Below are 144179 nucleotides of genomic sequence, written 5' to 3'. Positions count from 1 at the left end.
ACTGATTTACCTAGAATTGATTTAGGTGTAAGTTATGAGGTAGGAATCTAGCTTTATCTTTTCTTCACATATGAATACCTATGTTTTTCAAAGACATTTATTAAATAAGACTCCCCCCCACACACTTGTTTAAACTTGCAAGCCTGGGTAGGAGCTGCTTTTTTTAACATTCTTCAATTGATTCCTGCTTTAGAAGAAGCATCATTTCAGACTAATAAATGAGAAAGAGAGAGAGAGAGAGAGAGAGAGAGAGAGAGAGAGAGAGAGAGAGAGAACATTGTGAGCATGCACCAAGCAGAGAACAACACCAAAACTGATGTTGGGGATGAACAGCACAGTGGGATGACCCCAAATCGTGCTCCTCTGATTTCTTTGCAATGTGAACATTGAAAAAGTTTATGTACGGGGTCCAATTCCAATGTACATGAATGAATCCCCAGCCAAGACAGCAGTGATGTCAAAAATGTAATTTGAGACTATGACCTCATAGTATTGAGCATCACCTACTCTCTCGACCAGAATGCTTCACCCCTCTATGTGTGTGTGTGTGTGTGTGTGTGTGTTCATGCATGTGGCTGATGCCAGGGGTCACAGCAGATGTCTCCTTTTGTCGCTTTCCACTGTGTTTTTAACACCTTGTTTTAAATTGCATGAGTGCAGACGCAGTGCAGAGGACCGTGGTGGATGGCTGGAGCTGGAGTCACAGGCAGCTGTGGGTGCTGACAACTGAACTTCACAAGAGCAGGAATACTGTTAACCATCTAGTCCCCACTCACTATACTTTTTGAGACAGGGTCTCTCACTGAATCCAGATCACTGAATCCGACTGACCGGACTGGCTCACCACAGAGCTACAGGGATCCACGTAACTCTGCCCTATCCCTTAGCCCTAAGATTTCAGGCACATGTCACAGCATCCAGCTTTTCCAGGTCCCTCTTGTATGCACATCAACCCAGCGCTTATTACCTGAGCTACCTCTCCAGCCTCTCCAGTAACTACTTAATTCCTGGGAAGCTGAGGTGACACTGAGCCCTGCTTCCCATAGGAGAAGACCTGGCTGCAACTTTAATCTTCTTAGAGAAAATCTACTGAGCAAAATTATGACTTGATATGGTTGCACTTAGCCAATAGAAGCTCATAAACCATCTTCCCATCATCATGTGTGGTGCAAAGGAATCACTAAGTGCCAGGAAACAGATGAGAACCCCAAGCTCCCATTCATCTGCAGCTTTAGGCGAGGGCAGCATATTAAAGTGATTTCAACTTCAGAGCAGAGCTCCCCAAAGAGTGCTCCAGTCTTAATTAAAATGTCAATGAAATACAAAAGTGCACGAGGGACATTTCAGAAACCATTCCCTTTCAACTTCAGGAAGGCTGGCTGTGTCTTTCTTCAAACCCGGCTTCTGGGCCCTCCAGCACGGTGACCTCAGTTAGTCACCCTTCCTTTATGTCTGAGGGTATGGCCAAGGCCCACCCTCAGGGGAAGCTGGAGGGAGAGGGGTGGCAGAGGCCATCGGGAGGTTTCTCTGTTCCTTCAGCTGAGGCTCAAGATGTCATCAGATGCTGCACAGCCCAGCACTGTCCACAGCAGAGTTGAAAGATTGGGGGAGCAAGTGGAGAAAATGGCAGCTCAGACTGGCTAAGCACAGCCAACTAAGAGCAGCGAGCACCAGAACTTCCTTTACTCTAGAAGGTGGGAAGCTCAAATACCTGTGAGCTGACAGGTGATATGACTGAGCATTTGGGGGAAGTGGAGAGGAGTAGAAAGTAGGTGGGAGGGAGGTTGGGTGAAGATTAGAAATCACACCCCTTTCCAAAGGAACAGCTTCTGGCCTACTCCACAGTTGCTTACATGTGAAACGCAAGCCTGCTGTTCTTTTGGCCTGAAAAAAGAAAAGCCAGAAACCTGCACTTTTTTTTTGTTTTGTTTTTGTTTTTGTTTTTTCGAGACAGGGTTTCCCTGTAGTTTCTAGAGCCTGTCCTGGAACTAGCTCTTGTAGACCAGGCTGGCCTCGAACTCAGAGATCCACCTGCCTCTGCCTCCCGAGTGTTGGGATTAAAGGCGTGCGCCACCACCGCCCGGCTTGAAACCTGCACTTTTAAGATGTGATATTTCTGTGATTTTTTTTATATTGGCTATTTATTAAATATTTTTACACCCCCCCCCATGGGTCAATTCTACAACAAAAGTAAACCAGGCATGTGGATGACTACAGCCTTTACTCTTAGAATGGTACTTTTGGACTTCAAAGCCTTTTTCCTTCTCTCAATTTCAATACCCATCATCTATCCGCCCACCAACCCACTCATTCATCCATTCACCTATCCATCCACCCACCTACCCATTCATCCATCCACTCATCCATCCATCCATTCATTCACACACTCTCCCACCCACCCATCCATTTATCCATCCATCCATCCACTTACTTAAGCATCCATGAGTTCACCCATCTCTGCATCCCTTTATCCCCATATCTATCTATCCATACCCATCCATCTATCGACACATCCAGTTACCCATCCATTCATTTAGTCATTCGTTCTTCTACTTATCCGTCCACCCAGTCATCTATCCACATGTTAATTTATTCACTTACCATGCATTGTATATTCACTAGTACCTGCAGGTGCAAGGTAATGTAAAAGAAACAGGAACGAGTCTAACCCCAAGTCCCAACTCATGTCCAGCCCTGGTTTTGGTCCTACTTATGACTTTAGAGAGGGAACTAGCCAGAGAGTTTTAAATGTCTATGTGTCTTTAAGAACAGCTAAGGGCTAAAAGTTGTTTTCGTAGCTTCTATCTTGAATGCACCTTGAGCCAATGCCTTTTTTTGAGTTCTCTTTTCCCACAGGACCGGCTGGAGCATGGTAAGGAGACTGTGGTTACATGTGATAGCCCTTCTGGTTCTTGACTCCATCTCAAGCTCAAGGTCAGCTGTAGCCTTTGCTCGATCCATTGAGTGACTCTCACTAGGTTAACATGCTTGAATCTGTCAAAGATTCCACCTCTGTCATGATCAAAGCCTCCATGAGAGCTGAAATAGAGATCTGACATCTTCAGTCAAAGGGGAGGGAGCACAGGAAAGTGATACCTAGTACGTTCTCAAAGAAGGATGAGCATGGGGCGTCCATCAAAGGAGCTATGCAAAAGAGGTTCCCTCTCATGCTCCTTGGCATTGTCAACCTTGACTGCACCTGGTACACAGGAGGGCGACCTCAGTAACATGCAGAGCTGTAGGAGGTGGCTCTTCCACATAGGTAATGGCCCTCCTTACTGTTGGTATGAGGATGCAGGGAGAGATCAGACTTGTGTCCCTTACCTGATATCACTGATTTAGCAGTTCCCATGGCCCCAGCTCCAGTGTCTAGCATGAAGACTGCACATAGTAAGTGAATCCTTTGTAGACTGGATGGCTTTCTTGGAAAATATCACGTTATTGGTGGGAGTTAGAGACCAGAGATGAGGAGGAGCTTGCTTGAGGCCTGTTCCCCTCTTCTTCTTGCTATGTTCTCTTTGTTGCTTTTTTTTTTTTTTGAGACAGGGTTTCTCTGTGTAACAGTCCTGCCTGGCCTAGAACTTGCTTTGTAGATCAGGCTGGACTCAAACTCACTGAGATCTGCCTGCCTCTGCCTCCCAAGGGCAGGGATTACAGGCGTGTGTCACCATCGCCTGGTGCTCTATTTTTTTACATTATATATTTCATTTTTTTCTCTGTCATCCTCAGACACCAGAAATCCATACATAGATGTGCATACTGACAGACTCATGCATTTCATAGCCCCAGGAAGACACATAAACACAGAGTCAAAGACACCCAGACTCAGTCCACAGCACAGAGACACAAAGAAGAACAAAAAGACACTCAACATTCAGAGACCTCCATGGTCTGAGTGTGTCCTACAAATTCATATTGAAATCCTTCTCCTTAGGGTGATGCTAATAGGAGGTGGGGCCTCTGTAAGGTGACAGAGACTGGAGTCCTTGTGAAAGAGGCTGGGAAGAGACCTCCTGCCCTTCCTACCATATAAGGACACAATAAAAGACCTTTGTTTACAAACTGGACAGCAGGCTCTCACTAGATACCAGATCTCCCAGCATCTTTGTCCAGCCATCACAGCCTCAGAACTTGGGCAGTACATTCCTGCCATGCACAATTGTTCTAGTTTCCAATACTTTGTTAGAGCAACTCAGTGGCTGAAGCTAGAGACAAACAGACAGACGTACTTAGACACATAGACATGTGCTTATAGCCTCAGACACAGATACACCTTCACACCCAATGCACACAGACACATGTGCACACACTCCTACACACTCGCAGGTGAACATGTGCATCAAGGGTCACACAAGTAGGCCAGTACACAGAGACACTTACAAACGCACACATTGACACCTTCCTGCCCTCATCCCTGCCTCTGATTCCTGGTGACCACCGAAAGTAGCAGTAGTGGGTGACCTGGCCACCATCTCAATCTCTGAGTGTCAGAGCTGCCACTTCCATCAAAGGTCACCCAGGTCCCCAGGCACATGCTAATATTTATCTTCTCATTCAAGCTGCCTTTCTCAGGAAAACACCGTCTTTTAAGCAAAGATCTTCTGGATCACAGGAAAGGAACAAACCTTGAGTGACATTTCTGCTGGTGGAAGAATCACACACACACACACACACACACACACACACACACCGCCTTTCTCTCTCTGAGACACTGAACCAAGGCCAAGACATTCCACCAGGAGTGATGTATCCAACCCTCCCCACCATTCTCAACATCTCGTGTTCTGGCATTTACTTTGCTTGAGGCCTGAATTAGGAACAGGCCCAAGCATAGACACATCCGTTCTCAGATTTGGATTGAGCAGTAAAACCTTAGCTCTGTGTGTCTGAGGTTTGGAAAAATCGTTACCCAGTTCCTGGGTTACTTATCCGAGGCTCAGGGCTGTACTCTTACTCTTCAAGGGACTGCTTTCGCGGGGCCTATATCTGAGTTCAAGATTCCCACCCCTCTCCACTTAGCTTCTCCCTGGGTCCTGTGTGCATCTGTGTAAGCCTTCTCACACATTCGCCAACCTGGGGCCTTTTAGGGTTCTGCCTTCTGATCATCCAGCCAGGGGCCCCGAGTCGATTGCTATGCAAGATTTATGACTGCATCATTTCCAGCAGATAATTTGACCATAATTTAGCATTTTTTTTCCTTTTCAAGTAACTCAGACATTCCTCTTTCATGGGGATGGGTACCCCTTTGGGGAAGCAGGGATGGGAAAGACATGCCTGGCTTTGCTCTGGCTCTGTTCCAGAGAAGTCATGTACACCCCCTACATCTTATCTGACTTTCCAGCTTTTGATCAATAGCAGAGGATATGTGTTTTATCCAAACACGAACCAAATGCATTCAACAGATTACACATTAATTTTACCATCATGACATTGAGTGGAGAGATAATCCACAAAAGTGCTTCAGATTTCTTAAAAGTGAATTTAATTATAAGTGGTAATGTGCGCTGGAGAGTTACAGTCCTGAGAAGCTATGTTCTGTAAGTCTGAAATGAGAGCTTATATTTCAAAGGCTTATTGCAGTGGAATTAAATGACCCAATTTATTAGTTGTAAATGTATGATTACTGCAGCTTTGCTACACACACACACACACACACACACACACACACCTGCACATATGCAGCATATTCTAGCTGGATTTAGTACACATAATCCTCTCTTCAAGGATCATATTTTGCAACAACGCTGCCCCTCCATTAATTTATTTGTGAGATAGAGACAGGCAACTGATCCCCAACCTTCTGAACCCCGAACAGAAACACTTTCGAGTTTTTCTGATTCTCATTTCCATTCCGGCAAAGTGATTAGGAAGTGAACAAGGCTGCTAGGACAGAGGTGCTGTTTCCTGTCAGGATGGAGTTGGAGAGGTTGGGGGAGGGGAGCTGAGAGGTAGAGGCTGCAGAAGGCTTGGGGCTTCTCTCCTCTTATTCAGGTGTGGAGACTAACGGAACACCTGCCACGCTGCAGGCACCACACAAAGCACATTCCACAGGCTCTCTTTCTGATGCCTCTCAGAACAAGGCCCTGAGGCAGATGCGTGAGCCGCTTGTTTTCATGACGAGGAAACTGAGGCTCCGAGGGATTGCCGAGAAATTTACGAGTATCGCTGAGTTCATGATCAGTGGGAGCGGGACTTGCTTGTGGGTCTATCTGTCCCCAGGGTCTGTGTTCCTGCCCCAGCTCCTCTGATCCTTGCCTATGAGTGACAGACTATTCACTGGAGACAGAGGAAAGGGAAAGTGGGCAGTGAGTGTGCCCCCAGGGGCAATAAGTGAGTTGGAGAAAGAGTAGCAGGTATTGGTGGTGAGGCAGGATGTGGAGTGTGGTTCCAGCAAAGACTGTAGGCATGCCGTTGCACTGGGTGTCACCAGACCAAGGGAGAGAATTCCTGGAAGAAGAAGTTCTTGCAAAACAGACAGACACTAAAGAACATGAAGAAAGAGTCTGATGTTTACAAAACCGGTGAGGGCTAACGGTAAGAGAATAACAGAAGAGAGAGGCATGAGACAGAGCAGAGGTTAAGCCTGGGATACGGAGGGTACAAAGTCTTTAGTTCCAGCAAGGGAAGTTGAGGTTTCTCCTGGAGATGAGAGGATGCTACCCACGGTTAATGAGTATGAACTGATAGTACCGGAGGGGAAAGGTGCCAAGTCACTTATCTACGGAAGCCAGTTGGGCAAAATTACAAGAGATAGAGACCTGGAGAGGCTGTGTAAACCAGATAGTGCATCCATCTACATGGGTGACTCGTACTGGAGATGATGGAAAATTGCTAATAGAAAATAGAAACTTCATTAGGTCGGTAGGTGACTGTCTTAGTCTCCAGTCCTTTTGAATATCTGACAGAGACAACTTAAAGGAAGGGAACCCCTTTGGCTCACAGTTCGGAGGGAACAGTACATCATAGCATACAGGATGAGGAGGCGGGAGCAGTCCATCTGTGGCAGCAGGAGCCTTCCAGCAGCTGTTCACATTGCAGTGGCAGACAGGAAGCAGAGAGCTCACACTGGGGCACCAGGGCAGGGATTGAACATCAGTACCCACCCTAGAGGCCTAGGTGTGCCAGCAAGGTCCCATGCCCAGAGGTTCTCTCTATGACTTACCCTCAAATAGTTCCAGAACCATACTGAAAGTCTGTGGGGGGCGTAGTTCACTTTTAAAACATAGTAGTAGACCACAAACTAACCCCTTCCACCTTTTTTCATATGTGTCCTTTGCACCGTGACTTTGAAGCTGCCCTATTACAGACTAGAGCTATCTGCAAGAGAGGCAAGGTGGACTTCTATTCGGAGCCTGGCCTTACATCCCTTCTGTCTCTGTACCACAAGCTTCACCCATCAACAGAAAGTCTGGACTGGCCTGCCAGAGGAGCGAGCCCACGAGCTGTAGACCTGCATATATACTTCTACATGGTCAGCCTGACACAGCCCTCCCTCCTAACCCACCAGTTCTGCCAGCAAAAGGGAGCCCAGCCTCAAACAAGCAGCAGCCCTATCCCATCATCCTGTGGACTAATGAAAAATAAATATTTGTCCTTTTAAGTTCTATCTTGGAGCAGTTTGTTACCTGGCAATAGTGAGAAGATACAGTGACTCACTCGTTTGAAAAAATAGATCCATGCCGATTCTCTTTCACCCCCACGAACAACTCTGGTTCAATATTGAAAATCACTCCATTGCAGTTGACACAGTGGGAAATGGGAGGGGAGGCCCTAGAACATTCTGTATTCTGACACCTGGCTGCCTTTGCCTATCAGTGGTTGGTTGTTCTCAGCTGGGGAGTCCATTACAGATTCAGTGAGTCATACTCACCCCAGGTCAACTGCTGCCTGCTCAAGCAGCTGTTGTCTACAGTGGTTGTGCTCACATCTGGCCTCCATACGGCCATCTCCCTGAACTCTGGGCTCTGAGGAGAGGACCTTGTTGAGAAGCCCGGGTAGTGGACTGCCCAATCCTCATCCCCTTAAGGAACGTCTCCTCAGCGAAGTGCCCTGAGGAGACCACAAGGGTGTCTAGCAACATGAGCACCCCCACTCATGTGTGGACAGCACCTACTGCTGGCTGGGTACAGTTTGCCACCTGGAATAGGCAGTCTGCTCCTCTCAGCAGCCACATGAGGTGGTCTTGCTCAAAATCGCCCTTGCTGGTACGCTGTGGAGCCAAAGCCCCCCAGAACTCTCATGTTGAAGGTTTATTCTCCAGTGTATCAGTAGTTAGAAGAAGCAGGCCAATAGTGTTCCCTGGAAGGGTGATTACTCCCTCTCTCTCTCTCTCTCTCTCTCTCTCTCTCTCTCTCTCTCTCTCTCTCTCTCTCCCTCCCTCCCTCCCTCCCTTCCCCCCCTCTCTCTCCTTTCTGCTCTCTGTCTCTCCTTCTCCGTCTCTCCTTCTCTCCATCTCCCCCCTCTCTGTCTGCCTCTCTCTCTCCCCCTCTTTCTCTGTCTCTCTCTGCTCTCTGCCTGTCTCTCCCTGTTTCTTTCCCTTTCCCTCTCTCCCCAGTCCTCTTCCCTCCCTGATCACCATAGTCTACTTTACCACAGGCCCAGAAGCAATAAAGCAAGTGATCATGGCTTGAAATAAACCTTTCTTTCTTTCTTTTTTTGTCTCGAGTGTTTTTTCCACAACAACAGAAATCTAATGTGCTTGGGGAAATGAAGAAACTAAAGAGAAAGACGAAAGAAACCTTTGCTTGAGCAGGGTATTACATCGGGCCACTAAAGGAGCCAGGGCTCTCTAAGTCCCCCAAGCCCCACTGGACTCCGGGCAGAATAGCCTGGTTTAAGCAGCCTCACAGTCTACATGCCATTTTGCCTTGGACGTGCTCATCGTTCTCCCTTCCAACCACCCTGAGCTGGATCCACACACCGTCTACAAGGATGTGGGTGGATAACTGGGTGAACCAGGGGGCCATAGCTACGGTGGACCATTAGAAACAGATACATGATCTTCACAGAGGGCAACAAGAGCCATGGGACTGCCCAGGGAGCGGAAGGAGGAGGGAATGAGTGTGGTAGCTGGTGACTAGTTCTCTCCAACATGTCCCCAAAGTTCCAGGCCAGGTCTTCACCCTGAGTCAGTCCTAACCCTCAGCATCTGTCTGGCCTGGGCAGTCTTCCTCGCCTAAGCATTTCTACAGCTCTTTTAGCAGAAAACACCTTATAAAGAAACCCCATCACACCTGCGCAAACACCTTCTGTGGCTCCTTATTGCCCACAGACCACATGGGTGTGAAATAGACAGCATGTAGCAACAGGGGTTGGGGAAGTCTGTGGCAAACTTCTTCTTGTCCCTGCTGCCCCGGGGCTTCCGTGTTTCAGATGTGCCAATGGCTTTGAAAGCAGAAGGTGGAGAGATGTCTTTCTGGGTGGCGTGCCACTTTGTGGATTTGGCAATAGACCTCAGTCTCCAGTGTGTCTCTCTCCATGGCCAGCATGTGGCTGGGGGAAAGAGATGCTCAGTGGGATGGGCAGGGGCTCTAACTGGATCCTACAGCTGGGCCTATCCTATCATTGTGCCCCACCCCACCCTCCACGCAAAGGTCCTCTGTTCAAGGCTGATCATGTAGTATAACTTGTACACTGCTGTGTGAGCTTGCAAGGTTTTTCTGCCCCTGCCACCCAGCTGGGAGCATTGTTCCCCTACCCTAGGGCTTCAGAGCTCTGCTCTAGTGGCGCCTCCTCTGAGAAGTCCTCCAGGATACTTTCTATCATGGAAGGAATGGCACACCACCTGAGCTTCCTGAAAGCCCCATGTTAGCTCTCGGCACACGGTGGATCTCTCTGCACCTGTTGGTGCATGGTCAGCAACTGTCTTGCTTGTAGTGTAAGCTTGCATTGACAATGCTGTAGGTGCCAAAGGCAGAGTAGCTCCTTCTGAGCAGAACAGGTCTTGCATCTTGCCCATGAAGCAGGGATAGGAGAAAAGGGCCAGGCATGAGCCCCTGGGAACCTGAATCAAGGCACCCAGTGGCTCAGAAACGAGGCCTGCCTTGGCCTTGATCTATTTTGTGCCCGTGTTTGACTATATTGGGGAAGCTGGGCATTGCCTGCAGGGGAGCCTTAGAATCCCTAGATCTCCCCCTTATTCTACCCCAGTCCCTCCAGTGCTCTGCAAAGGAGGCTCCAACAGTGAAGGGAGGAAGTCTTGGCCACTGTCAAGTGGGATGGTGTGCTGACAAAGTAGGGGAGAAAGGGAACCCTGAAACTGGATGAGCCTGGAAAGGGGGGGACCCATGGAGAGGTTTGGTTGCAAGGCAGGATGTAGGGTGTTTGGGAATCTGGTCTAGGCTGCCCATACAGAGGGCAAAGAGAGCTGTGCCAATATTTCTAACTAGAGAGTGAGGTGATAGACAGGTCCTGGGCACCAGGAGCCTGGACCAGAAGGCCATGTAGCTGCCGGATGGCTGCTGCATACAAGAAAGAGAATGTACCGGAATCTCAGAAAATACCAGTCAGGCAATGGTAGAGATACATAGAGAAACCTTGTCTCAAAAAACAAAACAAACAAACAAACAAACAAACAGCTAAACAGGAAGAAAGAAAGAAAAAAGAAAAAGCAGAGCTGGATCTTGTCACTAGAAGGATTGTGGTCACCAGCTGGCTGTTAAGGCAGTGACTAGCTCCTGACATTTTCCAGTGGCAATGGGGGTCTGCAAAACTTGGATTCCTGCACCTCAGCCTAGGTTCCGGGCCCCCTAAGGCATAACTGCAGAGATAGTTCATTTCTTCTCCTAAGGAGGACAGGAGACTCATCTGTGTTTGTGCCTTACAGCCCTCTCAGGTCTGGGATGCAAGCCAGGGAAATAAGCAGAGAGAGCCTCCATCAGTGCTCCCTCACTGTGTGAGTCCTCCCTCACTGTGTGAGTCCTCCCTCACTGTGTGAGTCCTCCCTCACTGTGTGAGTCCTCCCTCACTGTGTAAGAGCTCACTCACTGTTGTGAGTATACATGCACTGTATCAATGCTCTCTCACTGTGTCAGTGCTTCCTCACTGTGTCAGTGCTCTCCCACTGTGTCAGTGCTCTCCCACTGTGTCAGTGCTCACTGTGTCAGTGCTCTCCCACTGTGTCAGTGCTCACTGTGTCAGTGCTTCCTCACTGTGTCAGTGCTCTCCCACTGTGTCAGTGCTCCCTCACTGTGTCAGTGCTCTCTCACTGTGTCAGTGCTCACTGTGTCAGTGCTCTCCCACTGTGTCAGTGCTCCCTCACTGTGTCAGTGCTCTCTCACTGTGTCAGTGCTCACTGTGTCAGTGCTCCCTCACTGTGTCAGTGTTCCCTCACTGTGTCAGTGCTCCCTCACTGTGTCAGTGCTCTCTCACTGTGTCAGTGCTCTCCCACTGTGTCAGTGCTCACTGTGTCAGTGCTCTCCCACTGTGTCAGTGCTCCCTCACTGTGTCAGTGCTCTCCCACTGTGTCAGTGCTCCCTCACTGTGTCAGTGCTCTCTCACTGTGTCAGTGCTCACTGTGTCAGTGCTCCCTCACTGTGTCAGTGTTCCCTCACTGTGTCAGTGCTCCCTCACTGTGTCAGTGCTCCCTCACTGTGTCAGTGCTCTCTCACTGTGTCAGTGCTCTCCCACTGTGTCAGTGCTCCCTCACTGTGTCAGTGCTCTCCCACTGTGTCAGTGCTCCCTCACTGTGTCAGTGCTCTCTCACTGTGTCAGTGCTCACTGTGTCAGTGCTCCCTCACTGTGTCAGTGTTCCCTCACTGTGTCAGTGCTCACTGTGTCAGTGCTCTCCCACTGTGTCAGTGCTCTCTCACTGTGTCAGTGCTCTCCCACTGTGTCAGTGCTCTCCCACTGTGTCAGTGCTCACTGTGTCAGTGCTCTCTCACTGTGTCAGTGCTTCCTCACTGTGTCAGTGCTCTCCCACTGTGTCAGTGCTCTCCCACTGTGTCAGTGCTCACTGTGTCAGTGCTCTCCCACTGTGTCAGTGTTCCCTCACTGTGTCAGTGCTCACTGTGTCAGTGCTCTCCCACTGTGTCAGTGCTCTCTCACTGTGTCAGTGCTCTCTCACTGTGTCAGTGCTCTCTCACTGTGTCAGTGCTCTCTCACTGTGTCAGTGCTCTCCCACTGTGTCAGTGCTCACTGTGTCAGTGCTCTCCCACTGTGTCAGTGCTCTCTCACTGTGTCAGTGCTCACTGTGTCAGTGCTCTCCCACTGTGTCAGTGCTCACTGTGTCAGTGCTCCCTCACTGTGTCAGTGCTCCCTCACTGTGTCAGTGCTCTCCCACTGTGTCAGTGCTCTCCCACTGTCAGTGCTCACTGTGTCAGTGCTCTCCCACTGTGTCAGTGCTCACTGTGTCAGTGCTCCCTCACTGTGTCAGTGCTCCCTCACTGTGTCAGTGCTCTCCCACTGTGTCAGTGCTCTCCCACTGTGTCAGTGCTCTCTCACTGTGTCAGTGCTCTCCCACTGTGTCAGTGCTCTCCCACTGTGTCAGTGCTCTCCCACTGTGTCAGTGCTCTCTCACTGTGTCAGTGCTCTCTCACTGTGTCAGTGCTCCCTCACTGTGTCAGTGCTCACTGTGTCAGTGCTCACTGTGTCAGTGCTCTCTCACTGTGTCAGTGCTCACTGTGTCAGTGCTCACTGTGTCAGTGCTCTCTCACTGTGTCAGTGCTCACTGTGTCAGTGCTCCCTCACTGTGTCAGTGCTCACTGTGTCAGTGCTCTCTCACCCAGTGAGCCCTCAGAAGATGATTAGAAGACGAGAGCCCAGAGAGGTTAAGTGGGAGCTGCCAACACAGTAACAAATGCAAGCCACAATCACTGTAAGTGTTGCACGCTGCTTTTGCCTCTGATTGGTGGATCAGTACTCGATTCATCTTCACCCCAGCCAGGATAAATATGACAGCTATCGTAAAAGACAGATGAGGAAAAGCATTGTTTGACCCTGGGTCAGAAAGTTCTGCCCTAGTGGTACCTCAGGTTCTTATTGTTGTTCCCTTTGCTGAGGCTCACACTCAGTGTCTTGTGCATGTCTGCCAAGGAATCTGTTGTTGAACTACAAGCCCTATGCTTTGGGTGATTAATATAGGTTTTTTTTCTCTGTAGCCCAGGCTGGACTAGAACTTGCCTGCCCCAGTCTCTAAATGCTGGGGTTACAGGTGTGTGCCACTCTGGGGCATCTTTAAGTGGAAAACAAGAGCACGGACCTTCCCTGCTCTGGTCTAAGGGTGGCCAGAAGTCCTAATGTGCAGCAAAGGAGCTCTGTAAAAACGGGAAGGAGGGCCAGGTGGTGGCTGTGGCGCAGGTCTTTAATCTTAGCACTGGGGAGGCAGAGGCAGGTGGATCTCTATGAATTCGAGCCAGCCTGATGTACAGAGCAAGTTCCAAAAAGTTGTTTAGTTAAAGTGACACCGAGAAACCCTTTCTTGAGAAAAACAAAACAAAACAGCAACAACAAAAAAAGGTCAGGGGGAAGCAGGTGCTTACAGACTCTGCGAGTGTGTATAGACAAATACATGTGCAGAAGTCCTTTAAAGCCATGCTTCTCAAACACAAACTTTCCCAGAGTTAAAAGCTGTGAGAATTGAGTTTAGGATACAGGTTCAGGTGCGGAATCTCCCTCACCCCACATTCTGAATTTGTACACTAATTCATATCAACTGGTGATTCAGGTGATTCTGAGGCTGAAGACGACTGGGTGTGATTGTTCATAATCTTCGCTAGGTGGCGCCCAAGGCCAATGAATGTACCCATCCTGGCGCTCTGAGCCCCGAGGCTGCATTTTCAACAGCAGCCCCACCAGATGGCAACACCTGTCTGCTCAAGAACAGCCAGCCTTGAGAATCAGTGCTTCTCAGCTCAGGTGCTTGAAGCCTCAGAAGGGAGCCTTGCGCCAGGAAAAGTGAGGCACATCCAGCTTAGTCCTTACCAGAGCCCAAATGGCAGCGACTAGACGCTTGTTACCCAGACACAAGCCTATACTCGGTAAGTGCTTGAACACTTTCATCTGTTGAACTAATGTATACACACACACACACAAACACACACACACACACACACAGCGTGTTTGGAAAACCTGTAGAGAGCATATTATTATAAAGAGAGTGATTGGTTTTTGAGTGTCTGCTGCATGTATGCTGGGCAGTATTAGATGTTTAGGAAGCACTAACCGCGTTACCACAGCCCTGTGTGGTGACTGCACACTTACAGGACAAATGAAGGAAGATTATGCCGCACAGTTAACAAGGCATCCTCTGTTTGTGAAGATGGTTGCTCCTGACTGGCTCTGAATCAGGGAGGTCTTCCCGGAGGTGTGTTTTGAGCTGACATTGAGAGTACAATAAACTTGGATTGACCTCTGGGCCAGGGGGAGTCAGGAAGTGGAGATAGTGAGGGACAGAGAGGTGCCGAAAGTGGGCAGAAGATAGTGGGGTGGGTGGGTGTGACTCTAAGTCAAAATGTGCATTTGCAAGATAGGAGTGTGGTGCTAGCAGCAGCTGCGAGGGAAATAAGAGACTCCACTTGCAGCATTGTGCAGACTTAGCTGTGTGTCCTTGACCCAAACACTTAACCTCTTTGGGCTCTCTTCTTCTAATCATCTTCTGAGGGCTCACTAGGTGTACCAGGTGTCCTGTGTGACAGTGTTTACCACAGTGCTTGGCTCAAAGCAAGCCCCTGGTTGTGTAGGAGGGTCTTCTGTCTATGTGTTACTTTCATTGGTTAAATAAAGAGACTGCCTTGGCCTAGTTGATAGGGCGAACTCAGGTAGGTGGGGAAGACAGAACAGAATTCTGGGAGGAAGAAAGCAGAATCAGAGAGAGCCGCCCACCATGAAGCTACCAGGTCAAACATGATGAATCTTTCCCAGTAAGCCACGACCTGTGGTGACATACAGATTATTAGAAATGAGTTGAATCAAGACGTGAGAGTTAGCCAATAAGAGCCTAGAGCTAATGGGCTAGGCAGCAATTTAATTAACACAGATTTCCATGTGGTTATTTCGGGCGTATGCTAGCCAGGAGAGAAGGAACAAGAAGCCCGCACCTCATACTCCACCCCTGGCAGGTCCTTCTCGGTACCTTAGTTTAGATCCCCACCTTGTCACAGTGGCTGTGGAAGGTGATAGTTCAGTAAGGACAAAGGGCTCCCAAAACCCGAAAGCCACAGGGATGCCCCAGTACAGATCCTGAGTCCATAGCCTTGAGTGGGTCATGTGTCCTCAGCCCTAAGCAGGGGTGTTGGCACCTCCCACCAGTCTGTCTTCCAGTATCAAGCTATCAGACTGAGAGGCAGTACTGGGCTCTCTGGACAAATCATCTTGTCTGGCACACTGGTACCCAAAGATGCCCTTGCAGCTGCATCCCCTGCATCCCCAGTGGACCTCATTCCAGGATTCTTTCTCTACTGATGCCAGCTTAGAAACACACTACCCAAACATCCCAAAACCTTCAAGGACCCTCTTCTGTGGAAAAGCTCTATCCCTACCCTGCCCCAGGATCAGTGCTGGGGGACCCATGGTGCTGTGGGTACCAGGGCCATTACAGGATGACTCTGGGATGGAGGATGGAGATGGAGGTACTCTGGGGAGAGGTATCAGGACATAGAAGAGAGGAAATAGTACAAGAAAGGCTAGTTGCAAGGCTCAGCAAGGCCCATCCTTTCTGCAAGTTCCGCTCAGAGATTCCTTAGCCCTGGGGCATTTCCCCTTTAAATAGGCGTTCCACCAAGGGACAAGGTGAACAAGTCCCCTTCCTGTACTCCTCTGTCTTGGGAACTCCCTCTGAGGGCCATGGAAGTTGAGCATCGGGATTTCCTTCCAAAGTGGGGGTGGGGAGTTAGTGGGGTTCTCCTTGCTGACGAAGCTCGACCTGTCTGAGCTAGTCAAAGAATGAGGAGGAGCTCACTGCTTCCTTAACCAGTCTCCCCACAACCTGAACCTCCTGACAGCAGCAGGGCCAGGGTCTCTTTCTCCCTGAACTTCTGGCATCCTTGTGAGGACCTCATATCCCTTCCAACCCCCATAGTACCAAAACAGGACGTTTTTTGCCCTTAACGGAAGCAACTCACTAGTCTTGATCACTGAAGACTGTTCCCCAGGACACTCTTTGTAGTGAGGAGCAGACGGGCTGCGTTCCTGCTGCCCAGATCCCGGCTGCCTGGCTAGCTTATGCCCCAAAATAACAACACACAAACTGTATTCATTTAAACACTGCCTGGCCCATTAGTTTCAGCCTCTTATTATCTAATTCTCACATCTTGCTTTAACCCATATTTAGTAATCTGTGTAGCACCATGAGGTGGTGTCTTACCGGGAAGGATTCAGCATGTCTGACCTGGTGGCTGGCTTCATGGCAACTGTCTCAGAGAGGAGAAGCATGGTGATTGCCTGAGCCATCTACCTCACTCCCAGCATCCTGTTCTGTCTACTCCACCCATCTATGTTCTGACCTATCAGGCCAAGCAGTTTCTTTATTAATTAACCAATGAAATCATCAGATTGATAGAAGACACACCTACATCAACTCTTAAATACAAATGATTAAAAAAAAAAGCTACTGAAGCCGTACTAAGTATTAAAAGAGCTCACAGAACTGGGAAATCTAAGACTATATTGCTTTCAGGTAAAGCTGGATCAAGGGTGTCAAAGTCTTTGATGTCATCTGCCCCTTTCCACTGACCTTAAAGCAGCTCCCACACAGATACACACAGATTCAATATGTCGGGGCATACTGGCACATGCCTGTAATCCCAATACTCAGGAACTGAGGCCAGTCTGGCCTACAGAGAACCATAATTGAATGACTAAAATACAAATAGGCTGGGAATCCAGCTCAGTGACAGAAAGTTTGCCTAGTGTGTGCAAGAGCCTAGGTTCAATCCCCAGGTGCCCCAGAAAATTAACAAAAGTTAATGAACTAATTAAAAACTAAATGATTCATGGGCTCTTATGCCTACTTAGCATGATGACCTAAGGGCCTCAAGGCTTCCTCTGGCCTCAAGCCCACCCTTGAGATGAAGTGTGGCTTCCAGGGGTTAGTGTGTGTGCTGTTAACAGCGGATATAGGGCAGGTCCAGGCCACAGCTCTCCAGATGTTTATTTCCTCCTGACCATCTCAGACAGAGGTCAGCCTAAGGCAGAAGCCATGGGTCTGGCGATGGGAAGTAGGTGATGGGGATGTGATGTAAGAGGAAGGGGACGAGGCAGGTGAGTGGGACAAAAGGCAGAAAGGTGGAGGTCGCAAGGACACAAACTTCTCATGCCCTTTCAGCCCACAGGATCTCAGTCTACCTAGCTGGTCCTTTGCCTCCTTGACTTCCCTGAAGGAATCCTGCAGTCTCTGGGTACTGGGTTTGCCTTTCCATCTGCTCACGATCAGAGAATTATCCATTCATTCAAGCTGTTGTTAAGACAACAAGTTATTGAGCAACTACTGTGTGTGAAACTGTCCTAGATACTAGAGATGCCATTAACAGTCTAGCAACAAAGTCAACAAAGAACTAAGAAGTAAAAACAGTAAGGGTATTTTGAGGGCTGGAGGGATGAGTGAGTAGGTAGAAGGGTAAGCATGCTAGCTGAGTGAGCGCAGACCCCAGCACCCTTATTTTAAAAAGCCAGGCGTGTGTCTGTAACCCCAGTGCATTAGAGGGAGGAGACAAGAGGGTAACCGGGCTTTCCAGGTACCAACCTAGCTCCAGGTTCTGTGAGAGACTCTGACTCAAAGGAACAAGGCAGAGATCAAGAGATAGAGTAGGACACTAGGCATTCTCCTCTGGCTTTTATGTATGCACACACAGATACATGAAAACACATAAACATATACCACCATCCCCCACCCACATACTTCCTGCCCTGCTCTGGACTGCATGGCCCCTGACTCTGGCTTTGGCTTTAGGTTCAGTGTACTTGGCGAGGAGAGGAAGAAGGAGATGAAACCTCCTTGTCTCCTTCTTTACTAGAAGCTCCTTCTTAGTTCCAGTTTCCCTCCTTCAGGATTTCAGTACTTGACTCTCCGGGGTCTTCAGTGGGGTCAGCATTAGGTTTCTGCCCGGGTTCCTAGGATAGCCCTGGGATCTCCATCCCTACTCCCCAGCTCCTGACTGCTTAAGACAAGACTCTAAGAATTACTGAAGGGTCTTGTAGCCATAGCAAGGAATTGAGGTTTTACCATGGAAGTGAGGTGAAGTCAGAGCAGGTTGTATTGAGCAGCCAAGACCTTCAGAATCACCAGGGGGTGGTGGTGGAAGGCTGGAGCTGGTTCCAATCTGATTGGGACTCCCTGGCTCCAGTGAAGTCTTTGCCACTGCCCCTTGAGGGGGCAGTGTGTTCTGAGCCCTGGCTTAGGGACAGGGGTGGGTGGCTAGGAGTGTGTCCCTTAGGTTGGAGATCAAGACATAGTGTAAAATAATCCTTCTGTACACTGTGAAGATGTGTCTTTGCCAAGGCACCTTCTTATTTGTTTAATAAAAGGCTAACTGGCCAATCGCAATGAAGGAAAAGGTTAGGTGGGAGAGACAAGCTAAGAGGATGCTGGGAAGGTCAGGGTGACAGGAGTTGCCAGATAGACATAGAGGAAGTGAGAGGTGAACATGCCATGCTGAAAAAAAAAGGTACTACTACATGGTAGAACATAGATAAGAAATAAGGGTTAATTTAGGAGGCAAGAGCTACTTAGTAACAATTAGTAACAACCCTGGCTATTGGTCAAGCAGTTACAATTAATAAGTCTCTGTGTGGTTATTTGGGAGCTGGTAGTCCTGATGAAAACGTCCACCTACAAAGACACAGTGAGAAAACAGGGGAGAGCAAGAGGCTATCAATGGCCTGGGCTTCCCAAAGTATTTCAGGGGCCAGCAAAAGTCATGTAAATATGTTTAGGCAAAGACAAAACAAAGCCAGTCAAAGGGACTTACTGGCTTACTCACTAAAAGTTCAGCTGCTGCCTGGCTGTTTACAGAAGGCTGGACAGCTTCGTGGGAGCAAGGAAGGAGAAGTAGGAGGAGGTTGCCCCTCTTTTGCTCAGTCTCCACTCTACTGCGTCTCTTCCACTTCAAGGAAGCTGTGGTCTTCTACTACCCTATGCCATGCAAAGTTCACTTACAACTGAAAGTCAGGTGGTGTAGAAGGGTCTTCTTTCTATGTGTTGCTTTCATTGGTCAAATAAAGAAACTGCCTTGGCTTTTTGATAGGGCAGAATTTAGATAGGTGGAGTAGACAGAACAGAATGCTGGGAGAAAGAAAGCAGAGTCAGGCAGATTCCATGGCTCTCCTCTCTGAGACAGACGCTAGTTAGACTCATGCCAGTAAGTCACAGTTAAGTGGCAATACACACTAATGGAGATGGGTTAAACTAATATGTGAGAGTTAGCCAATAAGAGGCTAGATATAATGGGCCAGGCAGTGTTTAAATGAATACAGTTTCCATATAATTATTTTGCATGTGAACTAGCCGGCTGGCCGGGCACCAGGAAAGCAGCCCGCCATACCTATTACTACAGAGTGCTGCCCAACGTGGTAACTAACTCCACGTAAAACCTAAGAGGGCTTAAAAAGGAATTCTAGACACAAATATGGAGTTTAACACAGCTTTTTGCTGTTTGCTAGGGCGTGCTGTAGAGAGATTTCCTGATTCAGCAAAAGCAACAGAAAAAAATGCCTCACCATTTTAAAACGCAGCTTCCAGGGCCCTGTTGCTGGTGCAAAATCCAGCTATGGTGCATTTGTGGGCCTGGGTGTTTGTGTGTCTGCTTGGGATGGGGAGGAAAGTAACTGAGACCATGCCCTTGGCTCAGCTCTTCCTGCCTGGGCAGATGGTGGAATCAGGCTTGGGCAGGCGGGAGAGCATGGCAGATTCCTGCCGCCATACAGAGAGAGGTTTCCAGGCTGTGCAGCGCTCTGCATGGCCAATTTGGCTATAACTCAGATAGAAAGAGTTTATGTGCTGCACATTCAGTCTCAGAGTTAAAGTGCTGAGTATGGCTACTACCCGGCAGCCCCAGAGCTAGCAGAAATCATACGTTCACCATTTTGAGAATAGAGAGAAGTGGAGCCAACATCTAGAACAGCCTGCCGCTCTGCAGCTCAGAGGCGCAACTGATTCAGAGTCACAAGCGGCTCTGCCATGTTGGACTGGGCAGGGAAAGCCCGTAGTACCTGTTTTTGACCTAGGAATGTCACAGCTTAGATTCTTAAGTGCTTAGTGATCTAAAGGCACAAAGCAAAAATGTTCCTGGACAGTAAAGAATTACAGACAATGCCATAGGACAGATTCAGACATAAAAGACCTCTAAATGGGTCATAGTATTAGATAGACATACATAAGATTGGGAGAGAGAAGAAAAAGAATATAGAGAATAAAGTAATGCCTTAAAAAGGGGTAAAGTCTTTAAAGAGACAGAGTACAGATAGTTATAGATTAAAAGAAATAAAGGAAAATAAGCCACATAAACATGGAAAATTCACAGAGAACTACAGTCAGTAGCATCTAAAACAGAGACCAGCAAATGAATGAATGTCCCTGAATTATTGGCTGGATTCGATAGATTCTCTCTCTCTCTCTCTCTCTCTCTCTCTCTCTCTCTCTCTCTCTCTCTCTCTGTGTGTGTGTGTGTGTGTGTGAGTGAGTGTGTGTGTGTGTGTGTGTCTCTGTGTGTGTGTGTGTTTGAGATAGGGTTTCTCTGTAGCTTTGGAGCCTGTCCTGAACTAGCTCTTGTAGAGCAGGCTGGCCTCAAACTCACAGAGATCCTCCTGCTTCTGCCTCCGGAGTGCTGAGATTAAAGGCACGCAAGCCGCCACTACCACCTAGCTTTCAGCTGATTCTTAAAGCCCAGCTGAGTCTGCCTAGCCAAGGGGTATGAGCTCAGTCTCCATCCAGGTCTATGCCAGGCAGCCACTGTGGATCTGGGAGGTGGGTCCCATCTGCTGAACCCCAACAGGATGAACCAAGGACCCAGTCCTGGGAAGACACAGGTGGCAGATGCCCACCCCTTGCAAACTTTAGGCAATTGCATTGTCCCTGTGAAGAAAGATCAGCTGTCCTGACGAACTGTATTTCTAGTTCTTTGTTCTCTGACTGCGACCAAATTTATCTCAAATTCCAGGAATAATGAGTGCCCCAAGCTTCCACCCTCTGACTGGAAGTGGTCTGCTTCTCTCAAGCAAGAACAAACATCTCCTAACAAGAAACAAATTGCCCCTAATATGATGCCCTGGAGCCAACAGGACCCAAAAACAGAGCTGAGATAGTCATCAACCAGACCATTACTGTACACTTGGCTGTACACTCTTCTTTTGCTCTGTCTCCGTATACATCACATCAAAGCTTTAGTAACACTCCAAGGCCGGGGATCGAAGTGATGGTTCCCATTTCATCCCAACGTGGCTACATCGGATCACGTCCTTGCTTCTCCACCACTCCTTCCCTTCTGATTGATTGATTCCGGTCAGGTGCCTCTGGAGCCAAGGTCTCCTGGAAACACTTCCTGTTTCCTCAGTGACGCAGACTCTGACCTAAAGGCATTGGAGTTCAGCACCTTGAACCGTGTTCATGACAGAGTTCCTGAATGAGCAAGTGAATGAATGAAATGCTTGTCATAGCCTGGCACCTGCCACGTGCAGCCTGGGTAGTTTCCTAGGTCTATGGTGTCCTAGTTACATCTCTATTGCTGTTGAAGAGACACCATGTCTAAGGCCAGGTATGCCAAAGAAAATATTTAACTTGTTTACAATTTCAGAGAGTCAGTTCATGACCATCATGGTGGGGAACACGAAAACAGGCGGGCAAACACTGCACTGGAGCAGTAGCTGAGAGCTTACATCTTATCCACAAGTTAAAGGCAGAGAGAAGAACAACTGTGGTGTAGGAGGTCCTTCTGTCTATGTGTTGCTTTCATTGGTTAATAAAAGAACTGCTTTGGGCCTATAGCAGAGCTGTAGGGGAACAGAGCTAGTCGGGAAAACCAAGTGGCATGCTGGGAGAAAGGAGGCAGAGTCGGGGGGAACGTCATGGAGCCGCCAGAGACAGACACTGGGAATTTCACCCGGTAAGCCACTGCCATGTGGTGATACACAGATGACTAGAAATGGGTTAAATTAAGATGTAGGAGTTAGCCAATAAGATGTTAGAGCTAGTGGGCCAAGCAGTGATTTAGTGAATATAGTTTCTGTGTGGTTATTTTGGTTCTGGGTGGCCAGGACAAACAAGCTGGCCCTCCTCCTACACAACTGGGCCTAGCATGGGCTTTTGAAACCTCTACCTCCCCCCACAGCCTCCCCACCAGCAACAGTGACACACCTCCTCCTACAAGGTCACACTTAATTCTCTTCAAAACAATTCCACAACTTGGGACTGAGCATTTGAATATATAAGCTTAGAGGGTGCCACTCTCATTCCAATCAACACATATGTAACAACCCTCTGTAGATAATGCAGCTCTGAGCGTCTGAAGGTCATCTTCTCCCAGTTCTGGATGCTGGAGCCCTCTCAGACACCTGCAGGGCCATGTGCTCCCCAGGAAGGCCCCAGAGAAGAAGCCTTCCTAACCTCTTCTGGCAGCTGGTGGCTAACAAACTCTTGTGGAATGATGTCCTCTGGGCATGCATGGCTGCTGTTTGGAATCAGAACAGCTGTGACTACCCACACAAAGCCTTCAGAGGATGGAGGAAGAGAAGGCTTCAGAGGCACACAGGGCAGTATACGAGGGTTCAGGCGTGACTCCTGAGATGGCATGTGAGAAGTGGCCTTGCCCCTCCCTGAGGATTATATAAACAGGTAATAGTAGTTGGCCAGGAGAGATGTTTCTTTGATTGTATAGCTCCTTGTTGGAGAAGGGAGCCACTTGTTCGTCCCAGCCACCCAGAACCAAATTAATCACACAGAAACTGTATTAATTAAATCACTGGTTGGTCCATTAGCTCTAGCTTCTTATTGGCTAACTCCTAGATCTTAATTTAACCCATCTCCATTAATCTGTGCATCACCACAAGGTCATGGCCTACCAACAAAGTTTCAGTATGTCTGTCTCTGGCAGCTCCATGGCTTCTCCCTCACTCCACCCTTCTTTCTCCCATGCTATAGGCCAAACCAGTTCTTTATTCATTAACCAATAAAAGCAACACATAGACAGAAGGACCTCCCACACCAGTTCCTCATTTACCCCTAGTCCTGTATGAATCCCCTTATGCTTCTATAAAGAACTCCAAGTAAAGGCAGGTTGGTTAAAACGGCACTTGCTACCAAGACAATGGCCTGGTTTGATCCCTAGAACCACATAGTAGAAGACAACCAATTCCCACAAGTTCCATCTAGGGACTTCAAAAGAAAAGTCCTTCCCTCCCTCAGAGGAGCCCCAAACCTCTGCTGTTTGGGCTCCAGGGCTCCCTAAGTCTTTCAGGGAAAGGTTGAAACTGAAGCCAGGTGTTACTAGAACATGATTCTGTTCTCCGCTCTATTCCCTCAGGTCCCTATCTCTGTAGAAAGAATTCAAATGAGACAGGCAGTGTGATGAAGAAGACATGGTTGTTGGCAAAGGAAAGGAAAGCATGCTTCTCGGGACGAGGGTGGGTCAGGATGACAGACACCACTGTTTCGATGCGTTTGTGGGTAGGCTTCATGCTGTTTCTACAGGCTCTAGAATGGATAGCTTTTCCCAGGTGAATGGCAGGCCCATTTGGACTGCCTTTCCGGAGAAAGGCAATGGTACATGAAAGGTTCTGCTGGGTAGGAATTGTGCAAGGTTTTGGGTTCCTGGAAGGGGGTTTAGTTTGTTACCAAGTAATAACTATCAGACTGTCCTGGATGTCTCAGGACTTAACGTCCCCTGTTGGGTTATGATTCAGATCCCATTCCTCTGGCCTGTAAGCATTCCACACTTCCGGTCCTTGTCTCCACGACGTGGTCTAGTATTCCAGCCCTAATATCCTTCAAGGTAGCTTATATCTAGCTAACTATTTGACATAGTAGGTGACATGTGGGTAACTAGTGGCTGTCACATGGAAACTGGTACCCAGGGTTGCCAGGCCTAGGATATTTTTTAACGAAACCAGAAACAGAAAATCTGATTTTTACATAAGGCTTCCCGAATTTCAAAATGCTATTCAACCCACAAGCCACGAGTTTGCAACCCCTGCTTTAGTGAGACAACTTTTTCCACTTTCTCTACCCACTTTCCAACTTGGCTCTCTGGCTATCGATAGGACTTGAGGGCCCAGTGCCAAATGGGGCTGGGTCAGCAGGTAACCCCCTCCCCAGAGGTTGCCCCTCCCCAAAGCCTGGGCTGTCCACTCAGATGGCCCAGCTTCCTCCTACAGATCCTGGTCCCAAGAGACTCCTTGCTGCTGACCCTGGTCAACCCCATCCCAGGCCTGCCGGGCAAGCCTGAACTTGTTAGAAGCCCACTGAGACCCAAGTCAGAGAGCTTTTCCCAAGCCCTGGGATAGCTTCGCCAGGATCTCCAAGCACCTTAGGCAGAGTGATGCTGGCTATCTCAGCCCATAACCTTGCTCCTTTAATCAGGCCCACCTTATCCTAATCCCACCTTCTTTCCAGACTTGTCCTTGCTGGCCCCTTGGTCAGGATAACATCTACCTTTAAGATAGAAGGTACTTCCTTCTCTGATATATCTTGCTGGAAATGTCTGTCCTGTTCCTGCCCTGCGCCCCAAGGTTTAGCTCTCCCATGAACAGCTCAGAAGGCACTTCCTCTAGGAAGCTTTCCTGGAATGTCCATATTAGTTGGTGTGGGGGGCAGTGGGTATGGTCAGACTCAATTGTCTTTCCTAAGAGAGAGGACCTTTCTCAGGGTGTGTTCCACTGAAGACTACCAGTGCCACCAAGCAAATGCCTACTTTGGGAGGGAGGGAGGGAGGGAGGGAGGGAGGGAGGGAGGGAGGGAGGGAGGGAGGGAGGAAGTTAGATTCTACTAGCTTCTATTTGTCTCTTTCTCCATCTTCTCAGTTTCCTCTCTTGTGTTTCCATGGCTGATTATCTAAAAGTTCTGCTTCACACCATCAATAAAGATCAGGGTCCTCTTGCTTCTAACCATCACTTTTCCAACACCCCTGTTCCACGGAGCTCAGTCTACTGCTCCCAGCATCTCTCCAAAGCCAAGGCCGCCATCCAGTCTCTAAATATCAAGAGCCTCTACAGCACCAGTTGTTTAACGCAAGGCTCCTTAACTGCGCTCCTGGATGGGAGCCTGTAGGTGTAGAGGTGCAGCGATGAGAAGCCGAGCTGTGGAGCAAGGCTGGAGGTAGCTGGAGGCGGAGGGGGATGGGAAAGGCAAGGAGAGGTAGGAAGAAACTGAGCAGAGGGAATGGGAGTGGGGAAGAGAGGGGCGGGTCGGACTGCGCCACCCCTCTCGCCCGCCTCACTCCCCTACCCTCCCCACTCGGTTGGGTGCTGCCAGCACTCTTTCAGCCCAGCCGGCCACATCTGGCGTCTGCCCGCCCCTTGTTTCCGCTGCATCCAGACTTCCCCCCCAGCGTGGCTGGAGGCTGCTGTGTGTTCATCCAGGGCTTTAAATATACAAAGGGATTGCCACGACCACCACCAGACACCCGAGGTAACCGGGCTAGTTGGGACGCGGAACCCCGTTATGAACCCCTGAGCCCTGCAAAGCCAAGGCAATTTAGCTAGGGGATCTCGAAACGGCGCCGTGTGGAGCAGGCTCCAGCCGGGCGGACCCCAGTACACAGCCAGCAACCTCAGGGTGACACGCAGAGCCCGGGAGCGCAACGATGGAGGCAGGAATGGCGTGGGGAGCGCTCACCGGCCCTCTGCGGATTCTCTGCGTCCTGGGCTGCCTGCTGGGTCGAGCCATCGCTGCACCATCGCCCATCATCAAGTTCCCTGGCGATGTCGCCCCCAAAACAGACAAAGAGTTGGCAGTGGTAAGTTGCTACGCTGGCTTCATCCAGCAAAGTTTAGACAAACTTTGGAACCGGAGGCCAACTTTCCTCTGACTTCCTACTGGCCTACCGAGTCGGGAGGGGCTTTGGTAATGCATCTGCTAGGGTCTTTGTAAACGATGGGGAGAGGGTTTGGGTAAGATGAGGCTGCTGATAAGTAACTTGGGGAAGTTCAAGGTATATCGCAGGGACCAGGAAGGAGCAAAGGAGGGGGATGATTGCCTTGGGAAACATCTGGAAAGAGTTGTTTTTGTGAATAACAGAGACTTTGTCTGCGTACCTAGGGGATTTGGTCCGAGGTGGGCTTTATAAATGTCTTTTGGATGCATCAGGAGAACTGGCAAGACAGCCCTTGGCAAGTATCTTAGCAGGCCTTTAGTACACTCAGTTTAAGGGGGAAATCTATTGAAAATCAAGAGTGTACTTTGGCATATTTAATTTGTATAAGCCTTTGCGCATAGAAAGATAGCCAAAGCAAGACTTGGCTAATTTCTGGAAAACTTTGGCACACATCTGGAGACAGGTCTTTGGTGAGACTCTGGAGGGGCCCATTTGGCAAATAAAAAAGACTTGAGGGAAGCAGAAGGTGCATTTTGATGCCTTGGTTTAAGGCAGAAGTTGACCAGGAGGGTCTGAGCTGAGTTTCTTTGAACTTTTCTCTGAGGTCAGAGGATACAAGGCTGGTGGGCGGGCGTGAGGAGCAGGCGCAGAGGGCCAGGGCGCGTGGGGCGGGGGCGGGCTGAGCTGGGCTGGGGTCGGCCAGCGGCCAGCACGACCTCCTTCTTGGCCAGGATCCGAGCTGTGGCTCAGATGTTGTTGTGTGAGCGTGCGCCTGGTTCTGGGGCTCCCGGGTAGCAGCTTTGCATAAACCAGACTGGAAGACAGCTGCAAGGCAATATCCAGCCAGGAGTAGGCACCTCTAGCCATCCATGGGCCATGAATTGGCTTAGATGTCAGGTCTCAGGACATCTGCACCTTTGTTGCCATGATTCAACCATTGTAGGAGTCGTCCAGCCAGCCTCCTCTCCAGTCTACACAGAACTAGGAATCACATGTTCTTGGATAGCCTTTGGAAGTCCCTGCTGTATGAGACACCAACTCTCTTTCCACAGCCCTCCATCCTCTCTGGATAGATGGGTTGGGAGATCTTAAAATATTTAGAGGGCTACTTTTTCCCCCAAGAGTCTAAAGTAATTTGTTTGTTGACCAAGAGTGCATCTTAGGAGCAGTTACCTGGGTCTCCATGCCTTCTGTAGCCTCAAGAAGCCCTTGTGACCTAGTGGCACATGCTAGTGAAGAGAGCTTAATAAGGGTGTGAGGGTGGGGGGCAAGCCCTGTGGTGCACACCCGTGAAGCCGGCCTTGGGGAAACTGGGACTGAAGGGTCCTGAGTTCAACTTTAGCTTGGGCTTTACAGTGAAAAGATCCTAGACAAAAAAGAAAAAAAACAGAGGGGATTTTGAGCTTCCGCTGCTCCCTGCATCCTCTCAGGGAGTGCCCTGGTGAGCTCTGAAGATTGATTGGAACTTCCGCGGTGGCCATTTCTTTGGAGTCAGAGGGTCAGAAAGGCACCCATCTTTGTGGTGAGTGGGGAGGTGCTCTTAGGTTCTTAGTGTTTGGCACCTGGGAAGCACTAGTCAACACCAGGTCTTATTGCTGTTACACCACCATTCTCACCCCCTACTGTCTGCCATGCCCTCCTTTCCCTCTTTGGTACTGCCGCCGAGGAGGTGAGACCCAGTCCGGATCAATTCTGGTTCTTTTCACTGTTCCAGCCAGCCCTTCCCATGTATTTAATCTCGCATTCCTTGGCGATCCCGCCCACATTCTTGCACTGGGTTTCAAGTGCAGGTCCTGATTGTCAGTTTACCCCAGCAGTAGCCCAAGGAGTGGCACATGGTAGGTAAGCATCTATCAATGCTGGCTGGTAGTCTGAGGCAGACCCTCTGAAGAAGAAGACCATTCTCTGTTTAGAGATCACAGATGGGAGGTTTGAAACTCAGGTCTGCTACCAGATCCCATGCACACAATTCCTGAATTTCTTTATAAGGAAGAAAGGAAGAAAAGAAAGAGAGAGAGAGAGAGAGAGAGAGAGAGAGAGAGAGAGAGAGAGAGAGAGAGAGAGAGAGAAAAAAGAAGGAAGACAACATATGCCCAGGTCTGTTGTAAGGTTCAGTCAGATAGATGCTGGAGTATCAGGGTTCAAGCATGGGCACTGATGCCTGACTACTTGGAGTCAAATCCAGATCTGCCATCTGTGAGTGGTTTCAGCTTCAGCAAGTCCCTTAAGCTGTCTTATGTATACTGAGCGGAACCTAAATTAACATCTAATAAATTAAGGGAAATAAAAGGTGGTAGCTATTCCATTTATAGAAGCGGCACCCAGTTGGTGGGTGACAGAACTTTTTTGAGAGCCTAAGACTTCACTCACAGTGTCCTTGAACTCCTTAATTCCATCCTGTCCCAAGTAGGGGGTAATTGGGGAGTTGTTGAGGCTGTGTGTTTTGCCATCCCAATGTGGTTCCTGACTTTGAGACTACCTGTCTCTTTCAGCAATACCTGAATACTTTCTATGGCTGTCCCAAGGAGAGTTGCAACCTCTTTGTACTGAAGGACACCCTCAAGAAGATGCAGAAGTTCTTTGGGCTGCCCCAGACAGGTGACCTGGACCAGAACACCATCGAGACCATGCGGAAGCCACGCTGTGGCAACCCAGATGTGGCCAACTACAACTTCTTTCCCCGAAAGCCCAAGTGGGACAAGAACCAGATCACATACAGGTGCCAAGGAGGGGCTGGGGATGCGGGGCCAGCAGCCCGAGGGATGTGAGTCTCCTTGGGACTTGTCTTTCTAATTCAGGGATCCCCACAAAGTGTCATTACTGAGATCTGGCCATACAGAGACATACAGAGTTCTTGGTGAGGGGAGCCAGGCAGACCTAGACTTGAGTCTCATACTCACTAACCACGGGGCACTGGTCTTGTTCTCCCACACTTTGAGTTGGTATCCTTGGTTATGAAACAAGACTAAGAAATCCCTTTCCTAAAGGGGTGATTGGGAACCTAAATTAGATTACATGTAAATTAAGGGCTTCCACAAAGTTTGTTACAGATCAGGCATCTAATAAGTGTTGGTGATTGTTATTATCATTTGGATCATTGGAGTAGGTAGAGGAAGCCTGATAAACAGCTGATATTTGTGGTTTTAATATTATAGTTTTTTTTTTTTTAAAAAAGATTTATTATGTGTATAGTGTTCTGCCTGCATGTATACTTTCATACCAGAAGAGGGCACCAGATCTCATTATAGACAGTTGTGAGACACCATGTGGTTGCTGGGAATTGAACTCGGGACCTCCAGAAGAACAGCCAGTGCTCTTAACCTCTGAGGCATCTCTCAAGCCCTTAATATTAAAGTTTTGTTATGATTTGTTGCTAATAGAGCTAAGAGCTCCACTCTGCGTGGCTGGCATTTATCAAAGGGGAGAGCTCTGCCTTTTGTTCAGTATTGCACTGTTTGTGTTCCTGGTGTCCTTGTCCCAGACAGAAGTGAGAGCTGAGGAGGTCTGGGGCTCTGGAAAGATCAATAACTATAGGAGGATGTACTTAGCTTTGCTCAACACATATGTGCAAGGACATTTCACATACACGCAGTGTGCACATAGACAGTTGTACAAATGGACATATGCACACTCGTATGCATTTCTACCCTTTCTAGGATCATTGGTTACACACCCGACCTGGATCCCGAGACAGTGGATGATGCCTTTGCCCGGGCCTTACAAGTATGGAGTGACGTGACTCCACTACGCTTCACTCGCATCCACGATGGGGAAGCTGACATCATGATCAACTTTGGCCGCTGGGGTAGGCAGAGGGCGACTGGAGGGTGTTGCAGCAGGGCCGTGTAGACATCTGAGACACGCGGGGATCCTGAGGGCAGCTTACCAAGAAGGTGCAGACACAGGACGTGAGTTAGTTGGAAGTGGCAGAACACGGCCCCGACACTGGAGAGCCATGACTATGAGAGCAGAGGCTGCCCCACAGTGAACCGACCCTTCATGCAGTGAAAACCTACCGCACCCTCTAAATGACAGCCCCTAAATGGCAACTTGGATTTAAAGTAATGCAAAAGGCTTTTTTATTTAAAATCAGTTCTCACAATAGCAATATGGGAGAAGGGGGAATAGAATCTTGGGTCAAACCACCACCTAAGCTTTTGGTATGAACCGGCTGCAGCATAAGTATGAAGGCTGCTGATGTCGGTACAAGGTGGTAAAGCAACGAAGGCGGAGGGCTGGGGAAGAAGAGCATAGACTTGGGAGTAAAGTGAGCATGCTCTCACCGTGGGCCTGTAGCTCCCTGGGTAGTGATGACAGCCTGCCGGGAGAGTGGGGCATGGCAAGGAAGGCGGTGCTGATGGAAGGCACGGGTGTCAGGAGGATATGCGGTTAGCATGCTCTTGTGGCACTGGAGGCATGTGGGCGAACCCAGTGCTGTTGATAGCGATGGAAGCCAAAGTCAGTGGTGTAGGTGAGGGCACCCTGTGGACTTGAGAGCGGTGTGGTCCACCGCATGGTAGCAACCAAGCCAGAGAGCCTTCCCGGCAACTCCCTGCAATACCTATCCTTGAGAACCCCAATGGGAAAAGGGTAGGGGACAGGTGCTCGGCCGAACGAGGCGTTCCAAATACAGAGGAGGGCGTAGCTGGACTTAAGGACCACGTTGTTGGGGGGTGGAGAACGCTAAGAGCTAACAACCAGTGTGGGTTCCAGAGCATGGAGATGGATACCCGTTTGATGGGAAGGATGGACTCCTGGCGCATGCCTTCGCCCCCGGCACTGGTGTTGGGGGAGACTCTCACTTTGATGATGATGAACTGTGGACTCTGGGGGAAGGTCAAGGTAAGACGACCTCCACCTGGTATGGGTATGCTTCCCGGTCCCCTAGCAAGCAAAACCAACCTTAACCCCTTCATCATCTGTGGGTGGGGTGAGGATGATGAGATGGGGAAGGGAAGTCAGCCTCCAGGGTGAGCCCACAGCCTGGTGTCTGACGGAGGCCCTGGAGAGGTAGGTGTCCTGCTCTGTGTCCCCCTACAGTGGTCCGGGTCAAGTATGGGAATGCTGACGGCGAGTACTGCAAGTTCCCCTTCTTGTTTAATGGCCGGGAATACAACAGCTGCACTGACACTGGCCGCAGCGATGGCTTCCTCTGGTGCTCCACCACCTACAACTTTGAGAAGGATGGCAAGTACGGTTTCTGCCCCCATGAAGGTGAGCGTCTGCCCTGGCCTCAACCCTCATCCTATTCTGGCCCCCAGCCTACATGTGTTCCTGCTATGCCTTCCCCTTCCACATTCCGCGACCGGTTAACCTTCATCCCGTATCCTGAGGTCAGTCATCGTTGGGTCCCTCCTCTACGGTTATAGCATATATTGCTTAATGTCAGGCACAGGTTCTAGCTGTCCAGGTTCATCATCACCATGGGAACACAGCATCCTTAAACAAGACGGGTACAGAGTTACCAGCCAGTCTGACCTTATGGGACCACTGTCACATGGGATCGCCACTATGTGTGTGGTCTGTTGTGACTCAGATGTAACTTTTGTCGTGTTTGACCATATGGGCTTACTTCACATTTACTTAAGTCGCCTTAGGTTTTTAAGTTTCTCAGTATTGTTTGTGAAATCATGAATTTGGGCATATTATTTTGTTCTAACATATATGAGAATGACCTTAGATGTGTTTGCAGACCCTATGGTTGTTTCTGGGGCCACTTTACACTCCCAGCAAGACCCGGGGCTCAAGGACAGGAGGACTGGCGAAGAGAGTTGAGGCACAGAGATGGATTGACGCTTAACAGTGGCAAGAGAACAGGGCTCAGTCCAAGCTGGTACTTGGTTGAAGTAGGGACTCCAGTCTGAGAATATTAGCCCTCCTTCCCACACTGGTCCCACAGTACCAGCGAGAGTCAGTGTAAGTGGTCACAGCTACGACATCGGACTCTGCCTTCTATCCTTGTGTCATGACAAAGACCTCCAGCTCCACTCCGAATTTGTGTGTGTCTGTGCGCGCATATGTGTGTGTGTGTGTGTGTGTGTGTGTGTGTGTGTACATGCTCAAGTGCTCATTCAGGCTCAAAATATTCTTTTCTCCGTTTACCATCGCTTGAGGTAAAAGTGTGGAAAGGGGAAGGGTACTGATATACACACTCAATCAACTTTGAAAACATCCTGGACACGCTTTCTAATCATAAATCTTTTTAAGAATATGCATGACCTCATACTTGGCCAGGCCATCTCGCTTGATGGCTGTAGAGATCAGAAGTCGAGAAAATGTTGGAGAAGTGGGAGAAAATACAAACATACTTCTAAGTAGCAGCTTATTTCCCAGCCCATAAAGACTTTCCCGGATCATAGACTGAGGACAGTCTGTTTGGGGTGAGGAGCGGCTATAATTGTATATAATTGTATATGCTTGTGGCTCTCCCTGTCCCTCTCGCAACACGACACTATCACCAACCATCTAGACAGAAGGAAAGAAACAAAGAGTTTCTGGTTGTCTTCCTGTTTACACCTTTCTTTTCCTTCTTTCTTTGTCTGGAAGATCCAACCCATGGCCTCACACATGTTCAGCACGCTCTCCTCCAACACAGGGCTCTACCCGCAGCCTGTTCACGCTTTTGTCACGGAAGCTAAACTTTGTACTAAGACTCAAGCTATTGACTGTTAGTAAATCAGAGATTTTGAAATAAAAGTCTGTGTCTTGCATTTCCCAGTAGGACATGAGGAAAGACAGAAACTCCTGAGTCAGCCATTCTGTTAGAACGGTCTTCGTGGATAGACAGGGAAACAGCCTCCCACTTCATGTGCTTGGAAAGGCTCCCTCTGTGTCGGACACCAGTCATTCCTTTGGTCCATAGCCAGGTGCAAGTACGCATAGTGCACACGTGCTTGGGTCTGGGGCAACAATTCTGATTACTCAGCCCCTCCTGATGGCTGACTCAGTGTCTGCTCCCTGACCTTCTCTTCAGGAAGAGGGTTGATCCCAGAGGAGATGGGTTTCTGGGTGGCAGGAACAGAACTGAAGGATCCGAGTTATCACTTCTCCCTTCCCCACTCGGAATCACCAGGGTCTCTGGGATTCACTTTGTCTCTTCCCTAGGTCCCATACTTGCTGCTTCATCAGGGAAAGGTGTCTTGGTTGGGGATGAGCAGAACAACGGAGATAGAGAGGTCTGCATTGGGAGGCCAGGAGTTGGACTCCATTCAACCTGTGGTAGAGTTAACAGGCCTGATGAGGTCACCTCTGGCACTGCTGCACACAGATGGTCCTTGTTACGCACTTGTGGTTTTGCTTGTTGGCAATTCCAGAGACACCATTTTGTAACTCTAGTGGAGGGAGGGCGGGCCCGCCCCCGCCCAAGACAGACAGGCTGACCTTGATCCCATCCCACCCTGTTCTCCAGTCCTGGCCCTACCTGGGGTTGTCGGCATGGGAGGCTTGGACCCCAGCTGCCCCTGCCTCCTTCTCCTCGCACTCCTGTAGGGACCACAGCAGCAGTAGAGCTGTCCAGAAAGGACGAGAGCTTTCTCAGCAAAGCACATCGTCACCAATGAGTAGAAACTGGCTTTTTAGGTTTATTTTTTATCATTATAAATTATGTGTAGGACTGCGTGTATGAGCGTGTACACATGACTGTAGGTGCCCTCCGAGGTTAGAGGCATCCAGTTCCCTGGAGTTGGAGTCACAGATGGTTGTGAACTGCCTGACCTGGGTTCTGGGACCAAAACTTGGGTCCTCTGGAAGAACAGCCATTGCTCTTAACTGCAGAGCCGTCTCTCCATTGCCTAGAGATTGTTTGCAATTGATATTTTAACACAGCAGCAATTTGACTTGTATGAGCTGGCAAGTGGGTGACTAGCCAGCCCTGCCCAGGCTGATATCTCTCTCAACGGCATCTTCTTCCTCTCTTCTGCTCCCCAGCCTTGTTTACCATGGGTGGCAATGGAGATGGTCAGCCCTGCAAGTTCCCATTCCGCTTCCAGGGCACTTCCTACAACAGCTGTACCACCGAGGGCCGCACAGACGGCTACCGTTGGTGTGGCACCACTGAGGACTATGACCGAGATAAGAAGTATGGATTCTGCCCAGAGACCGGTAGGTATCACTGCCTCTCTCTGCCCCTCAGAGGCAAGCGTTTTGCTATGGAATACCCATTTGTCCACCCATAGCATCCTTTCCCGAGACTAGCTGCCGGTACCACATGAGTATGGAAGTCAGCTGGCGCGGTTGTGCTTTGACTTCTGGCCAGCCAGCTTCCACCCTGCTCGCTGGCCTGCACCCCTGTTTTCCAGCTCTGACACTGTAATTCCCCTTACGCCCTCTGCCCTTGAATTTCGTCTCTTGCCGCCTTCTCTTGGCTTTATCTCCTCTCAGTCTGTTATTCATCCCTTCTCACTTCTCTCTTTCTGCAACCGATGTTTACTGAGCCTGCTTCTTGAAGCTAACTCAGTGATTGGTCTCTAAGACTGAGCCTAAAGACTCATCTTCTAGGACCATTGAGACCTTCTAGAGTGTTGAGACCATCAGCTTGCTCAGTCCTTTGGATGTCTGGCCTCTCTGCTTCTATCTACAAGGGTCCAGATCTGGACTCTGAACCATGGCTGCCTGTGTTTAAACCTTGGCTCTGATACTTAATTTCTTCTTCGTTTTTTTTCAACACAGGGTTTCTCTGTAGCTTTAGAGCCTGCCCTGGAACTAGCTCTTGTAGTCCAGGCTGGCCTCGAACTCACAGAGATCCACCTGCTTCTGCCTCCCAAGTGCTGGGATTAAAGGCGTGCGCCCCCACCGCCCGGCTTCTGATACTTAATTTCTAGCATTACCTGCTCAGCAAGTTTCTTAAGTTCTTCAAATCTCGGTTTTTCCCGTCTCTGATATGGAGATGTTACTACGGGGTCTCTACCGTGCCAGGGTGGTTGGCGGGGTGAATAGGATGGATCAGTACCCAGGGAGTGTATGTTAATGTCAGCATCTTGTCATTGTTTCCTAGCAGTGACCTCACATCCTCTGCTGCCCCTTGACCTGTGTCCCTTATCCCACAGCTATGTCTACTGTGGGTGGAAATTCGGAAGGTGCCCCATGCGTCTTCCCCTTCACTTTTCTGGGCAACAAATATGAGAGCTGCACTAGCGCCGGTCGCAATGATGGGAAGATATGGTGTGCCACCACGGCTACCTATGATGATGACCGGAAGTGGGGCTTCTGTCCTGACCAAGGTATGAGGCCCTGGCCTTTGGCAGAGACACTGCACTCCTCCACCCCTGAGCTAGAACATTCATAGGATCAGGCTGCTTTCAGCACAGATGTTGTCTCTTGACAAGTACCTCAGTTAGGGTTTCTATTGCTGTGAAGAGACACCATGCCCACGGCAACTCTTATAAAGAAAACATTTAATTGGGGGTGGCTTCCTTGCAGTCAGAGGTTTAGTCCATTAAGAAGATCATGGAGGGAGCATGGCAGCGTGCAGGCAGACGTGGTGCTGGAGCTGAGAGCGCTACATCTTGCAGGCAACAGGAAGTCAACTGTCACACTGAGGGAAGCCTGAGCAAAAGAGACCTCAAAGCCCACTGTCACAGTGTCACACCTCCTGCAACAAGGCCACACCTCCTTCTAGAGCCACTCCATTTGAGGGCCATTTTCTTTCAGACTACCACAAGAGACCCCCCCACATTGGGCCTTCAGACCTCCCCACCTAAGCAGAGACTTCGCTGAGCCCCAGTGAAGACAGGTTCCTTACTAAGGTGGAGCCAATTCAGTCAGACACTCAACACAGCTTCCAAAATGAGACCCCATTACTAGGCACTGATCCTGGGTGGCTCTCAGCCCTGCTATTTCCATTCTTGCCTTCCACTCCAGCCACCCTCCCATGCAGGACTGTCACTAACACGAGACAGCCAATGACCTTGCTGTCATCAGGACTATAAGCAGGGTGCTTCAGGCCTAGCTTTCAGGCTAGGCCCAAAGGCCCAGGGTTTCAGTTTTCAGGTAGCCCAAGACGTTCAGGCAAATCCAGGACCTGCCAGAATTAAGCGAGCCTCTGTCCTCGTTTGATTTTTGTTGTTGTGAATAAACACTTCGGAAGGAAATGGTCACAGGCAGGCTTATACTCACAGGCATAAGCAATCTATCCAGGGTAGTCAAGAACTTAAGGTAAGAACCTGAAGGCAGGAACCATGGAGGACACCTCTTGTGGTTTCACAGTCTGGCTCACAGGCTTATGCTTAGCTAACTTTTTTATAGACCAGGTCACCTGCCCAGGGACTGGAGCTGCCCATAGGAGGCCGTGTTCTCTTGCGTCAACTAACCATAATACAGTTCCTCACAGACATGCACAGAGAACAACCTGATACTCAACTGAGAGTCTTGAACTATGATTCTCGGCTATGTCCCCTTGACAGTCAGTGCCGACCAGTACAGTCTTGTTACTATTGTCCTTTATTCCCACGATGAGATGGGCCTTGGTGAATGGCGCAACTGGACAAATGAGCTCTTCTTAGGAGTTTTTATTGCCCCAAATACTATGCTAGGAGAGATGCTGACATCTCCGCTCTGTGCAACCTTCTGCCAAAGATGGGATCTCCATCCCTGTGGAGAGCCTGTGGCCCCTCAGGCTGTCATGTACAAAGCATATGTATTGGTGCCTTAAACCAGCATCAACCGACTCCTTCCTAATTCTGGAGGCTGGACGTTTAAAACCAAAGTGTTCCCTCTGAGCCTGGATCACTTTATCGGCTGCCTCTGTCATTACATGTCCATCTCTGCGTCTATCTCTTCGTCTCTCTTCTTATGAGGTCATGATCCACACTGGTTTAAGAGCCTCTCCACTGCAATGTGGTAGTGTTTTAACTTATTCGTTATTTGAGGCAGGGTTTCACTACGTGGCCCATGTTGATCTCAAGTTCACAATCCTCCTACTTCAGCGTATCAAGTACTGGGATTATAGACCTATATATAACACCACTCTTGGCTCTGCCTTCCATTTTAATGACATCTGTAAATAAGATCACATGTCCTAGATAACCAGGAACAGAATTTGGGTGTATTTTTTTTGTGTGTGGTAGTGGGGCCCGTGGGATAACAGGGTGTGGTACATGATTTGCCTGCTCTCCGTGGCCAAGCCTGAGCAACACATACAGGCATGGATATGTTTTCAGTTTCCCTATGGGACTGGAGATACTGCAATATCATCAAGTCACACTCCCAGGGGAGTGGTTTGCGCTCCCTTCCCAGGGGAAGAAATGGTGAAGCCCTCAGGCCAGACTATCCCCGTAGGCTCTCCCTCTTTGAGATCCGGAGCAGCAGCTTTGACCTCCACTCTCACAAAGAGCCAGGAAGTGTGATTTTTAACAGATGAGCCTTGAAGCAGATGCTCCTGTCTCTCTCCCTCATACCACAAGCAGCCGTCACCAGGAAAGAGCAAGCGGATGTTGGCTGACCCACTCAAAAGCAACAGAGCTCTCAGGACAAGGAAGAAATCAATACACCACTTGCAGAACTTTAGGCCCACCCAGGAGATGCCCCCCAAAGTTTCCTTCATATGAGGCAAGTCTTGATGCCAGTCTCATCGCTCTGTCTCAAATTCTGCCCCTTGTCCCTGCCCTGGCATCAGGATACAGCTTATTCCTCGTGGCAGCCCATGAGTTTGGCCATGCAATGGGGCTGGAGCACTCACAGGACCCCGGAGCTCTGATGGCGCCTATCTATACCTACACCAAGAACTTCCGCTTATCCCAGGATGACATCAAGGGGATCCAGGAGCTCTACGGTAAGCCTCTGCTCGAGGGCCTCTGCAGGTGGAGGTGTCTACCGTCATCCCATAGCCTGGGTGGGAGGCCACAGAAGTGGAGAATACCAGGTTTCATCTAGCCAGAATGGTCAGGGGCATGAATGGTGCCTGGTACTTGGGCTTCGGAGTAATGTTTCAAAGGGCCACTCACACAGCCCTGTCCTTTCTAAACGAGTCTTTCGTGTCCTTATTGGCTCACCATTACTAGGGCTCTCCATTAGCTAGGTGTGTAACCCAAGGCAAGACTAGGTTTCAGTGACCAGGTAGGGTTCGGGATCTGGAAGAGTCAGCTGACTGACTATAGGGCAGGATTTCTCTGGCACAGAACGAGAATGATAGCATGGGAATGAACGTTGCCAATCTTTGTAAGATGTTGATATTTTAATTTGTGATAGACGCATAACAGTTGGTTCTTGCAGCCAGTGATTGTTTATTGTTTGTGCTTCGGAGAAGCTAGAGGTTAAAAAGTCGGTCTATTGCCTTAAAAAGGAAATCAATCGTATAATTGATAGATAGTCCCTGTAGTTCCCAGATCAGGCAAAACAGTGAAGGTAGAACTGAGTGGGGAAGCCTACAGACACTGAACTTGGGAAGGAACTCGAGATCCAGACGGTAAGGGGTGGCATTGTGGTCCTCTCTAGACTAACTTTCCTCAGATGTGGCTGCTCATCAGGAGGGATAAAGAAGTGAGTCCTTAAGAAAGTGCCACAGCCCTGAGGGGACCCAGACTTTTCTGTTCTTCCAGTAAGAGACCACACAAGATTCAGGCTTCCCTTAGTTCTCCAGTATAAGTGCAGGTGCCCCTGAGGCAGATGTCTCTTCTTTCTAGCCTTTATGGGTTAAGTGAGCAGTATTGGGGCCTAACCTGGTGATGAGAAGTCTGTTACTGGGGAGAGTCTGAGTTCAGGTGTCACCCCATCCCCCAGGGCCCTCCCCTGATGCTGATACTGACACTGGTACTGGCCCCACCCCTACGCTGGGACCTGTCACTCCCGAGATCTGCAAACAGGACATTGTCTTTGATGGCATTGCCCAAATCCGTGGTGAGATCTTCTTCTTCAAGGACCGGTAAGTCAGGCTGCTTTTGTCTTTCTTGTGTTACCGCTGTTTGCTGAGGACCCCTGGGACCTCACAGAATGACCTGCAGTAAGTGGTTTCTGCTGTGTGTGTCTCACTACCTATCTTGGTGGCTTACACATAGGTGGCTCTCTTGAATTCTGGGTCTACCAGGTGTCTAGGCTTTTGTAGCAATAGGAGGTCAGGGTACATTCCACAAGTCACTCATTCTCCTGCAGTTAGCAGATACTTGTGGTAGATGGCAGGGTGTTAAGAGGCCAAATCAAACCATTCACGGTTATAGAAAGATTTGATGCACATCACATCTGAGACTCTCTTGCCAATGAAATCGAAGAACATGGCTAAACTGGGCATCCCAGTTCACCCCAGCCCAGCCGTAAAAGATGGAGAGTGTTGGTATGTATTATTAAGGCACATCCAGGCATGATTCTAAAGTAGGTTAGAGAGAAGAATGTAGGGGGATTAGCCAGTCTTCCATTGGCTTTCTTCCTGAGTGCTACTGAGCTCAAGTGACCAAATTGCTGTCTGTATAGATAGCAAGTGACCATAGATGGAGAGAAATTATTTCCTTCATTCTTCAAGGCTACGGTCATGACAAACATCTGAGAGTCACCCTAATGCCCTAGATCTCTGGATAACAGCAGGAACTGTCTAGGACCTCATCAAAGAGTCTGCTCATCCAGCTATCTGTCCTTCATGGTCATCCATCTGTCTATCTATCGCTACCTTCATCTATTCATCTGTCTGTCTGTCTGTCTGTCTGTCTGTCTGTCTACCAAGCATCTTTTGCTCTCCATCTAACCTCCATTATCCTTCCATACATTGATCCAGTTATCCACTCACCCATTCATAGTGTATAATAGTTAGGAAATTGGGTTGTCGAAGTAGAATACTACGCTAGCTATCTACAAGTTGTATGGCGACCAGTAGGCTAATCGATTTCTTTGTACCTCTGTTTACCCATCTCTAAGATGGGGCTAACATTTTGCCCTATCGAATAGGGCAAAAATAAGGATCAGATGAGTTTAGTGCTTAGAATAAGGCCAGCACAGAGTGTGCTTGTTTAGCCCCATTAGCTGTCACCTCAACAAATCATAGTTTAGCAGCTCGTGTGCCAATTGCCTTTGATGGTAGCTGAGGAAGGGAAGATGTGTGGTGGGGGTAGAGGTCTGTTTAAAGACACATTACTGTTCTCAAGAGAAGTGCACAGGCCTCCTATGCTAGAATCACCTGGAATGGGGATATTAAAAAGCCATGGGCTTCTGCCCTCTTCCTGAGCCCTTTGATTGGATTCTCTGGGGGCAGCACACACTTATCTGCATTTTACCAAATTTCCCCAGTGATCCGGATGCTCTTTGATGGTATGCCACTGTGTGGTTAGGGAAAGAAAGCCATAGCAAATTGACAGTAATATAAAGAGCTTTTGTCTAGATGTCCCAGTCAAGGAAGGCTTCATAGTGGTCCTTTAAGGGGAAGCAGCATTCTGATAGATAGTGACAGTCGTGGCAGTTTAGGAACCGTGAAGCAGAGACAGATAAAACTTCCCGACTTAAACACTGTAGGACAGAGAGCCTGGGGAGGCTAAGTGATGTTCCAGGAATGTCTTATGTTCCACAAAGGGCTTCTCTTCAGACATGGGGGCAGGTGTGGGACACACCATGCCCTGCCCTTCACTGTGTGTACCACTGGCCAGTCGGCAATCACAAGAAGGTAGAGAGAGGAGTGAGAATCAAAACACAGTAAGTCAATTCTAGTTAGGTCTTTGTGCCCAAGCCAGTATTAGTGATTACAGATTCCCCTGGTGTGCTGCTACACCTTGTAAGGAGGGGGAAGAGGTGCGTGGGGACTCTAGTCTTCAGCAAGGTCCCCACCTTGGCGCACTTTCCACTGTAGAAACTGACCATGTGCTATAGAGCTGTCAGAAGCGAGAATCGCAGACACGGCTCTGAGCCCATGCCCAGGCCAGAGCGGGTTCTGACACAGCATCACAGTCTCTACCAAAGAACCTAAGTGGGTGTTCAGTGCTTCACTGAGCTAATTCCCTGTAAATAATTAAACACTAAACATACACAAATAGTGGTGCCAGTCTCTGGGAGGGCAGCACAGTACTACAGGGTCCGTGAATACGAATTTTGAAGTAGGACGTGGACTTCAGTCCAGATGATATCATAATCATAATCTGAGTGCTGTTTAGCAAATTAGGGCCATAACCCTGCCTTGTATGTGCTCCCTCAAGTAACAGAGATACCACCTTCTCCTGCCCCAAATTAAGAAGTGGAAGAAAAATTTTTCTTTCATGGTATAGCATCCAGGGGTAAGGCTGTTTGTTTTAAAGGGCAGAGGAGGGACAGAGACTTATCTTTGTCCATTGACACTTTTACATGGCCCCTATGCCAAGACTGGGTCCCAAGACGACTGTCAGGGGCAGTTAGGACCACAGGCTTCCCACATCCAGCCAAAGTGTGGGGTGACGTGTGAGGAGGAGAGAGATGTCTGGAGATGAGATACTGGTCTATCTGCTCAATCTTGTTATGCTGATATGACACATGGCAAGGAATGTTAAGCTAACCATCTTTGGCAAACGGAATCATCTGGAAGGCTTGTTCAAACAGAGTCTCAGTCATAAGCCAGAGAAGTCTGCTCTACAGATCTCAGGTCAGGCCCAGAAATTTGCATTTCTGACACATGCCCCGGTGCTGCTCAGCCCACTGGCCTGAGGATCACAATTCGAGGGCCAGTGACCAACCTGCCACTAAGGCCACATCGCAGCTGAGGACAGCTCTTGTTTCGGTCATACAATGCTAAGTCATGTTACAATGTCAAAAGGTTGGAGACACCTGGGACTCACCCCTAGGATGAGGACGAGGTCATGGGCGGCAGGGACTCACGGTGCTGCTGAAGGATGGGTAGAAGTGTGACGCTGAGAGGAAGGATGGTGGAGAGAGATGCTGGATGCTGGGCAGATGGCTCATCAAGCGCACGCACATGTTAGGCGGTTCTGAGGCTTATATTTTACAAGGCTCATTCGTACAAGTGCTTGGCTCCTTGTATACCCTTAGTAAACATCGCTCTTAGTTTGCCAAGACACCCAGCTTCATTCCACTGAAGTTCAGAAAGTGCTTTGAAGCGCCTTCAGCCCCTGCCTCCCTCAGTTGGCTTCTCACCAAATAGGACTGATAGATAAACAGCACCTGCTCCGGGCACTCAGTGCTGGTGTTTTGGAGAGGCCCTGAGTAAGGAAACACAGTAAGCAGAAACAGTCTGGGGAGACTTCCTGGAGGGGTGGGGGCAAGAGGGAGGGTGGCACCTTGCAGCGCAATCTCCTCCTATTCCCCAGTGTCCCCCTCTAACCTTCTCTAGCTCTTACCATGCTTCTGATTGGACTTGGCGGTTAGAGCTTTAGAGTGACGGGAGGTGTGACTTCTTGTGTCCCATTCCCATCCCCAGGTTTATTTGGCGGACAGTGACACCACGCGACAAGCCCTCGGGGCCCTTGCTGGTGGCCACCTTCTGGCCTGAACTCCCAGAAAAGATCGATGCTGTGTACGAGGCCCCGCAGGAAGAGAAAGCTGTGTTCTTCGCAGGTGTGTGGGAGGGTCTTCTGGCCCTCAGTTCCCATTTAACTGGATCCACTCCTCCACCAAACCACAGTTCCCAGGCACCTGCAGGCGCCCTATCTTCTCTAAAGATCCGTCTCAATGTGATTTCCCAAAGCACAGTGTCTTAGTTGGGTTTCTATTGCGGTGATAAAACACCATGTTCAAAAGTAACTTGGGTAGGAAAGGGTTTATTTTAGCTTACACATGTAATGTAGTGTGAAGACAAGCCAGGGCGGGAACTCCCAAGGCAGGAACTGAACCAGAAACCACAGACAAACACTGGCTTGCTCCCCACTGTTTGCTCCACCTGCGCCTGCTTTCTTATAGACTCCAGGACCGCCCACTCAGAAGTGGCACCACTCACAGTGGGCTGGGACCTCCCACATCAATCACTAATTAAGAAAAAATGTTTCAAGGGCTTGCCAGCAGGCTGATTTTATGAAGGCACTTTTCTCTACCGAGAGTTCCCTTTCTCAGACAACTCTAGCTTATGTCCCGTTGACAAAAGGGGGAAGCTAGCCAACACACATGGGATTTTTCTGGGAGTGTGGTCTAGACACCCAGCATCAACTAGCCTTGCCTGCAGGAGGGGACATTTCCTTTCATCTGGGTTCTTTGTCAATCTCATAGTTTCTTTCCTAAAGGAAACAGTCTTCTTTCAGGGATGTTTCCCTAACATCACTCCCTTGCTAGAGCCTTGGCTGGTAGCTGCTTTAGTTAAATCTTTAGTGTGGTGTGCATGTGCGTGTGCATGTGTGTATGTGTGTATATGTATGTGTGTGTGTGTGTGACAGAGAGAGAAAATGAGAGAGACAGAGAGACAGAGAAAGTAAGAGAGAGAGAGAGACAGACAGACAGACAAAGACATACATACACACACACATATATATATATATATATATATATATATATATATATATATATACAGGGTCTCATGCAATCCAGCTGGCTTTGAACTTGCTGCATAGCCGATGTTGGCCTTTAACTTATGATCCTCCTGCCTCCTCTCAAGTGTTAGGATTAAGCATTTGCCATCACATCTGCATTAATCGGATGCCGTGAATGGAACTCAGAGTCTTGTGCATAGCTCTCCACTAACCAAGCCACAGCCCAACCCCAGACTGTTTAAAACATTATGTATATTGTGTGTGCATGTCTGTGTATGGGGGGCAGGGGTGGAGATTAGTGAGGGTGCTCACAGAGGTCAGAGGCATCGGTCCCCCTGAGGTGGAGGTACAGGTGTGTCTTAGGATTTCTATAGGGTATCTTTCATCTTACCTCCCATCATCAAGGGAAGTCAGAGCAGGAACCGGGAGGCAGAGGTTGTAAGCTGCCCAATCTGGCTACTGGGAATCTAACTCTGGTCTTCAGGAAGAGCAGGAAGCACTCTTAACCACCAAACCATCCCTGCGGCCCCAACCTCTCATTTTTTTAACATAAAATGCTTTGTAACCTGCATTGGTTTGAATAGTAGTTCCAGTAAGGTGGCATCTAAAAACAGGATGTAAACAAACTGTTCTATACATGGTATTTAGATGCCAAACCAGCACCGTTCTTTACTAGGCTTGTTACCTTTGTCTTTGTTCAGAGACATGGTTTATGACATAACTCAGGCTGGCCTTTGTGTTTGCTATGTAGCCCAGGCTGACCTTGATGGTGCAGCTAAGTTTGGGGCACATTGGCTGTCCTGTATATGGACAGCTTCCACCTCTGTCTTTGGTGATCACAGGTCCTGACCAGGCTATCTTTGACTCCCAGGGCACTTTATACATTGTCAGATAGAGGGGCTTCGTGTGGCCAGCGTGGCCAGCGTGACACTTCGGTGGGCTGCTAGTCTCCTTTCACTGTTGCCTTTTGTAACCGGCTGTAACTGGCCTAAACTGTGTGCATGAGCTGGGGGTGTAGTTCAGTTGGTAGAGTGCTTATCTAGCCTAGCAGTTTAGTTCTCAGCACTGTATCAATGAGATGTGGGACAGCCTGCCTCCTTGTAATCCCAGTACTCAGGAGGATTAGGAGTTCAAAGCCAGCCTGGGTTATGTGAGCTCTTGTCTCAAAAACTGAAGTGAAACAAACATAACTGTGTGGTGAGACCTGCTTCTAGAAACAGAGCTAAGACATGAACAGGAGGCCATTCCCTGTTGAGAAAGACCCAGTAGGCTCTTCTGCCAGAGAGATGGTGGCGGAGGACAAGACGGGCCTGAGGCACTTCTCCACAGCCACTAACCCACCTTCTGCCCCTTCCCTCAGGGAATGAGTATTGGGTCTATTCTGCCAGCACTCTGGAGCGAGGGTATCCCAAGCCACTGACCAGCCTGGGCCTGCCCCCTGATGTCCAGAGAGTAGATGCTGCCTTTAACTGGAGTAAGAACAAGAAGACATACATCTTCGCTGGAGACAAGTTCTGGAGGTAAGGGGGCCCCAGGTAGGATGGGGGCATGACTAGTTTCATGGGGCAAGACTCTCTGTGGCTTGAGAGACACAGCGTGAGTAGACACCCGCTCCCTGGTCTTTAGACACAGCGTGAGTAGACACCCGCTCCCTGGTCTTTAGACACAGTGTGAGTAGACACCTGCTCCCTGGTCTTTAGACACAGCGTGAGTAGACACCCACTCCCTGGTCTTTAGCATGCCAGTCAGTCCTCCAAGAGAAGACACCACAGAATGCATCCTCCTTATGACACTGTTAGGGCTGTTCTGGCCAGAACCCCCTTTCCTTTCTTAGCCGCCTCTGATTGGGCCTGCAGATACCTCGTCTAGACCCTCATGTTACAGCACCACAGTAGAGTTGGTGATACCCATGCAGATAGTAGCTGATACTGTTGCGATTATAAGCCAGTTGCTATTGCAAGGCCCAATGAAGTAGGAATCACTGTTCTTCCCACTTTTAACATGAAGAAGCAGGGTTTCAGAAGATTAAATAACTAACTTCAGGTTCCATGGCCATGGAGTGACAACTGGGCTTTGAGCCTCCTGGCCCTGGAGAATGTCCTACTCTTTTTTTTTTTTTTTTTTAATTTATTATGTATACAGTGTTCTGCCTGCATGCATGCCTGCCAAAAGAGGGCACCAGATCTCATTTCAGATGGGTATGAGCCATCATGTGGTTGCTGGGAATTGAACTCAGAGCAACCTGAAGACTAGTCAGTGCTCTTAACCTCTGTACCCTTCCTGATACAGTGGAGACCTAGGGAGGAACGGTATAGGCAAGGCAGCAGAGGAAGACAAGATCCAAACTAGGCCCTGGGGTGTCACAGGCATCCTCCCCCAAGTCTGCAGCAGGCACCCTCCCCCATGTCAGCAGCAGGCACCCTCCCCCATGTCTGCAGCAGGCACCCTCCCCCATGTCAGCAGCAGGCACCCTCCCCCATGTCTGCAGCAGGCACCCTCCCTCGTGCTTATAGGCCTGGCCAATGGTGATAACTGGCACGGGGGTAGTTTAGAAGAAGCAGTTGGTTCAGCTCCTCTGGCGAGAAGGCTCTAGCACTGAGAAGCAAAGGTCTGAATGATGGGCCAGAAAACAGCATCCATGGATATAGCTCAAACACAGGATTATGCTTATCATCCTTCACAATTTACCCATTAGGAAGCTTAGGCCTAAAGAAGCTAAAGGACTCACTTAAGTGTAAGCATAGCTCTGGCCTGGAGCTATGCTTAAATCTGCTTCTCCTCTTTCTCTTCGGTACCCCCCTTCACTATGCCTCTGGGTCATTTGATCAATGAAGAAAAGGGTAGGCAAACAAAAGCTTTGCGGGTGTCTCCTTCCCCTTTCCCTCCCAGCTTCTGGGGCTGTGGAGGCAGCCAGGCCATACCCAGGAACCACTGATGGAACTCTCAGACCTTGTCTGCTGTCCCTGAACAAACATTCCTGCTTCCCCCAGAGGCCCCAGTCTCCTCCCTCTTCTCTGCTCCTCACCTCACCCGAAACTGCCCTGATTCAGCAGCTGCTTATGTCCCCCAGCTGCCCATGGCTGGGTGGAATTCTGAAGGCACTGCGGAGATACTTAACAACCTAAGCTGATTGGTATCTCAAGCCTCCGAGAAGAAAAACAGTCTGTCAGGAAACCACCGAGCAGGCCTTTCGCCCATGGGCTCCGGAACACTCCCCAGCACAACCACGTACTGCGAATGGCATCTCAGGCTCTTGAATTCATGGGCACTCTAAATCTTTAACTCTGCCTGTGACGAGCTAGAGAAGACACAGACACATGATTCAGGAATCTCAGAATCCTAAAGCCCAGGTGATTCCCCTGTGGTGCGCGGGGAGCATTCTCACCGTCTTCCTACTACGCACCTTCTGTGTATACACATGCAAGAACAGGCATGTCCCATATGAGCAGGAGTGTGCACGCATACATAGACTCACAGGCCCTGAAATGCCTTGCTGATTTCTTCTAATCCTTTTCCTTGACAAGGCCTTCCTCCAACTCTAGATGCCAGAACAAACACCGTCCTCTGCCGAGGAAGTTCCGTGAACCTTGGGTAAAGGCTAGAGTGAATAGAGCTGGTCCTAGCTTCTGGACTGTGCATTTAAGGGAAACAGGTCCTTCCCAGAAAAAACAGCACAATAGCTTGAGACACTTTCTTGGTCCATGACTGCTGGAAAAAGAGAGTTTGGACTGACCAGGGTGAGCTACTGTCTGTCCCCAGCATGCCAGGAAGCCCTCAGCCACTGCCTTTCCAAGTTCTCACCAAGACCACAAATACATGTTCAGTGTCCCTTATGTACCATACACAACTTAAATTCATTTGCATCTCACACTGGGGACTCCTTCCGACCTGTGCCTTGCTCTGGGTGGAGGCTATGCATATCATCTGGATTTTTCATGTAATGTATACATTGTTATCAGCTCCACTTTCTGGACCAAGGATACTAAGGCTGAAGTAGGCCAAGGACATGTGGAGAACCTGGGCTTCAAATGTCGCTTCTGACACTCGGTATTGCACCTTCTACATCTGTAGATCAGCTGCCCAGGTCATGAGGCTAGAGGGACAGGGAGGAGGTGACACCTCTCCTGGATGAAAAGAACTTTCAGGAAGCAAGTTGTTTGGTGTCTCTGGGATTCCCTTATACAGTGGGGTTGATTCCTGCCCTCTGCTTGTGCTAAGGAAAGTCCTTGGGGCTTGGGACACATATTCTGTATCATTTTAATTCCAGGGATTTACCGTGAGCTTGGTAGTGGTCAGATGGGGGCATGGGAATTTTGAGCTAGGGGACTTGGTTTTGGTAACCTGGGCCATGAAGAAACAGCCTTCTTAAGAAATTGTCTTCAGATGAAGCTGTGGTCTTGAAGGTGTTACTGACAGGTCTTGGGGTGATGAGTTGAAAGTAAAACCCCTATAAAAATAGCCTTAGGGTAGTCTATGGTTGGAACCCCTGGTGGGGGTGGTACAGCTGCCACCAGGGGAAAAGGAGAACCACCCAGGATGCTGTGCAGAGGAAAGGAAGCTTGCCCATCACCAGGATGGGATCCAGAGTGCTCTGGTTAGAAACTTTCGGCACGAAGGTGAGGCTTGCACTTGTTACTGAGATAGCCACAGGCACAGAGTCGGAGCACGTTAGCTTACGTAGTGTGGAATCTGCTAATGAAATGAGGAGGTTGAGGAGCAGAGGGAGGGAAAGCAAAGGAATAAAAAGGACAGCAATTCAGAGGTTTCTCCAGGAAACTTAAAACAACATAGCCAAGGAGAAAGACTTCATAATGCTCAGGGTATTTACCTGGATTAAAGACAAGCCCCAAAAGGGACTGGGGTGGCATGCAGTCTGCCAGTGACTCATGGCCCTGAGCTCGCACCCACCACGTTGCACTGTAACTTCCCTCTCTGAGTCTCCGTTCACTCCCAGACATGGCTGGTCATCTCTGCTCGACAGATGAAAAAGCAGCAATTTGTTTAAACCACACAGTGAAAGAATTATGGGTCTGCTCCATTGGTCCTTGGACTACAGCCGGGAATCAAAGGTTGTAAGGGAGGGGCTGGAGAGATGGCTCAGCTGTCAACAGCACTGTCTGCTCTTCCAGAAGTCCTAGGTTCAATTCCCGGTCCACACACACACACACACACACACACACACACACACACACACACACACGGCTCATAACTGTCTTTCTATAACTCTAGTTCCTGGGATCTGACTTTTCCCCAGACTCTCTATGCTATCCCTTAGATCCTTCTCTCGGGACTGGGATGGGGGTGAGAGTGGGCAGTGGGGACTGGCCTTCAGAGAGGCCATTTGCTTCTCCCTGTCTCTTTCCCTAGATACAATGAGGTGAAGAAGAAAATGGATCCTGGTTTCCCTAAGCTCATCGCAGATTCCTGGAACGCTATCCCCGATAACCTGGATGCGGTCGTGGACCTGCAAGGCGGTGGTGAGCTACCCAGGCCTCTGTTGGCATTCTAGGATTGCCTGCCCCCAGCCAGGAAGCAGCTCCTCCTTTGTACACACTCCTCAGGGCAGCCATGCAGTCCTGGAAAACAAACCAGTCCCTTTAGCTCAGTGCTGGGAAGGCAGCCAGACTCCTGACCCTTGCCGCCCCAGCCAAACTCCAGGCTGTAAGACCTAGAAAGGCCCCTCACAGCTGCAGAGCCTGGAGCCACAGCAGAGGAAGGCTGGGAGACCTCCAGGGACCAGGAACATGGCCTGGTGCCCTGGATTCATTCTGGGGGTTGAGCCAGGCTGTATTGGGTTTCTCAGGAGGCCTTGTGACCATCTCCCGTCAGAAGCACAGCTCTATTCGAGACAAGGCAAACTTTGTCATGCTCTGTCACTCCCGTGGCAGTGACCTCCCACTCAGCTGCTTGCTTCTTTGCAGTGTCAGCACAGGATAGCATTTGGGATTTGAAAACCATATTCTCGGGGAGGTTTCTGTGACTCCCTGGGGTGCTGGAAATGAAGTCAGTTTGGCTTTTTAGAGGAGGTGTTAGTTCAGATTCACAAAAGTTTTAATTTATTTTTTTAATGTGGTGCATGTGCGCGTGCGTGCGTGCGTGCGTGCGTGCGTGTGTGTGTGTGTGTGTGTGGGGGTGTGTGTGTGGTTTTACCATCTGCAAAGCTCATGTAAATGCCCATACTGAGGTCTCACAAGCACAGAAGGAAAGCAGTGTCTAATCAGGTGCTCCATTAAGGGTTACCTTCAACCAAATATCTCTCCGGTTCATACTGTGAGCTAGGGTTGTAAATGGGGTAAACAGGATCATGTGTGTTTGAAGGAATTCACAGGTTCTAAAGCCTCTAGAGGCCAGGAAGGGAAATGGCAGAAAATAAATTATGCATATGTGTGTGTGTGTGTGTGTGTGTGTGTGTGTGTGTGTGTGTGTGATGGCTAAATGTATTTGAGTGGGGGGGCTGAATGTGTGAGTATGCTTGTTTGTGTGCCTGAGTGTGTGTGGGTGTAAGGGCCTGAGTGTGTGAGTGTATGTGTGTGTGTGTTGGCAGGGAAGAGTTGCTTCTCAGAGTCTGATGACTGCAGACCTGCAAGAGTAGAGTCTTGTGGTTTTTAGATATTTTAGAGATTTAGAGAGAGGCCAGACATCTGCACATTCATGTGACATTGCCAGATGTGCTTATACCTTGGCAAGTCATTCAGAATTAAAGACAAAATGAAGCAAGCATTTGTATGAACCTAATAAACCTGATAGGTCTGGGGGCCTCCTAGTTCCTGTCCCCTTATGTATGAAAATGCTTGGCTTGGTGCTTGTGCTCAGGAAGTCGCCAGTAGCAAGTATCACCTAACTTAGTCTCTTAACAAGCCTTAGACAACGGTTCTCAACTTTCCTCACGCTGCCACCCTTTAACACAGTTCCTCATGTTGTGCTGACCCCCAACCATAAAATTATTTTTGTTGCGATTTCATAATTGTAGTTTCGCTACTGTTATGAATCGTAATATAAATATCTGATATACAGGATAGCTGATACATGAACCCGAAGGGGCTGTGACCCACAGGTTGAGAACCGCTTCTCTAAGAGGTTGGGTCCCGATACCTGGCTCAGAGAAGAGCAGTCAATGACTACAAGACCCAGTTTCCCAGCCATTCCCAGGTTGAAAAGCTTCTTCCCTATGCCAGGCAGAGGTGACCATTCCCAGAGACGTTCCATGTGCCGTGTCACGTCAGGATAGGTTCAGTCTCTCTTCCTTGTCTCTCTCAGGTCACAGCTACTTCTTCAAAGGTGCATACTACCTGAAGCTGGAGAACCAAAGTCTGAAGAGTGTGAAGTTTGGAAGCATCAAATCGGACTGGCTGGGCTGCTGAGCTGGCCCTGTTCCCACAGGCCCTGAAATCAACACTGCACACCAGGCCCAGAATACTGGGGAAGGATGTGAAGGGGCCTGGCTGCCCTGCCTTCAGCTCTGTAGTTAATCAGCCTTCCCCCTCACCTGGTGATTGAAGATTTAAGAGCGTGGCTTTTTTTTTGTGCCCAAAGAAAGGTGCTGATTGTACCCCTCCCAGGTGCTTCTCCCCCTCCCCCTCCCCAGCCCCCTCGGGGATGCTTGGATGTTCTCAATGCAGCCCTCTTTTGGGCTGCCCTGGTGCTCCACACTTGAGGTTCTTCTCATCTCTGATACTTCTGTGGCTCACAGCACTATCAGAGTCAACAGAGACTGTCTTAGGAGGGCACTGGTGGCCCAACAGCCTGGCACAGGTGCGTCCAGGTGTAAGTCGGAGACCCCTGATTTCTCACTTCCAGCTGGCCTCATGTCTGCACTACATTAGCAGTTTGCTCTGTGCACGCTTCCTTCATTTCCTTCAAGCTTTTCCATTTCCCACCGTGCTGCATTTCCTGACGCAAGGACTCAGGTCGTCTGACATCACTGCACGGTGCCTCTCAGCCCACATACCAATGGCTTCCTTGTACACTCTAGAGCCTCCTCAGTCTCTTCCTCCACTGGATGGAGGAAAACCAAACCAGTGGCTTCCTGCTCAGCCTTCTCGCTTCTCCCTTTAACAGTTCCCCATGGGAAATGGCCAAGAAGGATAAATAAAAACACCAGTTGAGTGACAGTGTTTGCCTCTGTTTTAGCAGCTCACAGCCAGAAGGAGGAACTTAAAAGGCAAATCTCTGCTCAATGCAAGGCAGAGATGATGTGTGCAGGGAAGACCAGAGCTGCCAAACCAGGAACCACATGAAGAGCGATTCTGGTGCTGTAGTTATGGGGTCTGTTGGGGGTCACCCTCCCCCTCTCACTTTCTCACGCTCTTAAACTGATAGACATCCTAATGATAGTGCCGATAGCAAGGAACAGCAGGCACACAACCTCTTCTTCTAAAAGCCCCTATGATCATCTTTACAGACCCCTGAGAAGGGGCAGCTGGACCCAGAGGACAGTGGTTTGTCTGGGGTCAGACAGCTGTTAGAAACAGATGTTGTCTATTGTTTTGGGACTAGGAAATGGAATGAGGAGTGGATCCGGTTTCTGGAAGAGATCTCAGTGGGTCGGAAATCACTTCTTCCTTGGCCAGCCCACAAGTTCCAATTCTTGAGGTCCTTCTTGCAAGTGGCTGGCTGAGGATTTGCAGCCCTGTTTGAAGAGTCTCTAGGCTGAGAAGCTGACAGACTAGCAGAAGCTCATTGTTACATATTCAGAGAGAATTCAGCAGCTCCCCACCACACCATTTCTTGAGTGCTTCACTATGAACGCTACAACGCATTATTTAATTCCTCCCACTCTTAGAGGAAGCAACTAGCTCAGAGAAGTTTACCTACTAGGCCAAGACCCCTGACACACACACACACACACACACACACACACACACACCATGCCTTCTGGAAGCAGAGTTAGTCAGTAGGGGTGAATGATTTAGTAGCTCCATTCTTCAACCCTGTCAGTCAGGATTCTACCCACTAGCAATTGGCCTAAGGTCCCGGGCAACCCTGGTCTTCCCCTTCCCCTGCTTTCAGCCTACATGGCTTCAAACAGGCCTCATATTTCCTCAATGTGAAACTGCCTCAGCCATTTCCCGTCTCTGGGTCAGGTTCCTCATCCACAGTGGAAGCCAGTTGTTTTTGCCTTTTCTAAATAATGGTTCAATTTCCAAGAAAGACAGCCATCTCCGCACCGCTAATTCATGCTTTGAGTGGAACAGAGTCTACCCCTCTGCTGCCAATTCCTGTCTCAACTCTCTCTCATCTTAACCTACAAACACCCCAAATCAAACAGGTTTACATACAAAAAAAAAAAAAAAAAAAAAAAAGAAAGAAAGAAACACACACTGGAAATCGAACAGAGAGAAGCAAAGCCCACCTGGATTTTTACTTACTAGGTTGGCCCAGGGGTGTCTGTGTCATCTTAATTCTGAGAAGGCAAGTGTGGGTCACAGAGATGAGCGGTTTGGTTTAGGCACGGAAAATCCTGACGGTACAGCAGAGCCCAGAGTCTCTCTGCAGTTAGGACTATTCAGGTCCTTGCTTGCCTGCTAGGAAAACAGGTGGTGTGTTTTGAAAGCAGGTACCTAGGAGGGCGGGGCTGAGCCGGGGGCGTGTCCACAGCCGGGGGGGCGGGGCAGTCAATGGCTAGGTGACTCTGGCGCGTGCGCAAAATCCGGGAGCGGCGCCTGGGGCTGAGTCTCTCGTGGGTCTCTGGCAGAGGCCGGGCAGCAGCGTTCTTCCGCGCGCCCCGGGGCCCTAGCTTTGCTCGGGTCAGGCGCGGGGATCCACTATGAACCGGTGCGCCGAGGCGGCCGCAGTGGCGGCCACGGTGCCGGGCTCAGGCGTCGGGGACGCGGGGCTGCGGCCACCTATGGTGCCCCGCCAAGCGTCCTTTTTCCCGCCGCCAGTGCCCAACCCCTTCGTTCAGCAGACGCGGATCAGTGCGGCCCGACGGCTGCAGGTAGAGGCGCAGTGCGCACCGAGGCGGAGGGGATGTGGTCGGACCGAGGAGGCTGGGGAGGAGTCGTGCATCCCAGAGAGGAGCCACCTGAGGGCGTCTGGTCGGAGAGGGCGTCGGGTCTGAGAGGGAAGGTGTCCAAGAGGATCGCAGGTCTGAGGGAATATGAGGGAATCGTGGGACTGACGGAGGAGGCGTCTAAGAGGATTACGACTCTGAAGCTGGAGACGTCCGGGGAGATCAGAGGTCTGCCTCTGAGGGGCCAGTGTGTCTGGCTCAGGATTTGTGGGAGGAATTGAAACTCCGATGGGGTAGGCATCTGAGAAGACAGTGAGTCTGAAGGCGGAGGCTGTCTGAGGTGTGGAGTCTGATACGAGAAAGCATCTGAGGAAGAAAGAGCTGTGGGACTGACTGGGAAGGGTCATGAGGAGGCAGACAGGAGGATGTGAGAACTGGGGACACTGGGGGATGGGATGACCCGAGAGACGTGAAGGCAAGAAGGCGCAGATGTCAGCAAGGAAGATCCTATATCGGGGACTATTCTTTGCCTGAGAAGGGAAGGATGGGACAGAAACTTTTGTATCGAATTTTTTTGAAGCACAGACAGATTGAGAACTACCAGCTCTCAGCGTTCTCTCTTTTTTTAAAAATGCCCTTTGTAAAAAGGGGAGTCCGTCTGTACTGGGTAGAGTAAGCGAGGAGGCTGAGAACCTGGTCTATCCTTGGAAACACAGGTAAGGCTGTAGTGGTTTAATCGAGCAAGGACAACCGAGCTGTAATTAGGGACGCAAAGCAGAGATAACTGGCAGACCCATCAAGGCAGTCAAGAGGTTTGTTTTTTTTTTTTTTAAATTTGAATCAGTCTTCACTCAGCACCTTTTCTAGATTCAAAGATGACAGGAGAGGTAGCCACTGTTGAAAATGGCCACCACAAAGGAAGTTGTCTTTATCTCGCAAAGGACAGCTTTTACCATTAGTTCACTTTTTCGACTTCCTCTGTGGTGAGGATAGTGAATAGAGAACAAGATAGAGGATGAAAACGTTGACACTTCCCTGCCCATCTCATAATTTTTGTCATGTTGGATTGAAGTGATGGCTATTTTTGCATTGTTTTTGTATACAGCTCTAAGACTAGTGACCTCTCTAGAGGGGACCTGTGAAGCACCGAGCTAAGTGTGGGGTGGGTGGAGGTGGTAGTGGTTAGAATACTGGTAGTTGGGGAGGGGGGAGAGAAAGATAAAGGATGCAGAGAGAGTAAGTTTCCAAAGTTCCTCTTTATGCCTTGGATCATCTGCAACACTTGCAAGCACATTGCCATCCTTTAAAATGAACTTCAGACCAATAAGTTCTATTTAAATGAAGATGTACCTGTATCTTTGGGTGCAGAGTTTGGAGGGAGGCTCAAAGCGGCATATTTAAATCTCTGTAGTGTACCTTGAGTAGATTATTAGTTTTTAAAAATCTTCTAAGAGAGCTCTTTCTAAGAACTCCAATAGAACCACATATACTGCAAAGAGCACTGGCCACTTGTTAGTTCTGTAAATATGTCCTAGTCATTACCTCCCCTATTACATTCTCTCATCTGTTAAAATGAAACAATTCTTAAAAGGAGAATTAAATTAAATGAGGTAATATGTGGCATAATGTAGTTGGTTTGCTGATTTCTTTTTTCTGGTTTTTCAAGACAGGGTTTCTCTGTAGCTTTGGAGTCTGTCCTGGAAATCACTCTACTGTAGACCAGGCTGGCCTCAAACTCATAGAGATCCACCTGCTTCTGCCTCCCTAGTGCTGGGACTAAAGGCATGCACCACCACTGCCCATCTGGTTTGCTGATCTTAATATTGGCAATTCTGCTGTGTGTGTGTAATTGTATTTTATACTTGAAATTTGCTGCATAGATTAAATTGTTGTGATATAGTCAGGACATTCTCTCTCCCTTCCTTCCTTTCTCCATAATATCAGTGTTACCATAGGTGCTTCAGTAACATGAATAGCATGGATAAAGGAAAAATTTGAATAGGCATGGATAAAGTTCAATGTTTATTCTATCTAGTTAAAATACAGATATGTTATCACTTAGGTAAAACAGTGTACTTGGTTCAGGCTAAATTTAATATTGAATTATGATTGGTGACTTTTTAAAGATTATTGTCACTTGAGCATTTCATTACAGGGCTTATGGTTTAAATTTGCCTCTTTATGTATTTTTAAAAATTATTTATTTTTATTTTATGTGCATTGGTGTTTTGCCTGCATTATGCCTGTGCCAAGGTATTGGATCTCCTGGAATTGGAGTTACAGACAGTTATGAGTTGCCATGTGAGTGTTGGAAATTGAGCCCTGGTCCTCTGGAAGAGCAGTCAAATGCGCTTAACTGCTGAGCCATCTCTCTAGCCCCGATTTATGTATTTTTAAAAACTATTTAAGGGTCTTTTGCTACTTTGTGGTTTGGAAAAAAGTAGCCTAATTGTTATTGCTGCAATAGAATTTAGAATTAAAATGATTAGTTAAAATTATGGGGTTATTTGCTCATATCAAAAATATTTGTTTGCTGCCTATAATATAGTAAGTACAGATCTCTGGACATGTAGAGGTCAACAGAAAAGATCCTGTGCGCATGCTCTGGAGAGGTCCCAGGACACCCTAAGATTCATCTCTGACTGACCTGGGGGATCTGTATGATCAGGAATCAGCCTAAGTTTTAAACTGCCACTTGTATTGACACATACCTCAGTATGTACAGTGAAAACTCAGCCAGTACTGGGAGAGTTGTTAGTTCCTACACTAAAGGAAATTCCTGTATTCATTAACTATTTATCAAATTGATCAGAGGCTTCAGTAGCCACACATGACAAGGAATCTAATACAGAATTAAATTACAGAAGTCCCTAGCTAAATGGATCAATGGGAGAAAGCTGGGTTCAGAAACAAACATATGTCTATGGCCATTGATTTTTCTACAAGAGTGCTGGAGCAACTCAATGGAGAAAGACTTGTCTTTTCAATCAATGGGCTGGGATAAACGGATTAACGTGTACAAGAGAATTAAGCTCACGTAATGTCATATAAAACAGCCTAAGCTAATAAGAGAACTAAATATGAGAAAATATGAGAGTTAAAATAATGAAAGTCTTAAGAGAGAACAAAGGTGTAAATATTAATGAACTTGGATTAGTCATTCATTTCCTAGATAGACAATAAGCAAACACACACACAGACATGCACACACATACACACAGACACACACGCACACGAGGGGGGCAGGAGAAATCGTTAAATGGTATTGTCAAATTAAATGCTGTGTGTTTCAAAATATACAGGAAATTAAAGGATGCAAGGAGATGTATCAGTGGCTCAAGCCCTTGTCACAAGCATGAGAACCTGAGTTTGGGTCCCTGAAGCCCTTACACAAAGATGGGCAGGTGTGGTGCCTGTAATCCCATACTAATAAGGCAGAGACAGGATCCCTGAGGCAAGCCGGTCAGTTTGATTAGTCTAAAGTAGTGAGCTATGGGTTCAATAAGGGACCTTACCCCAGGAAATAAAGTGGAAACTGATCTACCATTAACTTTAGGCTTCCCTATGCACCCTACCTCCACCCGACATGAGCCCACAGCAAGCACGGACGCCGGGTATACATGTTTAATGAAAGAAGAAATTAAAGTGATCACCTAAAAGATTTGAGAAAATATTTTTACATAACATATCTGTTAAGGGTATAGTATCCAAAGTGTGTAAATCCCTCCTAGGACTCATTAATAAAAGGCAAGTCAATCTAGAAATCAGTACCAATGAGGAGAGGCTGCTGGAGAGATGGCTCACTTTGAAAAGGTGTTTGCTATCACACCTGATCACCCAGGTTCAATCCCATGACCCACATGGTGGAAACAGGACCGACTCCCGCAAGATAGCCTCTGTCCTTCACACATGCACTATATCACACAAGCTCCCCCCCCCCCACATACACATATACGCCCATACATACAAAATAGTAGATAAATGAATGAATATAATATACAAAGAAAACTTGACTTAGAGATTAAATGAAGATAGTTTTAGAAGGAAAATGGTGAGTGTGTGCTGTAGGAATGGTGTGAGGGCCCACAGTCTTGACTGAAGGTCAGACAATTCAGATCTGTCCTTGCCCCTCAAGGACAAACAAGACTGACCAGAGGTGTGGCTACTGTGTGCCTTACTCTTCAAAGGCCAGTCAACAGGATGTTGTTTTGACTTAGGGCGTGGTTACCAGGTGTTTTGAACGGTAAGAAGGTAATTAAGGTTCCTTGCTCTTCTTTTCTTGGGCGTCTTTTGTCCCTGCCCCTTTCGTTTGGGATATATAAGTTCATTACTGAGAGTAATTAAACTTGGGGCTTTTTGGCTTTTTTCTTTTGACTTGTATTTACTGGAGACCGCCATGCCCCACACCTGCACTCTGTCCTCTCTTTCTTTCCTCAGTCCACGCTCCCCTCCTCTGGAATGTGCGCTGCCTCAAAGTGGGGCCTGAAAATGGGGAATAGAAGTAAAAGTCCCTGACAGGACTGAACAGAAGAAACGGTAGATTGCCGGGCGGTGGTGGTGGTGGCGCACGCCTTTAATCCCAGCACTCGGGAGGCAGAGGCAGGCGGATCTCTGTGAGTTCGAGGCCAGCCTGGTCTACTGGAGCAAGTTCCCAGGACAGGCTCTAAAACTACAGAAAAACCTTGTCTCAAAAACAAACAAACAAACAATCAAACAAAAAACAAAACAAAAAAGAAAGAAAGGAAAAGAAATGGTAAACGGAGCCGCGTGTGAGCATGGTGTCTCACACTTTGATCCTAGTGCTCTGGAGGCAGAGGCAGGCAGATCCCATGAGGTGTAGGACAGACAGAGTTATGCAGAGAGACCCTGTCTCAAAAGCAAAGCAAATAAAAAAAAACAACAAAAAACTGCTTGGGGATTGGAGATGTGTGGCTCACTGGTGCCACAGTGTCAAACAGCTTGTGGCCCTGAATTCAGTATTCATTAAAAAAAAAAAAGCTGTGAAGATGGCTCTCAGCAAAAGTCTCATGCTGCAAAGTCTGACGATGTGCGTTGGTTTTCCCAGAACCTGTGTGGTAGAAACTGACTCTGAATTCCACACGTGTGCAGTAGTTTGCATACACACGTTCAAGCACACGTTTCACACACAAACACACATATGGGCACCATATACCACACACATACAAATAAATGAGTAGATGTGATTTTTGTAAAAGAAAGAGATAAAGAACATTTTTTCCAGTTGTAGGAACAGGCTAAATCATATTAGATCAAAGCACAAATCCACAGGAAAGAATGGAGAATTTTGGAAACGATACTTGGGAATTAGTAAATAAAACTCATTTTTTCTTCATCTTAATTTAATCAAAGAACTATAAAATATGACTATTTAATGCAGACATCTGACAGTATTTTCTTGAGTTTACATATATGTAGATGTGAAGCATCATGAAGAATTCTGAATGTTTGTCTTGCACTGTGGGTGAACTGGTTTTAATTCTGAGTTGTTATATATTAATGTATATGCTATAGTCCTCAGAGCAACTGCTGGCCAAAATTACAAGACAATTTAGCTAAGACAATTTAGGTGGCACACTGAGCTGGGCTAGTAAACAAGCAAACAAACAACAAAAATTCCACTTTGAGGATACTAACACTCATTTCTTAGTAACTGATAGAAAAAAAGCAGAGCAGAGATGATTATTAAAGTCTGGGAGTTGAAGAACAATAGTGAACATCTTTACTAAATGGACATTTGTAGGGTACTGTCTCCTGCAACTGCAGGATACTGAGTACTTTCCAAAACAGACCAACTGTTGGCAGAAAAGAAGTCTTGAAAATATCCAAGGATTGACATATTACAGAATATGTTCGCTGACTGTACCACATTATATTAGAGATCAAAAACTGACTGGGTAGGGTAGTGCACATATTTAATGCCAGCATTCAGGAGGCAGAGGCAGGCAGAGCTCTGTGGGCACAAGGCTAGCTGGTCTACATAGCAAGTTCAAAGGCTGCCAGGCTACTTAGGAGATCCTGTCTCGATGAATGAATAAATGAATGACTCATATTTGAAAAAAAAATCCCCATACATTTAAAAACCAATTTTGTATTTACATCAAACAATTGCAAAATAAAATGAGATAATCTTATATGTAATAGCAGCAAGAAGAATATTTAGAAGTATATTTAGTTAAAAACCGTGTCTGGTCTCTATACTAGAGACAAGAAAGTAGTGCTTCGAGAAATTGAGACATGTGAATGTAGTATATTTATGAATTGGAAAACCCAATTCATAAAAACCCAAACTTGTCATATTATCAGTATGACAAGTCCTTCCAGATTATCTCCAAATCCATTGCAATTTCAATAAAAGCGTGTGTGTGTGTGTGTGTGTGTGTGTGTGTGTGTGTGTGGTGTGTGTGTGTACCGAGGAATTCTAAACGTCTATGGAAATTTGAGAATCCAGAAATATCTTCAAATAAGGTGAAGAAGAAAAAAAATAGAGATCACACACAACCCTTTGAACTGAAGTCCTACTTGAAAACTGCAGCAACTAAGATAACTTGAATAGTGTGGGCATTTTTGCAAGTTGTTTGATGATGTTTAGGTTCTCATTGAGGACAATACAGACAGAAGACAGGTGGCGCTATTTGGATCATGTAATTAATTTATAGGAAAAAAGGGTTATTACACATAATGACTGTTCATCTAAAAGGCAGGATGGTGTAAGGATTAGGAGCAAAGGTTTTAAATATAAATTTGGTCCCACTTCTGTTGATATTAACACGATTTTATTGTGATTTAATTTATCCATGGCATTCTTTTCATGCAAAGCAATTTAAGATCTTAAGAACTAAATGAATCACTATGCCATATACCTGACACACAGTAATGTTTACCTATGATTTACTGGTCTTATTCATGTACTCTTTATTCTTATTTACTCTTTATTTTTATTCTATTCTCCAGTTCCTTATTGCTTAGTTACACGGCACTGGCAGACATGGGAAGCAGAACAATCCATCATTCACTAATGCTTTTATTCCCATTCTTCTTCCTGTGTAGCTTTTGGGAAACAGTATAACTGTCTTGTCTTGCTAGCATCTGCTTACTTTGTGTTTAGCTATGCTGGAACCAACTGCGGGCAGCTATACATGCTAGGCAAGCACTCTGGGACCAATTGTGGGAGCTATGCATGCTAGGCAACCACTCTGGGACCAACTGCAGGAGCTATGCATGCTAGGCAAGCACTTTCTCAATGAGGCATCGAGCTCCAGCTCCCTTCTCTTCCTAGCTTAGGCAGCGTTGAACTTGGTCTTCCTGCCTCAGCCTCTCCAGTAGCTAGAGCCAAAGGCTCGGCAGCACCTTCTGCGTTTGCAGGACTCTTCAGGATACCACTCCTCCAGGAAGCTTGTTCTGGCTCCTAAGTCACGCCACTTTTTCTTTGTTCTACCAGCATCCTCCATCCCCTCTCATGGACATCCAGATCAGAATCCCATGGTTCTCCTCACTGCTTCTTTTGCCTTTTGTATTATTGTTGTTTTGTTTCTTTGAGATGGGAATCTCATAATGTAGCCCCGATGACCCGGAACTCACTATGTAGACCAGGTTAGCCTCTAACTCATATAGATCCCATAAAAATCTGCCTGCCTCTACCTGGAGAATGCTGGGATTAACATAGTACAATGCCCAGCAAGTAGTAGCCCACTGAGATCAAATGTCATGTCATGTCATGTTGTGTGTGTGCGTGTGTGTGTGTGTGAGAGTAATACAAGACAGCATTTAATTCTTCCTTGAGTACATGCATGAAGCCAAAACTTTCCTATTATGTTTTTGTGTTTGGTAATGATATATTTAAATAACATCCATGTATCTTTTTTTTTTGTCAACTTTGATTTGCAGATTTTTCTTCTTGGAATTATTCTGCTTCCAGTCCGTGTAATATTGGTTGCATTAATTTTGTTACTGGCATGGCCATTTGCTGCAATTGCAACAGCATGCTGCCCTGAAAAGCTGACCCATCCTATCAGTGGTTGGAGGAGGTAAGAGATAATTATATCCAAATATTACACAAGTCAAAAATTTAAGATTTGATTATAGTTTCTTCAGTGACTATTTGATTATTCTTTCTTCAGTAGCTTGCTGCTTCTCAGTTTTCATAGTTTATATTTGTTGCTTGCATGGAAATGGCCTTGATTTTTTTTCAGAAATTATCACATAGGCACATTCTGATAATATTCAGTTCAAGGTATAATTTCTTTTCTCTCTCTCTCTCTCTCTATCTCTCTTTCTTTCTCTCTTTCTTCTTTTTGGGGGGCTTTTTTTGAGACAGGGTTTCTCTGTAGCTTTGGAGCCTATCCTGGAACTAGCTCTTGTAGACCAGGCTAGCCTTGAACTCACAGAAGTATAATTTCTTAATGTTAAAACATTTTGTTTTCTGAATTATTGTGAAGGATAGGCATCTTTGGTTGTGAAAGAGTCCCTGTGTTGTGTTTTTACATGGAATGAATGTCTCCAGTTGCTTCATGTACTAGAAGCTTTGTTGGCAGCTAATGGGAAGTGACTGTATCCTGAGGGCTGTGCCCTCATTAAAGGATTAATCTCTTGATGGATCCAAAATATGGTGGCATGATTAGGAGGTAGTGAAAATCTGGAAGGGCCTAGCCTAGTTGGAATAATTAGGTTACTAGGAGTGTGTCCTGGGGAAGGAGAGGCTAGCCCCTTTCTATATTCGCTTTCTGTGTTTCCGGTCTACTGTGAGGTGAGTAGCATCTGCCATATTCTCTCATTGTGAAGTCCCATTTCACCATGTCCCCGGAACACAACTGGTCACTGTAAACCGAAACCTCTAAAGCCACGAGCTAAAAGATGAATCTCTCTTCCTTCCTAGCTGCTTGTTTTGGGTCTTGTGATACACCAGTGCAGTCTGACTAATACAGTCTGTTGTTATTATCTGGAACATTATAGCTATAAAATACTTGGCTCTCTTTTGTCTTTCCAAATTTTCACATTTACTTTTCCTTCGAGGTAACAACAATGTGCCTTCTGCAATAATGCAGTTGAGTGGATTGATTATATTATTTTTTATTAATTATGTTAGTGGTAAATATTAACTTTAATTACCACTCAGCCTAGCATTTTTCAAATGTTAGCACTAAGGCGAATGGAACTGCTTTTCTAGAATTTCTAGAATTATCTAATTAGGATGGTTCTAGACTGCAGCCTGGGCAAGAATAACTAGAATATACTGGTGGAAGTCATTACTGTTTGGCAGGATCAGGTTATCACCATCCGTACCCTATTGCACATGGACCTGCTTGCTGTGCACGCCATGGATTCCAGTAGGTTGCAAATCCATGCATTTATTTTAGGGCACTGATGAACTCCTGAAGTCGTGCATGGTGTTTGTTGGCTCGCTTGCTTTTTCCAGATGCAAGGATGTGTTGTTCGTTCTAAGCAGATCTCAAATGCGGTTATGCCCTCCGAAATGACTGAGAAGTACTGCTCTACAGCTTTTAATAGAAGTGTGCGGTTTGCTGTTTGGTTCTTGTCCCAGGGAACACATGCAAATATGGAAGACAAGGCTGGTTTGAAGTGGAAATAAATGCAGTGCCGGCAACGCCCCAGAGAAAACTCAGTCCCTGCACATCGTCTTTCTGTTTTATAGCTCAAGGATGCACAGTATAAAGCAACGCTTCATGGGCTGCTTTCCGTGATTCACTCTGCTTTCAGATTCTTCCTTTGGTTTTTAGAGTCGCTGGCTCACAAAAATGTAGGGCGAGGGAAGGAATAGTTTAAGAATCTAGAAAAAAACTTAGAAAAAGCATTCTTTTCAATATTTTATTGATTTTGCTTTAGAAAACTTGTACTTTTGTCAGCTAAATCAGCATCTCCGTTTCCTCTCATGCAAATAATTTTGAAGTTATTATGTGGCCCAAGACTTTTAGCTATTAAACTTTTTCTTAATTGTGTATGTGCGTGCACATACTTGCGTTTGTATGTGTGCCGCAGCACGTATGTGGGTGTCAGAGGACATTTGGGAGTTGACTCTCATCTTTCCCCGTGTTTGAGGCATACTGTGTCATGTCTCTGTGATGAGAGCATAGTCCATGCTCACCAGCTCACTGTCTCCACCTCCCGTTTCTCTATAGATGTGCTCTGATTACAGATGCACCCTGCTGTAGCTGGCTTCTAAGTGGGTTCTGGAGCTCCAACTGAGTTCATCAGGTTTACCTGGCTCTTCCCCCCTGTGCATTTTAAAATACATGTAAATAGGAGTCATTAAGGGGTCTGACTTCTTGAAATATGTTTCTTAGAAGCTGTACCGCTATAGCTAAATAGCATGACAAGCACAGCAGAGCACTTTCTGTATGAGTAGAGTGCTCGCCTCTAGACTAAAGGTAGAGGTTGTCACTTACCCGTGCCCTCCGGAAAGCACTGTGCTTTACTGGGCCTCACTTCTTGGGAGGTGAGCACCGCAGAAGCTTCCTCCCTGGCTAGTTACTAGAAGACTTTCACTGGCTAACAAAATTAGAAACTCAGTGTTTCAAGTTCTTTCTAATACCTAGTAGGTGCTATATAGTCAGCAGTGTGTTCTGCATCTGCCGTTCAACAACTGTGGATCAAAGAGCTCAGAAGAAAGATTATATCTCTACTGAACATGGGTATACTGTTTGCTTATTAATGGTCCCTAAACAATATACTATAAGACCTATTTGCATAGCATTCATATTATCTTAGGTATATCAACACTCTAGAGGTGTTTGAAAGCCTGCAGGACAGTATGGATAGCATATGCATCATGTCATTATATGAAAGGCTTGTGCATTTGTGGATGTTGCTCTTTGCCAGGCTGTGGAGTCTGTTCTCCACAATTACTAAAGGATGGCTGTGCATATTTTATTTTACATTCCATGAAAAGCCGTATTGTTTTGTTAAGTAGAGATGTGAACAAAAGTCTATTCATTCAGATAGGACACTGATGACAGACCAAAGAGATGATTCTCCACCCAAGTCTAGCTTAGGGAACCAGTGCGTTTAATGGGGGATGCTTACTGTAGGATGGAGGAGAAGTTGCCTATGGAAGGTACAGTTAAGGGAGGCGAGGGCACCACAGAAAAGGTGTAAGCCCCACTTCTACCCCAGCAGTTGCTTTTTGCTCCTGTATCTGGAGGGAAGGATATATATAAGCGAGCCGTTAGCGAGCCTGAAGCTTCCATGCACTGCTTTCCGCGAGTCTTGTGAGCACTCTCTCCTCTCCATAAGGGAGTAGGGAGCACAGTGGGCCCAGTCTGTGAGGGGCTTGTCGGGATCATTACAACTGCTCTTTTTTCTTTTCTTTCTTTCTTTTTTTTTTTTTGTTTTTTTTTTTTGTTTTTCAGCACAGGGTTTCTCTGTGTAGCCCTAGCCATCCTGGAACTCAGTTTGTAGGTTTGTAGACCAGGCTGGCCTCAAATTTATGAGAGCCGCCTGCCTCTGCCTCCCAAGTGCTGGGATTAAAGGCGTGCACCACCACTCAGTTTACAGCTGTTCTTATTTCAAGACAGTAAGAGCCATGCCATGTCTGGGTGCTCCATAACATGTGTTTGCTCATATCCGAGGTGTCCATTCTGTGCTTTGGAATCTAAATGTCTATGAGATTATTTTTATTCTTTCTTTCTTTATTTATTTACTTTTATTTTATTCTTTTGTATTTTTTGAGATAGGGGTTCTTTGTGCAGCTTTGGAGCCTGTCCTGGAACTCAGATTCCCTGTTTATTTAAGTGTATTAATTAAGAGACTGGACTTTACTTGTCTTAAATGTCCAGCATAGATAGCTCTTTGCACAGTGTGGTGATAATCTTTTTTACACTATTTTGTGTGTATATGTGTGTATGCATGTGCACATATGCCACTGCACACATGCAGAGGTCATAGTTGGTTCCTTTCTACTTTGTGGGTCCTATATATTGAACGTAGGTCATCATACTTAGTGGCAAATGAATTTACCCGGTGAACCATCTTGCCAGCTCAGATAATTAATCTTTAATGTTAGTCTATCTTAAAATGTTTTTAAAAAGTAAATAAGGAGGCTTCTGGACTTTCTTGTGTATCTAAGTTCAGTGGAAGTGCAATTGTGAGTTTATTTATTATTTCTTATTTTATTTATTTTTATATCTTGATGTCTAAAGGCGGTCACGCTATGAGATTTATCTCTAAGAATTATTCCTAAATTAATTTAGCATGAGACTTCTTGTTTGGGTAGACAATAGCACATTCGTTTTGCAGGAGGAATTCATTCCCAAGATGACTGCTTCCTACGGCCAGTACTGATGTTGGTGATCTCAGTGTGGGATGTAGTTTGAAGATTCTTTATGATCATTTCAGGCTTAGAGAATAATGGAGTTCTTTATTAGCCATGCATCTTTGGATAAATTGCTTCTCTGTGCCTCAGTTCTCTCAGCTTCAAAATGAGGACATGGAAAGATGTCTCAAGGGTTAAGACTGTTGGCTGAAGACAACACTGGGTAGTTGACCATCCTTTGTAACTCAGCTTCAGGGAATCCGATACCCTCCTAGCTTCCCTGGGCGTCCATATGTCTGTGACATACACAGATAAAGCTACATATAAATAAGATTACATTTGGATAATGAGGTTAATGGGGCTGGGAAGATGGCTCAGAAGGTAAAGATGCTTGCTGCCAAGCCTGATAACCGGAGTTAGAGTGAAGCAAAGCCAAATGCGTCTTCTCTACCACTGTTTTCAAAGGAAGATTGCTCAGCCAGCTTTGAAGTTTCTGGGCCGTGCCTTGTTCTTCTCGATGGGGTTTATGGTGACCGTGAAGGGCAAGATCGCGAGCCCCTCAGAAGCACCCATTTTTGTTGTCGCCCCTCACTCAACGTTCTTCGATGGAATTGCCTGCGTTGTAGCGGGGCTGCCTTCTCTGGTGTCACGCAATGAGAATGCACAGACCCCTCTGGTTGGCAGTAAGTACCCGTAGGGTAACCGCTTAGATCTTATCACGTGCGCAGTTTAAGTAGAAAGAATTATGTATCATCATTTTCTGTATATTTATTTGCTTTCATTCCTGGGTATTCAACCCCTGATCTTGTACATGCAAGGCCAGTAGTCTAATACTGAGCGAAATTCCCAGCTAGTTGAAAATAAAACTTTAAAAGATTTTAAATGTATTCTCTTTTATTTAGATGAGCTACTCTACGTAAAGAAAAAAAAATTAGACATGTCTTCTAATCTTTAGACGCTTAGGGAACTTGTACTTTCACAATGCCGCCATATCTTTGTGTTCCTACATGTCATAAGGAAAATCAGATTTCAGACACTAAACATGTTTATTTATTTTTTTAAAGAATCTGAAAAACACAGGTTACATGCTATTGTACGAACCTCTCTTCATGGCATTAGGCTGATGAATGTGCTAAGTCTTTTCTTCCAGCTCTGTTTTCTAAATTATTGTGCCCCTATAGCTCCCCGAGGGACATTTGTGTAACTCCTTGAAAATTATGATGTGGAATAATAAGTGCTTCCTGCCATAAGAAATAATGAAGCGCGTGAAATGTTCTTCCTGCCAGATGCTACTATCTCTCCCCGAGGAATCAGTCTCCAAGTAACTGCTCCCGGTTGTCCCAAGGTTACCGCAAGCACCGAGTGCTGAGCGAGTGGGTGTGAAAGCTGCTGGATGTTGTCTTGGTGTTCCCCGGGAAGAACAGTAGTCCTTGTAGCTTTGACATTGAGTGCGGAAACTTCCTTTTCCTCAGCGTGCAACTAGCATGCTTTCTGCACTATGGCTTTTTCCTAAACGTTTCCGTTGCAGATCATTCACGTTTATTTAGCATGTGATGGGAAGCGATCTCTTCAGAAGGATTTCAGTAAAAATCAGTCATAATTGCCCTCTGCTCATGCACACTGTCCATTCATACTACAAGTGTTTAAGGTCCTCCTAAAATCAAACGTGATAGTTTGAAGCTTAGTCCCACAGTTTAACATCCACTAAGAGAAAAGACTCTTAGGAAACAAAAATTGTTTTTCCGCCCCTTCTACACCCCCATCCCTTCTGCTGACTTCTGTAAAATCAATGAAATAATACCCATCTCTGCATTTGACATTAGAATCTAACTAGGCAACTTCGAATTTGGTTTGAAAAGTATCATTCTTTTAGATTTGCTAACATTTTCATTTTCTGTAAACAGATTCTTTCAGTGTACCCGGTGTTAATGCCATGGTGGCTTAAGAAAAAAAAAATGACTGGCTGATGACTTTGTTTTCAAGGACTGTTACGGGCTGTGCAGCCAGTTTTGGTGTCCCGTGTTGACCCAGATTCCCGAAAAAACACAATAAATGAAATCAGAAAACGGGCGACATCCAGAGGGGAATGGCCCCAGGTAAGATGCAGGAGTCATTCATATACATCAAGAGCTTTTGTGCATCTGTAGACTTACTCATTCAGGTTCACAGAGAGCGAGATGTCATGCCACGTGTCCACAGCATAATAGACGCAGAGTAAACCAACCACTCAGTGTGAAGCCCCGCCCCTAGCACACACCATTCCCTTTTGGTCGCCAGGTATTTTCTTTGTGTCATAACAAATGATTCTCTGAATTTAATTCCTGTTAAGTAAAATAAATAGTTTCTATAATTTAATTCACTTGACTAAGTGTGCCAAACCTTTTCTGAATTATGTTTAAGTGGAGCTTTCCATTCAAGGGTACATGAAACTAGCCTGAAAATCTATCAGACCTCACCAACTCCCACCCCTTCCCTGGGAGGCCCTTGGAGGTCAGTACTGCATAGAGCAGGGATGATTGTGACAAACACCCATGTGTCTTTGTCTGGATGAAAGCACGTAATCTCTAGTGGACAGTGTACTACAGCGGTCGGCCCACCTATGGTATCACATAGACGTTAAGCACGTGATCTCTAGTGGACAGTGTGCTACAGCGGTCGGCCCACCTATGGTAGACATTCAAGTGCACCCACCCTGGAGGCTTTAGAAACCAAGGCAAAAAAGGTATAGCTTAAAAACAAGTGAGGTGGAATTTGGAAAAGTTAGACTTTCTCTTTGGCTCCAAGAACTAGGTCTAAGATTAGTAGGCGAGAGATAACAAGAAGATAGATTTCAGCTCTTTTTTTTTCTCGTTTTGCAGAACTTTTTCCCTGTCCGGGGATAAAAATGGCCTGATTTGCAATCCTTCTCAGGTCCTGAGTCCCAGCCACTTGGTGAGGGGAGGAGATAGGTGGAAATAATTTAAACATTAGAGCCACTAGGCTGTTTTGAGTGTTCCTTCTCTGAGATTTCTGACTCGCTTTGTTAGCATTCCTTGTTAGTAAGCTATTTGTGGGTTTATGCCAAGTAAAACTGTTGGCCATTGTGTCTGCTTGTCACAGGAAACCCATTTTATAAATTAGGGGATGGAATTCTGCCCACTCATTAATTTTTAGTTTGTAGTTTGAGCCAATGTTTTCCCTCTCTAATTACTACAGATCGTATATCACTAACTGCTTTGAGTACAGGGATTTGATTTGGTTTTATATACTTAGCAGCTTAACTCATGACTAAATTTTAAAAGCTTCAGAAAACCAATCTTGTATCTTAACTAATGGAGAAGAAGCTCACAATGCTTGTATGTCTTTCACAGAGAAAACGTCAGGTAGCACATTAGCAGCTAAAATGCCTCCTCAGGACAGGCAGAGCAAGCTATGAAGTCTGCTCCCACGATAGCCAAGGCAGCTGAGCAGAAGGCACGTCACAGGCATTTCCTCCTTTGTTCTCAAGGCCTCCCTGAAATATAGACTGGGAGTAAATAGCATTTCATGAGAAAGTTATAGCACAAATATTTCTTTAGGTTAAGGATATAACCTTGCTATATATGTCTTCTTTTAAATTTATTCAGATCGCTAATAAAAACATGCAGAAACAAATGTAAAAGAAGCAGAAGTAAGCCACATATTCTGTAAACTAAGAGTATTATTTATTTAAAGCTTTAATCATCTTCTAATTATTAGGACAGTCAAACTGTACCTCTTTTCGAGGAGGATGGAACAATCTGATTTCAGTTTTTGTTAGAATCATGAGTTAGCTTTTATTTAATTTTTGAAGCATTAGCGGTGTTGGTGACTTCATAGGAGCATAAAGAGGTAGCATGTTAATTTAGATTGAAATATTAAATTTATTCCTTTTCTCCCAAGATACTTGTTTTCCCAGAAGGTACTTGTACTAATCGCTCCTGTTTGATTACTTTTAAACCAGGTGAGATAAATTAAATTATGCATTGTAACAATATAGTATTTGAGATTTCTCAAATGATTCGATTGTGATGCACAATAAACTCATTTGCTCCTGGCATTCCTTTTTTTAGAAAGCCTTTCTGATGCTAGGATTCCACAGAACATATTCCTATTTACTCCTTTCCTCTCCTTTTTGACATAGGCTTCTCCTTTCAGTGGGGCGTGTGTCTGTGTTAGTTTGTCTATGTATGTCTCTCTGTGTATGTGTGTCTATGTGTATATATGTGTGTGCATGCTCAAAAAGGCACTGACTTTTTTTCCCCCAAGGATCCTCATATACCTGGGGTGTTCAGTCATGTAGTGGGCAGCCTACCTTAATATCATTCAAGTTTTTACATGCCTCCCAAAGTTTACTCTTTTTTTTCAATCTCAAGAGGGCAGTCATTGATGTGCCTTTTAACACTCTAGGCTGTTTATGTTGGCTGCTGGTGGTGCTCCGCACCAAAGGTGTGCCTCGCTTCAAGCCAGCGTAATGGCTTTGCTTCCAAGCATTTTAGTTCTTATTTTCTCTTGGATTTTATTCTCTCCTTGATTTTACCATGACTTTCTTATGTTGTTGGGTAGCATACACTTAGGAAATGAAAACAACCCCAAAAATAAATAAGAATGGTACAAAATTATATGTATACTAAAGAATTGTTTTGAGATAAATGTCTTTAATTTTCTTTATCAAAGGAAACAGTGAATAAATATATGCTTACGTGGTTGAGGTATAGCATTTAATGTTTGCCTTAGGTCTGACTTGTGATGACTCATTTTGGTAAATATTTCAGCATGGTTCATGTTTTGTCTACTCTTAAGCCATCAGTGTATTTATGCAGTTTCTACTATTATAGAATTCTTGTTCCTATTCAAACCATGCTAACAATCTTGCTGTGATTCTAGGAGCCTTCATTCCAGGGGTTCCAGTGCAGCCCATCCTCCTCAGATACCCAAACAAACTGGTAAGGGAAGAATTCTGCTCTCCAGATAGCTTATTCTCTGCGACCTGCTTAAATATCTGATTGATGCATGGCTAAATGAAAGAAGCAATTGGGTAGACTGAGGCCACCTGCCGCTGAGTTGGCTTTTTAAAAATAATTTTGCAAGAAAAATGGCTATCTGTGATAGAAGAACTAACTGTCATTCTATATAACTTAGCTCCAGGAGGGCATTGCTTGGTCTCTGCTGTGCCATCTCTGTGACGGACAGATTACGTCTCATACGTAGGCTCTGATTATACCCGACAGCAGGAAGTTGTGATTTTTGTGGAGATGACAAGGAACCTTTTCCAGATACAGAGGTGACTTAGTGGGAGGAAGACTGGAAGTAGAGGAGGATTCACCCCGGGGAGGAAGTAAGTGCAGGCTCAGAGCCTTGGGGAGCAGCGTGATTAATTAAGTCCTAGAGAACTTCCCCTCTTCTCTAAAGTTTAAAGCTGCTCCAGGAAACAGTGTCTTCTGCATCACCTGGTTGCAATGTTCTCTGGAAATCAGTTGTACCTGCCCTCCCCTGACACTGGGTTCATCCTGAAAGGACCCTACCAGAGGGTTATAAAAAGGCAGAAGTATCTGTAACTGTAATGCATACTACTTACGATTACAAGTTCTTGGCCAGTTCAGCTTTCTGTTTAGTGGCTGGTTTCTCAGCTGGAGCTTGTCCAGTAAAAAGGGGGTTAAAGTCCGTCAAGCTTCTACTCTGGCTCCTGCCTATGTATTTGAATTTTTATATATTAAAATTCTTTTATTATATGCTGCTTTGATGTTTTCTTTTAAATAATGCTTTTTTTAATACTTGAGAAATTATATATATTACACACATATGCACACAAATTAATTTTTCAGATATGCTCATTTGGGGGAAAAATAACTGAACATGTACAATGATTATTTTCCATTCAGAACAAGTTGTCCCATGGAAGCATATAAAGTTGGGAAATGATCTCTGTGTAGCTCTGTAATCTATGTAGTTCAGGAATTTGTACGTTAGTTCACATCCTCTAATAACTACAAATTTATTATCTTTAATATATTGCTTTTGTTCCAAGAAACATGAACCTTAGTATTAAACAAAGCCTTATTTTGTTTAATTTTTGTTTGTTTTGTTTTATTTATTTTTGAGACAGGGTCTTAGGTTGCCCCTGTTGGATTTGAACTCACGGTGTAGCCAGAAAATGATTTCCTGCCTGCATCTCTGCTCTGCTGAGATCACAGGTGTCTGTCCTAGCCTAGACTAACTGTTTGACTGCTTCTGTTGTTCTAGGATACTGTGACCTGGACATGGCAAGGATATACATTGTAAGTCCCATACATAGTTTAATAGTTTATGCAAACTATCTTAATGAAGAAAAGAAATATTATTTATTCCTTCTTTTTTTTTTGAAAAAAAAAAGTCGTAGTTTTGTAGAAGTAAACATTTCTAAACAATCTATAATCTTTTAGCCATATCTCTAGGAACAGTATTACTTTCTCGCCTCCTAACTGCCCAGTGAGACTCAGTGAGACTGATGTCTGTTAATACCATTTGAGGAAAACTAGCTGCCTGTCGGCGTCACGATTTTGCCGACCAGTTTGTAAGGAACATTCCAGGGCCCTGGCTCGCACCACGCTTTAGCTTGAATCTTTCTCTCTCATTCCCACTGTAGACTTAGCATCCCGTTTTCTGTTCAGATTTTATGAGGTTAGTGTAAGCAGTTTAGATTGTGTCAGTTTCGGGACCCGACACTGGTGTGGCACGTCTGTTTGCTGAGGAAATGGCTCCCCAGGACTTCGGTTCCATTCCCAGATCCTGAAAGCGCAGGGATCGGCAGTTTCTGGAGCTCTTAGGTGACGCGTGTTTCCACCATTGAGCAGGCTGAAGTGAATGAAACAGGTAGACTCCAGCTTTCTTCCAGGACCTTTTGTTTAGCTCCAACTGGAAAGGTGTGAGCCTACTTAAATTTCAGTGAGAGCCATACAAATGTGGGTTTGAAAATCTTCCCCAGGGGCCTTACCCAGTTTTGACAATGCTAGCAGCAGAGCTCAAATAACATTGCCAATGGGAATATTGGAGGGAATCTTTTTTGCTTTCTAGCACGCTCTAGCTTCTTTACACATCATTTGTACACCCTCTTGACCTTTGGAAAACGGAGAGGGGGAGAGATCGTGTGTTTTTCTCCTTTTATGTGTGTGCAGACATTTCTCTGAAATAGTAAGTTTGAATCAGAAAGATAACGTAAGGGCAGTTGAACAAACGTCAATGCATATAGAACACACATGTTCCTTTTGAGCTTCACCGACTCTGGCAGATAGTGCTAGAAACAAGACACGAGGAAGGAAATGTGTTACGTAATGTACGTAATGTGTGATCTTCCACTTCCCAAGGAGCCAGTTTCACTCCTCTGACTAGATGCGCGCTTTCCATGCCAGGACTAACTTTGAATTGCTAGTTTTTAACTCTTGCACAACCAAAGCCCTCAAAGAAACAAGTGGTACATGATCATCTCAGAAACACAGTGTCTGGAATGTCAGTGGGTACCAACTTGTATCTTCTAATCCATGCCATCCATGGGCGCTTCTAGGCTAGGTGCCCTGTGGAGAGCGTGGGTTTGTCATTGTGCAGCAGTCTGGGTGGTTGTGAAGGTCAAGTAGAAGAACGTTTTCTGAAAGTGGGGAAGAACAGAGTGGCTTACAAATACAGCTTTCTAGCCTGAGGAGTGTGTAATAAAGGAAAAAAATAAAATTGGGTGCTCTTGGGACCCTTTTTCTCCTACTGGGTTGCCCTGTCTAGCCATGAAATGAGGGTTTGTGCCCGGTCCTATTAAATCTTGCTAGGCCATGTTTAGTGGATATCCCTGGGAGGCCTGCTTCTTTTTTTTTTTTAAAAAAAAAAAAAAAAAAAAAAAAAAAAAAACCAGGAAGAGTTGATCTGGGAAAGAGAAGAAGTAGGGGGAAGGAACTGAGAGGAGTGGAGGGAGGGGAAATGGCAGCCGGGATGTAAATGAGAGGAGAAGATAAAAGTTAAAAGAAAAGAAAAAAATTGGAAAGTGAATTCAGGAAAGAGAGGAAGAAATATTAAGTGTCTTAGAAACAGACATAAGATCTTTTAAAAGCTCAAATTTGGTATGTGCAAATGCACATGACCCTTGCCTATAGCAAATCCTATTCTTTCCTGTCTTCTGAGCTTTTGAATGCTGCTGATAGCACTGTGTTTCCAGCTTTCAAATTTGTGTTCTCAGTTGCTAGTTAATCAAAACAAAGTAATTTCACTGAAGCAGAACCCCCAGGGAGAAGGGCATGGAAAATAAGTTTAGAGAAGGGACAGAACTATGGAAGGCAGCTTTCTAAGAAGAATCTGATCACTGTTCTGTGAACAAGGCCAACTTAGTGACCTGTATGTTCAACCTTCATACTTTTAAGAACAAAATTTGTATCTGTCCAAATATTAACTCCCAAGGCCCCATGTAAATGATTGAAAATACTTCTCTTGGGCAGTAGAGGTGGCTCAGTGGTTAAGAGCACTGGATGCTCTTGCAGAGGACCCAGGTATAATTCCCAGCACCCACATGGCCTCTCATAATCAATGTCTACACCTCCAATTCCAAGGCATTCAATGACCTCTCTGGTGCCTTTGGGTACTGCACACACACGGTGCACAGACATACATACAGTCAAAACACTTAGATTCAGCATAATAATAGAAAACATTTAAGAGAAGACTGTTTGATCATGGTTAAGATAGGTTGGTGTGACTTGGAGCTTATGCGTAGTAAAATGTCTTCCCCTTTCAGATGGTAAGTGTGGTAACAATCACATTTCCGTATCATAATTAACTCTACAACTCCTAAATGGAACTCCCAAATCCCTTCTTTTTTTAAAATAGGAAGTTTATTAAATTTTTTGGCCATTTCATACATGATTCATTCTGAGTATGCCATTCCTCACCCTCTTCCCCCCACCCCATCAACCTGTCCTCCTCTGTACAAGCCCCTTTCCTACATTCATGTCCCTTTGCTTGTTCTGTGACTCACTGAGTTTAACCAGAACTGTCTGTATGACCTCGGGTTTATAACTATCCACTGGAGCCTGATGGACTGGCCAATGGGTACACAGCTGAAGGTACTGAACACTCTGCATCCATCTGTAGCCACTATTCCTTGGTGGGATTCCTAACTTAATTCAGTTAGTCTCCTTCAGATCATTTTTTACAAGTAAATCATTCTTTCATTTTTTTATTGCAAAAAAAGAGAAAAGATTGGTTGTTTTCTCAAACCTATGGTCTAATCCACTCTGCCTGATTTCTGGGTCAGCTGTCTAAAGAGGCTAAACTGAAAATCCTCCAGACATCTGGCTCAGAGTCTAAATCTCAGAAAGCTGTAAGGAAGGACATTTGTCTCAAAAAACTATTGTTGATGGGTTGGTCAACCACTTTGAGAAGCCCTTTGTCCAGATTTACAATGAAATTTGTGAGTTTTCAGGACATTTCTCCATAGCTCAAACCTTATTATTACTGAGACAACTTTGGTAAAATTTGTAATTATAAGGAAAAAAAATCTCGCTGACATTTTGAAAGTTGTTACCTAAAGAATTTAGAAATCCAGTGTACTAAGGTGCATTCCTGTGAACACACTTATGGGTCTTTATAGCTTATTTTAGACTTTTTAATTTTGACTTGACATGTATGGTGTTTTGCCCACATGTGTCCCTGTGTATTATGTGCGTGTCTATTGCCCAGGGAGGTCAGAGGAGGGCAACGGATCACCTAGGACTGGAATTACAGACAGGTGCACCACACTGCCATCTGGATGCTGGGAGCTGAAGCTAAGTTCTCTGGAAGAGCAGACAGTCTCCCAGCTGTCTCCGTCCACATTTACATATATTAAAGTAGACTTTGGGTATTCTCTCTTGAGACTTGGAGCGTGTGCTGTCAAGGAGACTGTAAACCTGAGGTTTGGTCTATTTGAGCTTTTCCTTGCACTCCACCAATCCAGCACAGTGATGGTGTTTGGTGATTTAGTTTTTCAATAACAAGACTAGTTGTCTCACCCAGAAAAAGAGGGGTCATGGCTAGAGTACAGCCTAGTTAAATGCAAGCTATGCATGCAGTGTGATGCGGGGGATGCCTGGGTGTAAATCACAGATGGTGCCTGCCTGGCTGTCTGAGAATAGCCTTCTCTCTTCTTCTTTTCAGCATCCAGTTGTGTGTGCTTACTTTCTGTCAGCTCTTCACAAAGGTGGAAGTTGAGGTAAGTCATTAAGATGCAACCTCTCCCCTGACCAAATCCTTGCTTAGAGGTGGCAGCCCAACACCTTTAAAAGTACCCTGGTCTCCTAGATTGCCTTTCTAAGTCCCTGCTGTTGGATTTAGCTCTTGGAATCAAGCCAGCAAATGCATGTCACTTCTGAGAACCTCCAACGTGCTAATCACTCTGGCAGGTAAAATTTGTCTCCCCGCTTCTCGCCCCTCTACATTCTAATGCCGACTCATGCCTCGTTGTCTGTCCCACACCTGACTAAAGGAGCAGTGGTAGCTGGTGGAGCTAGCTTCCTTGAAGTGTAGTGTGAAAGTGGAGAGGTAATGCCTGAGAGGTGACGGAGACGCCAGCTGTGGATGCCTTCAGTGACAGTGTGCGCTTGCTCCCGGGAACACTGAAGAAGTTTTGTGTGGCTCATATCATAGTCCACAGGACAGTCTTTGAGTTGTAGGGGAGGAATGGAACTGAATAAATAATTGGACAAAATTCTGAGACCCTAAGAACTGGTTTCAGATAACAAGTGAAACCCTTAAGTCGTGACTGAAGGGTGAAGGCCATAGTATTGGGACCTAAGGCTGTAGTGTGGTGTCCCCATTGCGTCTGTGGATTAGGCAGTGAATAGCTTAACCTTCTATGTGTACTGCGGAATTCTGAGTGGAGGCTTGTGCTCTTAAGGGGCAGGAATGTAGCATTTAAAATATGATTTTTGACTTGCTGGATAACTTAATTGTTTAACCATCTAGGTAACTAGCAATATCAAGTGATGTACAGGAGTAAACCAAACTTTAAAATGTGTTTAAACTCTCATGAATTCTTTGGAGATTTGCTTGCTCTCTGCCTACTTGGAAGATATCTTTTTGTTAGTCTTTATGTACACCTACCCACTTTTAAAATCAGCTTGGCATCTATCAACATTGTCATAAAATGTAGCAGGACACTTACTCACAGGCTAATCCTGGAGGGGCAGGTTCTGATCTGTGTCCCAGATAGTTCAGGAAGCACTAAGGCAAATACAGTGAACTGGGGTCTTTCTCAGAGCCCTTGAACGGATAGACCACAGAACTCTTCCATAGAGGATGGGCAGGTTCACACTGTTGTCCCTAAATGCCCTGAGCACGGCTCTTCCTTCTTTAATAACTGTTTGTGTGGTCTAGCTCTATTTTCTTTTCTTACAAAAGACCAAAAAGCCTATGCTTAGAACAACCTTGTTGTCACCTCTGCAGATTTGGAAGCTATCACACACACATGCACACACACACACACACACACACACACGCACACGCACACGCACACACACACACACCCCACATGTCATAAGTATCCTCTCCTCTAAATTGTCCCTTCTCTAGCCAAACCTAAGACCCAGCTCCGAATGTGGAAGTACACCCAGAGATGTACTTTCCTGTCTAGCGTACATGTCCGTGGTGAAACTGCATTACAACGGGGTACGTCAGTTCCTCTTCGTGGCCTCTGACTGCTATTACCACATTTCCTTTCTGTGTCATGACTATTTCTTTAAAAAAAAAATGCATTCTCCATCTGGCAAAGGAAAGAATGCATTCTTTGTTCTATAACTTTACAAGCGAAGTGGCTTTCAGCCTATTGGAAATAGCTGGATCAGTGAGGGAACTGAATTGAGGTATTTGGATTGTGGTGCCGAACTGGAATTTATGGAGTTTTAAGTTTAGTATTCTTGTTTTTATTATATTTATTTTGGATTTATAGTTCTTCCCCACGTGGAGCTCCTGACTGCTTTATTTTGTGTTTTGTGGTACTGGGATTTCACCCAGGGTTTCACACGTGCTAGGCAAGGGTTCTACTAGGGAATCACATATATTCCCCCAGCGTTTCTTATTCAATTTAAGAAAGAATCTTGCTAAACTGCCCAGATTGGCCTCAGACTTGGGATTCTCTTGCCTCAGTGTCTGAGTAGCTAAGATTAAGATGTATACTACCAAGCACAGGTCTAATAGCTTTTAGTGACATTTGAATATTTTAGTTCTCTGCTCTTTGACTCTAACTCAGATATGCATCCCTGCGCCTTTCGGGCACTAAGCGTGGCCACACCCTAGCACAGACGAATATTCCGGGCCTTGCCTCCAAGGCTCAGCCTTTCCCACTAGAACTTCTGTAGTGAGCTGAGCTGCCCTGCACGGAGCTCTGTTGGGGGGGGGGGGCCTCTGGTCATTTGTCCCTAGGATTGTAGGTGTCTGGGCAGTTCAGAAGCAACTCTAGTTTGGGGGGTTGTTTGTTTTTGTTTGTTTGTTTGATGGATATCTTTGTTATTTTTGTAAACGTGCTACCAAATCACCTTCAACACCTGATCTAAGACTTGCTATCTAAGAATATGATTATTAGTTTTATACTTTTAAAAGTAAACTTTGGGTAGATTATGACAATGATTATTGCATATTATATAGCTTTTTTTAAAAAAAAAATATCTTCAAAAAGCCAGTCACTTAAGGGAGGCTTGAATAGGTCATGTATTATATAAAAGCTAGGCATGTTCACTAAATTAAAAGCTAGAAATGTATTTTATGTAGACATTATAGGCTGCCCTTGTACAAATCTAGATGGAAGAGGTTCTCACACATGGGTTCTCTCGACTGCATGGTAGAGCCTGTTGGTTCTCAGCTGCAAACCTGTTTAGCATTTGCTGTGTTAAATGCCGTAGGCAGTTATGTCACAGCGATACTTGGGCATCTAAAAACATGTGTCGACAGCTCCATTGCATCCCTACGGGATCATCATTATACACGAGGTCCATCGCTGAACACACCGTGTTTTACCGCCTGTGCCTGTATGTTTGTGTAATTTGTTTAAATATCCAAATGCCTTAAATTATTTGTAATCTTGAGTCTGAAGCAGGCCTTTTAGAAAAATCCAGATTTGACACCTTCACATAAACACACGCCAGCCACATGTATGTTCTAACAAAGCAACTTTGTTCTGGAACTTGACAAAATTCTGCAGTTTGTAAGTATTAGTAGACATGAGTGTTATAAAAAAAAGTATCAGATTGTTCCAGGTGTTTGCTGCTTGCCTACATGTGTGAAAAGTACTTCAACTTCTGTAAATCTATGTTCTCACTGGTGAATGAGGATAGTAACACCTTTCTATGGGGTTCTGAAATTTCATAAGGCTGCATACATGGTAAGCGTTCATTAAGCATTAACTTTCGCTTCCCACCTTATCTGGCAGTGCTGTCCTATCGGGAAGGAAGCACCAAGTGGTGTTGGTAAAAGTCTTTCCTTCATTGTGCATTTTCTCTCTGAAGACTTAGAAAGGGAATCATAAGCATACACTCTCACATTGTTAGAGCTGGCTCAGCGATGCTTTCGTTTTCTAGGACAAAAGACAAAATCAGACGATTGTAGTGTCATTGCTTAGCTTCTTCCCCTTCTTACTCATTAGTCAGTGGGAAGGACGCGTGCCTGGTGTGGTTGCGAAATCATGAGCAAACTGGTCTTGCTGGTGTTCGGTGTTGATGGGAGGCCTGGTCCTCGTTACGGGATAAATGTACCTAACACAGCGAGGCGTTTTCCCTGACTCTTGTGTACAGCTTAAAGCTTGAGAAGAGGCAGACACCATAAAAAAAAAAAAAAAAACAAAGCCCAAAGCTGGGAAATGGGACAGAAAAGCTTTCTAACAGGGACAAAGTCAAGCGTGGTGTAAAACTGGAGACTGTTTAAACAGGGAGGGAAGGGGAGCTGTGGGGCTGGGGGCAGGTACAGTCGCCTGGCGTGGGCTGCCTCCCTCTGGAGGTCAGAGTAAACTGTCGCTGACTTTTAAAAACTAAAGAATTGTTTGGCAATTTAAAACTTGATTTCCTTATATCGTTTTGTTAGAGATTTAACGAACATTTTTTAACCTCCTGTTTTCTTCTTTGAATTTCATATTATGTAAGTGTAGTCTGTTTTGCTAGGCTAGGGCAGAGGATTTGCCATTTGTTGTTCTGGATATATTAAGTGTTGTGGAGACCTCTGGTGGCTCAATTGGTTTTTCCACCTTGAAGAATTAGGTGCTGAGCAGAGACTTATGACTAGAAAGGACCTTAGAGATTGTGGAGTCAATGCTGTTCATTTGACAGAAGGATTTAAAGCCCCAAAGACGCCAAATGCCTTTCCCTGGCTCGCACAGCAGGGCCATTCTCCAAAGTGCTGTTGCTTCCATGTCCAGTTAATAAAATAAACATGAGAAGCACAATGACACATAGCTCTTTCGTCTGTGAATCCTTGGCATTTCTCCTCGAAAGGTCCCTTGCATTCCGGCCCCACTCTGCATCTTCGTTCCTCCTCTTCCACGTCCCAGCGTCTCTCCTGGGACCATTGCAGAATTTTCCAGACTCTTCTTTCTCTGCTTCCATTTTTTTTTTCATCTCTGGTACCCAACCACCCAAGCTGTTGTTCAAAAACTCAGACATCAGGGCTGGAGAGATGGCTCAGCTGTTTAAGGCATTGGCTGCTTTTCCAGAGGACCTGGGTTCAGTTCCCAGCTCCTCTGTAGTGGCCCACATGCTCTGGAAACTCCAGTCTGAGAGAATCCAGCACCCTCTTCTGCTTTCAGTGGCCAGTACATACATGTGGCACACAACCATATATGTAGGCAAAACACCAACCCACAAAACAAAGCCAATGAAATAACCCCAGGCTTTGTCTTGTCACACCGCTTTGCTCAAACTTCATCTGAGTCACCAGTGTCTCAAGATTCATAGTGTGCTTAGCAATATTTGAATATAGGTCCATTTGAGAAAAAGTGCTATTTCCTTGTACAAATCTTTCTTCCCCTTTAAGTTCTAGTCCTGCCATTTATTTGTAATATATATATATAAATTGTGCTATATTATTTAGTCTTTAAATCGTATTTTCATCATAAGTTAAAAAGCTAACATTTCATATTGAATGGTAGGGCTTGCCTCAGAGCTGAGAGAGCTAATTATAAAGCCCCTTATGAAAGTACTCAATACTGACTTAGCTTATTGTATAATAAATATCTGCCATACTTCATGGAGAACTTCCTGAGGGAGAGGGGCTTCGGTGCTAAATCTCCAGGGCATGGCATACTGACCAGCCCATGAGAGGTCTGTGTTCAACCAATATCTGGTGAATGAATGCAAGTCATGATACCTTGAGTCATTTAACCTTTATAAATTACAATTCTTTATGATGTAAATAAGAATAAAATGATGCATATGAAACACATAGCATAGTCCCAGGTTCATAGGTATATTTCAGTAAACTAGTGAAATGGGCAAAATGGCACATACCCTTGGGAAGCCATGATCAAGGGTTGGGTTTTCTGTAGCACACTCTCAACAGAATTAGCTCTTTGGTGGAACCTTCTCCCTAGCCACATCTGCTGCACTGACTACATTTCTTTGCCTCCCACCCTCACTCAAAATTCATAGTTTCCTGCTCCTTGCTCTCACACTCCAGGAGAAATGGTTTTGTGGGAGAAAATAAAGTCTGGCAAGTCTTGGACCGAACCTGGGCCATGTGAATTCTATAACACTGGGTAGGTGAGCCAAGAGTTAAAACGCTGCATGTAATTGCACTTAGCACGAGGGGTGGCAATGGTGTGTTCATCTACCTTACTAAGATGTGGGACTTCTTAGAAAAAAAGGTCCTAAGAATCTTGTCTGGAATATTGTAAGATCAGAAAATGGAATTAAAACCTTCTCGGTGTTAGAAAACCATAAATACAAAGGCGAGGGGATGGAGAGGGTGCAGTGACCACTACATGGCATGAGCATCTCCTAGCCCTAGTGTTGGGGAGGGGGAACAGAGATGGGGGCCCTGGGGAGCTCTTGGTCAGTCTAGCCAGCAAGCGAGCTCAGGGTTCCATGAGAGACTCTGTCTAAAAACAAATAAAGTAGAAAGCAATAGAGGACACACCTCTAAGTTGACCTCTGGCTTTTACATACATGTGCATATACGAGCACATACACCCACATGACATGTGCACATATACACTCCACACACATACACACAGGCAAATTAAAAAAAATAAACAAGTCAGGCATCAGTGTGAGGCGGAGAATAAAGTTAAAAATGATAAAGGAAAACAAACAAACAAAAATACAAAGCAACAATAAAGTGTGACAGACAAAAGAAAGCCAGTTCTGACGTTTATTTTTTTTTTTAAGTAGGAAGAATATCAAAACATAGTTTTCAATCAAATAACTTTAATATTGGAAAGGGCAGAATATATGATAGTATAAAAGGTTTTTAAAGGCCCTTTCCACTTAAAATAGGAATGAAAAAAATTCAACTCTGAAGGTAAAATGTTAGGCAATGCGACATTACAAATTCTAAAATTTTAGGTATCAGTCTTCTTCAGAATCAGGGTAAGGCTAGTAGGTGACCATGGCCATCTTTTTATGACTGGGAAGGCAGTTTAGCAAAGTTAACACAGCCAGGATCCCATGTCCCGAGTCTGAGCCCGGTGTCCCTCGCATGACACGGAACATGGGCTCTAGGAAGGCCAAGGTTGAGATATGCTGATTGGTCATTTAGCTGAATTTATTTAGTGTTTAATGTCCTGGGCCTAAGGACCGCTGTGGAAAGGTGTCTTTGTCTTTCAGTTTCTGCCTGTTCAAGCACCAAGCGATGAGGAAAAAAACGATCCTGTTCTTTTTGCCAGTAGAGTCCGGAATTTAATGGCAGAGTAAGTATGTCTTGGAGCTTCTAACTGATAAATAATTTTAAAATTATTGGTAAATGTTACTTAATATAGCTTAAAGCGCCCCCCCCCCCGTTCTCATTCGTGAGCTCATGTGGTAGGTACGGTGGTGTGCTAAGGTACACAGTCAGCAAAATAGCTGATCATGGTGTGTCTTTGCTTGAAAGGCCAGCTAGAGTCTTCCACAGTGCTGGCCTGTCACTATGGAGCCTTGGGGTGGTTTCAGGCACCCTCTCTGAGGCTAGTTTTCCATCCCCTGAGCTGTCCAAGGCTGACTGTTTCTAAAGTATCAGTGATTATACTATCAGAAAGGAAAAGGCTTGCTTGTGGGATGCACAGAGAAGGAAAAGAGCTCCCATATGAAAGAACGGCTATAATAGCATTTACAAACTGGACAGTGTATTTCTTGTACTTAAGGGGGTTTTAACTGGTGAGTATTTTAATTAGATAACTTACCCTGACTTGTAACAAAAGAACATGTACACCACCACCCAGGCAGCCTTTGGGCTCTCTGTGTGTATACCCTCACCCAGGGTCTGCTTCCCTCTCTGAGTCCCAGTAGGAGGTTTGGGACTGATAGACACACAGATTTCCCCCCTTGCCTTTCAGTAAAAACTCTATAGGAACTCCAAATTTGACTTTGTCCTGGCTAGTTTTATTGACTGTCAACTTGACACAGGCTGGGATCATTTGGGAAGAGAGATTCTCAATTGAGACAATGCCTCCATAAGATTTACCTATAGGCAAGTCTAGTGCATTTTCTATCTTTTCTTTTTGGTGGGAGGATTTTAAAAATTATTTCTTTTAGTTTTTAAGATTAATACACCTCCATAACTTTATCCTTTCTTTCATATTCATGTACTCTTTTTTTGCATTAAGTATTGTGTTTGTATGTGTGCGCGTGTGCACTTTTGCATAATTTGTAATACTACTATTAATAAAGTATTTTTCCAGTGAGAACACAAACTGTGAATTTTCAGCTATACAGAAACCTAAAGGTAGAAGGAGTTTAGATAGAAGGAGTGGATCGAGGAAGTAGAGCAAAGCAAAAGAACCAACCGTCTGAGGAACCACAGATACCTTTCTTGTCACCACGACCTGCTCACCAGCACAGGACTGGTGAAATATCATGAGTGTTTCATGCCATGTTTTTCTTCCTTACTGCTTTTAGAGCGTTGGCAATACCAGTGACAGATCACACCTACGAAGACTGCAGGCTGATGATCTCAGCAGGACAGCTAACATTGCCTATGGAAGCTGGGCTGGTAGAATTCACTAAGATTAGCCGGAAATTGAAGTAAGTATATTTCACAATATATGTGCACACCCATACACATTCATACCATTCTTGCCAGAGCGCATGTGTGGAGGTCAGGAGACAACTTGCAGAAGTCAGTTAATCCTCTTTCCACCATGACTTCCACCGACCAGAGATTGAATTCAGGTCATCAACCTGGATGACAAACACTTTTATCCAATGAGTCATCTTGTAAGCAGCCTTCCCATAGTTTATTTATTTATTTATTTATTTATTTATTTATTTATTTATTTATTTATTGGTTTGAGTCCCTATTTGGTTTAGTTTTGCTAAGGCAGACCCCCCCCCAACCCCCCACCGGCCCCCATGCATTTGTAATCTAGTTCGAACCATTTGGTATTACTAATTTGGCTATTTGGTGTGACTCCCACATCTTTCTTTAATCATGATCAATTCTGTCCTTATCCTTACTAGGAATTTCCAGAAGCTACTGACTTAATAAATGTCGTCATCCTCCCTAGGCAGTTGCAGTAAAACTAGTTCTCCTTTCAAAGTTTCTTATGGAAATGGATTTTTGATGAATTACATTGAAAATATTTTTGTCTTTTAGATGACAATAAAATTTTGCTTTTGTGCTAGCACTGTGTCCACAATATTCCTGAGGTTTGAAAAGTGATACAGTAGTGAAACTGCTCGTAGAAGTACGTATTAGATCACATATTGAATTCCTCAAAGCAAAGAGGTGGTGTAAGCATAGTGTACTTTCCAATATTTTGTCATCCTGATTTTTAAAGAAACTAGTGTCAGAGGAGATGGGTGTAGTTTAGTGAATCACCCAATCGCAACCTTTCAAAAGCTTGTTGAAAGAATAGCTGTTATTTCTTTCATAACTCCTCAAGAAGCCACAGTTCACTTTCTAGATAGCGTTAGGTTCAAGTTCGTCTTGCTGTTTCTCCACACTGCTTGTATTTACTTTTCTTTCCTTCCAATATTTTATGGATTTCTTTTTTTTTTTTTTTGGTCACCATTACTGATACGCTTTAAAAAATTAAGTCACATACACGTTTGATACGTTCTCTCAAATATTTATTCTCACTGCCCTTTAAAATTTAACATAGGCTATTTTCCCATGGACAAGTTGATAAAGTAGCGGTCACACGATGTACGTGTGACTTAGAAAGAGCTAACGATGTCCTTACAACTCTCTCTGTTTAGGTTAGACTGGGACGGCATTCGCAAGCACTTGGATGAATATGCCTCTATCGCCAGTTCCTCCAAAGGAGGCAGAATTGGAATCGAAGAGTTTGCAGAATACTTAAAGTTGCCTGTTTCCGATGTCCTGAGACAACTTTTTGCACTCTTTGACAGGGTATGTTCCAATTTATCTTTTACGTTTTTCTCAGTCTGTTCCTCAGACCTCAAGGCAGACACTGACAACCTTCTCAGACCGGCACGAGAAGAACCAATGTAGTGTGATGTCATGAACTGACTTTCCCCTTCGTGTGACTACTAAGTAGGGCTGGGAACACACGTAGTGCAACATTAGAAGTGTGTAATAATTTAAGCATCAGTTCAGAAGTGAAAACTGCCTATAGTCACATCTGCAATGTAGAATTGGAAATGTTTACGTCGTTGAGAAGAATTTTTAAATGTGTGTAAAATTTGTATGTTGGTGACATGGGTGGTAGTGTTCTATTCAGAACATTCCTGGACTGTCTCCAAAATGTATGAAGGTCCAAGTGGGTTTTATTTTTAAATGAAATTGCCTGACAGAGTTCAGCTAAACTCCTCAATGTTTGTAAATATGTAATTGTGTGCAGCTAGTTAACTGACCTATCAGTAACATTTCTTTAGGAAAAATTTATCAAGATTTCAGATTTTCTTTAAAAAAAAGTTATTTTACTGTATGAAGTGTTAAAATGAACTCCTTTAGTTATAATTCCAAGTTAGCACATGCATAGAAACCTGTTGCTTCCATTACATTTAAGACAAATAGTCTTAAAATTTCTAGTCTAAAAATATACTAAAATAATAATTCCTGTATAGCTATCCATTTCTAGTTAAGCCCTCCCACCCCCCACCACCTTTAACTCTTTTTATTGTTAATAAATGCTGGTCAGTATGTATTTTCAAGACTCCATATAAATGGGACCATATAGTATTAACATCCCGATTTTTTTTTTTTTTTTTAGCCTAGCATATTGTATCTACTAGTCAACCACTGGGTTGAATGTGGCAATAATCTGTTCCCTTTATCTGTTCCTCAACTGAGGAGTATTTGCCCTGTGTCCAGTTGGGGCAATTGAAGTACGTCCTCCTACCTTCAGGCCACTATGCTTCACAACCTTCCTTCTTGTCCTCTGAGCTGTGACTACCTTTACCAGTCCTTTAGCATTTTGTTCAGGGGCAGTTTGGTTGCTTTGTGTTTTGCCCATGGTTTGTAGTTTAGTTGGGAGAGAGCTCAAAGGGGTCTGACTTCCTCTTGTTTAATACTGGAATTCTCAGTTACCTACCACCACCAAGAAAGGATGTTTTTCAAAGAAATTATGCCTGATGAAAGACAGAGCAAGCTTTCCCCATCCCTGGTGTCTCTCCTCCCCCAGCATGCTCATCTTCCTTGTGATTTGTTTGGTGTTCTTGTAGAATCAACTAGTCTTTCACACAATATGGGTCACCACCCTTTCTCTGTATGAAATCCCTATGTGTCTCTTCTGGGCTTGCTACAATATTCAAATTACATGTCCTCCTATGTGAAATGGCTTATTAATGTCATGATATGCTTAAAGCGCAGTGGAGATTTATGGTGAGGGAGAAAGACTATTGGACATTAACTATGAAAGTTGGTAAATCAGAGGTGCTTTTCACTTTATAAACACTGTTTCTGTGACGTTTCCGTCGCAGCATTCACTGTGGCTCAAATGCCATGTTAATAAAGGAAGGAGACGAGGAATTGGGAAAGGCCTTGAGACAGGGACAGAAGGGGACGATGACAGCACATCTTTGCACAGCATCAGGACCCTTTCATCAATATTAGAGTGACTTTTGTAAAAGCTGCCCTATATTTCAGGTGCCACACCACGGGCAGATGCAGGATTGCTCCAGGTCTGATTGGTGACACCTGCTAAGACCTGTGCTGTTTCTATGTCATGTTTAAATACGGGAAGATTTGGGAATACAAAAGGGGCAGGGGTTAGAATAACCACCCATCAGACAGGATCTAGTCACTCCGACTGAGAGGAGACAATCCGTCCTAGGCATAAGAACAGTGGTGGGAACCGTTGCCTATTTTGCCAATCACATTTCTCCATGGGCTATTTTAATAGGTGTCGTGTTTATTTTACCTGTTTATTATTTGTCTTTCTTACGAGAACTGGCATTCATTTCCTTTTGTGGTGGAAAACCCCATATCACTAATGCAAACATGCAATCTTCCTCCTAGGCCCCTTAAGCAGTGTAAGTTTGTTTGATTTGCCTCTGTGCCGACTCATGGGTTCTTCCTATGCGCTTATGTTCTTTTTACCCTCCCTGAACAGTGGAACCCCATAGTCTCTGGTTAGCTGTCCTGCCTCTGCTTTGTAGAGCATCTCCACCCTCTTTGTTGTGGTCTTCCTAGTGCTGCAGGCACAGGCTTCTGATCCCTTATTTACCTGAGTACTTACTTTGGTACAATAAAGCTAATGAGACATTGAAAGTCATTAGGACATTTGAGATTTTGAAAATCTATTTATAATACAGTAAAATATTTATGACACATTAGTAAAAAGAATTCGAAGTGTCAATTTATACAGCATGATTTCAATTTCATGCTAAAAATAAAAGACTATATGGTAGGTCCCATAATATGAGTCATATACGTGACTAAAATGAACATGAGGAACTCCACGGAGTGATGGGGCTACAATGGCTCCAGGCCATGATATGAAATGAGGACTTTTAAATTTGTTTTCTCTAAAAAAAAAATATATATATATGGGGAGAAATTTTCCTGCACAGACTTCTTGAAAGAAGACACAAGGAAATGGAGGCTGACCCAGGATTCATCTGGAGCGTTATGGTCTACAGGGAGCTTAAGACGAAGTCCTCAGAAATAGAAGCAGGTTCAGCTGTGGAGATGCCGAAGCTGGGGAAGGAATTCATGCAATACGGACAGATTTCACTCGCCCTTACAGCCGTCAATGTGCTTCTCTGTACTTGACTTTCAGTATAGACCACAAGCTGGTCTTCTGCCTGCCATGTACTAGAAGAGAAAATAGTGTGGAGAATTAATGACTAATTAGATTGTCTCTGTCTATCAGCCTACCCGCCATCTCTCTCTGTCTCTCTCTTGCTGTGTGTGCATGCGTGCCTGTGTGTGTGTGTCTGTGTCTGTGTGTGTGTCTGTGTGTGTGTTTAATGCAGCTGCATGTCTGTGCCTGTGAAGTTTCTTTGTTTTGAAAACCTGAGTTGTGTAATGGTTGCCACACCTTGCACACACACACACACACACACACACACACACACATGCCAGGCCTGTTTCCTCAGTCTAGTGAAATGATCGAGCTGGAGAATATTTGATGGGAGAGCAAGGGGTCCAGCAACTCCAAGAGTGTTTCCCTCAGTAGCTAGGTAGTGAACTCACTGCTTAATGAAGGCTGGGTGATCCTGTTGACCCTTAGCAGCTGTGCATTGTTGTGTGGAAACCCCACTTTACACATGCCTTTGCCCTCTCTTCCCTTCTCAGGGTTCCCTAAGACTCTTTCTTCTTGGCTAATCTACAAGAACTGTGTAATTATTTTTTTTATCACTTTGTCCTAAAAATGCTATTAGTAGTATGCTCTTTAGACTCTCAGGTATTTGATTGTAGGCAACTTAAATGTTCCAAAGATGAGCTCTCACTGTTTACTAGTTTGGAGTAATTTCCTCTGGCAAGGTCCCATCTCTTTGAGGGACAAAAGCAAAAGACTCTACTCTTTTTTTTATCTTTGGCTTTAATTTAGCTTGTTTATACTCACGGTTATTTACTGAGTTCTTCATATCAAAGATGAATTGGAAAGTTAATTAAATGTCCAGATAAGTCTGAGACAATGGTTTAGAATATTGGCGTCTCAGTATTTTACGCTAATACTTCAAATTAAGTACTAAATTATTTGCTAGCACGTGTGAAAGAAACTTAAGAGCATTTAATGAGATCAAGAAATAATACTGGCTAAATCAGGAACAATTATGGAACAGTCATTTCTGTAGCTTATAACTATGTCTTGCCAGAACCATAACAGCAGTGATGATTTCATCATCTGCAAAGCACCTCTTGTTAAAATCCTCCTACACTAAAAAAGGAAAAAAAAATATGTGTAAGGATGTTTTTCCTGAGTGCATGTTATTGTCCCACATGTATGCCTGGTGCACACAGAGGCCAGAAGAGGGCATCAGATCCTCTGCAGCTAGACTTCCAGATGGCTGTGAGCCACCTTGTGGGTGCTAAGAGTTAAAACAGGGTCCTCTGGAAGAACAGCCCGTGCTCTTAACCTCTGAGCTATCTATCTCTCTAGTCCTCCTCCTCTAGTTTGAAGTAGTAATATATCAACCGTCCTCACAGACACAAGGAAAAGAATGAGAGAACTTGATTTCTATTTCCTTGGGTCTAGTCCGACATGAGCTCAGTAACTTACTAACCAATACAATTCTGTACACAGACCTTTGACTAGTAAGGCTACATGGTTACTATTTCCCTTCTTTAGAAAACATTGACAAGTATCACGTTTCCATTTCTGCTGTTTAACCCTGAGCTCTTCTGGCAGCAGAATGTCTTTTGTTTAAGTATGACTCAGGAAGGGTTTATGTATACTTTAGCACTCTGGCAAACCAGCCTTTCTGGCTGTTGTAAACATCTGCAGATCTTTTATTACTGTTTCATTCTGTGGAATGAATGTATTTCTTTATTCCAACTTCTTCCCATCTACCCTGTTCTTGGTGTGAATCCAAGTGCAAGTCCTGAATGCCAATAATAACAAACAGCCTGGCTTGTCCTTGCTTTTAGAAGCAAGGTGCTGTGGTTCAAGGATTTACCCCTGGTGAAAGTCAAGACACGGGTACCTTCAATGTTTGTAGAGAGACTAGAGAATTCCCATCTTTTTGACTTCTGTGTCAGTTTTTGATTAAGTAACGTAGTGTTTCGTAGTTTGTATGACAAGAGCCCCGCTATGCAGTCTTTGCTCTGTGAAAGTCACTTTGTAATTTACATGACATCATTTGAAGGAAAAGGCTACAACTTCTGGGTGGGATAGGTGAACTTTTCTGCTCAGTTGTCTTGAAAGTTTGGCAGTCCTCCGTCTGAGCATTTCTTCCCAATTCCTGGGTTGACTTGGCTCTCTCGTCTCAACTATCATAGTGTTCTTTTGCGTGTTATAATGTTATAAATATGGATCTAGACATAAGAATCATATTTCTTACATTCTTAGTGCCTGGGTGCCTGGAAGGTTAGGAGAGGAAACAGAAGAGGGACTGAAGCAGTCCAAACCTCCGCACTGTAGCAAGTGAGCAATTGCTGACCTCCCCACGGAGGGAAGTAAAAAGCCGGCTTTGTCAGGAAAAGATTGTGTTCAGTTTCATCCCCTATGCTGGACAGAGTAAGAGTTCAGCAAAAGGGAAAAATCAGTCCTGCCCACATAGACTCTAGAAAAGCTTTTGATTTCATCCAGCACGACATTTTCATCAACAAATGATTGCCAAATTCACGTTTGCAGTAGCTAAGGCCACACCTGACAGAAAGACTTTACTTGAGATGGGAATTGGGGGTCCTCCATGTAGACTCAAGTCACTTCCTGTGACCTGGAGGTCCCCCTTAGAGGAGTAATGTACTCAGCATACTTTTGAAAATGAGGCACGTGTAAACATAGGGTTGGGTTAGGAGTAAAGTAACATGTCTTTCCTGTTGATAGAACCAGGCTCAAGGTACAGATGATTAAATGTGTGTCTCCGACAGAGGTGTAGGTAGCAGAAGGAAACCGAATGGAAGAATGTTGCTGCTGTCACTATTACATGACGTGAAAATCCAGACACATGCTGGGTGGTGGTGGTGCATGCCTTTGAACCTAACACTAAGAAGGCAGAGGTAGTGGATCTCTGTGACTTCGAGGCCAGCCTAGTCTACATAGCAAGTTCCAGGAGAGCCAGGACTACACAGAGAAACCCTATCTCTAAAAACAAACAAACAAAAAAGCCAAAACAACAGCGAAACCCAAAACAAAGAAGAAGGCCAGACATACACAACTGTAGAATTTGAGGCCTTAGATAGCTAATTAATTGCCCATTCTCTTCATTTTGTGGTAAGCAGCTAGGCCAAGGGAGGAAGTTCCCCCTCATGGCCACAGAGCTGGCTAATTGCACCATGGAAACCAAACATTTTGTTATCTTTTTGCTGTTAAATGGTTACCGAGGGTTTAAAAAACAATTACTTTTTTAAGGTGTGATTTACAAATCCTGTTCTTGCTTCCTTTAAGAATACATGTCTTCAGCCAGGCGGTGGTGGCACACACCTTTAATCCCAGCACTCGGGAAGCAGAGGCAGGTGGATCTCTATGAGTTCGAGGCCAGCCTGGTCTACAAGAGCTAGTTCCAGAACAGGCTCCAAAGCTTAAAAAAAAAGAATGCATGTCTTCCCCTCGGCTTATTTACCAGGCTCTGCAACTCTCACTGTCAATCAGTTTTAGCACATTTCTGTCACCCTCAGATGATGCCTTATGCCATTTGCTGTATAATTTTTTGTGCTTCCTTCCCAGAACCTAAGTGGCTGCTACTAATCTGCTCCTGGCTTCATACATGTGGGCTTTCTGGACATTTTGTGTAACTGGAATGTAGCAACATCAACATGTAGTTCCTTAGTTAGCGTGGTTTGAGATTTGTCCATGTAGTATGCATCAGTGATTAATTCCATTTTGGTTTTGATTAGTATTTCTTTGTATCAAATATTCATTCACCAGTTGGTAGTTATTGAGGTTGTTTTCACTTGGTGCTATTAGAAATGATATTATATTAGTGTTCATGTATCATTGTTTATCTCTTAAGTTCAGTAACTCTTTCTCCCAAGTTGGATCTAATTTTCCATTAGGTACAGCCTGGTCTGTCTTTTCTTCCAGATGTTAGCAGTGGTTTTTCCTCTCAGATAGCAACTCAGGTTGTTATAAATGTTCTAATAAATAATTGTAGAAGATTAAGTAGGCTTTGAAGAAAACACTTCTTCATCTAGCAACAGCGTGTTATGCTGTGATGATTTATGACAAACTCTTAGCCAAATACCTTCCTTCTTCTTCGAGTATAAATGATTGGAATTTAAAATATAGCAAAATAACCAAACAACATGTAAGATGAGGTACATTGTATAAGATACTAGTTGCTATCGAGTTAATTTGCAACACTAAAAAAAATTGAGAGAATTGTCTCAGTGGTTAAAAGCTCTGGCCGCTCTTCCGGGGAGCTCAGAGTTGAATCCCAGCACCCACAGGTGGCACCCAACTGTAATTCCAGTTAGGAGATCTGACTCCCTCTATTGGCCTCCATGGGCACTGCATGCATATGGTCCAAAGACATGCAGATAAAACATCAATACACATAAATTGGAATTGTAAAAATAAAAAAATTCTCTTAAAGAAGCTTTATAAATAGGTATAAATCTGTGTGAGACACAGTGAGTCCTGCGCTTCTCTTCAAAGGAAAGCAGTCATTTCTGTGTACATTTCCCTACACAGTTAAGGATATTTGTTCTTTAGTGTTCACACAAGTACTTTCATTGTGTTCCTAAGAAATAAGGCCAGTTATTGGGTATGGCTGAAATAGGATATTAAAGACATTGTTCCATGACCTAAAAAAAAAAAAAAACCAGAAAAAAATCAGTTGGGTGTGGTGACATAGATTCATAATCCAAACATTCCAGAGCTGAAGCAGGAGAATTGAAATCAAGGTCTTCTTGGTTCAGAAGGGAGGGAGAGATTGTAATTCTCTAGCTACCATTCTCCTCTAAATGGCTCACACATTCATTGTACTAGAACTGTGCAGTTTCACGGTATCTGTTCTCACTGTGACTCCAGTCTGAGCTGTGGTGGTTCTGCAGTACCCTGTGAGGTGGACCCTCTTACACAGTGGTCCCCAATCCTTTCCAGTCCCGCTCTGATTTGCTGCTCTCTCTCCCATCATTTCCACGTGTCTGAGCAGACTCTCTATCACTCTGTGCTGTTGACTACCTCCCGAGTACCCCGCATCCCCTGCTTCCCTGTGTGTCTGCTATGCTGTCCCTTTGTATCGTTGTCCATGGGGAGGATGACTCCACCCGTAGTCAGGCGTATGCGCTATCTCTCCTTTATCTCAGAGGGATCCTTGACTTTCTTTGGGCAGCTTTGCTAGTTTGCTAATGCAGTATAAAGCCCATCACCTGAATCATCTTCAGAACGTGGTACCTTTTCTGAGTTTTCCTTTATTTAGAATATGTTTTTATCTTCCAGGGGGAATTTAATGAAATCTTAACACTAACTGTGAACTATGAAATCTTAATTGTTTAGTATTAGTAATAGAAATATGCAAATGGGCACAAGCTTACACTTACGATCAGCCCTGTGGTCTTCTTGACTTTGAGCACGACAGTCCTATTTTATTTACCTTTGCATCCTAACCGCCTACCTCTTGTCCCAGTACAGACAAAGTTAGATTGAGCCATGGTGAAGCAGACAGGGAAGATACTCTTATTATCATTTTTCAGATTTGAAATAAGTAATAAAATAATCATGCTGTGTGTGTGTGTGTGTGTGTGTGTGTGTGTAACTGTGACTGTACGACTATGTGAGTGTGTGTGTATGTAGAGACCAGAGGCTGTTGTTGGTGTCTTCCTCAGTTTACCCCCTACTTTACCATTTGAGACAATGTCTCTCACCGAACCTGAAACTTACTGATTCAGCCAGACTGGTTGACCAGCAAGCCCAGGGATCCTGTTGTCAGTACCTCCCTCCCCAGAGCTGGATGGCAGGTGTGTGCTGTTGCACCTGGGTTTTTACATGGTTTCTAGAGAGCCAAACTGAGGTCCCTGTGTTCTCCACACTTTACTAACTGAACTATCTCCTTAGTCCTTAAGCGATACAATAGATACCATTAATAATACCATTAATAGATACCATTAAGTCCTAGCCATCTTTCTCTGAATTCACCAGTGGAACTTTCAAAGCGCTATGGAGGATGTGAGTTCAAATGTAGCAGATGGAAGGTAGGTTTTCTCAGAGTGTTGTCCCGGACCCACCTACCACACACTGACTTCTGAAAATGCTTGTTAGAAATATATACTTAAATCTCACAAAGGTAATATTGGAGAAAGAAAACAGACAAGGAAGCCAGACAAATTAGTGGAAATGGGAGGAGAACCGTCAGTGCTAATTTTACAGAAATAGCAATTCGTGCAAGAGCAAGCATGCGCCACCCATCTGGATAACTTAGACAAGGTAGAGCCATTCTTAGAAATACTTAGCATGCCATGACTGAATCTGCAGACTCAGAAAAACCTCTAAAGACCTAAGGTTCTTTGTCTTTTAATGACCCAATGAAGCAGCTTTAAAAAAAAGACTTTATTTGATCTGTAACACACACTCTCTCTCTCTCTCTCTCTCTCTCTCTCTCTCTCTCTGTGTGTGTGTGTGTGTGTGTGTGTGTGTGTGTGTGTATGCCTGCAATGCCCACTGAGGCCAGAAAGGGGTATCAGATCCTGGAGTTAATGGAAATTGTTGCCTGATGTGGGTGATGGGAACCAAACTTGGTTCTCTGCAGGAACAGTACTTGCTCTCAACTGCTGAGCCATCCTTCTAGCCCTTAAGAAGTTAAGTTTGGGGGCTGGAGAGATGGCTCAGAGGTTAAGAGCCCTGGCTGCTCTTCCAGAGGTCCTGAGTTCAATTCCCAGCAACCACATAGTGGCTCACAGCCATCTGTAATGAGATCTGGCGCCCTCCTCTGGTGTGCAGGCATACATGGAGGCAGAATGTTGTATACATAATAAATAAAAAAGATAAAAGTAAAAAAAAAGAAGAAGTTAAGTTTGGACCTAAGTCAGTAACTTCTTTACAAAGAAGGGCATATGGCTTCACTGGTGAATTCCTTCAAACGTTTAAATAAGAATTCACACTGTGGGCTGGAGCGTGTCTTCTGCTCTTGCAGAGGATGAATTCACTTCTGACAGGCAATCAGCAGCTCACAGATGCCTGACTCCAGCACCACAGGTTCCACAGAGGCATATACATATATAGCATAGCTTGTATAAGTGCTAGCCTCCAAGAGGCCCCCAAAATAGTAATTAGGGGCCCTATAGCCGACCTTTGGGCAGAATTAATTTCTGAGGGTAGGATCTGGAGACGTTGACTGAAGAAGACCCCCCCACCCCCACCAAGTTGTCCTTAAGAATTGGATTCTGGATTAATAGAAGGACAGCATCTGTATCAAATTCCCAAGAATTTTCTTCAGTTCGATCCCTACAGTAAATATTCCTTGGTTAAGAAGTTGTTGATTTGAATCATTGACCTTCTCCTGTGAGGAAAATTCATGCTCTGTTTTGGGTGCTAGCAAAAGTCAGAACACAATGTCAAAGCAATTTATAGCTTTATATTTCCTATTTAAAATAGTATTCCAACGGGGAATATCTAAACACGTAAAAAAAAAAAAAAAAAAAAAAAAAAAAAAAAAAAAAAAAAAAAAACCTTCATTGAGGCCCATGAAAATATGACTGGTGCTAGGACCCAGCGGAACTCAGCAACTTCAGTTGGAGATGAACCATCTCCTGGGGTGTGGTACAGTTTTAAGCAGGTACAGAAAAGCCAGTTCTTCCACATGTGCACTGCTCTGACTCTATTGCAGCTCCCTCCAAACCGTCTCCAGGATTTTAGCGGCGGTCACACCTGCTCGCTAACCCGCAGGCATGTTTCTGGCAAAGGCGATCCTGGAAGGGGCCGATCGGGGTCTTGGGGGGGCTCTGGGAGGCCTTCTTGGAGGAGGTGGTCATGGAGGAGGAGGAGGAGGAGCCGGAGGCAACATCGGAGGGATCATTGGAGGGATTGTCAATTTTATCAGCGAGGCTGCTGCAGCTCAGTATACCCCCGAGCCGCCTCCCCCGCAGCAGCGGCATTTTACCACGGTGGAGGCCTCGGAGAGTGAGGAGGTCAGGCGGTTTCGGCAACAGTTTGCACAGCTGGCTGGACCCGACATGGAGGTGGGCGCCAGTGACCTGAAGAATATTCTCAACAAAGTTCTTGCGAAGCACAAGGACCTGAAGACGGACGGCTTCAGCCTTGACACTTGCAGGAGCATTGTGGCTGTCATGGACAGCGACACGACCGGGAAGCTGGGCTTTGAGGAGTTTAAGTACCTGTGGAATAACATCAAGAAATGGCAGTGTGTCTTCAAGCAGTACGATAGCGACCACTCCGGCGTTCTCAGAAGCTCCCAGCTGCACGGGGCTGTGCAGGCTGCAGGCTTCCAGCTTAACGAGCAGCTCTACCTCATGGTAGTCCGCCGCTATGCGGACGAGGACGGCAGCATGAATTTTAACAACTTCATCAGCTGCCTGGTCCGGCTGGATGCCATGTTCCGCTCATTCAAGGTTCTGGACCGCGATGCGGATGGCCTGATTCAGGTGTCCCTCCGAGAATGGCTGCAGCTGACCATGTATTCCTGAAATGGGCACGGAGAGGGCGGGGCCCACCATGGAGGAGAGGACTGCAGAAAGCCTGGCTGTGTGCACCAAGGGTCATATTCTACCCAACAGCTACCATTTCCCGGGGAAGGGGGAGCTCTTTTATAATGCTACATATTCCTTCTTGATCATCTACACTGTAGTGCTTCATTAAAACTAATTTTGGACAAAAAGCGTTCCAAGTTTGTAACGACTTTTGAGAGACAATTGTAGAGACGTGTATGTGATGAGGAAATACTGGTTGATTTTAAAAGGTTGTTGCTTATTGGTGAATGGATTAGCATTGTTTATGATCCTGGAATAAATCAGGAAAGCATCAGGGACTAGGTTTTTCCCCCTTGAAAAGCCGAGAAGGAAAGGTTAATGTCTGTTTTACTCATAATTTCACATCTGGACTTTATATTATGAAGAAGTCTACTTTCCAGAGAACTTACTATATTGCATAGCAATAAGTTAAAAAATGTGAGATTAGGCAGTTTTATCTAGGGGTATCATTTTATAAAAAAAAAAAAAATAGAGAGCACCTACCTAAAAGTCTAGCATCCTTTGGCTGCTTCCTAATGAGACAAACAGAGCAGCTTTGCGTTGGGGTGTTTGTAAGGAGTCAAGGACCAGAGAAATGAAAAGGTATTCCTATTGTTCAGAATGTCTTTAGCCGTCTTAATGAGCCAAAATGATCACTCTTACGTTTACTTCAGACAAAACCAGGCACACCCAGGGGATGTTAGTCAGCTCTTGTCCCATCTTGCCCAACCTAAGAGCAAGGAAAATTCCTTTGCTTATCTTTGGAAACGACAGGCAGGGAGGGGAAAAAAAAAGACCAGTTAAAACACATAATTAACCATCAGTGAAGTGGAATATGAAGCAGCATAGACAACAAAGGTTGCTGACTTTTCTCTCAGTGGCTTGAGGTCCTGGCTGTAGATTAGCCCTGCAGGGAGAGGCCTGTAGCAATGCCTGCCTGACTCCTCCTCCAGATGAAGTGATTCTCTTCAGAACCCTCTTTAAGCTCTTCAAGTGATGCCAATGCCAAGGCGACAGACTTAAGCACTGTAGATTATACCTTACTTCCCAGGGCTTTTCAAATCTGTCTCAGCCAGAACTGCCAAGCAGGTGAGTCGGTGCCACCTCCCTTCAAGAAAGGGAAACTAGGAATGGTGAGAACCTGCCACCCTGCCGCTGAGTTAACCATGTCTTTTCTGGTATATATAGCACTTCGCCTGATTTTATTATTTGGTACGAGCTGTTTGTTACAACTTCAAGCACAACTGAAAAGAGGCTGGGTTGCAAGCCTTTATCCACCCATTCGCCGGTCTTCAGTGTTTTACACTCTCTCCTATGTTTAGTGCATCCTTCCATCCTGGGCCACTTTGGAGAGTCCTTCTGAGATAAAAAGAAAAAAAACCTAACTTAGAATAAAGTTGTAGCTATGGAAACGATGGAGCTGGCCTCTTAAGAGGTCTGGAGCTCATGCCAGAAAGCCCCAGTGATGTTGGGAGAGGTTGGCGTTTGGCCACCGTGTGCGCCGTCACCTCCTTCATGTAGTATTTATGAACTACGACACACGCAGTTCTGAACTGAGCCAAGCCCAGAGATCACATCTACTTTCTTGAAGGAACTTGTAACTTAACTTCGTCGGATAGTCTGCTTAGACCAGCTCTGGGTGTGTATAAGCATGAGACTGCTGCCAGCAACCTCACGTTCCTACCAACCTCACTGGTGTAGAATCAATCCACTAATACATCGGACATGGGAGCAGGAGAGTAGCCAGGAAAGGGAGAAAGCTGCCAAGATGTCTATCAGGACTTGGAATATGTTTCTGATTTGATTTCCACACTGTGGTTGTAGAAGGGACAATACAGAGCTTGTATTTTCGCCCCAGATTTCATCATAACTGCCTTGTAAAAGTTAAAGCTGTCATCGCATGATAGAAGTGGCGTTAAGTATTTCCCTCAGTCCCCTAGCTCAGGGAATACCAAGTTCATGATTCTCCTCTAATGTGCATGAAAAACATCCAGAAGCCACCTAAGTTTCTCTTCTGTTGCCTTCTAGATTCATATAAAATTTATCTAACTAACCCCAGTCACCACTGTGAACACTAGAAGATTCAATCCACACTCGAGATTGTCCTAAGCAGGCAAATCTTTGGCTGTTGCTTAGAACCAACAGCTCGAACAGTGACTGAGTTTCTTAGTTTTCATTCAAAGGTTAACGTTTGCAACTTCACTTTCAAGGTTAGAGAAAGTATTAATTTGCAGCTTTAAAAAACGTGCTGTGTTGCTGTCATGGAGTCTCATGTCTGTCTAGGATCTTCACACTTGGGACAAAGGCTGGGGTCAGGAGTTCCAGTCAAGCCTTGGCTATGTAATTAGTCAGCCTTGGTTACATGAGACCCTGTCTAAACTCTTATAACTCCCATGCAAAAATTTCCCATTTCTGTATGGAAAACTACTTATGGCCTGTGACAAAGGCTTTTGATTCATCTACTCCATTGTCAGCGAATGTCTAATATTAAAGAATACAATCAAAGCAGTAAGCTGAGAATGATAGCGAGAAAAATGTATAAAATTGTACTGTAAATTTACATGTCCAAAAAACTGCATATAACTTTGAAAATGTGTATCCACTAAATTCTACAACCCATAAAAGCGTAGAAAGGAAATGTGTGCTGTATATCCAAAAGCAAGAAATTTCCAAAACACATTCATGATGTGTATGTCATCTTGAAGGTCACTTTAGGAATATGTTTTAAAGCTTTATGCCCATAGCGACCCTGTACTGAATGTGAACTGATCTTGAAGAATGGCAGAATTATTGTTTGAAAGTGCTCACATAATGCTAAGTATATTAAGGTAGTTTAAGTACAGTAAAATTGGTAGTATTCTTATATATGTGGTAGAAATATACTCTCAATTGGAATACCCAAGTAATTGGAACAACTTTCTTTGCCTGTTTTGATAAATGAGACAAACAGTGTCCTAATAATAGCGTTCTTCAGGGAATAATGTGTCATCGCGGGTGGAGACTTAAGGAAGACCAGTAGATTATATTTTATGGGGATGTTTTGACTGTTACTCTAAGAGTATTGGTTATTTCTCATCCTCAAAGATGTTATCCGTTTTAACATAACACAGGGAAAAAGAAAAACTGTCCTTGGGATGTAACCCCTTATAAGATGTATTCAAAATCATATCCTAAAAAAAAAATCTGATTCTAAATCACAAAATACATTAAGTTGTAGAACAGCCTCCAAAAACTGATGCCTGAGAATCAGGCCATTTATTCCTCCTGGGATTTTTTTTTAGTTTATTTTTATGTGTGTGGATGTTTTGCTGTGTATAAGTACTATGTGTGTGCAGTACCTGAAGAGGTCAGAAGAGGGCATCAGATCCCCATAGACTAAAGATAACAAATGGTTGTTAGCTGCCATATAGGTGCTGGGAATTGAACCTGGGTTCTCTGGAAGAGCAGCCAGTGTTCTGAAATGTTGGTGGATGTTTCTTTCCCACGTGGAGACTTAATATTAATTACAAATGCTCGATCAATAGCTCAGGCTTGTTACTAGCTAACTATTACATGTTAATTAATCCATATTTCTTATCTATACTTTGCCACGTGTCTAGGTACCTTTCCTCAGTACGGCATGTTCATCTTGCTTCTCTCTGCATGTGCTTGTGGCTCCTCCTTCTCCTTCCCAGCATTCTCAGTTTGGCTCTCCCGTCTAATTCTGTTCAGCTCTTGAACAGTCAGCTTCTTTATTAAACCAGTCACAGTGACATATATTCACACAGTGAGTAGGGATATTCCATACTAACTGCAGAGTGGTCTTCCTGGGCCTCCTCCTGAGATTTCAACAGTTAATATAAAGATGAGTTACTTGGACTTCCCATTGTTCCTAGAAGCCAGGGCAGCAGGTCAAAGGTGCTGGGTGACTGGACTCACTGTGACTCCTCCCATACTCTTTTCTGATGCTGCTGACTTCCAGGAAAGGGACAAAATCCACAGCTAGGGCTCACTGAAGCTTGGCTATGCTTCTTTTTGCAGTGATTCGGGGTAGCTCCTTGGTGCCAACTCTGGCTATTCCTCAGCTCTGCCTTGGCAAAGGATGTGGAGAAATGACTAGGACCTTCCATGGAAAGGTTTATTTCTTCATTTACATGTAGCTATGAAATACATTTTAAGACCAGGTGCTATTATTAAGTTTATAATTCTTCCTGGGGAAGTTTGAAGGAAACTGCCATAGATTTATGGAACAATTTTTTTTTAAAAAAAATCACAAAACCGATTCAAAAAGATGAAAATTAAAAGAATGCATGTTTTTATATAATGTTTTTGTCCATTTAAATATATTCTTTGTCAAACTGTTAAGTTTGAATGGCTGATGATCCAATTAAACTTAAATTTAATTGCAGTTATAGAAATAGTGAGTTTTATTAACTTGAAATGAAATGCGTGTCAGCTTCATTGGTAGTTTCTACAATTTCCTCCAATTCTGAAGTTTATTATACTGATTTAAAGCCTCAGTAGTATGTTACTAATCCAATAAAATAATCGCTCCAAGTAATTTCCATGCTGGTTTTTCCTCCTTCACATTACTAGAAAGAAAAATTTCATATTCTTTCTCATGTGAGTCAAGGGTCTGCCATATTATGATCATATCAATCAAAAAATGTGTCTACTAAAGACTGCTTAGCCACCATATACTAGTGTAAATTTGGGCACTAGCACGTTGCCTTGTTCCTAGTGGTCATTGAAAGGGTCTGTTACGTTTTCATTTCTGCAAGAAGAGCCGCAGTGCTTGACCTGCGTTCCACACAGAGCCAGTGGTGTAGTGAAGACTGGTCGTTCATGACGCCATTATTGCTCAGGGAAAGTCAACTGCACAGGAAGCTTATCTGTGTTGAGCAATTTTTCTGTGGTCCAGAGCTCCTCAGTGTCTAAGACTTGCAAAATCATTGTGTACAGTGCATAAAGAATTACGTGGTGACAGCACAAGGGGCATATTGTGCTCCTTAGTACTCTGTCTTCTTTGACACTTCCGTGGTGATGGTGTCCAGATGTTCACTGTGGCAGTGACTACCTGGTGTGTGTGATATCAGTTACACACTTCATGTAGGTGCATCCAGCTGGATGTAACTTATACTGCAGGAACATCAATTTTTAAGTATAGTTATTCTCAAGGTGGTTTCTAGGCAAATAGAGAAGTTGAATGACTTCAGCCTTTGTCTTAGACATAAACCCTAATACTTGGGGGAAATCTTAAAATTTCCGTTTCTGCTTTTCCTGGTGGGAACATGAAATTAGATTATTATTCTTTTTAGTTTCCGCCCTGCAGTTAGATAAAGTAATATGAAAAAAAAATGATTTGACTTTTTGGGGTTTAATTATTGAGAGGCGGAGGAAAACCTCCCTAGAAAATGTGCTTTCAGAGAACCTCCTACCGTGTCGGGGCTTTCCAGATGCCCCTTCTCTCAAGTGTTCCTGCTGATTGTGTATAGATGAAGATCCATGTGTGATGATGCCGAGCGCCCTTTGTTAATCTGTGAGATTGAATGTTTCTCTGGCCTTGTTGTCCCTGGTGTGGAGTTTATCAGGAGATTCGTCTCTTGGGAGTTGTGCCGCCAAAATGATTCTCACATCTAGAATTCTTCTCTGAATTCTGCTCACCTCCCCCCTCTTCCATCTTTCTGCTCATTCTCCCTCATTTCCCCTGGTGTCTGTTCTCTCCTCCTGAGTTGTCCCTTGTGTTCTAACCTACCTCTCCTTCCTTTTCTTCCCTATTTGAGACAGGATTTCATCCTGTGGCTGTCCTGGAACTCACTATGTGGAACACGCTGGCCTTGAACTCAGAGATCCACCTGATTCTGCCTCCTGGGTACTGGGCACCACCAAGCCTCATTCTATTTTTCCTCTATCATAAGCTCTCATTCTCTTGATAGTTGATGTGTGTGCCAGCCGGTCAGAGCCCCCTATCCTTTGCTTTTGGTTGTTGTCATGACACCCTTCCTGGTCTATACCATGCTAGTTATGCTTAGTTTTCGCTGACCCCACAGTACAGGTGCTTCTGGAACCACAAATCCTCAAGAGGTTGTTGGGTTTGCCATATCAGCTCCTGGATTCTTCCAAAGTAAGCCAGAAAACTAAAGAATGCATCTTAATTAATGCCTCGGTGTCCCCTTTTCCTTTCACTTCCATTTTCTGTGTTAATAAACAGAAAGGCTGTTTATTAACCCTCCAGGACCCTTTGGGATCCTCTGGTGTGGGCCATCTTGGCAGGACCGTTTGCACCATGGACTCAAAGCTTTATTTTCCACTAAGGAGTAAAGTCTTAGTCCCTGTTTCCCCCCAAAGGGTCCTCATCAACGCAGTTCCCAACTTAGGAACCACACTGAGTGTCAGTGGATCATTTTACATGGCCTCAGGAGTAAGTATTTGTCATTATTATTGGTTATAACTCTACTGAACTGGCAGTAGGCGGTCCTTCCCTCGCTGTCCTTCTCGGGAAAACTCTTCACAGTGTCCCAGCGCGTGATGCTGCGGTGCTACACAGCATGCTTGTGCTTCGCCTCGTGTGATTATGATTAGCGCTAATTCGATAACCGCCTCCCTAACTGATGGCTGTCTTCACAGAATAATGACGGCAGTATTGACTTCCGGGAGTACGTGATCGGCCTGGCTGTCTTGTGCAACCCTGCCAACACGGAAGAGATCATCCAGGTGGCATTTAAGGTACCGCCAACCCCACTGACCACATCTCGGCTGGCCTTGGAAATATGTGTTGACTCTAACTCCATTATTGGAAAAATTGGTGAATCTGTTTCCCGAGTTTATAGATCTGCTGCGACATGTTCGGGAGGGTAATGTGATTAAGTCAATTGCTACTGAGAATAAAGAAAACACAGGCATTCATTTAAACAGCAGTGGGAGCATCAAGATGGAAGAGTGGGTGCTTTAGCAAAGTAAAGTTGCTTCTTGTTCAGGCCTCTTTTGAAGTTCTGAAGTAAGATAGAGATATATAGATAGGTATAGGTAAATACCACTCCTTGCCCCGCATCCTAATTCATCTAGAAAGTTCTGACCTGTCCTTACTTTGCATCTGCTAGATCATTCAATTGGCTGGAGTTTATTCAAGTGTTAAGAGTTTATGTGTCAGACCATCACCATAAATGTCCCAGTCTACCCTACTAATCTTACTGCGATATCCGACATATTTTCAGTGTAGTGCAGGGATCTAAATTAGGAGAAAAAAAATCATCTTTCTTATCCCCAGCAAAGCTTGAAGAAAGATCCAGACTGCACTTGCCACTCACACACACTGTACGCCAAAGTGCATGTCCCGAGAGTGGAGACCCATCCTCTGTTAGCGTCTCTTCGTGGTGTTTTCCTTTGAGTTCTAAGCTCGTGGGGCATTGACTGCCTTCATCTCCCCACTGACCTCGCTCAGCTGAGTCCATTGTCTTGTACAGTGACAGTCACTAGCTTTCATGCTACATGGAAGCGGAGACAGATCCTACTGTGGCTCCAGCAAGCCTTTCCCCTTCTCTATTATCTGGTCAAGACTCCGTGTGTGTGTGTGTGTGTGTGTGTGTGTGTGTGTGTGTGTGTGTGTTTTAGAGGCCACCAGGGATGGTGTTCTCTCCTTATTGGATGTACCCCTGAGGATACTTTCCATTGCAGATTGCTTTAAACTGAGCAAATGGGATGTAAAGAACCCCGGGTGACTGACTGGTGATGAGCGTGATGCAGGGGCCAGATACTTTCCCAAAATGTCAAACCTTCAGCATTTTAGACCTCCTCATCAAAACCCTAAAATGACATATAGAGCTAACTCATTCCAATCCAGACATCTCTGTTTCTGTTTTGGGGTTGTATGTGTAATTACACGTTTAGCTGAGCAAATGGTCACTCTTGGTTTGCCAATGAAAGACCCAATAGAAAAGCTGGCCCTTCATCACAGTAATGACTGTTTTTAAAGAAACCATGAAAAGCTTGACCAGCCTAGACCTTGGTTTGACGATGGAAGAGGGAAGAAAGGAAGACTTAACATCTATAATTAGCTCATTTTCTTCCTATGGCAAGGGTCATGCTTTACATTGGTTTTAATTTACCTCTCTTGATGTATTTGTTTATCTAATTTTTTTAAATTTTGAGACAAGGTCTCACTCTGTAGCCCAGGCTGGCTCAAACATGAAGTACTTCCACCTCAGCCCCTTGAGTGCTAGGATTACAGGTTCCACCACACCTAGCTCACACTGGTTATCTGAAGCTGAATTTTGGTATGTTTTGTTTTGAGAATATTTTATGTATTTTTTTTTGTTTTCAGTTAGTTTTATACTTTCATAGTGTATAGAATCCCGCCGCATCCTTTTCTGTGGTAAGCGCATTATAGCTCACTTCCCATCTTTTCTTTCCTCTTTACAGTGAGCTGTACAGGTAGAATAGTAGAGGTGCCACTGAGCCTGGCAGTTACTGTTCGAAGTCAAGGATGCATTAGGAACCTGTGGTCTACAGCTTATGAAAACCTGTCAGTTCACGTCTCTTTCCAGCCACCTTCGCACCCAGTTAAACAAAAAACTCAACAGTCAGAAATGGGTCAGAAGCCTGTTCCCCTTTTTGGGGTAACAAATCCCAAATTCGAGCTATGGATTTTCTTTTTTCCCCTCTCACCCACTGTTAAGTATTCACTTATAGTTCTTTCCATGATTATCAGACCTCACTAATGGCAACTGTTCCATGTCTTTGATCTAACGTTTGGTCTGAAATATAGATGCCAAGCACTGAAGCCTTTCAGTACTGATGACTGCATTTGCTAGCTCTGACATCTACAGGTTGCATGCCCTGGGACAGAACCTGCTACCTTCATTGGGCCTCAGCTGCCACATGTCTAAGAGGGTTAACATTGGCACCTGTTGCCAAAGTGTATTGGGAGCATTAAGGATTAATACATATAAAGGGAACAGGATACCTCTGACCAGTGCCTGTAAAAAAGAAGTTCTAATTAAGTATTCTTATTTTGATTATTGGTTATCCAGCATTTACTCCTCTTCCACTGCGTGGCTGTCAGCCTTCCCAGCCCACTGCTTTGCTTTCCACCTATAAATGTAATCGCCTCTCGTGCCTGGTGTTATCTTGCTGTCTGCTGCCTTCTCTTCTGTAACTTCTTAGAAATGCCCATGCCAGCTGTTGTCGCCAATCTCTTGTTTGTCCCTTGACTCTCATTACCACTTCCCCTTTGGTTCTCTGAAACTGGAAGCTTCTCATCTCCGACTTACCAAATCTAGCAACTATTTTGCTCTCCTTGGTCATCCCACAGCATTGTAGCCTGATGCCTGTTTCCACTGTCGAGTCTTGTTCTATTAAGACCCTCTGTTAGCTTCAGTTGACACACACTTGTCTAATCCTTCTAAACCTCAGTTCCTCTTCTGTCCACCTCTCCATGGGGCTGGCTCAGGGCTGGTTCTTCACTCCATACCCTCTCTGCGGACAAGCTGCACACGCCCCTGGTTCAGTTCTTACCCGAATTTCTACCTGGAGCCCTATAACCTCTTGAGCTCATAGCTGATTCTCTCCCCCCACCTTTTCACTTACTCCTGGCACCTCTAACTCAGATTTAACTTTTCTAGGCTCAACTCTTATCTCATTTGGCAGTAGTTACACCTGTTTTCCTCAGTTACCCAAACTAGAAAACTCTGGCTCTTTGGCTCCTTCCCATTACTACAAACCTTTCTGCATCCTGTATTTGTGCTGCATGAACAATCTGTCCTTCCTGTCCTGCTTGTCCACCCTAGCCTCACTTGGTCTTCTTGCTTGGGAAAGGCTCCTTGCTCCCATACTGTCCTGCACACTATGTCTGCTTCAGAGGCCTCCTTCAGAAGACATGTGATTAACCCCTTCCCTTTGCAAGTATTAGGTGGGGCCCTGTACATCCACCATGATTGGATCTAGCTCCTCTATCAGTCTCTGGACTTAAGTCCCAGGGACTCACCTGCCATTCCTTTTATCGTCTGGGAACTTCTCTTTACATTATGAGAGCCAACTGTAATGACAGCCTTTGTGGACCTCCCCCGGGTAAGCGTCATCAGGTCCCTCCAGGGTTCCCATGTCTTTTAGTACGTACTATTGGCATGGCCCCGATTCTGGCTCTGGCTCTTTCCACTACCAAACTACTGTAGGCGTTTAAGTCTTACAAGAGGAGCAGAGACCATTCTCTCCCTGTCCCCTCTCGCATGTATCTACATTAATATATGCGTGTGCACACATGCGTATATATCTTGTACGGTAACTGTCTCCATTATTAAAGGCTTTACTCGGCCATCTTCGTGTGCTGTTTCACTTGCAGCTCTTTGACGTTGACGAGGATGGCTACATAACAGAGCAGGAGTTCTGCACCATTCTGCAGGCTTCTCTTGGAGTGCCTGACCTTGATGTTTCCGGTCTCTTCAGGGAGATTGCCCGCGGGGACTCTGTTTCCTATGGTGAGTAGGCAATCCCAGTCCCCACTCATTGATGATGAGAGCATCCGGGTCTTGGGTCGGGAGTCAGATGAGTGGGTTCCCCTTGGCTGACTATTGGTAACAGCAAATGGCGATGGTGACGACCGCATTGTGACGGTGGTGGTGGTAGTAACAGCTAATTATCGAAGACTCGTACACCACGTTCTCTTTTATATTTTGTGTTTATAAACTTGTTTAAGCAGTGTCCCGGTCTTTTTTTTTATTTTGTTTTTGGTTTTTTCCACATCTGTATTTGGCGAAGAATGAAGGATTTAAGTAGCTTTCTGAAGACTGTCCACCTGAAGATTGTCAGAGCCAGGGTTCAAAAATTAAGAGTCTGGCATTAGAGCCTGGACCATTGGCGACACCTCAGTGTCTTTCCTATCTGCTCTGAGTGTGGCTGCCCCGAGTAAGCTAGTCAAGCTAGGCTGTAACTGCAGGGAAGGGGTATGGCCCAAGGCACCACAACAGTAGTAGCTAAATGACTTATGGAGGTCCTTGTAGTAGTTTATATGGGCAGCCTTTGTCTTTGTCTTCTTAGAGCCACCCCCATCAGGGAGTGGCCATGACAGAAGAAGGTCTATGGTACTGTGGTGTAGATACAGACCCATGCGCTGGCTTCTCCTTCATCCCGGTGGCTCAGAACCATACATCAAAACAATGGTGGTGGATCCCTTTCCCTCTATTTTCCAGTGTAGTCTTTCGGAAACACGCGGAGGCCTGGGTGATCGTTTCCTGCTTAGCTTTGATGTGGTCCTGTATGCCAGGCCAGCTAGCTTATCTTCTCCAAGCTTTCGCCTCCGGCTGGAGGGACACTAACAACCTAATTACATTGCCCTGATGGTGCTCACAGAGGTTCAGCTTATTAATGCTTACGGGATGGGGAAATCAGGTCACATACTTCTCTTACTCTGTGTTTAGTTACTGGCCTTTTGTCTGCCCCGTATTCTCTTTTAGATAATTACATATAGAGGGCTATGAATTCTGTTGAGGTCATTAAAAAAAGAAACCTTCAAAAACTCATGTACACTAAATTTTCTTTGGGCATTTGCTTCCATGATACTCTCTATTATTCTAAATACTGGTTTTTAAAGCTTATTTTTGTATGTATATGTTTATTTATATGCCTCTGTGAGTTTGTGTGCGCCATGTGCATGCAGTGCCCACGTAGACCAGAAGAGGGCATCGGATCCCCTGGAACTGGAGTTGTAGCCAGTTGTGAGCCAATATGCATATCTGGTGCCTGCTCTTGACTGATGAGACGTGTCACCAGTCCCAGGAGATTTTTTCTTTTTTTTAATTAAATTTTTGCATATAATATATTCTGATCGTAAATAATATATTTATTTGAAAAAGTTTTATATATATACATATATATGGAGATAGAGATAGAGATAATTTTTTAGCATATTCATCTCCCATGGTCTCTTTCTTTAACTCCCTCCAGGCCCTCTCAGTGCATCTCCCTTCCAACATTTGCTTCCTTTTTTTGCGACTCACCACTGAGCCCGATTAGCAATGCACAAATGCACATGGGTATGGGACCGTCCACTGGGACGTGGGCCGTCTGGCGATCTACCAGTGGCCAGAGTTTAGTTTTGTTTTTCAGTTCAGCCTTTTTCTTTTCAGAATACATACAATCTCTCCCTTCCCCTAATACTATGCTCATCCAAAGTTTACAAAATAGTTGAGGAATTTAAGTAGTTATTAAACTAAGCGTTGGCATTTTTTTACTTTGGTCTAAGTTTTTGGGCATCCTATTCATGAGCTCTTGTAATCTGTGTTCCTTTGTTTCTGGCATTTTTCACTCAGCGCGTGCAGTCATAATTCATCACCATTGGCCACTCGCTTGCATTGCCGTCATTGTGCTCCATGACTATGCTACAATTTTATTCATTGCTGCAGTTGATAGATATCTGAGCCCTTTTCTTTCTTTCCTGTTACGAATGATGTTGGCAGGAATATCCTCATACATGTCTCCAGGTGTAATTCACAGTGTCCATAGGTTGTGTACCTCAGAACAGAATTAGTGAGTCGCTAAAAATACGTGTCTGTAACTTGACCATTGCAGAGTGCTTGTACAGTTTATGATGTCATCAGAAGTTTTTTGAGTCTAGTAACAGGATTCTACAGTAATTGTATAATTAAGATCTTTTGTTAAGTTTCATCATGCCAAAAAGAAGAAACACCCTAATTTATTGATTTTTTTTCTTCCTTCCTTCTAGAGGAATTCAAAAGTTTTGCCCTAAAGCACCCAGAATACGCCAAGATCTTTACAACGTACTTAGACCTCCAGACATGCCATGTGTTTTCGTTGCCAGATGAAGTCCAGACAGCTCACTCTGGTGCGAGTAATAAAGTCAGCCCTGAGAAGCATGAGGAGGGTGCCTCAGACAAAAAGGTCGATTGAGTCGGTGTTCCCGTGAGGAAAGCTCTGCTCCTGCCTGTCGTTGGGAAGGTGTTTGTTGACAGCATTGGACGTGTGCTTAGCAACTTATGATGTTCAAAACAGAAAGCTTTTTACTAAAATGACATATCTTCTTCCTAAAATGCTTTTATTAACCTGAGTATATCAAGTAAGTTCCTTTTGTCTTACGTTGTGCTCTTACTGGTTGCTTTAACTGGCGATAAATACTGTATATTTTTGTGACTTTTTGAGCTCAGTTTTCATAATAAACTCACTGGTCTTCCTCTGTATTGGCCAGCATTGGTCAACACTGTGAGTTTAGCAAGTACAAATGATTTTCAGTTCTTCCACATATAATAATACTGTGTTTTCTCTAATTGCTTCCCTTACTGGAAGTAAGGATAAGGAATCTGAAATGCATGGCAGAATTTTGTATTTTTATCTTTGCATGTTTATTTTCCCATTCAGATTTCAGTTTCCTCGGTCACTGGCCAGGAGCGGGGAGCGCACCCTTAGCTAGATAAGGCCTTCTTAAGAGAGCACACTCCCCTTGAGATGCATCTCTATTGCAAGTTTTTTTTTTTTTTCCAAATGCACCCTAAGGTCAGCAGGTCCTTTTCTGCTATCCATAGTATAAAAGGGACCGTGTTTCAAAATGACCACAGTAGCCACAGCTGAGTGGGAATTGCCTTATTGAAGGGAACAGTGATTGCCTAATGAGAAAATGAATTGTTTGCTACAGAGTTGAATTGAATTTGAGCTGGCTGGTTTCAGAGGTAGCACTTTCCCAACAGATAAATCAGATTTGTTCTATTTATATAATGGTCAAATTAGTATATTTTACCATCCAATTCAAGAGAGAGTTTTATTGTGTTTAATTTTCCTCTCAAACTTTTAGAGTTTGTCAGAACTATCCACATGGAAAACAGATGCTTCCAATGTATCACCAACAGCCTAGGAATGCAAACGCTTGGTTTATCAATGTGTGGCCACAGTCTACACCCAGGCAGAAATCCAACAGCAACTTAGCCCCTCTGTGTTAGGTGAAAATTTCTCCATTTTTATGGGGACCCATTTCTGCTCTTAATATCACTTACATTTGCAATTTCGAATAAAGGACCAATTTGTTAAAAGAATGCACAAAAATAATTGGTTATTGTTCTGCATTTAGTCTTTGATACCAAATGCTTTGCTCTGGCTAGGTTTCAGAATCTACTAGCCAGTCTGCCTTAAATTAGAGTTTTAAAGTCAGTTCTGAGGCCCCGAAGTTTCTGGAACGTGTTGGAGACTACCTTTAATCAAGGATTGTGAGTCTGAACCCACTTTCACACACGAAGCAGGTGTTTTCTAAGTTAATGACTAAATACATATTTGGATATTTGAGCAGCAAAGTTCTATCCTTAAGTATATGTAATTATTTACTTTTCATGTGTATTAAAGCACTTTTAAGAGGCATTAGAATGAGCTGAAGCAATTGCTTAAGTAATTAATTATGCTAAGTAATGTTTACACTGATGTCTGCCAGACACAGTAGATGTGTGTACTCAGGTAAGCCCAGAAAGCCCACATGTTAATCCACTAATCATGGGAGAGTAACATTTGGAATTAGAGGCTTTCTATGAGGCTCTCAGAAATGATCCCATCATTTCCTTGTTTTTATACGTCGACTTCTGTCAGTATGGTGTTTCTATTTTATGATTTCATCAATGAACAAACAAATTGCAATGTAAAACTTGGCAAGTACAAAGTTCTGATTTTATCTCAAATATACTTTTTTACTTAAAAATATCACAGTTTGAGTGTGAGTTTACATAATTATAGATGTAGTTCTTCATTTTCTTTCATTTTTATTCTGTTCTACTGCAAAAAACTCAGACTTTACCCAAAATTGTAGTAGTGTTGGTCTTTAGATATATTTATTTTTATTTTATGTTATGTGGGTGGTTTTGCCTGCATGCGTGTCTGGTCATCATGTGTGTGCATTGCCTACGGAGGCCAAAGAGGATCCTGTGGGCCTGGAGTTATGGATGGTGGTTAGTCACCATGTAGGTCCTGGAACCAAATCTGGATCTTCTAGAAGAGCAGCCAGTACTCTCATGCACTGAGCCAGCTCTCTAGCTCTACGTGGTTATTCCTAAGGAGCTTGACCTGACTGACTGAATGCTCAGTCATTTCTTACTAGGCAGCCCTGGACCTTCCTGCCCTGCCAGTTTCTTCTAGAGGGGCTTTTCTCTCCTTAAGATTGAAGATTAGAAATTAATCTAGTAATCCACTATGGTCATATATACTAATTTGTAGAGGGAAAATGAGAAATGTTATTTCTTAAAACATTTAGTAAGCAAAGCACATTTCAATCAAAATAGTTCTTATTGGGAGATTTGGATGTCCCAAGTTGCTTAGAGACCGCGGTTGTTTGCGTCACGTGTGGTTAGCTTTCCTCTCCCGGGTGTGATGATCAATGGCGATAGCTCTAACTGGATATATATTTAGCTTACATTTGCGGCTGGATGTGGGCGCACACTGTTGCTGGTTTTACTCTCTGCTCTGTTGTCCCTTTGGGGGACCCACCACCCAGCTCCCAGATAAATCACACACGGATTCTTATTCTTTCATATGAATGCCCAACCTTAACTTGACTCGTTTCTTAATAGCTTTTCTTAACAATTATCCCGACTACCTTTTGCCTCTGGGCTTTTTCCTTTTCTAGCTTCTGTAATCTTCCTGACCCTCTTACTTTGACTGGCTAGGTAGCTAGGCCCCCAGCGTCCTCTCTCCTAGTTCTCTTTGTTCTTGTGCTCCTTCCTCCCACATTTCTCCTTCTAATTATTTATTCTATTTATTTTCTCTACATTTTATTTATCTACTTATTCTATTTATTCTCTCTGTCTGCCAGCCCCACCTATCCTTTCTCCCGTCGTTCAGCTCTTTATTAGATCATCAGGTGTTTTAGACAGGCAAAGAATCACAGCTTTACAGAGTTAAACAAATACAGCAGAAACAAAACAACACTTCTTTACATGGTTAAACAAACATTCCAGATCATAAACAAATGTAACACACCTTAAAATAATATGCTACAATGGCACACCTTTAATTCCAGCACTTGGAAGGCAGAGGCAGGTGGAGCTCTGAGTTCAAGGCCAGTCTGGTCTATAAAGTGAGTTTCAGGAGAGCCAGGGTTACACAGAGAAACCTTGTCTCAAACAAACAAACAAACAAGCAAGCAAACAGAGAACCCCATATTAATTTATTTGGGGGTGAGGGCATAGGCATGCTGTGGCCATCCTGTGTGGAGGCCGGAGAATAACTTACTGTACTAGGTTCTCTATTTCCACCATGTGAGTTGTGGGAAGCAAACCCAGGTCATCGGACTTGGCAACAAGTGCCTTTCTTCAGTGAACCATCTCACCGGCCCACCTCTGGTGGGTGTTTGGTGGAGAGTGACTGACTCCCTTCGGAAGGCATGGGTTCTGCGCTCTGCATGAGGTACATCGGCAAAGCCGCTTGATTCACAGGCTCAGAAGCTCTCTCTGTCATATCATTCCAAACACAGAGTCGTTAATTGGAGGCAATGTGTTTTTCTCAAACAGAGGGACATGGCCTGTATGGATTAGACAGGCTTTTTGCTATGAAAGTCTTTGGATGTTTTGTCTTTATATGGCAATTATCAAAGAAGATAAGATACTTATAGAAAGCTGTTTTCTAGGAAAGCAAACATATTTATGATGTGTTAATCTCCCCTCCCTGTACTTGGATGAACTTTCTGGGCTTTTTTGGTCTTGTTGGTTAAATTGTTGTTATGTCTTAGGAGTCAAATGCCTTCCATACGTTTCTGTATTTGAACATTTGGCCACCATTTGAGAGGTGACGCAAATTTCAGGAGGTGGAACCTCAATGAGGGGATAGATCCCCAGAGAGAGACCTTGAGTTTAGAGCCTGATCCAGCTTCTTGTCCTCTCTGCTTCTTCATCCTAAGCAGCTCATTTGAACACTCAGTGGAGCATGGGTAGTCTATCACTAGTTCCAGTGAACAAACACTAGAACTCAGTAAGTTGTTACATGTGCAATTAAGTCAGAATTTACCTGATTCCAACAGCTGTGCTTTTAACCGCTAGGTACAGCTCCATACTGCCTGCTATACAGAATTTACAGATTTAGGTCTGTCCTGTGTTTTCCCACTTGTAGGTTCTAGATATCATATTGTGACTTCATTCTTAAATGGAAAAAAGATAGATGTGATTAAGAATGGTTATGGGACCCAGATTGGAGATATGACTGAGCATTTTGGAGGTTTCTGGCTCTGAGGTGGAGGTTCCAAACAGTTCCAACTCCAATTTGGGGAATCTGATGCCCTCTTCTGGCCTCTATGAGCACCAGCAATATACAGTCAGACAAACACTCATAGACATAAAAGAAAAATAAATTTAAAACGGGGGGGGGGGGGGGAGAGAGAGAGAGAGAGAGAGAGAGAGAGAGAGAGAGAGAGAGAGAGAGAGAGAATGGTTTGAGCAGTGAGCTGTGATTGAGATGGGGTAAGGCAGAGGAACTGCAGGCTGGGGAGGGTAACACCTCTGTCCTTTGAACATGTCCTTCCTTATGGTCCCGCCTTCCTGTGTGAAATCTCCAGGTTCTGTAAACAAGAGGTGAGGTGAGCTTCAGGATGCTACAGAAGCATGCCCTGGGGTTAGTGCTGGAGCATGGGTTCTCCACTTCTCACCCTCTGCCAAGGTGCCATTGCGGTCACAGAAGAGCCCAGAGGTGGAGCTGAGGGTCAAGGCATCCATTCCAACTGTTGAGGGATATTATTCGCCCTGCTGGTACGCTGGTGCTCCTCCCATCCTGTGACTGTACCTGCCGTGCACAGCATCCTCACAGCCTGACTCTTCGCTGCATGCTAGATCTCAGCTGTTTTTAGTCTCCTTTCTCACCAAATCCCCGACCCAAGTTCTTGCCTTCCTGCAAGCTGGCTAAAGCCAGTTCCAGTCTCGGAGTGGCTCTGCTGCCTTCTTGGATAGACTATTCCCCTGATCTATCTTTCATGACTTTCTGTTTTTCGGGTTTTAAAAACAGCTCCACCCAGTGCAGCTCACATTTCGTACAACGCTTGTTTTTGTTTATTCACGGGGTTGGGTAACCATCACCATGATGTAATGTTATCACACTGTCGTATGTGTTCAGATTTTAAATCGAATGTCATATCGTCTTTGGGAATTGCCCGTCGTCAGTTAGACAGAGCTATGGACACTCTCAGTCCCGCTACCGTTCTTCTTGTTACACTTACCTGAAGTTAGTTATTCGTGCGCATCCTTGCCGTCCGCCATTTCTAGTGCTTAGGTTTCCCTGACACGTGATGTTTGCTGAAGACATAATGGTAACGTTATCTTTCGTTTATTGTTCTTCACATGGTATAAGAGAAAATCTTTACAGCAAACTTGAAAATCTAGTTATTGTCTCTAAAGCTCACATAAAAGTCAAGGCCAGAGAAGTTTTACTTCTTGTTGAGAGTTACGTAACTGTGAACACTGGGTAGGAATTCAAACCCAAGGCTGCCTGACTTACCATGAGAGGACTTCTGATTTAGCTAATGTAATCTGGACCCATAAAATAACCAAGGAACTACGTGTCAGGCCGAGGCTTCCAGAAACATGGAAACTAGATAATCTGAGAACCCTTCAGCCACAAAACCTCTAGAATGCTAACCATCACAAGCATGAATGCAGACACACAGATGAGGGTACAGTGTTCGAAGTACGGTCCTCAGTGCCAAAACAGAAAAGAGCCACGACTCAGGCCATTTGAGGGGATGAAGGCTGCAGCTGTCCTGTGGACATGGGCCAGCCTTGTTAAGGAAGAGGGTCTAGAAGCAAAAGGTAAGACTTTGGTTCAAGGTGGTGGGGAATCGGAACAGGCATCTCAGCAGAGAATAATGTGTTTGCTAAATTCTCCGTACAAGAGTGAATTGAAAAAGAAAGTTCATCTTCTGCCTGAGGAATAAAAGGAGGACAGTTTTTCTCATCCTGGGTCCTAGAAAGCAGGGTGACAGCTGATATTTTTTATTTTCCATTTCAATTCTTTTAACTGTATGGGGACTCACTTCTTAGTCCGATATATGTCCTGGTGCATGTCCCATGTGCACTTATGAAGATAATATACATCTGAAATGAGTCTTTCATAGTCCATATGGAGCTTGGGTTGTTATCCTGCCTTACAGTTTTTTTTCTCCCCTCACCCTGTATGTGTGTTTATGTATAATAGACTTGATGCAGCTTGACTTCAAACAGTAAGAGGCCTTTAACACAGGACGCTCACAATATTCTTTGGTTTACTCCACCCCATGATGGGTGCTGACGTCAAGTGTCATGCGTGTGTCTTAAATCCCTCAAGTAACAGTTTTCCCATTTTCATTCTAAACAGTAAATTGTATGTAAGAGAGAGAATCTGAGAGGGGAAGAAAAGCTCTTTTAATATTTGTTTCCATATCTAGCTCCTATTTCTGGCTTGTTTCTCCCCCACACCTTTTCATTACTTCAGAATGTTATTGAACAACACAGCTTTATGAAAATGATTCTTACAGCTTCCTTTGTTTTTGATTAGGCTTCTGTCTTCATTTTTGAAGAATATTTTTTCCTGAATAAATAATCCAAGGTTATACCTGCTTCCCCTGCCACATGCACGATCGTGTGCGCTTTCAGAATTTAGAGACCCCACTGTTACCTTTCCTCCTGTTTCTGATGAACAATTAACAGCAATTTTCTTCATAGTTTTATTCTACGTAATAAATTTTCTTGTTTTCATTTTATTCTCATTATTTGTGTGTGGGTGTTTTGCCTGCATATATGTCTATATACCGTGTATGTGTAGTGCCTGTGGAGTCCAGAAGCGGCCGAGGGTCCCCTGGATCTGGAGTTATAGATGGTTGTGAGTTGTCCTGTGAGCGCTGGGAATTGAACCTGGACCCTCAGGAAATGTGACCAGTGCTCTTATCCATTATATACCCATTAGAGAGGCATCTCTATAATGTATTCTTATCATCAGGCTACTTGTAACATTTTTGTTTTAATTCTGGTTTTAGAGAATTTTATTATGGTTTACCTAGATGTGATCTTCTTCCTTTTTGTACATGTATGGAGAGTCTGTTTTTTATTACTTCTTTTATTTTTGAGATTATGATATAATTATATAGTTTCTCCCTTCCCTTTCCTCCTTCCAAACTCTCCCATACATTCCTCCTTGTTTTTCAAATTCATACCCTTTTCTCCTTATTCTTTTCTCATTGTCATTGCACACACACACACACGCGTGCACACATTACACACGCATGCACGTGTGTGTGTGTGTGTGTGTGCCCTAAAGACATGAATACAGCCTGCTCAGTCCATATGTTACTTGTCTTCATATGTTTTGTTTCTACGGCTGACCATGTGGTGTTGGATGGAAGAGCGGTGTGCTCTTCCCTAGGAAGATGGCTGACCATGTGGTGTTGGATGGCAGAGCGGTGTGCTCTTCCTTCAGAAGGTCGCTTGTCCCACTCTCAGCCTTCCTTAGTCGCCTGTGGACTGAAGCCTCCTGGGCTTTCCCTGTCCACTCCAGCATGGCTATTGTTGCTCCTGTTTGGCTCATGTTTAAGCAGTCATGTTGGTGTTGGATTTCTTTTGTTGAACCTTTTCCAGTGTTTAAGCTTGCTATTCCCATCATGTCTGTAAAATGAATGGCTGCGGGAAGTTCTCCAGAAGTTTGGGAATTGATAAAAGAAATCATGAGACATTGTGGGAGAGGGAAGAATATGGTAAACGAAGAGAGTGGTTTCAGTACCCTTTCTAAATTATATCTGATAACTAAATCGGAAATGACCCTGTATCATTAGCTCTAAATGTATCTAGGAGCTATTGAAGATGGTCCCATTATAAATGTGTGAGGGTAAAGGGACCCCAAAGTAACACCTGTATACCTAAACTGGTAGGTGATACCCAGACACAAAGTGATTGTACCTATCCAGAGCAACCAATCAAAAACCTGTAAAAGATACTCCAAAAACACTATTAGTAAATTGAGATGGAATTAGAAAAATGTCCAGAAAGTCAGGGAAGAGAAAAACCAAAAGCAGCAAATAACCAAGCCAAAACAAAAGACAGATGAAAGCCTTAACATCTTAACAACTGAATGGAGTGTGACTACTTAAACAGACCATTTAAAAGGCAGAAACAGGCTTGTTGAATTAAAGAAACACGCAACTGTATACTGTCTATAAGAAACTCTCTTCAAGCATAACCATGTTAGAACTGTCCAAAGAAACAGACCAAGCCCAAAAGATGTGTGTGTACATGTTTATATGTACAGATACATACAAATATGTGTATATGTATGTCCAGAGAGAAAGGGAAAGAATTTAAACACTTGTTACACAACTATAGAGGCTGGAAGATCCAAAATCTTCAAAGTCTCTTGTAGACTGGAGACCCAAGGAAGGCTTGATGTTACAGCATAAACTCAGGTACAGTTTGAAGACAGAAATTCCTTTTTCCCAAGGCGACCCCAGCCTGTTTTTCCTTAACTGAGTGCTAAGTATGAGCCTCTCGTTTATTCAAAAATTGGGGAAACAAGAGCCAGTAAGATGACGCCACGAGTAAAGGCAACTATCTATGCACATGCTTGCATATTCTCTCTCCACCTGGCCTTCCTGTTTCTTCCTCCCTTCCTCCCTCTCTCTCTCCCTCCCTTTCTCTCCTTCTCTCGTGTGTACAATAAATAAAATAAAATAGAACTGGTGAAAGACCATTCCAAGACCCACTGGGCCCACTGAGATGGAACTGGATTGAAATAGCATTAATCAACTCACCTCCAGAAGCCTGACTGCTAGACCGCCATGATGTTTTGAGTCTCCTAGGATTAGTGTTGGTTCAGAGCCAATGACCAATAATTCTCAATAATTCCTCTTCTACAACTCAATTATCTTACCATTCCTTATGAGGAAGGTTGGGGAAATTTTTTGTTTTATAACTCGACAATGTGTCAAAGTTCAGAGGCCAAATGTCTCCATCCCACTAGATTCTACCTATATGTCCTGTGTGATTTTTTTTGTTTCTATATTTACGTGCATGTGTCTGTATGCATGTATGTGTGCCACATGCATGTGGGAGTCTTCAGAGGCCAGAAGACTGTTGTGGTCTCTTAGAACTAGATATATGTGGTCACTAGTTACCATGTGGGGGCTGGGAATCAAACCTGTGTTTTCTACAAGAGCAGGAAGTGCTCTTAATCATTGAGCTATTTCTCCTTCCCACCCCTACTAAATCTTTTAAGACCCATTCCTTCTTAACTAGTGCCTCATGTGTTTCCTGTGGGCATTTGAAAAGCGATGTACGGTATTTTTTTTGTTGTATCGCTATAAAATGGCATAAGACTCTTACCACATTGGAGCATGGACTCTGGGAAACTTGAATCAGTGTTCCCAGACCACAGCCACTGCAATTAGGCTCCAGAATAAAGTATCGTTTTTATCCTCTGAGGTGGCGGCTGTTTTTTTTTCAACAGATAGACAGCTAATAAGTAGTGTAGGAGGTCCTTCTGTTTGTGTTGCTTTCATTGTTTCATCAATAAAGAAACTGCTTGGCCTGATAGGGCAGAACTTAGGTAGGCAGAGAAGACAGAACTGAATTCTGGGAGGAAGAAAGCAGAGTCAGGGACACACCATGGATCCGCAGCCGGAGGTAGATGTGCTGAAACTTTTCTGGTAGGCCATGACCTTGTGGCGATACACAGATTGATAGAAATGGGTTAAACTAAGATGTAAGAGTTAGCCAATAGGAAGTTAGAGCCAATGGGCCAGGCAGTGTTTAAATTAATACAGTTTCTGTGTGATTATTTTGGGTGTAAGCTAGCCAGGCAGTTGGGAGAACAAGCAGCCCGCTCTTCCTGTTACAAATAAGGAATTAACTTTCGTGATTATGGAAGCTGACAGGTCACTAGAGGTTAAAGGTAAGCTTGAGACCTAGGAGGCACTGTTTCAGTTCAGGTCAAAAGTCAGGAGAACATCAGTGTCCCTGTTCAAGGCAGTCAGGCAGGAGGAGGACATTTCTTCTCAGGGAGGCCTTTCTTGTTCAGCTCATACCTCCAGGAGAATGTGTAGGGTCCACCCACTTTTAAGAAGGCAGTCTGCTTTACTTAAGTCTATGGGCTCAAATATTAATCTTATCTAGAAGTACGTACAAAGGTCACTTAAGCAACTGCTTGAGCATCACATGGTTCAGGTTAGTTAAAATTAAGTACATGACCTTTGGTCTAAAACTACACCTTTAGTTCAAAATTTCCACAAGCTTAAGAATAATATACAAAACTACCAAACTGTCTAAGTAGGCGTAAGATCTCTTTGGACTCTGTGTTATTCTACTACTATAACAAAATATCCAATGCTGGGCACTTGTAACTTAATCTCATATTTTCCAAGAGTAAAAGCCCAAAGAGCCCAGTATTGGCTGTGGTAATGATGAGAACAGGAGGTAAAATCCGGTCAGGTTGGGTTCTGAGAACATCCTTGCTGGAGGCCAGGGATGCCAGAAGGGAGCTCTGGTTCCTGTCTCTTTGTTATCTCCAAAATGAACATCTTCCTGGAGGCTGGATGTGACTGGATGCTGAGACTGAGAGACCTCTCCTGCGACACAGACCCATCCCCTTAGGCTCCCGCCTATGTCTCTGTATTAAATTTCTCTTTAAGACTCATCCTTTGTGGTCCACAGATTTCATTCTTTAAAATCCTAGGGACAAGAGACAAGAACCTTGAATTCCTGAGGCAAGACAAGAATAGGAAATCTGGAAAGCCACTGGCTCAGACAACTTTGGTGACCGTTGATTTTCCAGAACACAGGCTCCCCAAGACAGGTTTTGTTGTTCTCAGGGGTGCCCCAATATTCCCGTCTCACTTGGTATCCTCTGGCTGGGGTAACTACCTCACACAGGCAGAATCACAGAGGACACATGAGGGACCAGAAGCTAAAGGGTGACCATTCTCTGGGAGTACTTTAAATTCATCTGAGAACACAACCTCAGGGACCTAAACCCCCTCCCCACAGCAGCCCCACTCTCAAAGACTGTACCACCTTTTAGCTTCATCACAGGAGAGCAACCTCCCATTACACAAACCTCTGGGGGACAAAGCATATTTGAAACATAGCAGATTCTAAGAGTAAACAAAGGGTTTTTTAGACTAACACCCAAAACATGGCTTCACAAAACAAAAACTGATAAACGGCGCATCATCAAAATTTAAATCTTTTGTTCCAGGAGACCTTGTTGAGACGAAAGGATGAACTACATATTTAGAGTAAATTTTTTACAAACCAGATATCCAGAAAAGTAATATCTAAAGTATCTAACTATATAAAGAACTCCCAAGTCCATTGGTTAAAAACAAGACAATCCAACTAGAAAGTGATTAAAAGATACGAGCAGACACCTCAGAGATGCAGCAGATGGTTGATGGAATGTCCATGAAGGGATGTCCAACGTTTTTCTATCAGGAGGTGCGAATTAAATCTCAATGGAATGCTGCTGCCTAGTTATCAAATGACAAGAACAAGAGTTTGTGACACTGTTGACAAGGAAGTAGGGGGAGCTAGACACCCATATAATGCTGTCACAGGTGTGACCTGGTGTGACTCTGTGGAGGACAGGTACCTGGCAACTTCTTTAAAAAAAAAAAATTCAACAACTCAGTGACCAAACCACTATTCTAAACATTAGCCTCAGAAACATGAATGCTTATATTCACACAAGTTTTACATAAATATCTGTAGCGGCCTTATTCATAATAACCAAAATGTGTAGACAAACCAAATATACATTAAGAAGTGGATAAACTGTAATGTTTTTAGAATATTGTAGGAAATAAATTTGGGGTTGTAAAGAAAGAGACCACTCCTCCAAGGAGTGTCTGGACACGGCAAACTCCACCCCTTAACCAAGAGGGAATGTTCAGAAGATCAAATACACAGGGAATGCTCTTCGTCTTTATTCTAATTCAGGTGGTGACTGTGTCTGTTCCCATTGGCTGAGGACTGTCACAGTCTCATTCGATTGGTCAGTCTTAAAAAAACTGACTCCAGGGGAATGAAGGAGGAAGGAGGAGGGGGTTACTACTCTAGGCCATGAATTTCTGGAATGCAGAGGGGACTTTTGTATAAAGAAACATTTTACCAGTTTGGGGAGGGCCTTAAGACACTTATGTAAAAGTCTTATGAGGTGAGGAAAAGATCTGAATTCCATGTTTACACAAGTTTTATAGAATTTGGAAAAAAAGACTCATTTTAATAATTTTTACACTATTGAGTGAAAAAGAACAAAACCATTGATAAAATCAACAATCTGGATGAATCTGGATGAATGACACAAGAGAAGAGCCAATTCCTACTGGTTACAGACAAATGATAATTCCTTTTACATGACATTATTGAAATGGCAAAATTATGAAAATAGAAAACGGGTCAGTGCTTACCATAGGACAAACAGATAGGAAAAATGGAAGAGTTCGTGTTAACACCATCATCCTGATTGTGGCAGTGAAGGATAGCTTGGCTAAGTGGTGGCCCAGGAAAACCTGCACGGAGTGCACAATCTCTGTGTTACAATTGCTGGTGAGTTTACAGTCATCTCTCTTGCAATCTGCTGGCCTGGTCTGTCACCTGAGTACCCTGTTCCTTGAAGAGAGAAAGCTTCACCCACTCCAAAGCCTCCCCCACTTCTGCCCTCCTCCCCAGTCCCCCCTCTCTGTCTGCCCTTTTGCTGGAGAGGCAGAAGCTGTCTCCCCTTTCCCCCTCCATAACCCACCAACCCAAGAGCTCTCTGAATGGCGTATCTGGATGTCTCTCAACCACCCAGGTCTCCCACCCACCAAGGGGACCTGCCAAGGCCTTAGGTGGCCTGCCACTGCCCCTCGTGGGACTGGTCTCGGGTCACTCCACGTTTATGAATGTTAACACTCTTCCCCAAAAACAATCTGTTAAAAAATATTGGAAAAGTTGATTACAGGAAAAGTCATCTTAGGAATATAACACGAGCAAAACCACACCTTTAAAATGTTTTAAAATCATAAGGGAACACTATGAGATCCATTCTGTCAGTTTTATTGAAGTTTATATCAAATAAGCATTTTTTTTAAAAAAAAGATTTATCTTTAATTATGTGCAGGGGATAGGATTGTACATATGAGTACCCTCGGAGTCCAGAAGAGGGCATTGGACCTCCTAGAAGTGGAGTTACAGTTGGTTGTGAGATGCCCAACATAGGTACTAGGAACCCAGCTTGGGTCCTCTGTAAGAGGAGTAAGCACTCAACCACTGAGCCATCTCTAAAGCCCCTCAAATACTTTAAATAAAAATCTAATCAATCTAATTTAAGGGAAAACAATGCAAATGGTACCTAGACCTACATGCCAGCAAAACACCTATACACATAAACGAACAAAAAAAATAATTAAAAGAAAAGAAGAAAAGAGAAATCCTGAGTAACTCTACAACCAAGGAACTTAGTGGTCTACAGGTAACCCCTAGTTAGCACCCTGATATGTCTGTGTGTGGTGTTAAATCTTTAACTGAAGCAATAGATTGCCCCAGAGTTGTGTGCTCCAGTAGAGTAGGACAGTAACCTTGGCACTGAAACCCAACAAGGAGAAGTGTCCCGACTATTCTACCTTGAGTAAATCATCAAAATGATGGAAATACATAAAGGACGTTAATGGCATGAATTTGTGGTCTCATCCCAGGAATCTAAGGAGGGCTTAGCATTAGGGAATATGTTTGTGTAATTGAATTTACCTTGTATTAGTGTCCTGTGGTATCTAGCACTAACTCATCTCACTGTGTGTCCCTGGGCTAAAACAGAAGTTCCCGGAAGCTTCACTGCTTCCTCCTGTGGGGGTCAGGGGAGAAGAAATGTCTTTGCCTATTGCACCTACTAGAGGCCACCACACTCCCCAGCTCATGGCTCTCTCCTCTGCCTTCAAAGACTACACGGATATTCAAATTGTCTTTGTTTCATTCTGTCCTAACCCCTTTGCTGGATTTCTACTTTCAAAAGTCTACCAGGGAAATCCAGGACAGTTTGATTGATTAGTAACTTTAATTACATCTGCAACCTTAATTTTTTTTGCCTTGCAAGGTAGCATATTTATGGGTTTAAAAAAAAAAACAAAACAGGAAAGGAATATTTAGGAGTCCAATAGTCTGCCTACGTTCTTCAGGGAATAAACATCACAGTATAGAAACTGCGTTAGTCGGTTTTCCGTTACTATAACACAATACCATGAAAACCAACTTTCAAAGAGGAAAGATGAATTTGGTTCACAGTTCTGAAGGTTCCAGAATCTGGCTTGACAACCCTTGTGGAGGCAGCAAGAGCACAGCCTGGTGAGGAGTGTTTCACGTTGGCGCAAATTACTTCAAGCCAAACAAAAGGCGAGAAGGAGGAAGGGGCTAGGGTTCCTCACCTCTTCCCAGAGCAAGCCTCATGATGTCTTTCAGCTGGGCTATGCCCACTAACACTCCTGCTGTCTCCCGATAGTCCATGGCCCCAGGACAAAGCTTTAGCACATGGGCTTTGGAAGATGCAAGAAATTAACAATCACAATAGATTAAACAAGACATTCACAGAATTCTTCCTCCCCTTATAATAAGCATCTCGGTATAGATAGAGACTTCCTTTGCTTGATCATGTACCAGAAACCAAAAGAAAAATGCACACTTATGAGAACATTCTTCTAAAACCCGGAAGGAGACAAGAATCTACAGTCCTGATTCCGATGTTCCTAGTCACCGTTGCGGTGGAGGTTGTATTCAGCACAAGGAGACAAGAAAAGCCAGGCACAGGAAAAGGAAAATAAATCATAGCCTAACAGTCTACAGGTTAATTAGTTCAGTTAACAAGGGCACTACCCTGAGCAAGGCATGCTCACCACTATCATCCAGGCACTCGGGATGCTAAAGCAGGAGGAACAGCACAAGTTTATGAGTTCAAGGTCAGCCTGGGCTAGAGAGAACTGGACTCTGTCTCAGAAACAGAACAAAATAGACCAAGGCTGCTATCCAACCACTGTAAAAGAAAATGGTTTAAAGAAGGGCGTGTGTGAATCGTCTAAAATAAATTCACAAGAACTTTGTTGAGGAAATTCTGAAGACATTATTGGAATTCATTCACTATAAAGACAAGGAAAAACTAGGAAGCCATAATTAAGTTTATAGGCTGACTTCATGGGCTAACCACGAAGGTCTCCGTCAATATCTCATAAATTCCAAGTTAATGCAGAGACGCTCCCGCTGTGGTCAGTGCTTGTGTGTGCGGGGGCAGAGCTGATAAGCACCCGTGAGGAAGCTAGCTGTAAAGAGCCTGTGTGTGGGCAGGGCAGAGGACTGTAGACTGCAAAGGAGTGCCCAAGAAAGGCCACACATCTGGTGCAGGGCACTTGTCACCTCACAGATGACACCTAAAACGGTGACATGGGTGTCCTTGTGATCCAGGTTGGAAGAATGCAAGACAGAGATTAGTGGAGCAGCAGCCAGCAGGAAGACAGCTTCTGAATCACTCACCCTACCTGCCTTCATTTAAGTTCTTCGAACAAATATCTGTGCACACTGTGTACTGCCGGGGTAGATGCCAGCGACACAGTGGTGAACAGGACAAACAGTCTTTGTCTGCACAGGACACAGCGGAGAAGGCAGATATTTGAAAATGAATACACACTGTGCATCCCTAATCTGGAAGTTTGAAATCTAACATGCCCCAAATGTCAAACCTTTTTGAGCACATCCATGATGTCCCAAGTGGAAAAGTTCACACGGGGCTTTAGGAGAAGGTCCTGGGGAACATACAGAAGCACTAACAAGATGTTACAAAATTATCTTCAGGGGGTCAACAGATGGGCAAAGGTGCTTTGTGGCTGAGCCTGGTGTCCCAAGTTCTACCCCTGGATCAATCTGATGGTGTGAATTCTACCCCCGGAACCTACGTGGTGGAAGGGGAGAATTGATGCCTGTAAATTGTCTTGTAAGCTCCACGAGCGCACCACGCCGTGTGTGTGCATGCACACATTCACAAAGTAAATAAATGGATGTAAAAATGCTGTGAAATGTAAGTGTATTTGGTGTTGAGATTTGAGCCTGCGAGTTGAAGTCCTCATGGGGAGCCACCCCTGTGCTAAGGATTCTACCAGACTGGCTGATGAATTAGAATTTCTGTGGCCATGGAAACATGGAACCCTGCATGTCTACCCAAATTATCTTGGAATATTCTTAGGCCCCTTAAAAGGCATTCCTTGTCAACTTCTGTATTTGACCTAAAGGTTTTGTGACTATTGGGTGAAATCTAGCAGCAGCTCAAAGGCCAATGACACCATCAGGTAACAAACAGCAGAGGCCTATACAGGATTCCTCTGCTTTGCTGGGCCTAATCCACCTGATCACCACCACCATAATTTCAAACGTGCCTTGAGTTGGAAATGCCTTTGTTATGCCTTTGTTACAAAAACATCATGAAAACGTTGCCAGGTTGGAACATGAATATTGAAGTAACTTTAACCTAAGTTCCTGGGCCACTGTACTCATATTTGATATCAGAATAAAATATATCTGTCATTGTCTTTGAGGTCAGAACTGGTTTTGCATTGACAGGTCCCTTCCCAAGGCATCTTTGTGTGTACGTGCAAATATTTTATAATATTGAAAAACTCCAAGATATAGAAGCATTTCTGGCTCTAAGCGTTTTAGAGTAAGGACTTCCAACCATGGTGACATGCGTGATGAGCTACAGGAAGCAGAAGAAAACAAAGTCAGGCAAGAGACTTTGTACAGCGACACAGGTATAATTGTGAACTGGGGTGAAATCGCGCACGATAGAGATGATGGAGTAACTGTGTGCCAGAAGAGGGGTGTCCACCTCCCTCTTCCTACCTTCCTTTAGTTAAAGCAGTGCTCTCAACCTTCCTGTTACTGAGACCCTTTAATTCTTTCCTCGTGTTGTACTGACCCCCCAACCATAAAATGATTTTGTTGCTACTTCATGACTATAATTTCTCTACTGTTATGAATCATAATGTAATCTAATATGTAGGATACTTGATATGCGACCCTCAAAGGGTGAGAACCACTGGTTTAAAGTCTTTTAATTTAGGAACAAAGCAAGCTGCACTTAACGCTATGAGGAGGAAGTCCTCTCTGCTTTGTGGGACAGGAGGAATGGGCAGAACCTAGACCCCGTGTGGAGGATGGAGTGTTTCTTCAGACAAAACAAAATGTTCTGGAAAAAGCAAGTGCTATTAGTAAAGTCTGTCCTGGTTTATATTTGTACTATATATATAGTGATAAACATGGAGATCAAAGGCCACTCGGGGAGGAAAGGGTTTATTTCATAATATGTTTCCAGGTTAAAAATCCATCATTGAGCCAAGTCAGGCAGTAACTGAAAGCAGGAACCTGGAGGGAGGAACAGAAGAGGAAGTTATACAGGATACAACTCTCTCTCTCTCTCTCTCTCTCTCTCTCTCTCTCTCTCTCTCTCGCTCTCTCTCTCTCACTCCCTCCCTCCCTCTCCCTCCCTCCCTCCCTTCCTCCCTCTCTCTCTCTCTCTCTCTCTCTTTCCCTCCCTCCCTCCTTCCCTCTCTCTCTCTCTCTCTCTCTCTCTCACACACACACACACACACACCATTTTCTTCAATAGAAGAACAGTCAATATATAAATTAACAAAGGTTTTTAGACTTTATGGACTCAGTCATCTACTTTGTTAGTGTTTCGAGCTAGAATTTGGTAGGAAAAATAATTAGGCTGAAATTATTGAGACAAAAATCGTTCCCCTAGATATAACTGTTCTTTAAAAAAAGGAAAAGCTGTTTTCCTTTTGAGTAGTGAACACAAGCCTTGTAAACAGTGTGCAGAGGGCTCAGAGCACCGCTCACTGTAGTTAGTTCGTTCCTTCCAGGTCACAGGCTGGAGGGAAACTGATGATTCGACAGATCTCCAAAGAAATGGACAGGGAGTGGGGGATATAGACAGCTACAATGGCTTCCTGGTATAGCTAATCTCTTTGAAGATGCAGCCTGTCCCCCTCCTTTGGATGCAAAGGTTCTCCCAAACACCTGGTGCTAATTGCCAGGCTGTGGAACCTTTGGGAAACGGGAGAACCTAGTCAATGGAGGCTAAATCCTTGGGAAATGCTTTTGAAGGGGATGTGGGGGACTCCTCTGCCACCCCCTCCCTTCTCAGCGACAGTGAGGAGAGTAGGTTTCCTAGACCATGCACTTACTTGTACTATGAGACTTTGACTCCCCGGAGGCTGGAAGTGGCCACAGACCAAACCTCTGAAACCGTAAGCCGAAATAAGTCTTCCCTCAGTGTAATTTGGTTACACTGTATTTTAAGCATGTTGTCACAGCAGTAGGCAAAAGCTGTAACACACTTCAGTAAACGGGGCATCTGATCAATTCCTCAGCCCTGTTGTGATCTTGCCTGAACAGGCAAGATGTTCTTTTCATTCAAGTCCTGCCATATTTGCATACATCAAGTCTTTCCTACCTACCCTAGCTACAGTGTTTCAAATCAGTAACCAAATACTCCTGACTTGAAAATCGCTTCCTGAAAACAAAAGCAAACAAACAAAACAAAACACTGAAAATCCTGATAGAAAAATGCCATCCGTTCCCAGAGGCATCTCCCCGAGACAGACCAGCTCTTCCTCTAAATGATAGGGAGACAGAAACCCAGCTGGAGGGTGAATGGTCCCCAAACTGCTGTGGCTGCTTGCTTTCTCCCATCATTACCCTGCAGCATTTGTGTGCAAAGTTAGAGACATCGCTCAGAGTTTAGCTGATGGCAAAGGGTTGAGGGGACGGTTCATGTGAGTGACTCAGAAGGACTCCTACCTCCCTGTGGAGACCTCTGCAGCTTGCTAGGCCTAAGGGTGGGGGAGGGATGCAGTGGGGCATATCTGGAGAGTTGCTAATAACGGTGAGTTTCCTTCAGCTCTCTCTGGGTTCTGCCATTCACTGATTCAGAAGGTCATAGCAATAATGGTACCTAAAAGTTTGACTTTGCTTAAAAGCTTCTAAAAATACCATCAATAGAATCTACCTGGCTTTTGCACAGGAGCGATCTCTAAATCTCTATAAAGATTGATGGGTCTCTTTTACAAACAAAGAAACTGAGCGGACTGCCTGGTCCCAACACTGGGGAACAGAAGTTCCATACCCTGAAGCCAGAGGAAGTCTAGGAATCCAAGATCTCTAACTGCCACCTCAGGGACACACCAGCCCACGGCCACTTAGTCTTTTCACAGCTGTCTTCACACGTGGAAAAAGAAATGATCATACTGGCTCCCCGGCACCCAGGGCCCTGGTGTGACCACGACCACTGTGAGGTAATATAGGGGAGGACTCTGAAGCCACAGGCAGGAAGAGAGGCTCTAGGAGCACGAATGCAGCCCCTCGGACACATTAAAGGCTGGTGCTTCCTGTGCCATTGTCTGTGCATTTATGGAGGAGTTCCTGCAGAGGTCACCAGGCCCCAGCCAGTGACTCAGGGCTTCCCAGGGTGGAGCCAGTACTAAGGGTGGGAGAGAGTGTCCTGGAGTTGGGAAAAAAAAAATCCTTGTTTGTTCCCAGAGAGTTTGATAGACAGGTTTGAGACAGGATGTATGTGCACTTTGGGGATGGGAGCCTAGAATAGGCGGCACAGGCCAGTGGGGTAAGGAGACAATCCAGGTGACATGCATGTGGATGGGTCTTCAGACTTAGTAGCTTAGTACCCCTCCATCCCTTCTGCCACAGTGTGCCTTCCTCTCAGGGCCTGTAATCAACAACTCCTGGTGTGAGTGCCTGTGTTTCCGCATGGATTGCTATGGGTTTTGCCCTCTCTGTGACTCAGTTTCCCCATCTGTAATTTTTCTTTTTCTGTGTTACGATCAAAATCAGACTAACTGTATGTGTGGGGGCGAGGTGCATATGTGTGTGCATGTGTGTCTGTGTGTGTGTATGAAAGAGAGAGAAAGAGAGAGAAAGGGAGGGAGGGAGAGGGAGAGAGAGACAGAGACAGAGAGAAAGTGATACAGACAGAGAATGAAGGGAAAACATACATCACTTATGCCATTGTCAAGTTTTCTTTTTGGCCAACATGATTATGAGAGCTTCTGAAAACTCAAGAATCTGGAGGGTATAAGTTGACATTTTTTCCCACACAAATCTCTGCCTGGCCATCCTTCTCTCATAGATATGTGGAGGGGCCTAGAGGTACCCCGGGAGGTGGGAAAGATGGATAGTCATTGGCCCAACCACCTCCAAAGGACTTGGGGGAGAAAAGAGACAGGGGAATGAACTTGAGTTGGTGCTGAAGCTGCCTGAAAGAGAGTACACAGGAGGTGGGAGTGGGAGTGCTTACTGTGGGCGGGGGGTGGGGGGGCTCACATCCCAGGGACATCTCCTGAGGACTGTAAGCTACCTTCCTCAGCACAGGCATGCTTCTCAGTCTCGTCCAGTGGGACCCTTTAGTGAGGGAAGATGAACTCCAAACTCAGGAAAAGGAATGAAGTTTACTTCTCAAACCTTGAACCAAAGTCAGTCGTTTTGAGTCTCCTGGAATTACAAAAGAAAGCTAAACTGTATCTTTTAAATATATCTCTGGCATCTACTAATAAATCAAGTCCAATAGGAACCAAATTTCCCTTCCAAACTCCCTAAAACTAAAGTATGATTAAAAAAAATTAAACATCATTATCTGAATGAACCACATAGGTTTGGCTTGAAGAAGGAACGTGTCAGGGAGGATACAACCAGAGCTCAGAGGTGAGTTTCCCCGTAACTGCGTCTTCTTGGGAGTGGCCAACAAAGTTTCCTGCTGCTCATTGTTAAGTAGGGAGTAAAGACCCCAGCCCCTTGCATCTATCCCAGCCCCCAGGCCTGAGAGTTGTATTGATCTGGACTAATCCTAGCAGGCCACAGAGTATTTAAGTGAACTCCCAAAAGAGGATCACGTGGTCTCTTCCTTCTTCTCAGTGGTCGCGTTTGTGGCTTCCCGGTTTCCCCTCGGGGCCACCCGAGAGCACAGAAATCCCATCAAACTGGATATTTTTAAAACCTACCAGAGGAGTGGGGAAGGGAGAGGGAATGAGAGCTTTGGGGGTGCTACCCTCAAAAAAGAATAACATGGTTCTTTTTGTTAGTTTTTTACCAAAAGAACAAGCCTGGGCCCCGAGTCTCTGGCTTCTCTTGCTGTCTGATCTCACAATATTCCAGCTGTGATGACACCATTCACCATCAGCCCTTCACAAGAGACATAACAACTGGGGCCTCCTGTTCTTGAATATTCAGCATCTAAAATAATAAGCTCAATTGGTCTCATTTTCTGTGTAGTACCCTACCTCAGATGCTTTATTCTAACAACTAAATGGACTAATACAATATGTATTGGGGAAGAAGTTGTAGAAAAATTTTCGGATCTTGAAGTTTGTGGAAAGCACACAACCTAAGCCAACCAACCAAAAGACGTGGACCAATAGTTGTTAAGTTCTCTTCCATATTTAGAAGAAGTCAGTTCAATAGAGGAAGGTCCTGTCAAGATCTACCCATTTGTGTTGCACTTGGGTTCCGTCCTCTGTGTCTGCACTTGGGTTCCGTCCTCTGTGTCTGCACTTGGGTTCCGTCCTTTGTGTCTGCACTCGGGTTCCGTCTGCACTCGGGTTCCGTCCTCTGTGTCTGCACTTGGGTTCCGTCCTCTGTGTCTGCACTTGGGTTCTGTCCTTTGTGTCTGCACTTGGAGTTCTGTGCTCCAGAACTATGTTGGGAGGGCACTTGTTTTATCTGGTATAGAGGGATGAACACGGTGCTCTGTCTTGGAGAAAAGATTGTATCATCCCAGGGAATGAAACCAACTCCAGCCTTGACTCACAGAACAGCTCCTGCCCCTCAAGATGGCAGAAGCCATGATTTCATGGTACAGGTTTCTCATCTGGCAGTATGATTAGAATTTGTCCTTAATCCTTGGGCATGTCTCATTTGTAAAAGTGGAGACAGTTTCAGTTACTGTGGACACTTAAATATGTTCCGGATATCCCAAGGGAACTGTTTCCTAAACCCTTCTGGTTCCCAGTGAAAGTGTAGCAATTGAGGTTCTTGGCCAATCCAAGAGTGAACTTGCCATGCATGTGCTTAACAAGTGATACTGAATGCATTGTCCTGGGCCAGCTGTGTCTGGCCTCACAGCCTCCCAACTCCAGGCGTCCCTTTAAGATCTGCCAAGTCTCCCCAAGGGCATCACTTTGGAGCCTGGTTCTGATTTGTCCAGCCCATCTCGCTTTTCATCATTTGCCTCTGGACGTTACATCTGGATGGTCCTGCAGTGTACCCTGAGCCTGGGCGCGCACTGCACCTCTAAAGACCTCTAAGAATCTTGTCAACAGTGATCAGATCCCGTTTTCTTCTGTGTCGCATGAGTCGGTCTGATGTCACTATGCATAGTGTGAGCTTTGCTAAGGAGCGAGACTGATTTTTCTTGTTATGTGCAGGGAATATGTAAAAGCAGCAGCAGCAGCCACAACACCAATAGTGCTAGAGAGACCGTGTAGATTAGGAGGGAGGTCAGTACCACGTACCTGGACAAAATGACGTGAAAGCTGATCCTGCAGGGTTCGTGTTTAGTAGACAGCAAAGAGTGCATGGTGGAGAGGGGTGCCTTAAGGGAGTGGGGTGTACAAAGACAAGAGCCAACTGAACTTGCAACACTCAGGTAGGCAGGAATGCAGGGGCATGCCAGTCATGGCTAGGAGGTAGGGGGAAATGGGAAGTCTTGAATGCTCACACAGAAGCAATAATAACGCTTGCCCAGGCAGTGCCATCATCCTGGGGCAGTGCAGGTGTGAGGAAGGAGATGTGTCAAAAACAGGTGTTGCAAACTTTCAAACATCTCAAAGATGGAGCACAGACGCAAGGCAGTTGGTAAATAAGGAGTCTGAGGCCATCTGGAGAACTCATGCCCTCCCTCAAATTCGGGGTAGCCAAACACAGCCCCCAAAGCTTTATATGAAGCCAGAAACTCAGATGTTTTATACAGAATGTCTCAACTGGAAAAGCACTAGGTAAAACAATAAAAGCTGGATCTCCAGTAGGTCGACAAGGTACTGGCTGATGATTCCCTGTGACAGAGGTGTAAGTCCTTCCTTGATCTACCCTGCACCATGAAGTGCCACAGCCACTTAGTGACCCTCAGGCAACTTTCTGAACGATGACCAATGGTTATGGCCTGTCCCTGGCGATAGAACAGGGGAAGATCTCTCAGGATGGTTGTGCAGAGCATGTGTTTATGATTCACAGGGATATGATCGGAGCAAATTGGGTGAAGGAAGCCTGAGAACACCAATGGCTGAAGCAGGGAAGAAATGTGTCCCCATGGCCTCTCCAGTAATGAGCTTTGCTATCCTGACAGCTGCTGACTTCCAAGGGCAGTTCTGGAACCAGTGTCTTAAGACCTGTTCAGAAACAGAGAGGCCCGATGAAGAAAAAGCAGGGTGGATGGTGGTCGGATGAGGGGCAGGAAGAGTTGTCATTCCTACCTTCAAATGTCGGCAGGGTGGTTGGGTATCAGCTCCTTCCGTGTGACTCTATGGGCCAAGAATGAAGGGGAAAAAACCCCGACCTAACACAGATGTCAAAAGCAAGGATAGGCTGCATTTAAGTGCCCATCCCACTCTGTGTGTCTAGGAATCCAGGCCTGGGCTAACCAGTTAGTGTTTGGGGTGCTAAATGGAGGGAAGGGCTCCTCTGGATGAGCTCTGGAGTCCCCTGTGCTCCGGAAAAGTTGTGCCGTGACATACTTGTGTTAACGGGCACAGCTTGTTGTGATTTCTTTATATTTTGTCTCTGGAGATGGCACTCTCAGGACAATAACGGACCCAGCAGTACTGTATTCTAGAGGCACAGGCTGGGGAAACACAGGGGACTGACAGCGTTGTGTTTTGTGATCACCTCAGAATAATTAAATATAAGTCTGGCTTCCATGAACTGGGAAAAGAAATGGGTGCATAGGATATGGGAGTCTAAAATTCGTAAAATGTCAAGTGGGGCTCTTATTGTGTTTAGTTTAGAAGTGAATCCTCTTATCGGATATGTCGCCGGCCAAGAGTTTCTCCTGTTCTGTGCCTTTTCACGGCCTTGACCATTTCCTTGTACAGAAACTGTCTTAGAAAAGAAAAACCTTTTTAGTTGTATTTTAATGAATGAATGAATGTGTGTATGTGCCCACACGTGAATACTTGAGCCATAGCGTGTGTATCGAGGTCAGAGGACACCTTGTAATAGCAGGTTCTCCCTTTCTGTCTTATAGGTCCTGGGATGGAGCTTAGATTTACCCACTGAGCTAGCTCACTGGCCACGTTTAGCTTGGGCAGCAGTTTCCTAAGGCTCTAGATAGTGATCTGTTGGCCTTATTTTCTGCACAGCCAGGGTTCTGCTCAGAACATTTGCCTCTGCTCACATGTTGAAGTACACTCCCATTACATACACTGAGGTCCTTAATCCTCTGGAAGCTGATTTTTGTGTAGGCTAAAAAGTAAGAGTTTAATTTAATTCTTCTGTGTGTGGATACCCAGTTTCCCCAGCACCAGCTGTTGGTGATACTGTGTTATTTCCAAGGTGTATGTCACATTTTTGTCAAAAACCGGGTGGTTGTAGTTGTTCAAAGTTACATCTGGGCCCTCTATGCCAACCCACTGGTCCTCTATGGGGAACCCATCTGCTGCGGGCAGCTGCTTCAGTCTACACTGAATGTCTACAATGGGTCCTCTATGCCAGTCCACTGATCTGGATGTCTATTATCATTCTGTGTGGATCAGAGGGCTAAGGCCAGGGATGTAAGGAAACAAATCCTAACCTATCAATCATGATATCAAAGCATTGTGTATCTGTCACAATAGGCATCCAATCTCCTGGCCAACAATAGTCCCTGTTTGAGGACAACTTCACCCCCACACCTACGTAGGTAGTCCTGGTTAAGCTCACGGGCTCACGAACAGAAACAAAGCTGAACAAAAGAAACATAGCGATCGGTCGGGAGACTTTGGGGAATAAAGAGGATGATGGGAGTAGGAAGGGAATAAGACAGGGTGGGAGGGGTAAATATGACCTCAATGTAATAAATATGTGTATGAGATTATTCAAGAGTAGACCAATTAAAAAAAGAAGTCAAGTGGATGAGTCGTTGAGCTAAACTCACTCTGAAGGTAACATGGGAAGAAATAAGAAAAAAAAAGTGGAAATCAAGCAATTAGAAAGTAATGAAGGAGTCACACAGACTCCAGGCGACAAAACAGGAAGGGAAGCTACCAAAAACATGGAAACGTATTTACACGGCAATAAGGGAATCCTTTGTGGCAGGCTGGTGACCCTGCCCCGGGCTCTCCTTCTTTCTGTGTTCTAGGACGCAATGGGGCTGGAGGCACAGTGTTTGGGGAAATGGTCTCTGCTACTCCACATCATAGGTAGAACATCCCTCATTTGGTGACTCTACAGAAGGATGTAAGAGCAGAAGTGAATGCTTGGAAACCGTCTCTCCATTACACAGGAGGAAAAGCCGAGGTCCAAAGAGTGATCCCGTGCAGAGCAGCGGGTAAACGGCGGCGCATAGGAGCTGCATTTCTTTTCTTTTTGTAATTAACAAGGGGGATGTTGATGCTGGGAAAGGCAGAACTTGGGCTTCTGCCTTAAAAATATCGTCTGTGGGAATTAACATGGAAAGCCTCTCAAATGAAGCCGTTTCTTCTGTTCCGCACACGAAAAGTCAGCTTCCTGCTGACAGGATCAAGGTTGGGATACATGCACTTGAAACGGTCAGAAGTGATGTGTGATGTTCACAGACTGCTCAGGGTCTCGCAGCCTTTGAATGGACCTCGCTTGAAAGGTAGAAAGAGATTTTCCCTGGAGCACTGGCTTCCAAGCCAGTAGGATTGCATCTCTGAAGGTCAAGTAGCAGAGCCATTGTCCAGCCTGCCGGTATTGCTTTACATATGTACAAGCCTGATTGTCACAGATTGTTCTTTGGGTGGTGGCTTTAGGATACCATCACAATCATGCTTTCTCCTTCTGCCCAGGATAAGAGCCTCTTATCTCCCTCCTCTCCTTTGTCTCTCCTGGACTACACTAAAACCTGCTGATCAGGCCCCCTGTTCCACCCAAGTCCCTGCCCCTGCACCATGCCACTGGCCAGACCCTTTAAACACAGATTCAGGATGCTCAGTTCCAACACTGTTGATGGATTCCTTACTAATCTGAGAGAGAAAAAGCCATACACCTCGGAATTGCCAAAAGGAGCTGGAAAACCAAGCTATCTCCTTATCCACGCCTTGCATGCAATGGCCTTCTTGATGTCCAGTCTCTGCCCACCAACACTGGTGGATGCTGCTGGTCCCTCTGACCCGGTCTGTCCTCCTCAGCTGTCCACAGGGCTGAGGACTCCTGATCTTTTTGTCTCTCAGCTTCAGAGGCCTCAGAGAGGGTGCCTCTCAACAGCATCCAAGGCCCTTCCTGGACTTTCTATGGCTGTCACCACTTAAGCATTTTATTCAGAGCACCTACCAGTGTGTCCATGTTGAATTTATTTTTCTTGTTTCTCTCTAGGATTTTAGTTCTTCTTGAGCTCAAGGAGGGACTTGAACTGTCTGATTTGTCACTATAGTTTTAACCCCCAGAACTGTTCTTGTCCAGGACTGTGGATCAGGGAATGTTAGTGGCAGGAAGGAAAGGGAGAAGGAGGAAGGGACAAAGAGAGCAGACAGTAGTGACTCTTATTGCTATGACCAGATAGCAACAACTGAAGAGAGGATTTTTTTTATTGATTTTATTGATATTATTTTATTGAGCTATACATTTTTCTCTGCTCCCTTCCCTTTCTCTCCCCTCCCCTTTAACCCTCTCCAATAGTCTCTATGCCCCTAATTTACTCAGGAGATCTTGTCTTTTTCTATTTTCCATGTAGATTAGATCCATGTATGTCTCTCTTAGGGTCCTTATTGTTGTCTAGGTTCTCTACAATTCACAGGATTGTGAGTTGTAGGCTGGTTTTCTTTGCTTTATGTTTAAAAACCGCTTATAAGTGAGTCCATATGATATTTGTCTTTTTGGGTCTGGGTTACCTCACTCAATATGATGTTTTCTAAGTCCATCCATTTGCCTGAAAATTTCAAGATGTCTTTTTTTTCTTTGCTGTGTAGTACTCCATTGTGTAAATATGCCACATTTTCCTTATCCAGTCTTTGGTTGAGGGGCATTTAAGTTGTTTCCATGTTCTGGCTACGACAAACAATGCTGCTATGAACATAGTTAAGCACAAGCAATTGTGGTATGATTGAGCATCCTTTGGGTATAAACCCAAAAGTGGTATCGCTGGGTCTTGAGGAAGGTTGTTTCCTAATTTTCTGAGAAATTGCCATACTGCATCTAAAGGTGCTCTACCAGTTTGCATTCCCACCAGCAATGCAGGAGTGTTCCCTTTACCCCACATCCTAAGAGAGGATTTTTCCTGCGCTCGGCTTGAGGCCAGTTAGTCCTGTGGGGGACGGCATGTTACCAGAAGACTGTAGCCACGATGACTGGAACTTGCTTATATGTAGGCAGATAAGAAAGACCACAGGATCTGTGGGCACTCAGGTGGTTTTCTCATTTTCCTCTTTTTATTCCGTCAGGGCTTCCAGCACATTCAAGTTAAGCATCTCTATAAACAGCCCCACAGGCACACTCGGAGGGATATCTCCTAACTGACTTTGAGTCCTGTCGAGCTGGCAATGGAGAGCAGTCATTACAGAAGGGATAGAGCAGAGAGGAAACCTCTTGGATCTGGAGATGTTGTAGGTGGTTTTGGTCACAAGAGAGGGATACTTATAAGTCTTAACTGAGGACCTCAAGACTCCAGAGCAGTAAAATTTTGTGGCAAGCCAGATACTTGGGGGGAATCAAAACATTTTCTGTTATAGGCTGTTCACTGAATTGCCTACATGTGTGGGGGTATACAGAGGCCAGGAGAGGGGAGGATGGCCAGCAGGTGAGAACACTCAGTTCACAGATGTGTGGGCCTGTTCCTACCTGGGAGATTTCCGATGCTAGCACCTGCCACTGCAAGAACTGTTTCAGGAGGGTTGCCTTCAGGTAACAGACTTAGAGACAGAGCTGGGGTATTACATGTGGGGCCTGAGGAAAGAGCAACTCTCACACAGCTCCTAGAGCTGGTCTTGTCCAGGAGTGTGGATCAGTGGATGCTTGTGGCAGGCAGGAAGGGACAGAAGAGCCAATTATCAGTGACCAGATATCAACAACAACTTAAGAGAGGATTTCTTTCCACATGTGGCTTGTGGACAGTTAGTCCTGTGTGGGAAGGCATGGTCTTCTGAGTCACACGCAGAAGCTGGTCAGAGGTTGGCCCTTACACAGCTGTCACATGGCAAATGATGGCATGGGCTAGGGGAAGCTTGCCCCGAGGAGGTGAGATAACAACAAATGGCCTTTCACGGCTCTGAGAGCATCCCTATGGGTAGACACAAGTCACAGAAACATCATCTGGCAGCCACCAGGGGGAGGCTGTGAGGACCCTACCACAGCTTTGGGAAGGAGAATGAGTGGGGCAGGGGTGTGCCTGGCCAGGCCTCAGGTCTTCTGACATCCAGACCAGTTTCCCTTCGTGCGGCTACCAAGAGGACTCTCAGAAGCCGCCAGGAGGGGGTTCAGCCCATCATGGAAAAGTCAATTCCCTGGGGCTCTAACTTATAACTTTGTTTGCAGATAGGGAGCCTTTTCCGCCTCGCTCCTCATCCTGAGCCTTTCTGCCTGTAACAATCACATTATTTAATTTAGACGAGTGAAGTTACCTTAGATCAATTATACTTATTTTTCCTGTGTAATTTCCAAAGCTTAATATCTACATTCAGGCCCAGCCTGGGGGACAGCTTGTCTAGCAGAGTCCTAAACGATTTCAGCCTTTAATTCAATTGTACTTCTACCATGGCCTGAGCAGCGAGCATAATTCTTTTATCCCTAAGATGTCTCATTAGCAATAATCTAATAGCTCACATTAAAATATAGGTCACTGAGGTGGGCTGCTGATCCAAGACTTGTCATAACTTTGAAGGCCGGACAGCGGGACCAGGTCCCCCAACACAGTCACATCCCAGCTTCAGGCTTAATGTTGAAGCAATTGATTGAACAAAACAGTTTGTTTTCTGAAGTTCAAGGTTGAGAAGTCACTTTGGCAGGGAAATGGGTTGAGGCCTATGATTATGGGTGGGATGAAGTAAAGGGCAATATTTCTTGCCAACATCACATAATAGGGAAGTTCTTTGGCCTCAGATATTGTCTGGAACCTCATTCCGGTTGTTACAGGAGCACACATGATGACCAGGGCCATAACTGTTGTGTCCCCTGGCCTCAGTGTGCATACTCATAAAAGGGAATAGTGGTGAGGTCGGGTGTCCCGCTCCCTAGATCCTGGTACTCCATGTTCCGCTTGTCCCGGAGTGCTCTTGGTGTTTTCTTCTCAATCAGTTCACTTTCCTTAATCACATCCATTTGTTTAAAAAAGGGAAATTCACATATCAACTTGGCAAGATCTCAAGAACATTTGCAGACGGATTCATGCAGAGTGATAGCATTTACATAAACTTACAACTACGTGAAGTGATGCCTTCTATTGTTGAGACAGGCAAAAGGGATCCCTGCCACCAGAGGTCAAGGTAAAGGTTACCTTTGGGCAGAAGGGAGGGGGTGCTGATTGGAAGTGTTCACAGGGTAACTTTTGTAAGGCTGCTTGTTTCTTTTTTAATATCCCTCGTGTAGTTAGATGGGTATATTTATTAGTAAAAAAGTTAATTTACAAGTAGTTCGGTTTTTTTTTTGAGTGTAAAGTCACACACACACACACATATAATATATAATAGAACTTTAAGGTTACCCACACCTTTTAGGAATATATATGCATATGTATAGCTAAGATACATGAGAAGTATGTTATGTACATCCATGTATGATATATGCTGCACAAATATAGATACATTACATGTACTTAACATATGGTAAACCTCCGCAAACATTTATAGGCGGTAGTCTCAGTACCAGGCCACAGAGGACTCACCTGCAGCAACTGTGTCCTTGGAGGCTACCTATCCATTCCCAAAGACAGCCCTAGGGTCATCTCCTAAGATCCCAGGTCCTTCACACCTTCTTCTCCCCGCTTTTCCCATAGAAATGTGTATTCTAGTATGATGGTGGGACTGAGGGTTAGAATGGATGCTAACTAACCCCCTCGCCCCTCCGAGGCTGTGGGACTTGCTAGATTCCTCCTAGGGAGGTGTGCACTTTGGATGATCTCTCAGCATGGCCAACGATGGCCTATGAAGAGACACCCTGCTTCCCTGAGAAATCGGCCTAATCTGGACCCTCCTTCACCTGCCGCCGTCAAGACTCTACTTAACCCATAGAGTCTTCTTCAGGGTCTCTACTCTTTACAGCTAGACCACCTGGTGCAATGAATGGCTGATGACTATCACATGAGGATAGGGCTGGGATGTGGTGGGATGGAGATCTCATTTCAAGTGTTAAGGGAAAAAAAAATCTGAAGTCTTCGAGCCATGACTATCGTGTGCCAAGCTACTGTGGATATACAGCCTGGGGTGGGGTGAAGTATGTGTGGGTCTTTTCCTCAGCTCCCTGGGAGAAGCAGGATGCAGCAGAGGGAAATGGAGAGGAGAGGATGCCTTCAGATGTGAAAGTCTTGGCTAGTGGGGGTTGCCCAGGGAGGAAGAGAAGCGGAGAAAAATGATAGCATTTGGGGTGGTTCAAGTACAGAGGGAGAGATGGGCCTCAGAGGGAGAGATGGGCCTAAGGGCCTGGGAAGATCTTGAGAACCTAGAAAAGGAAGAGAGGTAGACTAGACAGTGGCTGGTATGTAGATGTTATTGGAGTTCAGAAATGTCTCAGCCTCAAGCTTACTAGCCAAAAGGATGTGCAGGCTGAGGAGAATGGAGAACTTGGACCGGGAGGGCCTTGGAGGAGGATAGAGAACAAACAGCATGTTGCAGGACCCCTGGGATGGGACAGTGGTAAAGAGTATAGGCCCTGGGCTTGAGTCCCACTCAGTCCGACTCCAACCTTGCAATTCAAGACAAGGCATTTGGTCACTTTCAGCCCCACTATTTAATGTGTGAAATGGATTTAATACCAATAGTGACCATTACGTGAAGCAGACTTAGCACAGTGTCTAGAATCACTTTGTCCAGTGAATAAAGAACCACCACACGGCTTGGCTTTCTGGTATCCATTGTGTGCTTAGCATTCACTCAGCATTTAAGCCTCATGGCTACTCAGTGAGCTAGATTCCATTATATACTTGTTTCATAAGTGAGACACTGAGTCAGTCAGCAGTCCCTGATGGCAGAGCTGGGAAGTGGGGGCCTGGGATTAATTATTATGTTCCTAATAGGAAGGTTGAGAGCTCCCGTGCTGGCTTGTTATGTCAAGAAAGGCAAGAGGTTGTGGCTTCTTCTGTTTACCATAACCATGCCACAACCATGTAGATTCCTGGCCTCAGCTGCAGGCTCGCTCAATCACGTAGTTTAGAACACAGCCCAGGAGTCTGCTAGAATGGCAAGATGCTGAGAAGTGGCAAATAGGCAGCCATGGAGAGCCTTGAAACCATAAATCCTACTGGTATCACAGAACCTAAAACTCCCATGATAGGTGCCATCATACCCCGTTTCCAGGTGGGGAAAATCGAGATTCAGAAACTGAAGGTCACCCAACAAGCAAGCAGGGATACAAGACTTCTAAGTCAGTTTTTAGCTCTAACTCCAAAAGACTCACGACTGTAACAATTGCCTATGGTTTCATTCTCATCCTGGTCATAATGGTTGAAGTTATGTAGGACTAACTTTAAAATTCCGGGAAAGAAATCTTTGCTCCAATAGATTTAGGGGAAGTATTGATATATATGGCTGTTGTTTTAAGCGCTTTGTGTTTATTTACTCTTTAAACTTCTCAACAGTTCCATGAGATAAATCGCCATATTTTCTGATGCTGCCACCACCACCAACCCCCCATCACCACCACCACCACCACCACCACCACCATCACCACAATCACCACCATCACTACCACCACCACCACCACCATCACCACCACCACCATCACCACCATCACCACCACCATCACCACCACCACCACCACCATCACCACCATCACCACCACCACCACCATCACCACCATCACCACCATCACCACCACCATCAACCACCATCACCACCACCACCACCATCACCACCACCACCATAACCACAATCACCACCATCACTACCACCACCACCACCACCACCATCACCACCACCACCACCACCATCACCACCACCACCACCACCATTACCACCACCACCACCCATCACCACCACCATCACCACCACCACCACCACCATCACCACCACCACCATCACCATCACCACCACCATCACCACCACCACCACCACCACCACCATCACAACCACCACTATCAACAGCAACAGTGGTGGCAGCAGCAGCATCCTACACACTTTAAAGATGAGGAACTGACATATGGGCAAACAAAGGAACTCGGCCAGTGGGAGAGGATTAAAACTAAGGCCACACCATTCCTAGTTTCTCCCACAAAGCCCCACACAAACAAATGCTTTGTTCACTAAAGTGACCTGTTCTCTATTTTTAGATGAGACATTCAAACACTCTGGCAAGGTCCAAACTGACTTCAGATTCAGTGCCATCACTGTTGACCTGCAATGACTCCCCCTTCCCCCAAGGCACTTCTAATGAAGGAGGATGAAGAATTATTTTCTCTGGATAGGAATATAAGGTAATGCTCATTAAGTCAGCAAGGGATTCCATGCTTACAAACAGATAAATAGATCAGTATAACAGAAAAGAAAGCCTGGAAGAAGCCCAACCATAGATGGAAACTATTTAAGATAGAGAATTCTTTGCTAATCAAAGCAGAGAAGTAACTACTTGATGGGTTTTTTTTTTCCATCAAAAACAACGAAGTGGAATTCTTACCACACACAAATGAACTCCTACAGAGTGGGTGAAACACATAGCTCTGGAGGACCCAAACTGTTAAACTTTAAAATATAGTGAAGGAAAATGTCAGCAAGGGAAGAAACTTCTCAAATTACACAAAGACCACTTAAATAGTAAGAAAGATCGATGCATTTAATTATAGTAAAACCAATACTCGCTATCAGATCATGAGTAGAGCAGGAGTCTTACACAACCAAATAGAGAGGCTTGCATATAACACAACAGACGAGCAGTCAGCATGCTTCACAAACTCTTGTGCATTAAGAACGGACTAGCCAATGGACAGTTGGGTAAATGTGCCATCATTCTCCAGAAGAAAATGAAATGCAAAGGACCCACAGGCATGGGAGAAGGCATGCGGTACATTGAACGGTCAGAGACAGGAACACCAACCACAATAAAGTACTGTCACACTCTGAAGAGTCAACAGCCCACATAGCAGCAAGGTGGCTGAGGCTCTGATGATGAGAAGGGAGGAACTGAGGCAGAGAGAGGGAGATGCAGGTTGCTCCATCACCTGGAAAAAACAGTGTGTCATTACGTCATACAGGTGAGCACAACCTAGAAAACAACAATGCATTTCCAAAAACGCTCTTGGGAGAAATTCTTGTAAATGTGAATGAGAGACATCTCAACGCATTGATGTGGATTGTTTGAAATTGGTGTGTGCGTGCACACACACACACACACACACACACACTCCTCCCAACACCCCCATGCATACACAAACCCTGGGAACAACCCTAAATTCCTAATTCAGTCTTTCTCACTGAATGAATAATTAAATTGTGGTCACCTATTTAATAGATTAAGTATATACAGCAATGAAAATTAGGAAACTATGAAAAATGCCATCATTCTGGATAAATCTAAAAATGTATTATTATGAACTATAATGAAACCAAACAATGCATTATTTGGGAATAAATTCCTAGGTGGTAATACCATGAAGAAAAAGGCAGGGACAGTTATTTCTACGTTCAGGACAGTGGTTGCTATGAGTGCATGAGCACATGCTGGGGGGACATGGGGATTTGCTACTTAACTGGGAGGACTGGATGGAGTCTTGCATATTCATATAATAATTATTATAAACAGTGAACTAGTCACAGCATTTTTGTGCTTTTTTACGCCCGACGAGTTTCACACTCAATCAAGAGCGGTGCGTGTATGCTGTTTCTGAGAAGTGAGTCCACGCTACAGACGGCCAGCTATGGAATACCTGTCTGCCTTAACTTGTGTGATGATTTCTGAGCTTCCATCTGCTTTGAGAGTCCCAGATGGATAAAGCTCCAGGACCAAGTTGACCATAACCCCTCTGCCCTGGACAGAACGAGGAGCCAGGTATGGGCCCTCTGTCTGATAACCACCATGGCCATGGTAAGGCCATCCAAGGATGTGTCTGGGCAGGCATAGAAGGATACCTGTTTCTTCCAGGAGACTGTGCTGTGTGCTCTTTCCTGGCTCTTCTCTTGCCATATATGTTTTTCTCATGGCCCATCTCATCTCAACAATGGCTGTGGCCACAGCTGTAGAGCCCAATCAAGCCTCAGATAACTGTCTGCTCTACTTCCTGCCCTTCTTGTTCTCCTCACCTCTAGAACCTTTACTGATGTAGGGGCCATAGGCCTTCCCCAGATGAGTAAAAGCAAGTTTCATTGGTTAGGGAAAACCTTTAGATGTTGTCCCAAATAAGACAGGAGCCATCGGAGGAAGAGAGTGGGGGTAACGGGGCATGAACATATTGCCAAAATATCTTCTCAGATGTTCTAGAGCATTCAGGTTGCAGAGAACTGGAAG

The 144179-nt window shown here is 45.1% G+C and overlaps 3 protein-coding genes across 5 annotated transcripts; all 3 read left to right on the top strand.

Annotated features, from left to right (window-relative positions):
- Window positions 1-25537: 25537 nt before the first annotated feature.
- Mmp2 (matrix metallopeptidase 2) lies at window positions 25538-50756 on the top strand. 2 transcript variants are annotated; one of them, XM_038312948.2, is made up of 13 exons: window positions 25538-25877; window positions 28448-28674; window positions 29612-29760; window positions 30669-30797; window positions 30996-31169; window positions 33882-34055; window positions 35000-35173; window positions 37567-37722; window positions 38670-38811; window positions 42268-42404; window positions 44667-44826; window positions 48674-48783; window positions 50564-50756. In XM_038312948.2, exons 1-13 carry the CDS (start codon window positions 25725-25727, stop codon window positions 50665-50667), a joined length of 1989 nt encoding a protein of 662 aa, XP_038168876.1. In that variant the 5' UTR covers window positions 25538-25724; the 3' UTR covers window positions 50668-50756. The 2 variants fall into 2 exon arrangements, with proteins under 2 accessions (XP_038168876.1, XP_038168875.1); XM_038312947.1 differs by having other exon boundaries at window positions 28448-28719.
- Window positions 50757-52997: 2241 nt separating this feature from the next.
- Lpcat2 (lysophosphatidylcholine acyltransferase 2) lies at window positions 52998-111072 on the top strand. Of its 2 annotated transcripts, XM_038312717.1 has the most exons (14): window positions 52998-53243; window positions 61164-61303; window positions 66010-66227; window positions 67528-67640; window positions 69445-69505; window positions 70429-70487; window positions 71785-71819; window positions 75691-75745; window positions 82338-82420; window positions 83607-83732; window positions 84909-85062; window positions 103015-103113; window positions 106724-106859; window positions 109103-111072. In XM_038312717.1, the coding sequence occupies exons 1-14, from the start codon at window positions 53073-53075 to the stop codon at window positions 109285-109287; spliced, it is 1635 nt and encodes a 544-aa protein (XP_038168645.1). In that variant the 5' UTR covers window positions 52998-53072; the 3' UTR covers window positions 109288-111072. The 2 variants fall into 2 exon arrangements, with proteins under 2 accessions (XP_038168645.1, XP_038168646.1); XM_038312718.1 differs by lacking the exons at window positions 52998-53243; window positions 61164-61303; window positions 66010-66227; window positions 69445-69505 and having other exon boundaries at window positions 67603-67640.
- Window positions 95611-96366, top strand: Capns2 (calpain small subunit 2). Its single transcript, XM_038312719.1, has one exon. It carries the CDS (start codon window positions 95611-95613, stop codon window positions 96364-96366), a length of 756 nt encoding a protein of 251 aa, XP_038168647.1.
- Window positions 111073-144179: the final 33107 nt, after the last annotated feature.

This window comes from Arvicola amphibius, chromosome 15, assembly GCF_903992535.2.
Source record: "Arvicola amphibius chromosome 15, mArvAmp1.2, whole genome shotgun sequence".
Lineage (NCBI taxonomy): Eukaryota > Metazoa > Chordata > Mammalia > Rodentia > Cricetidae > Arvicola > Arvicola amphibius.
This window is presented reverse-complemented; position numbering and strand designations above follow the sequence as displayed.

Coding starts and splice junctions, on each gene's coding strand:
- Capns2 (XM_038312719.1), top strand. CDS start 95,611: ATGTTTCTGGCAAAGGCGATCCTGGAAGGGGCCGATCGGGGTCTTGGG.
- Lpcat2 (XM_038312717.1), top strand. CDS start 53,073: ATGAACCGGTGCGCCGAGGCGGCCGCAGTGGCGGCCACGGTGCCGGGC. Junction 70,488..71,784: donor TCAGATACCCAAACAAACTG/GTAAGGGAAGAA, acceptor CTGTTGTTCTAG/GATACTGTGACCTGGACATG. Junction 85,063..103,014: donor TTTTTGCACTCTTTGACAGG/GTATGTTCCAAT, acceptor CTGTCTTCACAG/AATAATGACGGCAGTATTGA.
- Mmp2 (XM_038312947.1), top strand. CDS start 25,725: ATGGAGGCAGGAATGGCGTGGGGAGCGCTCACCGGCCCTCTGCGGATT. Junction 28,720..29,611: donor GGGCCAGCAGCCCGAGGGAT/GTGAGTCTCCTT, acceptor TACCCTTTCTAG/GATCATTGGTTACACACCCG. Junction 29,761..30,668: donor GATCAACTTTGGCCGCTGGG/GTAGGCAGAGGG, acceptor TGTGGGTTCCAG/AGCATGGAGATGGATACCCG.